Source organism: Narcine bancroftii, chromosome 13, assembly GCF_036971445.1.
Source record: "Narcine bancroftii isolate sNarBan1 chromosome 13, sNarBan1.hap1, whole genome shotgun sequence".
Taxonomy (NCBI): Eukaryota; Metazoa; Chordata; class Chondrichthyes; order Torpediniformes; family Narcinidae; genus Narcine; species Narcine bancroftii.
Window position 1 is genome coordinate 72830992 of NC_091481.1, and position 143629 is coordinate 72974620.

Below are 143629 nucleotides of genomic sequence, written 5' to 3' on the forward strand. Positions count from 1 at the left end.
AGTGGTGGTGCTTGCCGATGGGAGGTGTCGGGGAGTGGTGGCGCCTGTAGGTGGGGAGGTATCAGGAAGTGGTAGTGCCCGGTGGGGGAGAGGTGTTGGGGAGTGGTGGCGCCCGTTGGTGGAGAGGTGTCTGGGAGTGGTGACACCGTTGGTGGGGAGGTGTCAGAGAATGGTGACACCCAGAGGGGGGGAGGTGTTGGGGAGTGGTGGCACCCGTTGGTGGGGTTTTGGGGAGTGGTCATGCCCAGTGGTGGGGAGGTGTCGGGGAGTGGTGGTGCCTGGCGGTGGGGAGGTGTTGGGGAGTGGTGGCACCCAGCTGTGGGGAGGTGCTTCGGGTCATCTTATATGTAGAATCTATGTCCTGTTTTTTTTTGGAGTTGAATTTAAGGTCTCAATTCTGATTTTGGTGTATAAAACAACCCCAGTTTCAGAGGGCTGAAATATATGTTCATTCACAACTATAGAGTGACTTCTGCTTCAAGCATCTTAACTCCTATTTGCAATCTCTTCTCATTACAGACATCAGCAGACCTTTTTGAGGGATGTCTATGAATCCCTGCCCTGTGAGGACATTAACAAATATCTGTGTCTCTTCTGCATGCTCCAGGGTAACTAACAGGTCTTGGTGTGTGCACTGTTAAACTGTTTCATGCTGTGATTTAACAATCTTTGGCTTGGCTTCGCGGACGAAGATTTATGGAGGGGGTAAAAAGTCCACGTCAGCTGCAGGCTCGTTTGTGGCTGACAAGTCCGATGCGGGACAGGCAGACACGATTGCAGCGGTTGCAAGGGAAAATTGGTTGGTTGGGGTTGGGTGTTGGGTTTTTCCTCCTTTGCCTTTTGTCAGTGAGGTGGGCTCTGCGGTCTTCTTCAAAGGAGGTTGCTGCCCGCCAAACTGTGAGGCGCCAAGATGCACGGTTTGAGGCGTTATCAGCCCACTGGCGGTGGTCAATGTGGCAGGCACCAAGAGATTTCTTTAGGCAGTCCTTGTACCTTTTCTTTGGTGCACCTCTGTCACGGTGGCCAGTGGAGAGCTCGCCATATAACACGATCTTGGGAAGGCGATGGTCCTCCATTCTGGAGACGTGACCCATCCAGCGCAGCTGGATCTTCAGCAGCGTGGACTCGATGCTGTCGACCTCTGCCATCTTGAGTACTTCGACGTTAGGGGTGTAAGCGCTCCAATGGATGTTGAGGATGGAGCGGAGACAACGCTGGTGGAAGCGTTCTAGGAGCCGTAGGTGGTGCCGGTAGAGGACCCATGATTCGGAGCCGAACAGGAGTGTGGGTATGACAACGGCTCTGTATACGCTTATCTTTGTGAGGTTTTTCAGTTGGTTGTTTTTCCAGACTCTTTTGTGTAGTCTTCCAAAGGCGCTATTTGCCTTGGCGAGTCTGTTGTCTATCTCAATGTCGATCCTTGCATCTGATGAAATGGTGCAGCCGAGATAGGTAAACTGGTTGACTGTTTTGAGTTTTGTGTGCCCGATGGAGATGTGGGGGGGCTGGTAGTCATGGTGGGGAGCTGGCTGATGGAGGACCTCAGTTTTCTTCAGGCTGACTTCCAGGCCAAACATTTTGGCAGTTTCCGCAAAGCAGGACGTCAAGCGCTGAAGAGCTGGCTCTGAATGGGCAACTAAAGCGGCATCATCTGCAAAGAGTAGTTCACGGACAAGTTTCTCTTGTGTCTTGGTGTGAGCTTGCAGGCGCCTCAGATTGAAGAGACTGCCATCCGTGCGGTATCGGATGTAAACAGCGTCTTCATTGTTGGGGTCTTTCATGGCTTGGTTCAGCATCATGCTGAAGAAGATTGAAAAGAGGGTTGGTGCGAGAACACAGCCTTGCTTCACGCCATTGTTAATGGAGAAGGGTTCAGAGAGCTCATTGCTGTATCTGACCCGACCTTGTTGGTTTTCATGCAGTTGGATAATCATGTTGAGGAACTTTGGGGGACATCCGATGCGCTCTAGTATTTGCCAAAGCCCTTTCCTGCTCATGGTGTCGAAGGCTTTGGTGAGGTCAACAAAGGTGATGTAGAGTCCTTTGTTTTGTTCTCTGCACTTTTCTTGGAGCTGTCTGAGGGCAAAGACCATGTCAGTGGTTCCTCTGTTTGCGCGAAAGCCGCACTGTGATTCTGGGAGAATATTCTCGGCGACACTAGGTATTATTCTATTTAGTAGAATCCTAGCGAAGATTTTGCCTGCAATGGAGAGCAACGTGATTCCCCTGTAGTTTGAGCAGTCTGATTTCTCGCCTTTGTTTTTGTACAGGGTGATGATGGTGGCATCACGAAGATCCTGAGGCAGTTTACCTTGGTCCCAACAAAGCTTGAAAAACTCATGCAGTTTGGCATGCAGAGTTTTGCCGCCAGCCTTCCAGACTTCTGGGGGGATTCCATCCATACCTGCTGCTTTGCCACTTTTCAGTTGTTCGATTGCTTTATATGTCTCATCCAGGGTGGGAACCTCATCCAGCTCTAGCCTTAGGGGCTGTTGAGGGAGCTAGAGCAGGGCGGAATCTTGGACTGAGCGGTTGGCACTGAAAAGAGATTGGAAGTGTTCTGACCATCGGTTGAGGATGGAGATCTTGTCGCTGAGGAGGACTTTGCCGTCTGAGCTGCGCAGCGGGCTTTGGACTTGGGGTGAGGGGCCGTACACAGCCTTTAGAGCCAGGATTTAACAATAGATCAGCTGGAAAAGGTTTATTTGGAAGCCATTGGTTTAAAATTGGTCCCTGTGCCCGCCACAAATGTTGCACGAGTTCTGGTCCCAGAATTTGCTCCTATTTCTTCCAGCAGCATGTTACTGACCTGACCCAACCTCAGTCCTGATGCCGGGTCTTGATGCTAAGTGTTGACGATTGCTTTAGTTTTTTAGGAGTTGGCTAAATTGAAAATAAAACCAAATTTGAGATTCTGGATACCTGGCATAAAGCAGCCAGCAGGTCAGACGACATTTGTGAAATCTCTTTCCACAGATGCTAACATACTGAGTACAGTTCACATTCTCTTTCCAAATATGTGATATCCAGTTAAAAATAGACCAATTTTGAGGTTGATTTTGGGTTATTTGGGAAATTTTCCTCTTCATTTTACATCATTTCCCAAATGAGTGGCAACTTAATAGAGGTGTACGAGATAATGACAGGCGTTGGTAGGGTGGACAATGGTCAATACCAGGGGACATTTGTTTCTGGTGAGTGGAGGAAAGATTTGGGGTTACATCAGAGGAAGGTTTTTTTACAGAGGGGAGGTGGGTGTCCAGAATGCTGGGGGTGGTTATTGGAACCTGGTACATTGGGGACATTTGAAAGACTCTCATGGAGGCAGCTGTGAGAAGAATGGAGGGTTCTGAGGATATGAGCAAGGGAAGTGTTGATTGATTGATTGTGACGTACCTTTATTTCGGTCGGCCCATTATCGTGGGCTGAAGGGTCCATGTGCTGCTGTGATACGTTCCTTAAATCAAGGAACTTCCTCATCTCCATGCAACATAACTCCACAAAAAAAAACAAGTTGGTTATTGGTAAATCTTTTAAGAGTGTCATTCTATCATCTGACAAAGAGAGAAAGATGAGAATTCATATCTAATGTTGGAAAGCTGATGTTTGAAAAGGGAAGGAATGAGATCTGGATGCATTTGTGTCGAAGGTGAAACCAAATCACCTACTTATATTGCAACTGACTCAATAAAAATGAAGTTGGTCAAAATCCAAGAAGAATATTGTCAATGTGTTGAACATTGTGATCAAAGTTGCTAAAACCACCTCTGACCCTGTAAACCTTAGATGTGAATACCAGTAACTCAAATAAAATGTGAATCTCCAATGCCACAAAGCTCTCAATGCCAAGGTACTGTTTTATTAACAATTCGCATAATCACAGATGAGTTCATAGTGAATCTGTGCGTTGACTTAATTTTTGATGTCTTTGGAAAGTCGTTCGTGTTTGGTTGCTCAACTACAACTTATCATCAGGCCATGGGGGGAGGAGAGAGGGGGGAGGGGGTGGGGGTGGGGAAGAGAGTGTTTACTGTTTATTGGTGACATTCAACTCCATTCCTCAGAAGATAATGAGGTGGATCACGCCCACGTCTGGCAGCAGCAGGAAACTTCACAACTTGAGCTGACGTCATCACATAAAGGCCAGTCCAATCATCAACAATAAAAATAAACAAGACCATGTCTCCTTGGAACATTCCACAGTTTCATCACAACTCCAGCCACACTCTGGGGCCACTAACTGGAGATCAAACAGACCAACAAATTCACAAGTAAACACACAGAAATACTGGAAGAACTCAGCTTGTCTCGAAGTGGACATAGATATACTATCAACATCTGAGGTGAGGGATTTGGTATGTCACCAAAGGCTGTCGAAATCCTCTACAGGTGTACTGTGGGGAGCATTCTGGCTGGTTGTCAGGTACAGAGGTGCCAACACTCAGGACAAGGAAAAACTCCAGAGGGTTTTAAACTCAGCCTGGGACAACATGGGCATCAGACTCCTCTCCATCAAAGACATCTAGAAGAGGTGGTGTCTCAAGAAAGCAGCCTCTCTCCTCAAGGAGCCCCACCACCCAGGCTGTGCCCTCTTCACTCTGCTACCATCGGGGAAAAGGTACGGGAGCTTGAAGATGAACACTCAGCGGCACAAGGATTGCTTCTTCCCCTCCCCCATCAGATTCCTGAATGATCAATGAACCACAGACACGGCCTCACTTTGACTTTTCGTGCACTATTTTTATCTATTGTTGTGAGGTGGTTAAATAAATGTTTGCACCGTGATGCTGCCACAAAACAGATTTCTGACTTGTTCATGACCATAAATCCTGATTCTGGTTCTTTACCTCCTGTGGACGATGTGAGACTGGCCGAGTTCCTCCATCGTTTCTATGTTTTGACTGCAATCACAGTGTCTGCAGGCTTTTGTGTTTCACTCCACCGTTAGCACACAGTGATTGCAACAGGTACTCATTTTAGAATGAACTGCAACGATTCACCTCCTTAACAACACTTTCCAACTCTGTGATCTTTAATACCAAAAAATGTCCTCACATTACCCACAACTGGAACTCGGTCTTACAGAACAAACATTTTCATTGCTACGTGCCAATTGCCACCAATTCTCCTGTTACGATGATGGGTAGAAACACACAGTAATGGGAATCATGTTAGACTTTAACATCATGGGCCAGTCTTGGAATTGCCTACCTACTACCTTCGTACTCAATATATTTAAATATAGACATACAGCCTGGTAACAAGCCCTTTTGGCCCACGAGTCCATGCTGCCCAAATACACCCCATTAACCTACAACTCCCAGTACCTTTCGAACGGTGAGAGGAAACCAGACCCATGCAGACACAGGGAGAACGTGCAAACGCCTAACAGAGAGTGCTGGATTCGAATCCCAATTCCAATTGCTGGCACTGTAACAGTGTCGTACTAACCGCTACTCTAACCAAACTGCCCAGTCATGAACTCTTGAAGCTACAATTTGGTGATTACTGATCATTTCCTCACTGATAACCTCAGGAACAAAATGCAGATCATCAGGAACCCAGTGAAAAGAATCACAAACCACATCCAGGTTCTCCCTCTAATCCAAGCCCACTGGTCAGTCATTAATGATCTGGAATTTAATTCCAGGTCAATCTGTTTATTGACCAGTGATAACCCCCTGACGGCAGTAATTACATCATGTGATTGTGATGACATGAGACAAGTATGATTCAACCAGGGCATGAGAAGAGACCACCTGCTGCTTGGTCCAGCACCACCCAAGCTCACTTTGAACAGTTGATGTTACATTCAAACCCATTGTTGAGAAGATTCTTAATGTTGTTTTGACTTGGGTTTCATCGGAGGTTCCATTCAGTTATTTTCTTCATTCACCTTCTATCGTCCTGGTAAGTTGATTTCCAATCTGATCATGAATCAATTGCCACCTACAAATACTTCCACGGCCCAGTCTCATTTCAAGAATGGAATCGAAGAGCAGGGATGTGATGTTAAAAGGCCCTGGTGAGACCTCACATGAGCAGTTTTGGGCTCCTCATTGAAGAAAGGATGGAGAGGAGGTTCACCAGGATGATTCCGGGAATGAAAGGGTTTGATAGCTCTTGTCCTGTGTTCATTGGAATTTAGGAGATTGAGGGGGGATCTTATTGAAACATGCCGAATGTTGAAAGGCGTGGACAGGGCAGATTTAGAAAGATTGGGAGTATCTAGGACAAGAGGGCACATCTTCAGGACTGAAGGGCATCCACTTAGAACAGAGATGTGGAGGAATTTCTTCAGCCAGAGGGTGGTGAATCTGTGGAACTTGTTGCCACAGGCGGTTGTGGAGGCCAGGTCATTGGGTGTATTTAAGGCAGAGATTGACAGGTTCTTGATGAGCCAGGGCATCAAAGGTTATGGGGAGAAGGCTGGGCAGTGGCCTGAGTGGGGAAATGGGTCAGCTTTTCTCTCTTTATTTCCAATGAAGCCCTCTTATTCTGGAACAACCTTTTGAGCAGTATCTAGTTTAACAGCAAATATCCATCAGTGATCGGAAAAGAAACATAACTTTCAAACAATGGTCAGTAAAAATCTACATTTTCTACCAAATAAACACCTGTGTATCCAATTCTACAGCTTGCACGGCCCCATGGAATGGCCTTCAGTAATTCTATGGCCACAGGGAATGGCCCTCAGTAATGTTATTCACAATTTGTTCATGTATTCACAAGAAGCAACAGGCCAGAAATTGGATTCCACACATCTTTGGTGGGCTAAAAGGGGAATTACAAATTAAAATTTACCCAAAGTTTCACTCCAAGAAATTGCTGTTGTAATTTTCTCCTACTTAAAGGGTTGGCAGCTGCCTGTAACTTTGGTTGACACTACAGTAGTTGCTGCCTGAGCTCACGGCTGCCATCTCATTTGTGTCTTATCTACTGGGAAGCAGGTTAGTGCTTTGAAGGGGCACACAGAAAGTTTACAGTGGGGGTGGGAGGGGGGAGAAATCGGGTGGATAGTTAAATGCCACAAGTTGGATTGAGGGCCCCCCAGCATTATCGGAGCAGCCCAACACCCCCCCCCCCAAACGACAAGAAAACTTTGTTGTTGCAATCATTAAGTGTAAAATTTAGGTTGGCATTTTCTTCATCCAAACTGTCCGGCTGGAAAAGGCTAATATAGTGAACATGGTGAAGAGTTACAACACCACAGATATTCAAATGTTGTTCCCAACTTACTGCCTTAGTTTAATGCAAATGGGGAAAAAAATGTTCATTAACTGATGATTTAATTTCTAAGACAAGGATGATGTAATCACATACAAAATGGAGAGAATAACTGTGCTTGGGAGAGACCCAACACCAAGTGCAAAATCAAATTTCCGTTGGGAGGGATGTTCAGTGGAAGTCTGCACATTTGAAATGTTTGACTGAAATATGACAATTTACACCCAATCAGCTAATCAATTTCCTCCCAGTGGTAAAAGCTCCTGGTTATTAGATTTTGGCTTCGGGTTTTGTTGTGGGATGCAATGCCCATGATTCACAATCGGCATGTGGAAGGAAGAACCCTTGTCAGGACACTCCGGCCATAAAGAGTCAAATGTCCCACAATTTCTGCTACTTCACAACTTTCAGCTGAAGTTCAGATCAGATCAGACACCATTTATTGTGGTGTAATAAAACTGAAATGTAATATTACATGAAATTGCCTTTAGTCTGCCACAAGGCAGACCAAGATTCACCATTGGCGTTCCCCGGCACCCCTTACAGTCAGAGAAAGAGAAGCAAAAGAGGGTCCCCCCAGAGTCACTGGGTGTCTGTGGATTCACCTCTAGCCCTCCCACAGCCCCTGCAGCTGCAAAGTCCATCGGCCACACGAACCCAGATCCAAACCTACATACGAGGAAGACTTCAGCATCCAAGGCCCTTTTGGGAGCCCCCCTTGCCCTCAGCACCCTCCCAAATCCCGATTACCGATACCTGGTTCTCGTGAGCCAGTCTCCAGTGGCCTGCAGATGGTGTGGGTTCCTCACCCACAAGTCACCAGCAGTCATTTTACTCCCTGCCCTGACGCTCGGTAAGGTCATTTTGGGATTTAAGTGATAGTTCTCAGCCTGTGTGGAAAACGTTACCCAGTTGAATGACACGAGGGCATCTCCACCTTTCAAGGGAAAAATAAAATTTGGCAACAACAGACAAAAGATCGGGACTCGACCCATGAAACCCTGGAAATGTCCCCCTAATTCCACCTACCATAAACTGTGTTCTGATGGAACCTGTCCAATGAATCCGTCTCTCCTGTACCCAGTGACTGACACAGAGCCCGAGGGTCTCAACCTCATTTGCCTGCTCCGCGCTCCTCGAAGTTTCACTATTCACCCCCGTTTGTCATCCCCTCACTGGCTGATTCCACAAACGCGGTCATCCCTGCCTTAAATGTCTTTGATTCTTCATCTTTCTTTCCTCCTTTGAGATACTCCTTGTCAACCCCTTCCAGCACCCCCACAACCTTCTCACCAATCCCTCCTCCCCAACCCCCTTTAAATGTGCTGTGGCCCCCCCACCCAGGTTGAGGGGGGGGGGGTTATGGCCCTATTGGGAATGGCTGTTCTTCCCTGTCCAATTACAAGTGTTTTAAATGTTCCAGTTGTACCCACCTGTACCGCGTCCTCTGGCAGCTCGTGGAGGGAAGGGTTGGAGTGGATGGGGTGAAGGGGGTTAAGGGGGGAAGGCGGGGAAAGGTGTGGGGGACATGGCAGGCAGGTTGGACGGGATGTAATGGGCAGGCAGTTGGGTAATGTAGAGTGGGGAGGCCAGGTTCAAGTTTATTATCTTCTGACCGTACATGTAGAACCTGACGAAACAGCGTCTCTCAGACCACGGTGCTCACACAAAAACACACGATGCACATTACCTAATGATCAGATACATAATCACAATCCATATGTAGAAATATTTGGAATGATTGTCACAGTTACAGGGTACTGTTAATGAATCTCACATCTGGTGGTGAGAGGCTATTCCCCAGTGAGGCCGTCCTGATTTTAATGCCTTCTTCATGGCAGGGTGTTGAAGATACTGTGCACCGAATGGAAAGGGTCTTCAATAATTTCTTGAGTCCTATTTAAGCAACGGTCCCAGTAAATGTCATCAGTAGATCAAAGGGAGACCCCGGGGATCCTCTCGGCCATCTTGATGACCCTTTATATTGACTCCCAGTCCAATGCTTTGCAGCTCCCATACCACACAGTGATGCAGCCGGACAGGACGCTCTCAGATGTGCTCTTGTAGAAGGTTCTCAAGAAGGGTGTGGTCGCCCTGCCCTCCTCAGCCTCCTGAGTAAATTTCGGCCCTGCTCCACCTCCTGCTCCCTGACTAATGAGGAAGTATCCAAGTCTGTAGCAGCATGTCGAGTGCCGTCACACTGAGCACTGGCGCACCTCAGGGCTGTGTGTTCAGCCACTCCTGTGCACGCTACTGACCCACGACTGCATCCCCAGATCCAGCTCCAACAGCGTCATCAAGTTTGCAGATGAAATAAAATTCATTGGCCTCATCGGCAACAAGGATGAATTGCACTGCGGAGAAGAGGTGGGAAATGATGTGATGTGGTGTGGTGCCAGAGTCAGGTTGCTTTTCACACACCATTTCACAAGCCTCCCAACCCCTCTGTAGCGCGACTCATCATTGATGAGGCCAAATACAGTGGTGAATGTGGTGTGTGTGTGTGTGTGTGTGTGAGTGTGTGTGTGTGTGTGTGTGAGTGTGTGTGTGTGTGTGTGCGTGCGTGTGTGAGAGTGTCTGTGTGTGTGTGAGTGTGTGTGTGTGTGTGTGTGTCTGTGTGTGTGAGTGTGTATGTGTGTGTGTGTGCGTGTGTGTGAGTGTGTGTGAGTGTGTGTGTGTGAGGGTGTGTGAGTGTGTGTGTGTGAGTGTGTGTGTGTCTGTGTGTGTGAGTGTGTGTGTGTGTGTGTGTGTGCGTGTGTGAGAGTGTCTGTGTGTGTGTGTGTCTGTCTGTGTGTGTGAGTGTGTGTGTGTGTGTGAGTGTGTGTGCGTGTGTGTGTGTGTGTGTGTGAGAGTGTCTGTGAGTGTGTGTGAGTGTGTGTGTGTGAGTGTGTGTGAGTGAGGGTGTGTGAGGGTGTGTGAGTGTGTGTGTGTGTGTGTGTGAGTGTGTGTGAGTGTGTGTGTGTGTGTGTGTGTGTGTGTGTGTGTGTGTGTGTGTGTGCGTGTGAGTGAGTCCCTCAATGAAAGAGGGGGGCTAAATCAATGGCCAAAGATGCGTATTGATGAGTCTTCATCAGACAACGAGGATTATTAACGATCTGGATGGAACAATACCTGGAAAGAAAGCAGGAAGGCAGTCCTTATCGCAAGTTAAGGACAATTAAGTATCTTTAACCACTGAAGCACATTCATTTTTTTCAGCACTCGAAACTCGCTGTTGAAAATGGAGATCTGGGAAATTTGGTTCCAATCTCTTCATATTTCACAGGCACTAACGACCAGTCGCTTTCTCTTTCATTAAAAGGGATGCAGTAGCATCTCTCGTGATGGCCTCTTTGCTGCAATGTGAGAAACAAGCTGGTGGCAGCATCAACAACAGAAGCGGAAGAGCGAGGTATGATGCAGGAAGGGCCTGGGACTGGGAAAGGGGGCTGCATTTGGTGGGTTTGGTGTCTCTTCTCTCCATCTGATATTGGGCTGGGTGAAGAATGGCAACGACACTTGGCTGGTCTCCAGCATCTTCCACCATCAATCCTCACCACTAAGGAAGGCAGACTTCCTAAGACCTTCCATGGAAAATTATCACAACACTGTTTGCCAAGTCTCCGTGGCCCCTTACCTGGCTGGTACTGGGTTGTCTATTCCCTCCTCACGTCTCCACCCACCCCCACATCCTGCTGCCATTTCCTCCACACCTCTCTCCTCCTCCAAATGTGTTGAACAGAGAGAGCCAGTGCATGGTGTAAGTGGGGCTGCACACTGTACCCACAGGACAAAAGAATCCAAGGAAGGCCTAATATTTCTCAAACCACAGTTCAGCTCGAGCTGATGCCAAACTGGACTTCTGAGTGGAGTCTTGTTCAAGTCATAGTTGATCTTTTCTTAATATAGAAAGAAGTTTGGTGCAACTGCACCATCGTTTATTGACTACCTAAAGGAGATTCTACGTCAATACCCTGATGGAGGCCAGATTCTTAAGGTAAATACTCTCTGTATTTTATTCTGTCCAGTAATATGCCATTACCATTCTGAGAAACTTACTCTTACCTCAGAATCATGTTTTTCTCTTCTTGTTGTTCCTGATTAATCGGAATCAATTCACCAGCTGGAAAGGGTTGGGGCTGTTTATCCATGAAGTTAATATTGTTCTCTAATTTATTTCTGAGGAATTGCTTCAAAATGCAGATGATGCTGAAGCCAATGAAGTGGTGTTTATATTTGATGAAAGAACTTATGGATCAACATCTTTGTTAATGAAGGATCTCAAAAAGTTTCAAGGTATGTGAATTCCAGAGGGGAAACTAATGAAAACCAAGAAATATTCTAGAGCAGGTTTTGATTTTTTTCCTCAAGGTAACTGATGAATTTCAATCAAATAACAATTAAGAGGTTTTAGTCCTTCCCACCAATGTCCAACATAGGACATAGCACAGTACAGGCCCTTCAGCCCTTGATGATGTGCAGACCCCTATAAATCCAGTTATCAGTCACTTCCCTGTTGCTTTCAAGAGGAAAAGCCCAGCCTCTTGAAATTCTTATGGAATTTCAGGTAAACAAGGAGTCTGCAAATGCTGCAGCAACTCAGCTTTGTGCATTGGTTCTTCCTTTACAATTTTTATATCTGTAGCAGGCATCATTTACAAAAAGAGATTGCAGCTTCTTTGAAAACATCTTTCAGCCTGAGGACAATGGCAGCAGGGACATTGGAATATCACCCCCTACAGGTTCCCTGCCGTCCCCTAGTTTTCCATCCTGGACTCTCCTCAAAAGCAGCTGGAGGCAGAAAATCCTCGTTCCCCAAAGCTACGTCCCTTCCCATGTTAGATTACTGCGGTAACGACACTGTCACACTGTCACGGCAACATGAAAACACATTTCTGCCCACAGGCCTAACAATAGAATAATCCCATTTATGAAACTCAGGTCATTCTGTAATTTGTTGAAGTATACTCGATAAGTAGAACGGTTTCCTATTTTGAAAGAGGACATGAGAAATGTGACAGTTCATTTTGTTTTAAAATGACATTTGATAGAGATGTGGGTCATGGGAGAAATGTTAGAATACTGTGGCTTTGTGGGTGTCAATGACGTAGCCGTCAGTTAATCCCTCGAGAAGAAGATGGTGACTTCCTGGATTGTTGCAGTCCTTGCACTGAAAACACATCCACGCCGCTAGAGGGTGGGAGGTCCATGACAGCAAAAGAATATGCCTGTGTCAGAGTAGTGGGGGGTGGGGCCTGTAGCAGAGTAGTGGGGGATGGGGCCTGTGTCATGTCAGACTAGTGGGGAATGGGGCCTGTGTCAGAGTAGTGAGGAATAGCAGGGAACCTGTAGGGGGTGACATTCCAATGTCCCTGCTGCCATTGTCCTCAGGTTGAAAGATGTTTTCAAAGAAGCTGAAATCTCTTTTTGTAAATGATGCCTGCTACAGATATAAAAATTGTAAAGGAAGAATCGAATAGTCAGGACCTTAGTTAGTTTTGTAAGAATGCGACGAGATTTTCCCTTGTTTCTCTTTCCTGTCACATGCCTAATCTGGCTGTTGACTCCTGGTCTTGGCCTGCTTCATCGAAGATATGGGGAACAAGGTGGTCTCTTTTGAGTTTGTTGTCTTTCTTCCAAGAGTTGAACTGAAAGGAAGATTGTTTCCTTCACTAAAAGGCAGGATGGTCAATAGCATTTTGTGTTCATGTCTGTATTTGAATGATGCTCTGAGAATTCATGAATTCCGGAATCCAAATTGTTGACTCAAGACTGACTGTACAACACTTTTCTGCCCACTCTGGGAATGTATACAAGGTATCAGAACTTTGGCTAAAGGGTATATTCCTGTGACTGTGGATGTCAGAGTTCGTTTGTCTGGTCTGAGGGCCAGTTGCCCGGTTGGACTCCCTACCCTTAGATAATGAAACCAGAAAATGCTGGAAAGAGAAATAGTAATTGGTTGGGGTCAAAGGAGAGAAAACAAGTTACATTTAAGGTCAGAGAGGGATGATGTAGAAAATGAGGCTGGGGAACGGGGGTGCCGTGGGCATTTCTCGCGATCATTCGGTACACGGACTAACGAACTGTAATTGCATTTTCTGTTTGTCTTCCTCATTTCCAGCATTTGCAGTGTTTTGATTTTTTACCAATCATTAAATGTGGGACAAGGAAGAATTTATTGAGTGTGCTGTACTCTTTCCATTTGTTTTCTGACTTGCTTCTGGGGGAGCTCTCACTATTTTTTACATTTAGGAACAGCTGCTTGATGTGGCTGTGGGGATGTGTATACACTGTTCTGTGATGTCCTGTGTATAAGTGGCTGGCCCGCCCACTGATGACTCGACCCCCTGTAACACCACCCCCTGTGACCTGGCCAGAAAGGACGACCTCCCTGCCCCCTTCCATTCATTTGAGCACATGGAGTTGGGCCGGCCGAAATCTAATGTGTATTAAAGCCTATCGTTCCTTGCTCAGCCTTTGAAGTCACTGATAATGCGGATCAGTGGCCAAACAGGTCACTTGGCTATTTTGGTTGAGAGTAAAAACACAGAGATGCTGGAGGAACTCAGCAGGTCTTGAGGTGTCCATAGAAGGTAAAGGTCTATTACCTTCAGAAAGCCTCAGGCCCACAACGCAAGGAATCATCTTTACCTCCTGTGGATGCTGCGACAAGTCCTCCAGCATCTCTGTGTTTTGACGACAGTCACAGTGTCTACAGATTTCTGTTTCACTCTATTTCAGTTGAAGGTCGGCTATTGTTTTAAGAGTACAGAGCCCCATAGGTCCCTCATACTTTCTTCCCTGAAAGAGATGTGAGATTTAGACTTTTTTTCTCTTGGAAACCCTGTAGAGCATGTTGAAAGAACCAAAGACTTGTTGATCCAAACCAAGGCTTTTATTAACTAAAAGACATGTAGGTCGACAAGTCCAGAATGACCTGGTCTGGCTAGGAGCAATCCTTTAAGACCTGCCAGTAGATGTGGCTACGCTCTCAGCCAATCACAGTCATCCTACACGACCATCTGTACATAGAAACATTGGTGATAGAATCTGGACTATCACAAACCCTTCGTTTCGTGGTAAATTTAATGTCCCGGTTATTTAATTAACTGTTTAAATTCTGCCTCCATTAGGTCCAGCTCTCATTGTGTACAACGATTCCGTGTTCTCGGAAGAGGATTGGCATAGCATTCAAACTACAGGAATCAGTAAAAAACTTAATGATCCCAACAAAGTTGGCCAGTTTGGCCTTGGATTCAACACCATTTATCACATCACAGGTGACAGATTTATTTTGAACCATTACGAATAGTGTAATATAACTAGCTAAATTCCATTTAGACTGTTAATTAGATGTAAGCAATAGCCTATCCTGAACACACAGCATCTCCTCACTTGTCAGGAAGGCACAACAGTAGCTAAACTTCCTGAGAAGACTGAGGCGGTGGGGTGGGGGGGGGGGGGGGGCGGCGACCAGCATCCTGTCAACTTTCTACAGAGGCTCTATGGAGAACGTCCTGGCTGGCTACATCACAGTGTGGGACGGCTGCTGTCGAGCATTGGATCGAAGGACTGGGCCATAAGAGAGGCAGAGAGGATCACCGGGGTCTCCTTCCCCACCCTTCCACCATTGATGAGATCTACTGGGATCGTTGTCTGAAGCATTGAAAACCCCTTTCAACTCCACACAGCATCTTTCAGCTGCTCCCATTGGGGAAGAGATACAAGAGGATCAGAGCCAGCGCCACCAGGCTGAGGAACAGCTTCTTCCCACGGGCAGTGAGAATGCTGAACAACTGATGAATGTCTCATACAAACTCTCTGAGACTCTACTATTTATTTAACAGTATTAATTTATTTTTATACACTACAAGTCGATACGTTCTGCATATTGAATGGTTTGTCTGTATGGGTGTTATGTCTGATTGTGTGTTTGCGTGTTTTAGCACGGAGGTTCAGAGAACGCTGTTTCGTCAGGTTGTACTTGTACAATCAGATGAGAATAAACTTGAACTTGACCTGCATCCTTCTCCTGTATGTGATCTGAACAGGACCTTGAGTATAACATCATTAAAATATATTTATATTTGCTGAAGAGAAAATACTGTTATTGGTCCTAGGTGAACCAATGTCCAAGATGAAACCATCTGTTTTAGTTTTATCTAAAATTTCTTTGATGTTTAATGTTGGGAACTGAAAATTAAATTGTCAACTGGGTTTAAGTAAGAAGTGTTGGGACCTCCTAAAAATAACATAATTCTTTTTTCTAGATGTTCCAAGCATATTCAGTGGGAAATACATCGGTCTACTTGACCCACAAGAAAGGCTGTTTGGAGAACAGGAAGCAGGATACATCTGGGCTCTCGATGACCCAGAGGATAGAAAGGTCCTTGAACGCTCCAGAGATCAGTTCAGACCATTCAAATACAGCATGGAAGCAATTGGGACAACAACATGGACTAATGCACTGAAGGAGAATTATTTCAAAGGAACATTGTTCAGGTTTCCTTTGAGAACTGAGCCTTCAGAAATATCAGCTACCTTGTATAATAGAGATAAAATCTTTGATCTCTTTGACTCCTTCAGAGCAGATGAAGATATGAATCTCCTGTTCCTTAGAAATGTCACGTCTGTCTCTATTAAGCATATTGACACCAGTGGAAATGTGAAGATCCTTTCAAAACTAGCAGCGTTGCCACCAGAGCACGCTCCCTGTTTTAATCAGAACCCTCATGTTCAGAGCCAAGAGCTGGCCTCCAAAGTTAAAACTTCCACCTATATCAGAGCTATTTCTCAATACTTTGTGAAAGAAAAGCATTGCAGTCACTGGTTAGTGACCAATTGTACAGGCGTTGCAGGTGAATGGGCTAAATTAGATGACCTTGCTAAGAGGTTGAGTTATACACCATGCATTGGATTAGCATTTCCATTGAATAAAGTAGAAATCACAGAAACGAGCACAAGGGCCGACTTTGAAGGGTGCCTTCATTTCTTCCTGCCACTTCCAAATAATGAAGCCAACAAGACAGGGCTACCAGTTCACATAAATGCCTTCTTTGGACTTTCAGACAACCGGAGGCACATCAAGTGGGTGGAGTCAGACCAGAGATACGATGAAGTGGCCCAGTGGAACGAACTCCTGATCGAGACGGTCCTTCCTTCTGCATATTGCCAACTTATCCTGGATGCCATTGCCCTGACTAAAACCTCGGTGCTGAAACCTTTATCAGTTTATCACCTATGGCCAGACCTTGCAAAAATTAATCATAAAGAGCGTTGGGTTAAGATAACTAAAGAAATCATTGAACGTTTGATGAAACTTAATACTCTGTGTTTGGCCGCCAATGAAAACAGCTGGATAACCCCTGGCAAAGCCATCTTTTTGCAATGTAATGATCGACTTGACATGAAGCAGGCAATTGAAAATATTTTGATAAAAGAAGCTCAACCTTTGGTTCGAGTCCCAGTTCATGTTTTTAAAGCCTTGGAATTTGTTTCAGAAAATCAAAGTGACTTGAATGTTATTACTCCTTCATCCCTACGAAACATTCTTCAACATTGTGATTTGTATTCCGTCCCATACGAACAAAAGTTACTGCTTCTAGAGTATGTTTTAAGTGATGAACAATACAGTTCCCTCAACAATCTTCCACTACTTCCACTCACCAACAAATCCTCTGTAAAATTCCACATTAGTTCATGTGATGAGCCTGTATTTACTGACTCAGCAATATTTCCAAGGTAAGCCTTGGGGTAGCACGGTCAGCATAGCTAAGAAGCTTGTACGTTCTCCCCGTGCCTGCGTGGGTTTCCTCCGGGGGCTCTGGTTTCCTCCCATCGTTCGAAAATTTACCGGGGGTTGTAGGTCATTTGGGTGTAATTGGGAAACATGGAGATGAGGGCCAAAAGGGCCTGTTACCGTGCTGTATGTTCAAAAATATATAGATTTTTTTTAAAAAAAACATTTTTAAAAATTTCACATTTTCTGATGACCTTTTCAATCAACTAAGTCTATGCTGATACATCAAGCGTTCCTATTCCTTCCTGGTCATTCCAGCCTCTCCCCACTCCCCACCAGATTCTACCCTAGGAGGAATTTTCAATGACAAATGAACCAACCAGCCCATGTCATCAGATGTAGGAAGGAAGCCAGAACACCAGGAAGACTCGCACGGTCATAGGAAGAACATGTAAACATCACATAGACAGCACCACAGTAACACAGCTAGTTTCAGAACAAATAACTCCATGCAGGATTCAACGTGAAATTCCTATTTTTAAAATATAATTCAAAGTCTGTGGACAAATTTTTAAAAATTGTAAAGTTCAAAGTAGTTTCTTCCTGAGTAATCTTGCCATGCAGATAAGGACCTTCCCTTATTTACAGAGCATAGAACACAATCTGGGTGGCATATGATCAAACCCTTCCCAACCTCACAGCCCCTAACCCGTTCACTTTTCTTACATCCATGTGCATGTCTAAGAATCTTTTAAATCTCCAGATTATATCCTCTAACACTAACAATGGGAAGATATGGTTGGCGTAGCGGTTAGTGCAACCCCTTTACAGCGGTTGTGATCGGGACCGCGCTGTCTGTAAGGAGTTTATACGTTCTCCCCGTGTCTGTGTGGGTTTTTCCTGGGGGCACCAGTTTCCTCCCACCCTTCAAAATGTACCTAAGGTATAGGTTAATGGGGTGTAAATTGGGTGGCACGGATTCGTGGGCCGAAATGACCTGTTACTGAGCTGTATGTCTACATTTTGTTTAAAAATAATTTTAAAAACTCCGCACCAGCAATCACTGTGGAAAAGAAACTTACCTCTGACGTCTACCTGAAAATCTCCTTAAATCAGTGTCTTCTAGTGATGGCCATCACCACCCTGGGGAGGAAAGGATTGGCTGTCCGCTTTATCTTTGACCCTCACCCTCCGAATGATGTCCCCCTCATCCTCCATCACTCCAAAAAGGAAAACCCCAAGCTCACTCAACCTGTCTTCATAAAACATTCACCATCCAGCACCATCCTGGTAAATCTCCTCTACACCCTCTCCAAAGATTCAGCATCCTTCCAGTAATGAGGCGCCCAGAACTAAACACAATACTCTAATTACACAATACTCTCCAGATTATATCCTCTATCACTAACAATGGGGGATATATGGTTGGCGTGGCGGTCAGTGCAACCCCTTTACAACGGTAGCGATCGGGACCGCACTGTCTGTAAGGAGTTTATACGTTCTCCCCATGTCTGTGTGGGTTTTTCCTGGGGGCGCTAGATCACTGTGCAATCTATTCAGAGTTTCTGTGGATCTGATGCTTCATGACCTTCTGGATGAGGCCTGTCATAGGGGAACCTTGTCAAATACTGACTCAAATCCACCTTCATCACCTCCTCTAAAAACTCAGTTAGGCTTGTGAGGCACGACCTGCCCCCACAAAGCCATGCTGACTATCCCTGACAAAATTATGTTTGCTGAATTACTAACTGGTGCTGCAGCCAAGGAATTAAATATCCTTTGGTTTACAAAATGTTCGGCGCTAACAAGGTAACGAGAAATAGATGTAATGCACAATTGTGGTTTATGAACTACACGTCATGCTGGACATGACTTGATATATATATAGATATATATATGGTTGTAAGGAAAACGACATTGCTTGTGAATCCCTGTAGGATGTAATAAGGTCACGATAGCTGCTTAATCAGCAATATCTGGAATGGAAGGGGAAAAAAGTGAATTCAAAAGAACATTCCTGCTGCATGTGAAGTTTCACCCACTGTTACATTGCTCAAGAACCATGGTTATTTTCCTCGTGATTCCGAAAATGAAAGGGTTATCTTATAGGAGTGCTTGACAGCTCTTGGCCTGAACTCACTGGAATTTAGGAGAATGACAGGGATCTCATTGAAACATTTTGAATGTTGAAAGGTGTGGACAGAGTAGATGGCGAAAGGTGGCTTCCCACAGTGGGAGAGTCTAGGACCAGAGGTCACAGCTTTAGGATTGAAGGGGTTCACTTAGAATAGAGATATGGAGGAATTTCTTCAGCCGGGGTGGGGGGAGGGGGTGAATCTGTGGAATTTGTTGACACAGGCAGTTGTGGAGGTCGGGTCATTGGGTGTATTTAAGGCAGAGATTGACAGGTTCTTGATTAGCCAGGTTATGGGGAGAAGGCCATGCAGTGGGGTTGAGTGGGGAAATGGAGCAGCTCATGATTAAATGGCAATTAGATTTGATGGGCTGAACAGCCAGTTTTTTATCTTATGGTCCTATAAATCTGAAGTTGTGATCACATTTATTCCAATACAAAGCTCATTCATTACCTTCTCGTGGTTATTGGCTTATTGACCCAGATAATAATATGAACTAATCTCTTTTTTATGTTCGTAGGATTTTACTTCCAGGTCTTGAGGAGAGGTTTCTGCCTGAAGATCTTAGTGACCCGTTGCTGGACCATCTAAAGAAAATTGCTTACAGTCGTAAGATATTTCCCTCTGCTGAAACTTTGATTAACTAACGTTTTAAACGAGTGATGTTTGGCAGCATGACCATCCCTTAGATTTTGGTATTTTGGGTTGAACACGAAAGGAAAATGAATCAGGACTGTTGTGCAGTTCACTGCAGGATCTTACTGGCAATACTTAATCGTCAGCTACTTCCTAACCAACAATTTGAAATGGTCTACTGAGCTGCTGTGTCATAAGAAGCAGAGTTTATGCTAACACAGAATCAAATTCAGCCTTTGCAGATCCTTTGAGATGCATTTTAATTTTTTTGGCTTGGCGTATGACTGTTTCTGTAAATCACTAAATTCTATTTTTTTCCCCACTTTGCATTCAAAAGATGAGTTAAAATCCACTCTTTAGAGCTTTACAAATCTAATTGAAATATTCATGTTTAAAACAATCTGGCGAATGTCAAAATGCATTGTCATCTGTTTTAAAGTTGGCTTTTAGAGCCGCTTTGTAATACTTGGCATGAACTGTGGCTCAGAATTCACAATGTGGGAAAACTGTTTCACCTCCAACTGTACAGGAAGGGCATGTAATATAATTAGACAACATTGAAATGAAAGCATCCTAGTGGAACGATAGGGTCGACTGCAATCGTTTCGATTATGGTTTCAAATACTTGAGAAAAGTACAGGGTTTTCGGGAAATTCCAGTTTGCTGGAAGGGTCATGACCTTCTGGATGAGGCCTGTCTTTGCACCTGTGGAATAATTCTGGTCTTCTATCTTCCCATCACTCTAAATATATACGCACGGATTTTGCTGCTTGAAGCTTTTCCCCAATTAGAAAGAACTCTAACAGTTCTTTGTGTCTTTCTCGTCCCCTTGTCTCTACTGTGGAGTCCCCAACTTCTTTATAGAGTTGACTTTTCTCTCTCTGCTCAATCACCTAATGTTTCTTTTGTGATTCAAGCCTCCATCCAGCCTTGCCTGGTGCAGGGCTGCGATCGGAATTGTAAGTTGTAATGAGGTTTACTCTCATGCTTCTAAAGGGCTTGACAACATAGATGGCCAGAGGATACTTATCCTGGACGAGAAGACTAGGACCAGTGCGTGGAGTTTCAACTGAAGGGGTGGCTTTTTTAGGGCTGAGATAGCGAGCATTTAGAATTCCCACTGCAGAGGCTGGGCCGTGTTCATTCAGAATAGAGATGGGAGTCATGCTGGGAAATGGTGTCGAGGGTAGAAAATTTGCCACAAACGGTGAGTGGCAGATCAGGCTTGAACTTCTAGGTGACCTTCTCTTGCTGTTATTTCTTATGTTGATTTGATTCATTGAATGTGTTAAATTTGGATTAATGACACTGGAAACGTTGTTCTGTTGTTCTTCCAGAAATATTTGCAAATGTCATCTGTTTGGATGTGAATGCTGTGAGCCAGTACATCAGAAAAGCTCTCCCAGAGAACTGGACTGGAACACTTGGCCAAGTAACATGGGACGTCATAAACAGCCAACAGCCTCCAGTGCACTGGCTTGCAGAATTTTGGAATTTCTTAAATAACAATTGTAAAACACTGGATAAATTTGAAGGATTACCACTCATACCACTCAAGTCGCTAGAAGATTGTGTGAACAGTATCCAGCTGGCACATTTGTCGAAGAACGTTACAACAATATTTCAAAGACGCAACAGTTACACTTTACCAGATATAATTGCCACTATAATTACAAGAGCTGGCGGCAATATAGTTCACAGCAGCGATGAATTTCTAAAACATCAGCAGTTACCTGAGTATGTCTTTTTACCCAGTCCAAATAACGTATTAAAAGTCTTTATGAATCTGGGTTGTGATCGAGTGGTAGAAGAGATTAGCTGCATGTCGACTGAGGACAGAAGATCTTTGAGAAGTTTTCTTGCTGAAGCATCCATTTTTGACTCGAATGAGATAAATATGTTATTCAAGTTACCAATCTTCCAACAGATGGCTTCCCTGAGGCCTACAAATAAAGGGCTTATCACAGCTGGAACGCATGGAGCCCTGAGTAACGATGTCTACCCTGAGATCCCAGATGACGTGCCTCTCCCAGAAACCGTGCTCAAATGTATTGATGGAAATGACAGGAAGCTGCTGCTCATAAAGGGGAACTTGCTGTCCGCGGCAGACGTTGCCTTGCTCATGGTAAAGGGGGTCGAGACACAAAGGTATGAGCCTGAACAAATTGAAAAGGTCATGCTCTGGATTCTGAAAAACAGCGAGATACTTTTTAAACAGAAACCAGAATTATTCCACAGGTGCAAAACACTGAGATTTTTAACGTCGAAGGATAAAGTGGTCCAAGCTTCCACTTTATTTGACCCAAATAACGAGACTTTTCAGCAACTCTTCCGGGCAGATTGCCAGCACTTCTTCCCCCCTCCGCTTTATTGCAAGGATGAGAAAATCTTACAGACGTTGCAAAAACTTGGATTAAAGTCAAGAGAAGACCACATTTCAGCAGGTGACCTTGTAAAGGTGGCGCGGTCGATAGACGAACAGCACCGCCATGCCAGTGACATTGACAGTCTTTGCAAAAATTCGGAAGCTCTAATTAAATTATGCAACACAACCTTGGTCTTGGGAACTTGTCCGCATCAAACTGTAAAACAACTATGTGCCTTGCAGTGGGTGCCCTGCAACACTCTCCCAAAAGCAATGGCCAAACACGAGAAGCTGAAGATTGATTTTCATAAACTTGAAAACATAAGAGATTCAAAATTCGCCAACATCGTCGGGCTAGCGATGCCACTTACTGACAAGTTTACTGAGAGAGCGGGCAAAATCTTGGGGCTACTCAACCTGCCACCCCCTGAGAAGGTGCTTGAACATTTCCTTCTCGTAATTGACCAAATGCCCAACTGTGGTAACGCTCTCCTCAATTTTGTGGCAGACTTGCAAAACATTTATGAATACATGCAAGACAACCTTAGTCAATTTAAGCCTCTCCTCCTGGATGTGGAGCTTCCATGGGTATGGAACGGGGCTGGATTCAATCATCCTCACAATATTGTTTTCTCTTATCCTGAAGATTTGGATCTCAGTTGTTACATCAAGAAAGTCCCACAGGAAATATCTCAGTTCCGAGAGTTACTGCTGGAATGTGGAGTGAGAACTGGCTACACCAATGATGAAATTATTCAAGTACTTGATCAGATAAGGGATAATGCCGGTAAAGTGAACGCCGGCTACGGCAGCCCTAACGAATTAAGGACTGTCATTTCGATACTCGATTGGATGCGCAGAAATAACTTCCCCCCAAATAGTGACCTTCCGGTCCCTGTGTGGAAAGGCACCCAAGGTGGATTCTGCTTGAAACCATGTTCCAAGGCGGTTTTATGTGATTTAGATAAGGGAGCACTGGAGGCATTGAATAAATGTGAAGAAAATGTTCATATTCTTCATAAAGAAATAAGCCTTGCTGTTATCGAGTGGCTTAACGTTCCACCTTTAAGCAGCAGAATGGTGCATCCTGAGCTCATTGGAATTGAGCCATATGGACAAGTGGAACCCATTGTGGTGAGAATTAAGAATATTTTGAAAGAATATGATCAAGAATATGATCTCTTCAAAGAGATGCTGCAAAACGCTGAAGATGCTGGTTCCAAAGTGTGTTGCTTCCTAGTGGACATGAGGCAACACAAAGATTTGGCTGAGAGTCTCATTGATCCTGGCATGGCTTCCTGCCATGGACCCGCACTCTGGTCATACAACAACGAGCGCTTCACGGATGAAGATTTTCACAATATCACTAGAATTGGGACAAGCTCCAAAGAAAATCAGGTTGATAAGATTGGTAAATTTGGACTTGGATTTAATTCGGTTTATCACATAACTGATGTGCCTTCGATCCTCAGTGGAAAATATTTACTCATTTTCGACCCAAATGTTACCCATCTTAAGAAGTATATTCATTCTGTATCTAACCCTGGAATAAAACTAAACCTTTACGAGCATAAGCAATTGATTCAAAAATTCCCTGGACAGTTTAATCCCTATAATGGAATATTTGGATGCAATTTTAAAATTCCCACTGGAGAAAATTTTTACTATGACGGCACCCTCATTAAGTTACCCTTCAGGACACCGGAGGAGGCGGCGATATCAGGAATATCCACCAAGTATTATAATCAGAAACACATTATGGCCTTGGTGGATAGTTTCAAAAAGGCGTCGAAAGATCTCATCATATTCTTAAAGAACGTGAGAAAAGTCTCACTGAAATTTATTAGTGAGCATTCAGTTCACGAAAACCAGATAATCCCTGTATTCAAAATGGAAAGGCAGACACTGAACATAATTGAGATGGCAGACAATTTCCCACTAAAGAAAATGCAAGAAAATGCTGTGAACATATTGGAAAGTACAAATAAATTCTCCAGAAAAGTCAGAAATCTGAGGATCTCAACTATCATTCAGTTTACAGAAGAAACAATAGATAATCCCAGTCATGCAAAATGTTGGTTGGTTCATTCATGTTTTGGTATGGCAAAGGCCTTGCAGTTTGCATGCAGCAAGGCAACAAATTCTTATTTTGCTCCTCCCCTTGGAAGTGTCGCCATTCCACTCAAAAAGATGAAAGAAACTGGACATTGGATTCCAGACACGGAAGCCCACGTGGGACAAGTGTTTTGTTTTCTGCCCCTCTCCCTTCAATGCGGGCTTCCTGTTCACATTAATGGATCATTTGCTGTCACCTCAAATCGGAAGAATCTTTGGAGCTCTGGCCCAAAAGGAGATTGGAATCGAGCCCTTTTGGAAGATGCGGTTTCTGCAGCTTACATCACATCCATCTCACTAATGCAGCAAATGTCTCAAAAAGGAGAACTGAAAAATTACGCATACTACACCTTTTGGCCTAATGTGAAAAATGTGGATAACCAGTTTAAAGTTATTGTGGAAAATTTCTACAGAGCAATTGCGCATGGAATCAACGGTGTTAAAATGAAAGCTTTCAGCAATGGAAAAGACTGGGCCCCAATACACCAGGCTCGGTTTTTGGATTCTTCAATTGTTGAAAACAAAAGTGTTGGAGAGTCTGCAGGTACCGAATTTTCCAAATTCTTATCAAAGCCCCTAATTTCGATTATTCTGCCAGATTGGGTCGAGCAAGGCTTCAGAGCCAGTGGATGTGGTCATTTGATTGATCAAAACATATATACTTGGGGATCATTTTACAAGGAGATTGTGTTCCAGAACTTAAGTGATATCAATCCCAATACTAGGAATGATTTTATTATTTACGCAATTGATATGAGGGATTCATTTATTGACGAAATGTTGGTGGCAAAGCCATGCATCCCATCAAGTGGGAAAAGAGGTCTCCAGTACATTAAAAACCTTGTACATCCAGAGGGCAAAGTTGCTTGCCTCTATGATGAAGAAGAAGAGCGATTCCCCGTGGGCACTTCTAAGGATTTTCTCCATCCCGAGAGACTGTTGCGATTGGAAATGCTTGGGATGGTGAGAGATCGAATTGCCTTCCTTGACTTAATTGAACGAGTGGAGACAGTTGAACAAATATGGCCCCTTGACAGAAACAAAGCATATCAAAGAGTTCGACACATTTTGGATTTGCTCAAAGATTTAGATCAAGTCAGCAGTGCTGATCAGGAAACTTTACAGAACGTCCCATTCCTCCCAGCCTTTGTCCCACATTGTCAGGACAAAAGTAGTACTTTAGATACCGTGGTTTTAATGAGAGCAAAAGATGTGTACAGTTGCAAATATCAGGCGCTGATAAATATGACAGAAATGGTTTTAGACAAAGAGCTGTTGAAAGGGATCAAACTGTCCACAGAAGCAGTTTCTTTTCTCGGCTTGAACAAGCAACCGTCCGTTGAGATCGTGTTGAGACAACTACAGCGGGCATGGATGTGCCATAATTTGGCAGCTAGTGATCTAAAAAGATTAACGAAAGAATGTTACCTCTTCTTGACTAAGCAGTTAAAGGGAGATCCAGAGTCAAAGCAGGCGATCTTCGATGCTGCCCAACGATTCCCTTTTGTGTTAGTTAATGGACAGTTTGTCTCTGTCGAGATTGTCGCTCGCAAGGTTTCATTCGATGCTGCTCCATATCTATACGAACTTCCCAAAGAATACATGGATTGTGAGGAACTGTGGAGATGCCTGGAGGTCAAGGAACATTTTAAACTACAGGATTACATCTCTGCCCTGAACCGAATGTCAGAGAAGTACCACGGAACAAGGCTGTCTGACGGCGATCTGGCGGCGTGTCTCCGAATTGTAACCACTGGATTCACTGAGGCCTCAGAACAAGAAGGAGGTTTGCAGAACATCCTCTTGCCTAATCAGCACTGTGTCCTTCACTCTGCTCACACGTTGCAGTACAATGACACGCCATGGCTGGTGGTGGGCGACGACGCCAATCTCTGCCACAGTCAGATAGCTCGAGAAACAGCCGTCCGCTTCCACGTTCAGACCACGAAGTGCAGGGCTTTGAAAAACCTGCAAGTCAAAAACTTGTCCTTGTGGGCCCAGGAATTTGGGCAACAGGAAAAACTAACAGTTCGTTTAAAAAACATCATCAAGGCGTATCCATCCAAGAAAGACATCCTGAAGGAGTTGATCCAGAATGCAGATGATGCAGAAGCGACAGAAATCCATTTTATTTGGGACCCCAGAACACATGGCAGCGTCAAGACCTTTGGTGAGGAATGGAATGCCCTTCAGGGCCCCGCACTGTGTGTTTACAACAACAAGAAGTTCACAGCCAAAGACATTGAAGGGATCCAGCAACTAGGAGAAGGAGGAAAGCGCCATCGTCCCGAGAAAACGGGGAAGTATGGGCTTGGATTCAATTCAGTCTATCACCTGACCGACTGCCCAGCCTTTTTATCAGGAGACAGCATGCTCTGCATCTTCGACCCTCATTTGGCAGTGCTTGCAACGGCAAAGCCACAATCCCCAGGCGGCATGTTTACCGTCAACCAGAAATTTAAAAGCACTTTTGAGGACGTTTACACCACCTTCCTCCCCAACTTATTCAATCTGGAATTGGGCACCATGTTCCGGCTGCCCCTGAGGACAGCAGAAATGGCCGAAAAATCAGATATCTCAAAGCAAGCGGTTACAAAGGAGGTGGTCCTGGAGTTGCTGGAGTTGCTAAAAGACAACTCGGACAGCCTCCTCTTGTTTTTAAACAATATCAAGAAGATGTGTTTCCACAAAGTGGACAAAAAGACCAACCAGCTGCATGAAATACTTGCTGCAGAAGTGGAGATGTCAGGAGAGAGCAGGACGAGGCAGGAGCATCTGAAACATTACATCCAGAGGGGTTCAAATTCCAAGAGAACAGTGTCCAAAATGGAATGTCACCAAGTTATATATGAACTTGAGATTCGATCTTCCATCAAAGCTCCCACCAGGTGGATTTTAGCCAATATAGTCGGCATTCACGAAGGGGAAATAACCGAGTCCGTGAAGAACCTTTGCTCCAACCTGGGGCAAACGTTCTTGCCGCGGAGTTCGGTGGCTGCCTGCACCAACTGCGGCAGTTTGCAAGGTAAAGCCTTCTGCTTCTTGCCTTTGCCCATAGAAACCGGCCTGCCAGTCCACATCAACGCCAACTTTGCCGTTGACTTAGCCAGGCGGGATCTGTGGAAACAGGACGGCCAAAGCAGGAAAATGAAATGGAACAACTTTCTAAAATTACATCTGCTTGCACCCTTGTATGCAGACTTGCTGGATTACATTCGGGTACATTTACCCGGGAATGGAGCGGGCCCCTTCAACAGCTGGGAGTTATGCAGGGACACCATCGAACCCACTTATCTGCGGTTCTTCCCTCACGTCTCTGAAGAAGTTCCTCAGGAATGGCAGATAATGGTAAACCAAGTGTACAAGTGCATACATCAAAGGAATCTTCGCCTGATTCCTATAGTCAAGCATGACAACAATCACGAGATCATTACCATCTCCTGGTCCAACTTGAACAGGGGGAAGAGGGACGAAGTTCCCCATTTTGTGCCTGCTCACGTAACGGGGAAACTGGTTGGAATTTTAGAAGAGATCAGTATGAATTTAGTGTTGCAGTCTAACGGTATGTCCAAAGTTTGGAAAAGTTTGGAGAGAGCTGGTTTGGATGTCTGTGTTTTAACCCCCAGAGCGGTCAGGAAGTTTCTTCAAATCCACGCCGAGTTTTCAGACGGGAGCGACCCGCTCCCCCTCGGCCAATCCTTCATTAAAGATGGTGCCAGATGCACGATTCTACTGGACTTCTGTCTCTCCGACGTCACCGAAGGAAACTATGAGGATCTAAATGATTTACCTCTTCTGGTCACACAAGATAATATGTTAGGAAAATTTAAGCAGACCTTTCCTAAATATATTACTAAATTCCATGATTTATTTCCAGAATCCCAGGCTTACTTTGCCAACCACGATGTGAACAGAAAGTATAAAGATCTTCTAACTCGAGGTCTGTTTTTCGAAGATTTCACCGTTTCGAGGGCAGAACCACTTATCCGGAATAAACTCGGATATAGGTTTCAGATTAATTCCACGGATCCACGCTTCTGGTTCAGCTTGGCTGAAAACGATCAGCTCGTAGAGTGGGTCAAGAAGCTGTGGAGGTATTTGGAAAGCCAGATGAAATATGACGATACTGAGAACTCGTTCGATCGCCTCAAGTTAATGTTCTCGGACGTTGCGATATTGCCTGTTGTCTGTCCAATGTATCATGGCCAGGGCCGACTTGCACCTTTGGGATCCCTGAACAGTGTTCTCTGTGAGATGGCTCCGACCAGCATGGCACAGATTCTGTTCAAACTCGGGTTTGCCAAGATTGCTGAAGATTACTTTTCCGTGAAGGTACTATTTAATTACATTCGACCTCATTCATTAAGGACTGATGACAAAGCCTCCATTTTACACCATCTGCGTCTGACTAAATTAAGCTGGAATCATTTAAGTGAGTGGGAAATTGAAACGATGTTGAGGTTCCTTCATTGCGGACTGGAAACGAGTGCTGATAGATACAAATACCAGGACCATCTAAAGTCTCTCCCACTTTACGAAACCATGGAAGAGCGTTTTGAAAGTATTGAAATGTACAACATGATTTACATTCTAAATACCCAACTAATCAGCACCTTTCCACATTTATACAAACTGGACAGCTCGTGCATATTTTTGAAAAAATCAAGGATAAATATTGAGGTGTCAGAAAAATTGGGGATTCGTCTCATTAATGATTTGCAATTTTTGATGAAGACCGTCCTCCCGAACATCGAAAAGGTGTTTAATGATCAAAAGCTGGAGGTCCTGCGCCTCTTGTATAACATCATCTGCTGGGATGACACGGAGTATGAAAAAGGAAAAGAGGAAATTGTGTCGGGTCTCCAAAACACCCGGCTGATCAAAGCCAAGAGTGGAATATTTCAAAAAGTTGGGTATTTTTATGAGAAGAGAGTCCCCTTATTTCGGATGATGATTCCCACTGAGAAGTTTGTCCCTGAGAACTTCTTTGCGGAGATGGGCTGCTACGAGGACGATGCCAATTTGAACAAGTTGCTGACGGACCTGGGAATGAAGCGGTCGGTCCGTCCAGGTGATCTCGTTGCTTTTGCTTTCCAACTTTCGGAAGCAGCCAAACTGCAGGCTCCTCTGAAAGAGCTGATGGAAAAGAGCGACGCGTTAATCACCCACTTCTGTAACGTGGAGGAGGAGAACGTGGAGAAGGGGTTTTACGAACAAATAGCGGAGATCCCATTTGTTTATCCACACAGGGTGCGAGAAGGTCTCCGCAGCCTCCACCCGCCTTGTACAGAAGAGAGGGGGCTTATCCCTTTGAAGGGCTCGTTGGTGAAACGACGGGAGGAGGATGAAGAGCTCGTTTGGGCTTCCATGCCGATATTGCCTTTAAAATGCACACTTGCGAGAAATGTGAGCGGACTGAAAGCTGCCGGTGCCCTTTACGCTCCCCCAGAATCGGTGGTCATTTCAAACCTGAAGAAGATTTGCTTAACTACCTGCAGAAACCACGGCGACTTAAAAACCAGATCCAAAGTGCTTCGGACTGCCTATGGCTTCCTTCAAAACCGTCCATTGGATGCGTGGTCTCTGGCCGATCTTCCGATTGTTCTTGTTGAAGAGGGTACTCGTCTGATGAAAGTAAGCCAAGTGGTCTTCTCCTTACCAAATCACCAGGACTTCCATCCGTACTTCTATCGGCTCCCTCCGGCACTTGCTCCGAACCAGGAGTTTTTCCAGAAGCTGGGGATGGCACTCGAGCCACTGGCTTCTCACCTCGTTCACATACTCAGGTCTCTTTGTGAAGACTCCAACAAACGGAATGGTTTAAATCCAAACCAAATGACAACTGCGAAACGAACCTTGTACCTTCTGTTCACACTTTTGGCATCCAACCCGGAGGAGCGGGCAGTAGAAAAACTAAGCCCGTTGTACCTGCCATCAAACGACGGAATGATGTGTCCATCTAATGTGCTCTGTTTTAACGATAGGATTAGCACAGGGTCCAAACGAGACGTGAGTGTCTTAGAGGGAAAGTTCAATTTCCTTCTCGATCTGGGTGACTGTCACTTAAGTTCTGATCCTTACAAGCAAATCAATCTTTTACAATTTCTTCCTGAAGAAATTCGCCCCAAGATGCTTTCGCAATTAACAGAGGAAATACTCAATGAATCAGTTCTGTGTTTGTGTCCACAGGGAGATCGGTGCCTATTCAGGAATGATTTCTACAACCTTCTGGTGTCCCCTGATTTCAGAGGTGGGTTGGTGAGCTTGTTAAAGGCCCAGTGTAGCAGAGAGCTGCCTGTGAGGGAGGTCGAGGATGATTGCAACAATGTCTTTTCCAAAATTCAAATCATTTGCTGTGAGAAATTGGAAACAATTCTTTGTCTGGGGTCAGAGCAGCTGAGAAACACCAGTATGGAGAAGCAAGTCTACGCCAAGTTGACCAGTGGGGGTAGTGCCCTGGTTTACCTTGAGCATAGAGATAACATCCCATTCAGTATGAGAACAGGCATCATACATTCCTTGGCAACAGAGCTCAATTTACTCTTGAAGAATGCCTTAAACAAGGATTCCTTGTTAATTCTGGTGCTGATGCTCAGCTGTGAAAATCCACAAGACATCCAGAGTGTGCTGGAAGACAAAGGCATCCACACTGTCAAGGAGAAAGCACAGATTCAGATGGACCTGCCTAGTCTGGGAGAACCTGTTCCAGAGGAACTGATTCACATGCTAGAAATGGATACTGCGTACAATTTCACAGCCGGCGAATATGTGGCGTATAAACGTCCCTCTGCAAATGATTATATATATGCTATTTTTATTGAGAGGTTGAATGCCGATATGTTTACCGAAGAAACAGGGATGCAAATGTATAAAGTAAAGATAGGAGTTGACAACTTCATTACAGTCAACCACCTGGATTTGTACAAATTCAGTCAACAGGTGCCTGAAGAAATATGCCTGAAAGCTGTGGTATTGGATTCATCAAAAGAGAAGCAACTGGCATCCAGTCAAAACTATGAATCCTTTGACCACATTAAGAAAGAAATTCAGGAATATCTAAAAGAAGTAAGAAACCTCCCTAAGAACGAGAGGCAGAAAGCCATTCGTCGTCTGTACTTGAAGTGGCATCCAGACAAGAACCCAAATAACATCGAGGTAACTACAAAGCTCTGCCACTTTATTCAAGAGAAAGTGAAGCAACTCAACATAATTCAAGGAGAGGATGGAAGCAGCTCATCAAGTTACCAAGCCTCCTTTTCCGGTCACGAGGAGGATTGTTCTTCCTTTTTTAATCAGTGGAACAGTGAGGCATTTAGGCATAAGCAGCGACAGTCACAGAGAAAAACCAGGTCTGCCAACAAATTCTGGTCGTTCCCAAAGAAAAGCCAGTCCAATCCAGAAGAGGCTCAAAGATGGTTTCGACAAGCAAAGTGTGACCTTCGCGCAGCTTATAACGACCTGGGATATTCCGGCCCGGTCTGCACTGCCACCGAATGGTCGTACTTCAAAATTCATCAAGCTGTGGAGAAAGCTTTAATTGCTGCAGAGTACAAGCAGAGTGGAAGATGGCTTCATGATCACGGCATCACCTTTCTTGCCAGTCAGGTGTCAAAGTACAGTGCAAAACTATCAGACCTGGGGAGCTTGGTGAATAACCTCACCGAGCATGGAGTAGACAGCAAGAAGACGCAATATCCCAACTATCACCCTCAGCCCCACGTCCCCAACGATCTTTACAAGTCAGGTCATGAACAAGAGGTTCTGACTTTAGCAGAAAAGGTTCTGGGCAGTATTGAAGATTTCATCATCAGTAACATATCAAGATAATCCTTTCCCATGAACAATAGTTTTATAGCATCATTAAAAAATCAATACCTCACTTGGTTGGAAATATTGTTCAAGCATAGTCATTACAGGATATTTTTAAAAATTAGTGCAAACCCAATCTAATCCTCTCTAGTCTGCACTGTGGTGGGCAGCTTTCAAACAATTTACTGAAAAGAAAATGTCAGAGTTGTAAATTGTTCTTATGTACATACCTGTTAAATAAATGGTTCTGAAACACAAAAGTCTGCAAACGCTGTGAATACAGTTCATACACAAATATACTGGAGGAACTCGGCTGGTCTCACAGCGTCCACAGGGGGTAAATATATACAACCAAAGTTTTGGGCCTGAGCCTTTCCTCAAGGCCCAAAATGTCAGTCATAAATCTTTCCCTCCTGTGGACGCTGCGAGAGTTCCTCCAGTATCTCTGGCTTTCTAATAATAAATAGTTCATTGAATGCAAACTATCACTCGAAACCCTATTTTACCTGCACTCATTATAATCAGTTTTGAAAACAGGTATAGAATTATTGTTTTTTGTCTGAACAGAACATTTTTACATGACTCAAATGGTATGAGTGTGCTGTGGACAACACGAGCCACAGTCCTATTCCTGCCACACTTTCTCATTAAACACCGGAAAGCAATCTGCTCTCAGCATTCTCATAAACATTTCACCCTAGACTCTGTCCTGCTTTATGTAGTAGAAAACAGCTTATAATTCCCGAAAGTTTAACCAAGTGTTGGAGGAAATACATTATCCACTTGACAGACTCTACGGTAATTTATTAGATAAAGGCATATTTATTTATTAGACGTACAGCAGGGTAACAGGCCCTTCCGGCCCAAGAGCCCGTGCCACCCAATTACACCTGATTAACCTGCAACACGTTTTGATGGGTGGGTGGAAACCGGAGCCCCCAGAGAAAACCCACGTGGACATGGGGAGAACGTCTAAACTCCTTACAGTGTGGGATTCAGAACAGGGTCGCTGGCGCTGTAATGGCACTGTGAAACCGTTACACTAATTGTGTCCCTCTTTCTTTCCACTTTACCTCAATTTTAATGTAAACCATGGAACTAAACATTATATTAAACTTTATTAACTCATTAAGGTGGAATTAAATCCCATCGAAAACCTTTCTAGTTACACTTCTATGCTGAGGTACCTGAGCTCAACCTGGGTGCACCGTTGAATCAGAATTTGAGGGCAAGGGACAACACATCTATACAAATCCACAACACCAGGTGTACGTGATGACAAGATTAGGTTTTATTCTGCAGTTAAACCAGATACGGCAAACCCCCCACCCCTAACCCTAATGTACAATGCCCTTGGTCCCGAGGGAACTCTCGCGAACCCTCTCTCACACACGTGGCTGCATGAGTTGATTGATGGGTCATCCCGAGAACCGGTAACACCCACTCCTGGTGACAGTGGAGGTCACTCGGTTTAGAGTGTCCTAGCAAAAACCAACAAATTTTGGCAATTTTTTGTAAAGGGACCTTGTTGTGGGAAATTGTGATAGGGCAGAGGGATCAACTGTGTATGGTGTTATTCCTTGGATGTTTAAAGGGGGACTGTCTGCCAGGGGCCGAGCCTCAGAGGGTGGGAACTTTGGTTAGATAAATTCTATTGAGAACTGGGATGGTGTTGAGAGGTGCCAACCCCAAGGTGGCAGCGCCTGTGTTTGGCAGCAGCCATGGAGAAGGAAGAAGAGACTCTGGGGAAGAAGAGGACTGGCACAGGGCACCAGATGTTCAAGAACAAACACTGCACACTGAGATGTGGGGCTTCACTCGTACAGAACTAAAATGGTTCCCCGTGATAAGAGTGACCATGTCATATGCACAAAGGCATTAAATACCGAACAGAAACTACTCCCCACCCCCATTTCAGGAGATGACCCATGAGACACTGACCTTGGCAGCGGACCTGTGAGGGGCTCTGAGGCTGAAGACCAAGCAGGCATGCAGTGGGCTGTTGGTGAGGCAAGGAACCTGCTCAGGCTGTGGTCTGCTGGTGACTGTGTCCAAAAGACTCTCACCAGGTGGCAGACTCCTGGAGACTGGCTCACGACTGGCTGAAAGGGTACTAGGTATGAGAACCAGGATGCACGGGGATGCCGAGGGCTCCGGAAGCTTCCTGACTGTGTTGGAGATTTGGATCTTGAGCTCGGGCTGCTGGTGGTTTGGACTGGACTCCGTGGGGTTGTGGGAGCCCTGGAGGTGAATCCATGGACACTCGGTGACTCTCTTTTGCTTCTCTTTCTCAGGCAATTTCTGCTGATGGTGAATCTTAGCCCCTTAAGGCAGATGAAAACAAATGTAATATTATGCTATCTTTATTACATGACAATAAATTGAATCTTGAATGTACAGTAGGTACCATACAGATTGTTTCATTTAGAGAGACGAAGCTGTGGATCTTCCTGCTGAAGAACCATCCTGATGATCACAGCCATTGGAACATACAGCAGACAAGTTAGATCCAGCTCTCATTCACTAATTTTTTGCCAATATTCACACATGCTGAGTGTTAGCAAGGGTTTAAAGGAGAAGTCAGCAGATCCTGGAGAACTGGAACCAGACACAGAAGTGGTGGAGGAACTCAGCAGGCCATGAAACATCCATGGAAAGCAGTAGGTGGGGCTGAACTAGGCAAGAGTGGTCAGTAGAATTCCACAGGAGAAGTGACAAGAGGAACAGCTAATGGAGGATTCGTATCTGCTATCCTTGACAGGGCCAGTCCCGGGGGCCTGGAAACTGAGCAAGAAGGTGCAAGTGGTCCATAGGAGAAGCAAAGTTAATTCCTCCATAGAACCCTAGAACATTACAGCACAGCCATTCGGCCCTTCTAGTCCATGCCAAACTATTATTCTGCCTGGTCCCACTGACAAGTCCACAGACCTCCATACCCCTCTCATCCACTTACCTGTCAAAATTCTTCTTGAAAATTAAAATTAAACTCCCATTCACCACCTCAGCAGACAGCTCGCTCCACACTCTTTTTGTAAACTTTCCCCTTTCACGTCCTCTGGTTTGTATCTCACCTGCCCAAAGTGGGAAAAGCTGATCTACATTTACTCTCTGTCCCCCTCATAATTTTAAATACCTCCATCAAATCTCCCCTCATTCTTCTACAGGGAATAAAAACTACAAAATACTTGGTTCATCCACCGAGTAATATTTAATTTAGTCTCAATGCCATTTTGTGGTCCAGTCTGAGGGTTTCCCCTATATGTGGCTGTTAAAAAGACAATCTTTCATAATATCATAAATGCTGAAATGGATCCACGTCATATAACCTATGCATTAAGATTGATGACTATTTATTTGTTCTACATATGATATTTAATATTACTCTCTCTCAAATTTAATAATATATTAAAAAGTGACATATTTCCACCATTTGGGACGGGGTGTTTATTAATGCTCTGTTCTTGGCCCTTATCACCGCTCTCTTTTTATCTGGTTTGTATCTCACCTGCCCAAAGTGGGAAAAGTTGATCTAACATTTACCAACATTGTTTCAACAATTGGTGATTATCTCCAGACCAATTTCTCATTGATCTGGATGCATATCCAGGTTTTAATCCCTGCCCTGCTCCTGGAATGATATTCCCACTCTCGTTGTTCCATCCTTGGGGTCTGTGGACAATTGCTCCGGTGTATGTGTCTGTCTGGTGTGTGTGTGTGTCTGTGTGGAACAACCCATCCGTTACTGGAGAAACGCCTTTATGCGCGAACAGACCCCACCAGCCGACACGCCGCTGACCTCAGCGTCGGCACGAAATTTCCCAATAATGAAACGCTCCCGTCGAAAGTTTTCCCGTGACTTCAAACCATTATTTTAATGCCCGATCAATCAGCCGAGGCCAGATGCACAGAGTCGCCGATCCGGTAAGAGGTCCCTTGGCTGACCATTGGGAGAGATGCCACCGTTCGCTGCCCGGTCCTGCACGGCCCCGGGACCCGTTCGCTGCCCGGTCCTGCACGGCCCCGGGACCCGTTCGCTGCCCGGTCCTGCACGGCCCCGGGACCCGTTCGCTGCCCGGTCCTGCACGGCCCCGGGACCCGTTCGCTGCCCGGTCCTGCACGGCCCCGGGACCCGTTCGCTGCCCGGTCCTGCACGGCCCCGGGACCCGTTCGCTGCCCGGTCCTGCACGGCCCCGGGACCCGTTCGCTGCCCGGTCCTGCACGGCCCCGGGACCCGTTCGCTGCCCGGTCCTGCACGGCCCCGGGACCCGTTCGCTGCCCGGTCCTGCACGGCCCCGGGACCCGTTCGCTGCCCGGTCCTGCACGGCCCCGGGACCCGTTCGCTGCCCGGTCCTGCACGGCCCCGGGACCCGTTCGCTGCCCGGTCCTGCACGGCCCCGGGACCCGTTCGCTGCCCGGTCCTGCACGGCCCCGGGACCCGTTCGCTGCCCGGTCCTGCACGGCCCCGGGACCCGTTCGCTGCCCGGTCCTGCACGGCCCCGGGACCCGTTCGCTGCCCGGTCCTGCACGGCCCCGGGAAAAGCCTGCAAGCTGCTGGCCAGCCTCCCACAAGGAGTTCCAGGGAATTATTTCCAATCAAACAATTGCCAGATATAATCTCGCCAGGAGGAGAACCCGATCTGATCAATCAAAGGATGCTGGAGGAAGTCAGCAGGTCAAGACGTGTCCTTTATCTTCTTTTCTTCTTTGGCTTGTCTTCGCGGACGAAGATTTATGGAGGGGGTAAAAAGTCCACGTCAGCTGCAGGCTCGTTTGTGGCTGACAAGTCCGATGCGGGACAGGCAGACACGGTTGCAGCGGTTGCAGGGGAAAATTGGTTGGTTGGAGTTGGGTGTTGGGTTTTTCCTCCTTTGCCTTTTGTCAGTGAGGTGGGCTCTGCGGTCTTCTTCAAAGGAGGTTGCTGCCCGCCAAACTGTGAGGCGCCAAGATGCACGGTTTGAGGCGAGATCAGCCCACTGGCGGTGGTCAATGTGGCAGGCACCAAGAGATTTCTTTAGGCAGTCCTTGTACCTTTTCTTTGGTGCACCTCTGTCACGGTGGCCAGTGGAGAGCTCACCATATAACATGATCTTGGGAAGGCGATGGTCCTCCATTCTGGAGACGTGACCCATCCAGCGCAGCTGGATCTTCAGCAGCGTGGACTCGATGCTGTCGACCTCTGCCATCTCGAGTACTTCAACGTTAGGGATGAAAGCGCTCCAATGGATGTTGAGGATAGAGCGGAGACAACGCTGGTGGAAGCGTTCTAGGCCCCCCCACTTCTCCATCGGGCACACAAAACTCAAAACGGTCAACCAGTTTACCTATCTCGGCTGCACCATTTCATCAGATGCAAGGATCGACAATGAGATAGGCAAACAGACTCGCCAAGGCAAATAGCGCCTTTGGAAGACTACACAAAAGAGTCTGGAAAAACAAACGTGTCCTTTATAGAGCAAAGATAAAGGGGCAGAACCAACGTTTCGGGCCGAGCCCTCCATCACCATGTGGGCAGGCGGTCAATTCTCCCAAACTACATTGTATTCACATCGGATCCAGCGATCTCCGGTACCAGCGGGTGCCACTTGCCATCACTGGGGGTGGGGTGGGGTACAGATGGCATCATCAGAGGGGATGTCTCCAAAATAAATCTCATGGTTTCGTCTGCACACGCCGGAGGGAGGGGGAAGTGGGACGGCGGAGTTCCACAGCAGGTCTGGCACCCGTGAACCCCACCCCTTTCTCCTTGGCGTCGTTCATGGAAAAGGTTGGCTACCCCTGCCATATTATTCTCCATAGATGCGCCACTGGGGCTGACAACGTGAGTGCCCGCACTGGGTGACCCCAACCCTAGCGTCGCCTCTGGCGGCTGCTCCTCTCTCTTCATTCCACATGTCCAGTAATATAGTTGCTGACATTCTATTCAGGAACTTCTTTCTTTTATTGAATATTTTATTTTTAATTTTCCAAGACTCGCACAAATACAGAACAACACAATCTTTCTCAACATTTGGAGCCATTCATCCCCCCCCCTCCCCCTTCACCCACCCCTCTCCCTTCCCTAATATCACAAGGAAAAGATTATTTAAATTAAATAGACATAAAGAACCAAAAATCTATAGTCACAGACCCTTAAAGGAACCAAATATAACCCAGAGTAACATGAAGCAAAATGAAAAAGATACGAAACAAGACCACGTCCTCTGCGCCCCGACCCACTTAATTTATCTCAACCGTTCCACTATTTCTTCTATTTGGAAGGGGCCCAACTATATCTGCTACCTACATGCTACAGAAAAGGCTGACCCCAAAGAATGCGTCATACTTCCTCCTTAAATTGTGTGCAACTTTCTCCAGGGGAATACAACTCTGCCTTTCCATATTCCATCGTGTAGTGTTTAGTTGGGAGTCCTGACAGCTATAAACTTCCTGGCTACCGACAAGGCGACCTTCACAAACTGAATTTGGTACTTGGACAGTTTAAAACACACGTCCATAGTGTTTCCCAGAGGTACAATTCTGAATCCTGTGGAAAATCCACCTTTGTAATTTTTTTCAGAATGTCCCCCAGGTCTTCCCAGAAGAATCTCACCTTTGTATGCAGTCAGGTTGAATGATAAAGATTCCAATCTCCACACCACACCTAAAGCACATTTCTGAGATTTCTGGTTTGCATTGATGTAATTTTTGTGGTGTGAGGTATAGATGATGCAGGAGGTTGTTTTGCATCAACCTGAACCGGACATCAACAGGTCTGACCAGCACCACTCGTGGCTTGTTGTGCCCAGAAACTTATTTTTAAAATATTTGCATTAATTTGATGGAGAGAATATTACATGTATATATTTTGTCTAGATATTAATTAATTATACAGCTTAAATATAATACAGAATAAGAGTCACATCAATTACACATTTATATAATTCTTGTAAAAAGTAAAAAAATCCTTATGAGAATTTCACCTTGTGTTCTAATACATTGTGATTATCTATACAGGAACAACACAGATATACACTGTGATTATCTATACAGGAACAACAGAGATATACATTGTGATTATCTATACAGGAACAACACAGATATACATTGTGATTATACAGGAACAACAGAGATATACTTTGTGATTATCTATACACAGGAACAACAGAGATATACACATTGTGATTATCTATACACAGGAACAACAGAGATATACATTGTGATTATCTATACAGGAACAACACTGAGATATACATTGTGATTATCAATACAGGAACAACACTGAGATATACATTGTGATTATCTATACAGGAACAACACTGAGAATATACATTGTGATTATCTATACACAGGAACAACACAGATATACATTGTGATTATCTATACAGGAACATCAGAGATATAAATTGTGATTATCTATACAGGAACAACAGAGATATACATTGTGATTATCTATACAGGAACAACAGAGATATACATTGTGATTATCTATACAGGAACAACAGAGATATACATTGTGATTATCTATACAGGAACATCAGAGATATAAATTGTGATTATCTATACAGGAACAACAGAGATATACATTGTGATTATCTATACAGGAACAACAGAGATATACATTGTGATTATCTATACAGGAACAACACTGAGATATACATTGTGATTATCTATACACAGGAACAACAGAGATATACATTGTGATTATCTATACACAGGAACAACAGAGATATACATTGTGATTATCTATACAGGAACAACAGAGATATACATTGTGATTATCTATACAGGAACAACACTGAGATATACATTGTGATTATCTATACACAGGAACAACAGAGATATACATTGTGATTATCTATACACAGGAACAACAGAGATATACATTGTGATTATCTATACACAGGAACAACAGAGATATACATTGTGATTATCTATACACAGGAACAACAGAGATGTACATTGTGATTATCTATACACAGGAACAACAGAGATGTACATTGTGATTATCTATACAGGAACAACACTGAGATATACATTGTGAATATCTATACACAGGAACAACAGAGATATACATTGTGATTATCTATACAGGAACAACACTGAGATATACATTGTGATTATCTATACAGGAACAACACTGAGATATACATTGTGATTATCTATACAGGAACAACACTGAGATATACATTGTGATTATCTATACAGGAACAACACTGAGATATACATTGTGATTATCTATACAGGAACAACACTGAGATATACATTGTGATTATCTATACAGGAACAACACAGATATACATTGTGATTATCTATACACAGGAACAACACAGATATACATTGTGATTATCTATACAGGAACAACACTGAGATATACATTGTGATTATCTATAAAGGAACATCAGAGATATACATTGTGATTATCTATACAGGAACAACACTGAGATATACATTGTGATTATCTATACAGGAACAACAGAGATATACATTGTGATTATCTATACAGGAACAACACTGAGATATACATTGTGATTATCTATACACAGGAACAACAGAGATATACATTGTGATTATCTATACACAGGAACAACAGAGATATACATTGTGATTATCTATACACAGGAACAACAGAGATATACATTGTGATTATCTATACACAGGAACAACATAGATATACATTGTGATTATCTATACAGGAACAACACTGAGATATACATTGTGATTATCTATACAGGAACAACACTGAGATATACATTGTGAATATCTATACAGGAACAACACTGAGATATACATTGTGAATATCTATACAGGAACAACACAGATATACATTGTGATTATCTATACAGGAACAACACAGATATACATTGTGATTATCTATACACAGGAACAACAGAGATATACACATTGTGATTATCTATACACAGGAACAACAGAGATATACATTGTGATTATCTATACAGGAACAACACTGAGATATACATTGTGATTATCTATACAGGAACTTCAACACACACTCCCGATTCCCTGTACCAATGGCGTACAGCTCAATTGTATTCCCACATAATACTTACAGTCCCCCTCCAAGTGTAGTGCACACCTTACCAACAACTCCTCCTGCAACGTCCAGAGTTTACAACCTGTGTTTGTAATCAAGACCAAGGAGCAGAGGGAGAGAGAGGCACATGGTAGGCTTTTAAAGTGCAGTCAGCTGGGGAGATCCGCCCAGGTAATCAATGAGTGATGAAAGGGGCCAATGGTCAGGTGTGCACGAATGGGTGGGCAAAGTCCCAGCATGATTGGCAGATGATGCAATTTCTGAATAGGTGCCGGAGAGGTCACATGACCCTCCATCAGTAGCTAGTGGTAAGATCAAAATTCTTCTTATTGTCGAGCAATAAAACATATGTAATATTACACGAAATTCCCACGGGCAGTGAGAATGCTGAACAACCAAAGGAACTGCTCACACTGACCCTCCGAGACTCTAATATTAACAAAGCAATATTTATTTATTTATATAAATGAAATACTTGTCCTGCATGTGTATTGTTTGTTTGTACAGGTGTTATGTTTGGTTGTGGGTCTGCGTGTTTTGCACCGAAAAACACTTTTGTTGGGTTGTACTGTACAATCAGAGGACAATAACTTGGCTTGAAGGTTCACCATTTGCAGAAATTGCCCAACACCCCTTACGTTCCGAGAATGAGAAGCAGAACCATGGTACATTACAGCAAAGAAAATAGGCCCCTCTCATCTGTGCCGAAATATTGTTCTGCCTCGTCCCACTGTCCTGCACCCATTCCATAGCCCTCCAGACCCCTCACATCCACCTACCTGTCCAAAATCCTCTTAAATGTTAAAATTCACCACCTCAGCAGGCAGCTTGTCCCACACTCCCACCACCTCTCTGTGTGATGAAGTTCCCCCTAAACCTTTCACCTTTCACATTTTACCCATGTCCTCTGGTTTGTATCTCACCTGGCCTCAGTGGACAAGAGAGTCCCCCAGAGTCCCTGAGCGTCCGGTCCGTGGATTTGCCTCCAGAGCTCGTGCAGCCTCTTCAGCTGTACAAAGCATTGGCAACCAGGGCCCCCTGATCCAAACCTCTGACACAGTCAGAAAGCCTTCAGCACCCTCTGCATCCTGGTGGAATTAATATCCCCCCCTCCTTCTCCACTGGTGACAGGGAGTAGAACCAGAGGTAATTGGTCAGATTAGGTTTGTCATGTTTTTGAGGTCCGGGTTCTTAATTACTCCATTGGAAGAGGCATGGCTAATTCAGGACACCACCATCTGAATGAGATTGGGCCTATCAAATTTGTTTGGTGTCCTTGGTTAAATCAGAGCGAGTAAAGTCCTACAGGATTCACATGCAACCATTGAACTTAGAATAAAAAAAAGCTCAGGAGAATTTGTTTAGGAAGGTCTAATGCTTTAATCTTTGAGGAATACTTTTGTTAAAAAATTTTTCACTTTTATGCACTATTTTTATTCCCAACACTTTGTCAAGTTCTGAAAAGGGCACACCCGAGATCAGGTCCTACTTGTTTTACAAACTTCTTGAGGATATTGGAGCCGTTCCGACCGCATACACAGGAGAAATGCAGCAACATCTCTACAATGGTGACTTCACACTCTTTAAAACTGCCCCTGTCTTTGAAAGCAATTTTATTCAGGTCAGTGGAAAACCTCTTAATCAAGCCACAGCACTTGTCAGACTGGTCAACCTGCAGTAGGTCCGGAGCAGGGGATGCTGAAGGTTCTTCTACAATGTATAATGCCACGTAGATAAATGTGAAGTGAGCCATTTTGGGTCAACAAATAAAACAAAAAAGGGAAAGTATGATTTAAATGGTGACAGGTTGGGAAGGATTGATGTACAAAGGAATCTGAGCATTGTTGTCTGCAGACAGCTGAGACAAGAAGTGGTGCATTGTTCACCACTGCAAGAGGATTTGCGTGTTTTGCAAGAGGACTAGACTCGGCTGCTGCAATCATTCCAGGTCTTGGAGAGACCACATCTGGAGCCCTTGGTGCAGTTTCGGTCTCTGTAGAGAAGGAAGGATATTCTTGCTATGGAGAGAGTGCAGCAAAAAGTCAGCAAGTTGGAGTACAGGGGTCTAGAGAATGGGGCGGGGGGTGGTGGAGGGGAGGATGGAACAGGTGGGGGGGGGTGGATGGAGAGATTGGGGCAGGGGTGGTGGTGGAGGAGGGGGAGCTTGGAACAGGAGGTGGGGGGAGCTTGGAACAGGAGGTGGGGGGAGGATGGAGAGCTTGGGGCGGGGGGTGGTGGAGGGTGGAGAATGGAACAGGAGGTGGTGGAGGAGAGAAAGCGGAGAGATTGGGGGAGGGGTGGTGGTGGAGGGGTGGTGGTGGTGGTGGAGGGGTGGTGGTGGTGGAGGGGGAGGATGGAACAGGAGGTGGGGGGAGGATGGAGAGATTGGGGCAGGGATGGTGGTGGGGGGAGGATGGAACAGGAGGTGGTGGTGGGGGGGAGGATGGAGAGATTTGGGCAGGGGGTGGTGGAGGGGAGGATGGAACAGGAGGTGGTGGAGGAGGGGGAGGATGGAGAGATTGAGGTGAGGGGTGGAGAATGGAACAGGAGGTGGTGGAGGAGGGAGAGTGGAGAGATTGGGGCAGGGGTGGTGGAGGGTGGAGAATGGAACAGGAGGTGGTGGAGGAGGGAGAGTGGAGAGATTGGGGGAGGGGTGGTGGTGGAGGGGGAGGATGGAGAGAATGGGATGAGGGTAGTGGTGGAGGGGGAGGATGGAGAGAATGGGATGAGGGTGGTGGAGATCAGAGATTGGGACGAGGGTGGTGGAGGGGGAGGATGGAGAGAATGGAACAGGAGGTGGTGGTGGGGGGGAGGATGGAGAGATTGGGGCGGGGTGTGGTGGAGGGTTGAGAATGGAACAGGAGGTGGTGGTGGGGGGGAGGATGGAGAGATTGGGGCGGGGTGTGGTGGAGGGTGGAGAATGGAACAGGAGGTGGTGGAGGAGGGAGAGCAGAAAGATTGGGGGAGGGGTGGTGGTGGAGGGGGAGGATGGAGAGAATGGGATGAGGGTGGTGGTGGAGGGGGAGGATGGAGAGAATGGGATGAGGGTGGTGGAGATCAGAGATTGGGACGAGGGTGGTGGATGGGGAGGATGGAGAGAATGAAACAGGAGGTGGTGGTGGGGGGGGGAGGATGGAGAGCTTGGGGCGGGGTGTGGTGGAGGGTGGAGAATGGAACAGGAGGTGGTGGAGGAGGGAGAGAGGAGAGATTGGGGAGGGGTGGTGGTGGAGGGGGAAGATGGAGAGAATGGGATGAGGGTGGTGGAGGGGAGAGTGGAGGGGAGAGTGGAGGGATTGTAGCAGGGGTAGTGGTGGGGAGGAGGATGGAGAGAATGGGATGAGGGTGGTGGAGATCAGAGATTGGGATGAGGGTGGTGGAGATCAGAGATTGGGATGAGGGTGGTGGAGGGGAGGATGGAGAGAATGGAACAGGAGGTGGTGGTGGGGGGGGAGGATGGAGAGAATGGGAGGAGGGTGGTGGAGATCAGAGAGTTTAGGAGGAGAGTGGTGGAGGGGGAGGATGGAGAGAATGGGACAAGGGTGGTGGAGATCAGAGAGTTTAGGAGGAGGATGGTGGAGGGTGAGGATGGAGAGAATGGAACAGGAGGTGGTGGAGGAGGGAGAGCAGAGGGATTGATGGGGTGGTGGAAGGGGAGGGTGGAGAGAATGGTACGAGGGTGGTGGAGATCAGAGAGTTTTGGAGGAGGGTGGTGGAGGAGGGTGGTGGAGGGGGAGGATGGAGAGAATGGAATAGGAGGTGGTGGATGAGGGAGAGCAGAAGGATTGTGATGGGGTGGTGGAAGGGGGAGGGTGAAGAGATTGTGGGTGGGGATGGGCTGGTGGTGGGGGGGGAGGGGTGGGATTTGGCACTTACTGGCAAGAAAACTGAATGAGGATCACATTGAGCTGCACAAAATTCTGCCAGGTTAGAACATAAGAAATAGGAGCAGGAGTAGGCCATCCGGCCCATTGAGTCTTCTCCACCATTCGATGTACATTGGATATGGGAAGGATGTCTCCATGGGGGGGGGGGGTGGAGAGATGACTGGTCTAGAATAAGGGGTAACAGTCAGAAAATGAGGGGGAAGAGATGAGGGAACTGCCTTCCCTCACAGAAGAGTGAACGTGTAGAATTCTCCATCTCAGAGGGCAGTGGAAGCCAAGTTGCTGAAAAAGTATTAGAGGATGGAAAGATTCCTGAACACAAAAGGAGCATGGGTAATAAGATCAGCAAATAGCCTGTTCCTGGTCTAGTTTCTATGGCCTAGATCAGTGGTTTTCAAACTTTTTCTTTCCACTCACATTCCACTTGTGGCATAGGGATTATTTAAGGTGATAGTTTGAAAACCACTGTTCTAGAATCCACCATTTGCCACAAGTCTCTCTCTGTCAATAACTATCTCCCTCTATTGTAAGTTTTCGCTGAAGTTCAGACTCTATGTCTGAGAACAGACATTTCTAAGGTGTGGTAACCAGACCTGCAGGGTCCACTGAAGTGGTAACCACAGTCAACAGGGGCCAGAATCCACTGTCTCACTGAGAACATCACCTGTTACCTTGCTACACTGGACCTTGGACACAAATCCCAGGGTCACCCTCCATGCCCCACTGTAGGTGTCAGAAAGGTCACCCCATGAAGAAGATATTAAACCAAGGGCTTTCAAGCAGGTAGACAATGCCATTATCTGAAGGTCAACCAAATTTCATCAATCTACAGACCAATGATCTCACTAGTGGTGGGAGCTTGGTCATCTACATTATCACTGAAAAACTACATAATTACAGTGACATAATTGCAATAGGAAAGCAGACTGTGGGGACAGGTTAGATTCTACGTCTCATCCATCCATTATCACCCTAGATTTACATTCACATCTCATTATTTGCCTGCCAGCCCACAACAACTCACACAATCTGTATAAATATTTGCTGAGACTTAATTTGATTGACAAAATCTCAACTCAGATCCACCGGCTACGTCCATATAACCATATAACCATTTACAGCACGGAAACAGGCCATGTTGGCCCTTCAAGTCTGTACCGGTTCACTTGAACAACTCCACTAGCTCCTCTGCAAACTCCTGAGGAAGTAGAGGCTTTCTTCATGATGCCATTGGTGTGTTGGTTCCAGGAAAGATCTTCCGTCCATCCTCAAGGACCCCACCACCCAGGCCGTGCCCTCTTCACTTTGCTATCATCGGGAAGGAGGTACAGGAGCCTAAGACAAGTACCCAGTGGCACAAGGACAGCTTCTCCCCCTCTGCCATCAGATTCCGGAGTGATCCACTGACACTGCCTCACTGTGACTTTCTGGGCACTATTTTTCATAAGATGGTTTATATGGATGCCCTGTGATTCTGCCGCAAAATGAATTTCGTGACTTGTTCATGACAATAAATTCTGAATCTGACACTGCCTTCCGGTTAGTAATTACCAAGGATCTTTTTCTCAAATAACTGGAGATTCAAATCCTACCAATAAATTGGGAATTTTACTCTGGCCACCAAACAACTCACGATAACTCTCAAAGCTGCATAAAAATGTTTTGAACGATTTCTGGAGTAGAGGAAGCTTTATAAATCCCAATCTTGTTATAATTGTAGGTTACTAAGAAGGGGCATGTGAGTGATGTCCATCATCGAGTTACCATGGTGACAATAGGAGTCTCCTCCACTGACCCTGTGCTCTACACTCCAGATGTTATGCTAATAGCCCGACCCAGTGGGGAACACAAACCGCTGCAGCTGCAGATATTCAACAGAAACCTGGAGGAAGCTTTGAATCCAGAGTCTCAGCTCCTTGCAGGCACTTCTACCCACTTGCAACTACTGAGGTAAGACATTCATTGTCAAGCTTTCTCCACCCGTGACATTCCCTACATTGCTTTACTTGGACAGGTCCAAATGATCCTTTACACTGCACAACAAGCGTTCGCTTCCTGAAAAATAATTGGGGATTATGATCGACAATATCAAAGCTGAACACAAAGATAATTGCAGATTTGCTGCATCACATAGGAAGTTGGAGAAACATTCAATGAACTTTGATTGAATTTATCCTGTTTAATCTCATAATGCTAACACATTTCGTTAATTCAACTGACCTAAAAATGTTCTGCTGCTCATGTTCATTTGTACTCAGCATCTGATGCCTCTTGTGTCAGTGTCCAACAACAGTCGGCCGGCATTGATGGATTCCAGTTACCCTGATCCTGCTTTTCCAGGGTCACAATGTCCTGGTGAAACCTTTCACCATGTTAGTCAATGACGGCACCAAGATCAGCAGGGAAGACGTTCAAGTGCGAATGCAGTAATGAATTTTCAACGACATGTGGCACTTCATAGTTTTGTCTTCTTAAAATGTGACAGGAAATCACAAAAACAGGCTATAGCTAAAATAACAGTACATGATAGGAAATTTTTAAGGTGATTCTTGTGTCCAGGAGCCCAAAATCCATAAAATATACCCAAAAGTGTTCAGGAAGCAAAATCTTCGCTGTCCAGTTGTAAAAACACACAGAAATGCTGGAGGAACTCAGCCAGTCTTTCAGTGTCCATACATTGCCAAATTTTTGGGGCCTGAGCCTTCCTCAAGGAATAAGCAAAAAACATGGAAATCTGAGAATAGAAACAGTGCCGGCTGGGGGAAAAAGTCCAGACAAATAATAGGTGATCATTGAATGTGATGAGAGAAGAGGCAAAAGAGGTTAGTTTTGGCTCTGTGAAAGGAGATGGGGGGGGGAAAGGGGGACTGAGCTGGGGAAAGATGACAGGGGAATGCGGGGGGGGGGGGGGGGGCAGGGGGTTTAAAGAAAACCGGAGAAGTCAATATTGATTCCATCTAGTTGGAGGGTGCCCAGTCGGAAAAGGGGAATGAGTGAGGCATTGAAATGTCACCACAGAACAGCAAGGCTGAAGTGACCCTGGGGATGTGTGTGCTGTTAATTCCTTCAAGTATTTTCACCCTGGACTGCAGTCAACTTGAGACAATAGGTGCCACCACCCCAGGGTGCCATCCCTCTGGGGTGCTGTCACCTTGGAACAATGGGTGCTTCTTCTGAAGGGTGCTGCAACCTTACGAATAAGGTGAGATGGCAGTGAACGAGCTCTTGGACGCATACTGTTGAAAATGTGAGGGGTTGGTGGGGAAGGCAGAGCTGTGCCTGTCAGATCAGAGAGCCTGTTAGGTTGTTGGGTTAGGGTTAGGGGGTTAGCTGTCCACGTTCACATCCTTCCTCATGGCTCTGCGCCTTAGTAGTTGACCCGACATTGAAGCTCTCAGGATCCCACCGTAGCCTGGGAGCTTCCACCACCCACTGCAGAGGAAGGTCATAGGCTGAGAAGGTTCAATGTCCAGCCATCCGTGGGGATGTCCATCCTATTTGTATCATCTATTACAGCCCTTCTTGACCCATTCAGAGTAAATGACCATTTCACCCCTCAGACTCTCCTTAGGAGTTTATCCATCATCCATCCAATGAATGTGGCCAATCCACCCCACACATTGCTGGCTTTGGAATGAATAGTCGCTGATGATATGAATGTGGTCTCTCGGTTGGTGACCTTGATCTAGGATCCTGGAATGGTGGAGAAGAGAGGCTTATTAGAAACTGTTCAGCTGATGCTCCGGCCTTGCATGTACGGCCCAGTACTCAGCACTGTGGAGGACTCCTCGATGGGTGCTTATGTCACACCAGGTTGTCATTGGTCTTCACACTGTGACCTAACAGCCATGGTCTCGGCATCGTGGCACACTGCTGGTGTTTGTGGGAACCTTCCTGTGACACAGTGTCAGTGCAAATGAATGCTGGTGTGGCAATCCCAGGCCAGAGACATCGGTGGCCAACCGTTTGTAGAAGGGGGTCCATCCGTCAGCTGGTGAAGGTGTGTCTCAGTTTGGTGTTGATGCATCATCTGGGTAGAGGTATGTCTACAACCACCATTCTCTCACCTGTGGAGAACTCTGACAGGTAAGGTGACCAGCTTTCCATGGTTCTGGTGTTTGCAGAGGACAACAGCACCAAGTTGGAGATCCCACCTGCCCACACTGTGGATCACAGTGTTCCAACATTGCCCCATCACCACTGATCATGAGTGATTTTGGCCAGTTGAATAAAATCATGGATAAAGTGAATGATTCAGGAGGAGTCACGCGATGGAGTAGTGGCCGGACGGTGAACTCCAGCCCTCTTCAGAAAAGTCGGGAAAAACAAGAGAAAACACAAAGGCACAGAAATAAAAGTTACAGAAAAGTGAGTATAAAGGTGGAAAGAAGATGGCGACAAAAAAAGAAAAGTCGAAAGCAACGGTAAGAAGAGAGGAAGAGAAGACAAAGGAGGAAAAAGGTGAAGGCCTTACCTGTCCGAAGAGGCCCGCTGCGGAGAGAGAAACCCGCTCCCTCAGGTCGGTAAATAATGGACTACAAAAATGGCTCGCAGAGCCGAGCAAAAGTGCGCAACCGCGCATGCGCGAAGTTTCGCGCATGCGCGATGCGAATGAACAAAAACATACCGACGGGAGGGGGGACCAGCTGGGGAGTCGATCTCCACAGCCGGCAACGACAGCTGCAGAACACCTGCAGCAAGAAGAGACCACAGAAGACAATAGAAACAAGAAAGAAGAGGAGGAAAGGGCAACAAAGAAACAACAGATGGCCAACCCAGAGGAAGAAGAAGAGGAAGAGGAAGAGTACAGGGAAATAGAAGAAGAAAAGATAGGCAAGGTAAAGGATATACTTGCTCTTATTAAAGGATACATGGAGTCATTTAAAGAATGGCAAACACAGGAATTTAAGGATTTAAGAAAAAGAATAAACAACACAGAAGAGAAAATAATTAAAATGGAGATGACCTTAACAGAAATGGGAAAAAAAATGGACAAGATGGAAGAGCGGGCAGTAGCAGCAGAAATGGAGGTAGAAGACTTAAAAAAGAAATTGGAGAAATCTAATAAAAAAACTAAAGAGACACAAGAACTACTAGCTCAAAAAATAGATACAATGGAAAACCATAACAGAAGAAATAACATAAAGATAGTGGGCCTTAAGGAAGATGAAGAAGGCAAGAATATGAGGGAGTTTATAAAAGAGTGGATCCCTAAGACCCTAGGATGTCCAGAACTACAGCAAGAAATGGAAATAGAAAGGGCACATAGAGTATTGGCCTCTAAACCACAACCACAACAAAAACCAAGATCTATTGTAGTAAAATTCCTAAGATATACTACAAGAGAAAAGGTACTGGAGAAGACAATGGAAAAAGTAAGAGAGGGCAACAAACCACTGGAGTATAAAGGGCAAAAAATCTTCATTTATCCAGATATAAGTTTTGAACTCCTAAAGAAGAGAAAAGAGTTCAATACAGCAAAGGCGATTTTATGGAAGAAAGGGTATAAATTTATACTAAAGCATCCAGCGGTATTGAAAATATTTATTCCAGGACAACAAAACAGACTATTCTCGGATCCAGAAGAAGCACGAAAATTGGCAGAACAATTACAAAAATAGACTGAGGGAGGAAGACGGGTAATGAGAGTTAAAATGATCACGACTGATATGTATGTGGGTAAAGACAAAAATAGACTGAGGGATGAAGACGGGTAATGAGAGTAAAAATGATCACGATTGATATGTATGCAGGTAAAGAGGTATAAGAGTGAATAGAGACAATGAGCATACATGAATGTATCTGTACTTAGAGGAAAATATAGATAGTATAGACAAGAATTAATAAGGGAAGGTAATGGAATAGAGAGAATAAGGAGGGAATTAAAAGAGGGACCTTTGTGACATATGAAAAGTGAAATCTTTTCTGGGGGAGGCGGGGTGGGGGGAAATAGCGGTCACTGCAAAATCAGTTGACGCTTGCGAGTGGATTCGCAAATCCAAATGGAGAGGGGAGATGTGGTTGTCCGACAAGGGATAAAGGACAACTCAGGAGGTGAAGGGGAGATTGGGGATAAATAAGATAGAAATAGGAGAATAAGGAAAATGTTGGATGTTGTAGGAATGTTGTCTTATAAAGAGTTGAAAATAAGAAAACAGAAATGGAAAAGGAGGAAAGGTAATGATGGAAAAACGGAAAGAGAAGATAAACAAAATATAAAAGGGCTACGCTGAACTATATGTCTTTAAATATTAATGGAATACATAACCAAATTAAAAGGAAGAAACTACCAAATTTAAATGAATAAATGTATTCCATTAGAAAAAATAACATATAGGTTAAGAAATAATATTGAAATATTCGAACAAGTATAGGAGCCTTACATTAAATACAATAGCGAAAACCTACCGGGGACAAACATTACCTAAGTTGATGGAAGGAGAAGGAAAGAAAAGAATGGACTCAGTAGAATTTCTGGTGTAATTTTGTTGAATGACAACATTGTCTGACTGGATTAATGCAACCTAGATTGTATACCTAAAATGGATGAGAGGGGGGGTGGGGGGGTGGTTTGGGAGGAAAGGGGGGGGGAGAAAAAGTCACTGTATATGTGTGAAAAGAAATAGTGTATATCATGGCTAATGTGATTTATGGTGTGAAAAATAAAAAAATTTATATTAAAAAAAATAAATAAATAAAGTGAATGATTCCAGAACATGAGGGCATAGGTTTAAGGTGAGAGGGGAGATATTTAAGAGGGACCAGAGGGGCAACATTTCCACTCAGAGGGTGGTATGGAATGAGCTGCCAGAGGAAACTGTAGATGCAATTACCACAGACAAGAGGGGTTTGAAGGATGACAAATGGGACTAGCCCAGAATGGTACCTTGGTTGAGTTGGGTCAGAGAACATGTTCTGTGTTGTATGTCCCTTTACCTAGGATTCACTGTGTTGGTGAGAAAAGCAAAGGCAGGGGTCATGAGGAACCAAGATAAGCTTGACTCAGCCAGGGATGAATGTGCCAGATCTCACTCTAAACTTCTTGGTGTTTTTCTTTCCACCCCCTCTCCCCATTTATTCAGACTTTTTCCTCTGAAGTTGGTGAAAATTTCCATCTTTGACGAGAAGAACCACCGATTGCGGCTGAAACTGGCCACTCACCAGTCCTTCTATCTGCAACTGGTCGGAAGCGATGCCACATTTGAGGAGGAGATGTTCCAACGCTGGGTGAAGTTGGTGCACCTCACCTACTCACAAGGGGGAGCAGCCAGCCCCTTGTGAATGACTTAGAGTTGCCTTGACTCTGACACTGACCATGCCACACCTCTCCCACACCTGGTCGGTTGGTCTACCTCTCACTCTCCGTGAAAACAATTCTTTTCCTCCATTCTGTCCTCACACTCAACAGGCTGGGGAGAGAATGAAAGAGAACAACAAAATGTATAAATTATTTACAATTCCAGTGGGGATACGTGACCCTTTTTGGAGTTTTGGAGCTGGGGGGAGGGTGGAATCAGGAAGCACAACTTTACCACCTTTCTCCACATTGCAGAACAACCTAAGACAACATCTGGAGTACAAACCTCCTAATGAACTGAATCAATGCCCTTGGGAGGGAATTAGTGCGTCAGAGTGGTTTGTTTTGTCAGGGAACCCAACTAAAGGTGGTGTGGGATTGCAGACGAGATTGAGCCCGGTTCAGAATCTGCACAAGGCCTAAGTTATCCAAAGGCCTTGACTTAAACTGAAGCCTTAGGCACTAAACGAGGTTCAGGCCCAGATCACTGGTCAGAAAGGGGAGAGAAGGAAGCAGCAGAGTGGCACAGCCAGGAGATGCTTCCTCACAGAGCTAGAGACATGGGTTTGATCCTGTCTGTGTAGAGTTGGCACATTCCCCCATGGGTTTCCTGGACTTCATGTCTGGGTGAGTGGGAGAAGTGGGATGATGAGAATGTGGGGAGAGTAAAAATTGGGCTGATGATCAGGGCAGTCGCGATGGGTCCAAGGGTCTGTAGCCCTGTTGCCCAATGAGAATTGAGAGAAAGGTCAGAGATAGAAGAGGCAGTGGACAATTCCCAGTGGATCTGTATATGAGGAGAGGGGCAGAAAGAAAGTTCATGGTCCCCCAATGACAGCCCCCCACCAGTGACAGCCCCCCACCAGTAACAGCCCCACCCCCGATAATTTGTGGTGATCTGGCCTCCTGGAACACAAGAGCTCCGAGAACCATTTCCAGCCAACAGCTCAGCTCCATCCTCTGAAGTGCCCTCCACTGCTGGATCCCCATCTCTGCCCAGATCCTGGCCTCATTTCCACTTCCTAGATCCAAGGTCCCATAAGCTCGAGCCTTCTGCCCCACAAGGGTGGCGTTAAAATCCGGGTGAACCACGGAAGACTGCAGAAGGTGTGATTGTAGTAAAAACACTGATGGTGGAGGAAATCAACAGGTCTCACAGCATCCATAGGGGGTAAAGATAGACATTTCAGACCTGAGCCCATCGAGGTATGAGGGAAGAGGACCTCCAAGAGATTTCTCAATGGAATGAAAAACACAAAAGTCTGCAGACACTGTGATTTTTGTAGAAACATAGAGATGCTGGAGGAACTCAACCAGTCTCGCAGCATCCACAGGAGGTACCTAACCAATGTTTCGGGCCTGAGGCCTTCTTTGAAGAATGTATCGATGGGCACTGTGAGACCAGATGAGTTCCTCCTGCATTTAACTGTGTGTATTTATGAATTAAAATCTGCTCCCTTCCAATCATTCCCCACCCCCCACCCCCTCAACCGGGAGACTTCCACCCATCCTACACATTTGTCCAAATGGGATTATTGTTATAGACATCAGCTTGAAGCTTCAAGCCTTGATAATCCCATTGATGACGACGAAGGTAAGGAGCAGTCAGGGAAGAGTTATGGAGGTGCAGTGAGGGGAGGTATGTGGAGGTGCAGCCAGGAGAGGTATAGAGGTGCCCCGTGGAGGGAGATCTCTGCCAGATCCCCCCACCTCATTCACCAGCTGCATTGTTCAACCCATGGTCTCATGCCACCAGAGGTCGGTCTTGGGTCCGTGATCAGACCCACAGCAGCATGCCAGTCACCTACCTTGGAGACAACCTGGGGACAGCTAACACCAGTCACAGTGGGGGAGCAACTGGATGAACCTACCTGTAAATGGTAACATACCAATATCATCTCAGTGCTTTGGGAGGGGTGGAAGTGACACTGATCTTTGGTGGTATGAACCCACCCTCCCTCCTGATCCTTGCACCCCTCTCCCCATCATCGCCCACTCCTGCCCCTTTCCATCTCTGCTTCACTCTGCTCTCCAGGAGCTCTTCTCCATCCCATCTGCTGCTCTCCCCTCTCCCTCTGCTCCATTGGCATAGTGCCATCTACCTTCTGCTGCGCCAGGACCCTGCCCCAACCTCTCCCCACTTGCTCCCCTCTGGGTGAGAGCACTGGACCAGACAGCAGAGGGGATGATTGGCAGACCCTAGAAACCAACAAACACCCCCATCCTCCTTTTCCCTTCCCCTACCCTGCTCATTCCCCCTCCAATTCCATCCCCCACCTCTAACTCAGCATCTTGTCCCTTCCACTGCCACTCCTGACCAACCCCACACTCCAACACAAGGGCAGTCACTGGCCAGGATTCAGAGTTGCCTTGATGCTTCACTGCAGACCCACAAGGTCGGGGACAAGGTCCTCCACAGGGATGTAGCTAACACTGAGGATCACCCAAAGGTTTGTTGAAGTCACTGATGTGGGACCTGTTTGTTTTTCCGTTCTAGAGCCAGAATTAACAAAGAGGGTGAACTTAATGTACTATTGCGGAGGGCCATGCTTCTCCTGAGAATCAGGTTTAATCCTGTGCTGTTTGTGTGGAGTTGGCATGCTCTCCCTATGGCTGCATTGGTTTTCTCTGGGTGCCCATTTCCTCCCCTATCTTTGGGAGGTTGGGAGTTAGTCAGCTCCTGTGAACTGTCCCAGGGTAAGTGGTAGACAAGGCAAAGGGAGTTGTTGGGAATGGGAGAGAGGAAACGTTGCGGAGTGACAGAGGAACGAGAGGGAAGGAGATGGGTGAGATTGTCTGCTGGAGCTGATGGACTGAGTGATCTGTTGTAAGCTCTGGGGACAACCTCTTGCCTAAACTGTGGTGACTGGGGCTAGGAATGCCAAGGTCTGTGTGTTACAGCTCACTGTGAGTGAGGTGGTGGTGTTGCCCTGGAAGGAAACAGTGACCTGCAGTTTGGGGACAGCTGTTCATAGCCCAGAGGACAGCCTTTCTGAAGATGATACACCTGCCTTGTCCAAACTACTGTGTGAGTCTCAGTAGCAGGCAAGCCTGAGATAAGGACCCCTAACCTCACAGTCCTGACTGGTGGAGGGATACCCTACTGGCCCCAGAGAGCCTGCTACCCTCCAGCTACCCCACCCTTTCTCCCTTTACAACCAAGATCTGTCGAGGTCAGAGATCCAACCGCACCACCTCATGCAGAGGGTGAGTGAAACTGTGAGAATATCTGGTTCGGGGCATAAACGAGACGCAGAGAATCTGCAGGTCAAACATTTAACATGATTATCATTAAACTTCCCACAGTCTCTGCAGTATTGCTTAGAAACATTGACCCAGGATTAAGGTCAGATATCCCAGTGTGAGTGGATGGATGATTCCTTTATCGCACAGTTGATTCAACTTCAGTCACCTCCAGCTCTGCTGAAGGTCTGGACGAATGTGTTGGGTTCCAATCTCTACTCACAAGCCAACTTGCTGTCAAAACTGGAAAGAGAGACTGCAAAGGCCTGGAGGGGGCACATGGGGTAGTTGTAGTCCATGGTGAACACGTCATCAGCCACGCGGCCAAACTGCATAACAATGTAATCGGCTGCAATGAAGGAAGAGACAGAGTGAGTTGGCTCGTCAGAACTCACCCTGGGGAGCAGTCCCTATTCCAACGTACCCCCCATTCCAACCCAACCCATTCCAACATACCCCCCTGTTCCGACCCAACTCCCCCATTCCCAACCCAACCCATTCCAACATACCCCCCTGTTCCGACCCAACTCCCCCATTCCCAACCCAACCCATTCCCAACCCGTCCTCCTCAGCCTGCCAAATCTTTTCCATGGGTCGGAAGCCCACCCCCTCCCTCTCATTCCCCCCCCCCTCCCTCTCATTCCCCCTCCCACCCTCTTGGCCAATGTCCAGGGTAGGTGAAGTCCCCAGCCCAGTATTACCTGGACCCACACATCACCTGTTCCATATGGAAACCACCCCACCCAGGCCATCCCCTCGAGCCCAGTGGTGTGATACTCACGGTCATTGGCATGGATTATCTGGAAGTTCTTCACGGAGGCCTGGGTGACGCGGCCGTGGAAGTTCAGGACGTAGGACTGTGTGTCTTCGTTCCACACTGGAGCCTTGTTGTGGAGCTCGATAATGTTCTCCATGTTCTTATTCTGCCAGCGTGTCAACAGAGTCTCGTGTTCCTGGTGTGGACAAACACCCCTCAGGGTTACTAGCCCAAAGGCCTGGCTCGGACAATGGCTCCCCTCCCAGGTTCCAGCTTGTGACAGCAGATCTGACAAGTGAGCTGCCAGTCACCCTCCCAAACACCATCCCTGGCACCGCTGCCACTGGATGAGGGTCGGACCACTTTCCATTGGCCATAGCGATGGATGAATAGCCAATGGTAGTGAGGGAGGCAATACATACAGGAGAAGGCAACCACTCGGCAGGTACGGGCGGCAGCTGTTTCTGATCCAACAGCCCTCATTTGTTATGACTTTTTTAGGTTCTGATGAAGGGCTGTGGACCTGAAATAGTTTCTCTCCACAGCTGCTGCCTGACCTGTTAAAGGTTTCCAACATTTTCTGTTTTTATTTCAGATGTTGAGCATCTGCAGGTTTATTTTTTGATCAACCTTGGTCTACACGGTTGGCATAGCAGTTAGCACAACTCTGTGACAGCACCAGCGACTGGGGTCAGAATCCAGTGCTGTCAGGAAAGAATTTGTATGTTCTCCTCATGCCTGCATGGTTTTCTTTGGAGGCCCTGATTTCTTAAATTGAATTTTAAATTTTTTAAACTTAAATTCAGACATGCAGCATGGTAACAGGCCTTTCCAACCTACGAGCCCATGTTGTCCAATTACACCCAATTGACCTACAACCCCTGTACATTTTGAAGGGTGGGAGGTATCCGGAGCCCCCAGAGGTTTCCTTGCACAATTCAAAACGTACTGGGGGGGGCAGGTTAATTGAGCGGCATGAGCTCATGGGCCGGAAAGGCCTGTTATCGTGATGTGTGTCTAAATTAAATAAATTAGGTTTGCAACTTGTGTCTCCTTCCCAGGGACTTCCCATGATCCCTTCTCTCTCCCCTGCCGGAGCTGGATAAGTGCCTTGCTTGGCCAGGTCAGCATTGGGGGTTGAAATGTCCCACTACCTTGACCCTTACAGCAGTCCTGGAAAACACCATGGATCGAGCCTAAAACTACCTCAACTTTCAGCCCTTCTTGATTCCAGAATCTCAGATGAGACAACCCAGGTTACAGAGTCACAACACATTCTGGCCCTTCGGCCCAACGATTTCCATGCTGACCAAGATAGTCCCATTTACCTGCATCCGGCCCATATCTCTCTAAACCTTTGCTGTCCATGTAGCCGCCTAAATGTAGTAAAGATTCCAGTTGTCTCTATCACTTCCTCTGGCAGTTTGTTCATTATACCAAACTCCTTCTGTATGATGAAGATGTCACCAGCTCCCTTTTTAATCTTTCCTACCTCTTGCCTTAAATCCATGTTCTCCAGTTTTAGATCCCCTATGTGGTTCCCCTCTGCCCCTTGTGGTTTTATAAACCTCCACAAGGTTGTCCCTCAGTCTCCTGCATTTCAGGGACAACAATCTTGCCAGCCCTGGTAACAGGTCAGTTTTGTCACTGACGGAAAACTGGGCACGATGCATGGATAATTGTGGGCCACAAACACGCGAGGGCCGTGGACCATGGAACAATGAGGGCCACTAGCCGATATGTGCTGTGACCAGACCTTGAATGACTTCCCCTACCGCTCTGTTTGTGAAGGGGTATGGTGCCCAAACCCCATCCTCCTTCGCCTCCTGCGGTAACCACAAGGGAAGGACTCACATTCTTGGGTCGAATGGAAACTCTCTCGTTCTTCGTATTCATTCCTGGAATAATCACAGTCATCTTCCGGGGGCCTTTAAACCCAAGAATGTTGGTTTCCTGCATTGTGAGGGGAGTAAAAGTAACACAGGGTTAACCAGGGTTTAAACCGGAAAGTCTGCTGAGATCGTAGAGCAATACACAGACGTGCTGGAGAAACTCAGCAGGTCACTCAGCATCCATAGGAAGTGAAGGGGAGCCAACGTTTTGGGCCTGGGCCCTTCATCAGGGTGTGAGCAAACAGCAGGCAGGCGCCTGAATGAAGAGGGAGAGGGGGAAGGGGCAGGGGGAGGTGCACAAGCTAACTGCAAAAGGTAATCAATGGATATGGGTGGGAGGGTAGAAGAGCTGAGGGGATGGGGAGGGGGTAGTTCTCTGAATGGAGAGGGAAGGGAAGGGTGTGGGGAGCTGGAGGATAGGAGGGAATCATGGGAGTGGTTTAATGGAAAAAGGAGAGGTCGTCATTAATGCAGTCTGGTTGGAGGGTGCCCAGACTGAATATTAGGTGTTCCTCCAATTTTAAGGTGGCTTCGGTTTGGCATTTCATGAGGCCATGGACAGACCTATCAGTGAGAATGTGATGATTGGTGCCCATCCCTGCAGCGGACAGAGCCAAGGTGCTCAACAAAACTTTCTCCCGATCCACATCCAATCTCCCCAATGTAGAGGAGACCCCAACGGGAGCCCCGGATGCAGTTGACCACCCCTACACATTCACAAGCCAAATATTACTTCATTTAGAAGGAGTGTTTGGGCCCCCGAATGGTGCTGAGGGAGGAGATGTGGGTTCAAGTGGAGCATCTGCTGCAGCCACAGGGGTTGGTGCCAAGGGGATGATTGGTGGAGAGGGATGAGTTGATAAGGGGAGGGGAAGATGTACCAAACGTGCCCAGATCCATGACCTCTTCCCTGTTAGCCTCCCTTCCCCCCCATCCTCCTCCTCCCCCCTCTTCCCCCACCTTTTCAGGGAGGCGCCTGTTTGCTCAGATCCTGTCGAAGGGCTCAAGCCCAAAACATTGGTTACCCTTCACTTTCTATGGACGGTGTGTGACCTGATGAGTTTCTCCTGTACGCCTGTGTATTTCAGAGTCAACTGGAGCTTCATACTGTTCACCAGACCTCTCCCCTGCATCCTACAAGCTCCCAGCAATTCCCTGCTTTCTCCTCCATCAGCTTGAATCAAACAGTTGTTCGCTGTCACTGCACCCCTCCGCTGCAGCCCTGCACCCCTCCCATCAACAGACTGATGGATTCACACACTCATTCTCTCTGTGCTGGGAGACAAGAGGAGAAAGCAATGTGCCAAACCCCAGCCATGAACCACAAAAGCCTTCTAGAATTACAGTTGTGCCCTTTAGCTATATGCCCAGGGAATAGCCATCATGTCTAGCAGGGCACAACCTGGATGTTCAAACCTACTATTTTTCATTTCTAGTTTCTCCTTCCCGCTCTCATCTTCCCCACTTTTTCTCTCCCTTCCTCTCTTCTTTGTCTCTCCCCCTCCCTTTTTATCTCCCACTTTCCTCTCCCCTATTCTCCTCTCGTTTCTTGCTCTCCCACCTCCCTCCTTTCTCACCTCTCTCTCTCTTCCTCCCTTACCTCCTCTCCCTCCCTTTACTCTACCCCCCTCATTCCCTTTACCCTCAGTGACAATAATTCCCAAAGTATCGTCCATGTGAGAGGATGTTTGAGGGATTGCCTCACTAATTTCCCCTTATTTTAAATCTGCCCCCGACAAACTTACGTAGCAGATGGCGACAATCTCCTCGCGGATAGCCATGCATTCCAACACCATGGGGGTCTTCTCTGGATTCACACCATTATCAAACACAGTGAACTTGGTCCCAAAGACATTGGATCTGTGTCAAAGAGAAGCACCCAGTTGATAGATTGGAACACTCCCAAGTCCTTGACAATGTACTAAACTCACCAACTACAGGATAAAAGGGCATCAATTTAAAACAGAGATGTGGAGAAATTTCTTTAGTCAGGGTCACGAGGCTGTGGAAGCGAGGTTGTTGGGATATTTAAGGCAGAGATTGATAGATATTTGATTAGTCAGGGCATCAGTGGTTATGGGGTTAAAGCTGTGGACTGAGGATGAGTGGGAGGATGGATCAGCTCACAACGGAATGGTGGAGCAGACTCGATGGACCATTTGGCATACTTCTGCTCCTATATCTTGTGATCTTACACTTATCAAGGCAAACAAACAGGACTTCATCCCACACCTAGGTGTACATCACAGATGGAGGGTCAGCTCCGAGGATCCAGGAAGTGAGTCATTCACTGCAGGGAGACTCAGCTTCGAACCAACCATTATCACAACTGGATTTACGTGGTTGCTCCAGTTGAGCTGGTGGTCGCTGGTGGCCTGTCCTGTCCAGGGTGTGGGTGTTTGGAGGGGGTCGGAGGGGCTGGGTATGTGCAGAACGAGTATCATTCAGGTCTGATCTTTCGATGTGACTCACCTCAACTTGCCAATGAAGCTCTCCCCGCCGCGAGACAGATTTGTTGGGTCTGTGGAGATGAGGTAGTTGGATGTTTTGCTCTTCTTGCGTTTCCGACCCGCCATCAGGAAAACCTGAGAAAGTGATCCCATGACAGGTGTTTCCCACGGAGAGGGTACAGGTTGCAGCCCAGCTCAGAACCTCCTCCACTCTGTTGCAGACCAGTCCGACATGGTGTCAGCCACACCCTGGGGATGTCCCTTTGTGTTTGGTGTTGGGTTTCTCTTTCACAAAGTGGGGTTGTCATTCCAGAACATTCACAGTAAAGGGCAGGGCACTGGTGGATAAGGGAGACCCAGGGGTGCAAGGGCAAGCTCCCTGAAGGTGGTAACTTGGGGTGGGGGGGGGGGGGGGTGAAACATGAAAGTCCACAGATGCTGTGATTGTAGTTAATACACAAATGCTGGAGGAACTCAGCAGGTCTCACAGCGTCCATAGGAGTTAAATAACCAATGTTTCAGGTCTGAGTCCTTCATCAAAGTGGAGCAAAAAGCAGGCAGGTGCCTGAATTTAAAAAAGGCTGGGGGAAGAAGGGGCAGGGGAGGAGCACAGACCAATAGGCAAGAGGTCATAGATGGACGGATAGGGGGGCAGGAAAGGAAAGGTGGGACTTGATCGGGGAAAGAGGAAGAGCGAGACAGAGCAGTGGGAAAGGGGACAGAGTGATAGGGAGAGAGAGAGACAGATTGGGTGCAGTTGGGACCTGAATAGCAGTTGGTGAGACCACACGTTGCGTGCTGTTTAGCCCAGCCAGCTTCAAGAAGGATGGGTGCCGGGACTGGAGGGCTGACATTATAGGGAGAGGTTGGACAAAGCTGAGGGGTGATCTTAGTTTGGAGGTTGATAAACTCATCAGGGAATGGATAAAGTGAATGTTCAGGGTACACAATTCTAGAACCATAGAGCAGAGGTTTAAGAGAGTGGGGAGAGATTTAAAGGGGGCTGAGGGGAAACATTACTCGGGGTGTCTGTACATGTAACAAGCTGTCAGAGGATATGATTACAATGTTCAAGATAATTGGAGCAGGTTCATGGATGGGCAGATTTTCCTCCCACGTTCCTGGGTGTCATTACATCCCATCGCAGAGCAAGGCGGACTCCCCCATGTCATTAAAACTGTCAATGAATCTCTCTCACACACCCACTCACACATACATACAGCACTGTAATATGCCCTTCTGGCTCACAAGACCATGCAGCCCAATTACAGTCGGATCAGTTAGCACATATAAAGATCGTCCATGATTTAGAATGCGTTTGCTCCTCACCAATTCATCCATTTGGATTCTTGACCATGATATTGGAGTGAAAAACCAAGAAGTACCTTTTTCCCATCCTCTCTCTCCAAGTGCAGGTAATATGCCGGGAATATTCCTTTATCCATTCCCTTTCTGTCCCGTGTGATCCGACACTTCACAATGGTTCCTTGGGGTGCAGGCTTGAAAGCAAATTCTTCCAGATTACCCACTTTAATCGGGACACTCGGAGTTCTGGATACTTCCTGGACATTAAGATATCATTAATGCAACGCCAGTGAACAGAATTAATGAACAAAAGATTTGGACACGATGAAGGAAGGCGGAGGAAATATTGTGGCATCTTTTAAAACCTCAGGATGTCCTACGGTGCACGAAAGCTAACAAATAATTTTTCTGCAATCATTCATTCCCTCCCTGCCTCCAATCTTTAACATCCTCTCCAATTCAGGAAAGCAAAGTCTCTTTCTCTTCAATGCCCACTCGTCACAGATTCTTCACCCCAGTTGACTTTCCCACCATTCTATCCTTCCAGTTCCACTCATGATCAGAAATCCATTGACCTCAACCTTCAATGCTTGGGATACTGAAAGCCCAAGAATTCCTCAGACTCACACCATCCAATTAGAGAAATATCGATCCCTTTTCAGTCTTAATGGATGGCTCTTACCCCAAGATAAAGCCCCCATTACTCCTAATTCTACAAACAGAGGAACTAGGTTCTCAGTATCTCCTCCATCACTGCTACTCAGCGCCTTGCTCATCTCATTGTGACCACCTCTCCTTTTTCAAAGTATCTGTATGTGTAGGTTCAATCCATTCAATCTCTTTATAGGATAAGCCCCCTACCCCAGGATTCAGTTACGTGGACAGGTATACCCTTCCTTAGGCAAGGTCAGTGAAAATTCTTACTCTCATCTATAAGCCCCACCTCCCCCATCTTTGTTTCTGACTTTGCTCCAGTCCCCCAATATCCATTCAGGCGGAGAGCACAGGCCTGTGTAAACGAGGAGTTCAAAGGGAAGAATGGTTGGTTAACTCAATGCTGTTACAGCACCAGCGACCAGGGCTGGGGCTCAAATCCCACGCTGTCTGTAAGGAGTTTGTACGTTCTCCCCGTGTCTGTGTGGGTTTTCCCCACTATTCAAAACATACTAGAGGTACCGGGTGTAATTGGGTGGCATGGTCTCGTGAACTGAATGGCCTGTTACCGTGTCTGATCCAAAAAAATAAAATGTAAAAATTAAAAATATTAAAAATTTAAATGGCTCACATCACTGAAGTCTTTGGCAGGCCCAGAGTCCAGCTCTTTGCTGCTGTTGGTCTGTGGAGGGAAAGCATCTCTTTCCCCCTCTTCTTTCTCTTCTTCCTGCTGGTCTTTCTCTTCCTTCTCCTCCCCCTCATTCTCCTTCTCGATGAGCTTCTTGTATGATGGAGCTGAATGCAAGAGCAAGGTTAGCAGTTCATCAAGACAGGCAGGGTTAGTGCTTTAAACTGAGATCATCCTAGGAATTGGAGTGTTTGGGGAATTATCAGTTGGGACATCAACACCGATTTCCAGACCTCGGTGCAAAAACATAGATACAACACACGTACAGACAAACAATACATATGCAGGACAGGTATTTTATCTATACAAATAAATCATTTTGTTTCATGAATATGAGAGTCTTGGATGGTCAGTGTGAGCAGTTCCTTTGGTTGTTCAGCATTCTCACTGCCCGTGGGAAGAAACCTGGTGGCTGATGAACAATTCACTACCCAAAACACAGTGGAGGTTAGGGTTGGCCAGGTGGATATAAATATGATTTTTAAGGTAATAATAACACCATGGGGATTGGTGCCATGTTGAATAGTTAATGAGCTCGACATTGTGATAATTGTCTCCAGAACCCCCACTGTGGGTGATCAGAGCCCAATGTGAAAGTCATTTCTTTCAATGACTAAACCAGACACTAGTTGGACTTGTAATGGGACAGAATTTTGAGGAGTCAAAATCGTGGGTCAGTCCGGTGGTTTACGCATCCGTTACAGAGTCAGTGGCCTGAGTTCAAATCCGGCACTGTCTGCCTATGTCAGCTTACGTTTTCCCTGGGGGGTCCAGTAGGACAATTTGGGTGTAATTAGGTGGTATGGGTTTAAAATGGTGGAATCAACTTCCTCCGTGCTGTAATTAAAAGTTAAAGGACATTTGGCCCAGCATACCACTACTAACCCCAGATTCCTCTGCATTCCAGGGAAGTGTCCTGACGGGGCAGATGAGCCCCACAGAATGGTGGTTTTGGGGGTGGAATTATAACCTTAGCAGTGACCTTATCAGATACCAAGTGAACAAATTTAAAGCAAGGTTATGTCCCATGTGTTTGTTCAGCTAATCAGGAGGGTAGAACAAAGAGGGTTCCTTTTTCCAGAACACCCCAATCAAACACAGCTCAGAGATTCCTTCTGTTTTCACAATGACCGTATATACGTGTGCAATAGTTAAACTTTGGGAACCAATTTTTAGGGTAAAATTTAGGGGTAGACTATTACAAGCATAATACTTGACTGCAGTAGATACCTGCGTTATTCGAGGCGTTTGGAGCTCAAACGGGTTGGCGGACGGGGTGAGGGTCCATGGTTGGATGCCAGGAGCTCGGATGGGCAGCCAGGGCCAAGAATGGGGGGCGGCGGGGGGGGAGGGGGAGGGTCCACTTTTACACGATGGTAGACAATTAACACCATTAAAATGTAACAATTGGCACAGATGGGGGTTTTGGAGAAGAGTAGTTATTGGAGACATTTTCTCCTTCTCATCTGCACCAATGTCCAACAACTGCAATCCAAGAGCATGAATAATTCTAATCCCGACCTAAGGAAAACCACGGTGATGGTATGGTTCAGAGCACAGTGTGCATCAGGCTTAGTTTTCAGGCCTGAATGTAAAGAGGTATAATGACTGTGGATGTGAAGCAGTCAGACCAAGGTTACATTCGGGGGTATCAACTTTGGGACCTCCAATCACTGGACCCCTGGCCTCTGCAAGATCCTGGGCTCTTAACCCCACTCCAGTCCTTCATCCTCCACTCCATTCAATTCATTCGCCATTTTTTAATTAAATTGTTGTTTTTTTTAATTAAAATTTTATTCACAACACGGTAGAAGCCAATTATGGCCATCGAAATCTGTGCCATCCAATTTCACCCAATTAACCTACAAATCTAGTACGTTTTGAAAGGTGGGAAGAAACTGGGGCAGACTTGGAGAGAACGCTCCTTAGAAAAGCGCCGGATTACACTAACCACTACACTAACCATGCTGTCCATCAATATTTGATTAGCTCAGCACTCGGCAGTCGTTTTCACTGGGTGGGCAGTATTAGGAAAATGCCATGTGGATCTTGCCCTCCTGACCAGTGGGGAGCATTCAGTGCAACCCTGGTGATTCCAACACTGATCCTGCAGTTCCCCACAGGGTCGGGTGTAGCTGCTATGGCTGGTACTGATACCTCTGTCAATGTGGTGCACAAGCAGCTGGTCAGAGCCTGAGGAGGAAATACCGTGATCTTTATGCAGGAACTGCTGCTGGGAGGAGATGAGTGACGCTGGTTTTGATGGAATCCCAGGGGAACAGGGTTGGGTGTTAATTTCCTGCAGCGGAATCATGACCATTCGTCAGGTGTTTTCTGGGAGGAGAGGAGGACCTTCAAAGTGGAGGTTGGGGAGCTGTGAGGATGGGATATGTACAGGGAGAAAGCGAGGAGATGATGAAATGGGTCTTTCTTGACCAAGTGGAAAGTTTTGGCCACGGGAAGGGCAATGGGGAGAAACAGGTGCAATGGCAGTGCAGATGCCGCAGTCGAGTGCAGTGCATGAAATGGCTAGAGAACCTCAGCAGGCCGTGCAGCATCCACTGGACGTAAAGGCACTCAACATTTTGGGACTGGATCCCCGTGTTTTTATTTGGGCATCTGCCTGACGTTCGGCACTCCCGACAAAAGGCTCAGGGCTGAATCGTCGACAGGTTTTACTTCCTGTGGATGCTGCCTGGCCTGCTGAGTTTCTCCAGCATAGTTTTGTGCAGCTCGTTACTGGACTAGTAACCCAGGGCCAGGACCAACAGTCCAGAGACCCAAGTTTAAATCCTACCATGGCCTTTGGAGAGTTTAATCTGGCATTAGTAATTGCATAAAAATACATCTCATTCACCGGCATCCTTTAGAGAAGGAAATTTAGACATACATACAAGTATGGTACACGAGTTCATGCCGCCCAATTACACCCAATTGACCTACACCCCTGGTATATTTTGAAGGGTGGGAGGAAACCAGAGCCCCTGGGGAAAACCTACAGACACGGAGAGATCGTACAAACTCCTCACAGACAGTATGGGATTTGAACCCTGGTCCCAATCACTGATGGTGTAATAAAGTTGCACTGACCATTATGCTAAACAACTCTGGACCATCCATATATAGTAGCTGTCGCTGAACTACACAGACATGACCTTGTACTGCAGCCAATGCTGGCATTGGGATAAGTAAGGTTGGGAAGGGTTCCCAAAACATTTTTGATTCTGGGTAACTTTTATACATAACTTCTGGCACTTTTATACAAACTTCTTTTATACAAAAAACTTTGGAGTAGACAGTGGATAAGCCTGGGTGATGGGAAGGGAGGAGTGAGGAGGCAGTGGGAAACCAACTAACTCCCAATCATTGGTGCCGCACCTCTCGTCTTCCGTTGCCTGTTCCTCTTTGTCAAGGCCGGCTTCATGGCAGGTTCCTCCCAATCCTCGCTCAAATCTTCCACCGTCAACATTTCAACATTCTTGTCAATCTCCTCCACCTCTTCCTGAAAGGTCATGATCTCATCACAGGCTAGAAACAGACAGGACAACATTCATTGGTTTTTTTTATTATTATTTTTTTTTTTATTATTTTTTTTATTTTTCACACCAGACAACATTCATTGTAACAACAAAATGAAACTGGCCAAAATCAAGAGACCCCTTTGCACATGATCGCTTTGCACCTGGCGGCTGCCTTGTTAAAGGTATTCAGCCCACATAGAGATAGACCTTTAAACATTAAGGATTATGAGAAAAAGAAATTGGCAGGTGGTGGAGCTGAGTCCATGGCTAGATCAGCCATGATCTTATTGAATGGTGGAGCAGGCTCGACGGGCCGGATGGTCTACTCCTGCTCTTATTTCCCATGCCCTGATGCCTCTCTGCTGGAGAACACAGAGGATCAAAGCACCTCTTGCAGCATTTGTCCACTAACACCAACAGGCCAGTTCACCAAATCCCCATTAGTTTAACTCCCTCTTCCCACAACTGAATACTTTCCCTCTCTCCCTCTTCCCTTGTGTTTTGTTTAAGACATATAGCACGGTAATGGGCCATTTGGGCCACAATCGCATGCCATCCAATTACACCCAATTTCCCCGGTTTCCTCCCACCCTTCAAAGCATATTGGGGAGTGTGTGTAGGACCATCCCCCAGTGAGGGTCGGGGTGTGGGGGACCCGTCCGCCAGTGAGGGTCGGGGTGTGGGGGACCCGTCTGCCAGTGAGGGTCGGGGTGTGGGGGACCCGTCCGCCAGTGAGGGTTGGGGTGTGGGACCCGTTCCCCCCAGTGAGGGTTGGGATGTGGGACTCGCTCCCCCCAGTGAGGGTCGGGGTGTGGGACCCATTCCCCCCAGTGAGGGTCGGGGTGTGAGACCCGTTCCCCCCAGTGAGGGTCGGGGTGTGGGATCGTTCCCTAGTGAGGGTCAGGGTGTAGGACTGTTCTCCAGTGAGGGTCTGGGTGTGGGACCGTATCCCAGTGAGGGTCAGGGTGTGTAGACCATACCATGTGAATGTCAGCACCTTCAATGGGTTAATTCTTGGGACTACTCAGTTCTCTGTGAATGAACAGTTCCTGGGGATTTGAGTGTGGGATCCCGTGTGCTAGCTAATGGATGAAAGGTCAAGGAGACAGTGGTTTAGTAACCACACTTGTATTGTCATGGGGAAATCGCTTCTGGTTTGCGATGCTCCAGTTCAATTGTTCCCCCAATCTCTAGCAGCAGCTGATAACTTTCCCCCCCCCTCCTCTTTGTTGACCAGGAATGTGCACCGGAAACAAGTCGTTTACCTGCAGTGGGGATTGCTGATCTGGTTTGTCTCACCTCCCATCTCAGCCCTTCTTTCTCATTTGCCTTCCTTCTACCCCCAACCCCGACAGAACTTTCCTGTAGAATTTCTGCACATGCTAGGAGGTGATGTTTAGATCAGGTCCATCTCTCTCACCCTTTCTCCACCGATGCCTTTTCTCTTTGATTGCACCTCTTCGCAACTTCACCTTCAGAGGGGTTTGGAGATTGGCCCCAAGGCCAATCACCTCCAGATCAGCATCTGATGCTTCTGTAGAGAGCGGAGAGGAGCATCAGTGAGAAGGGCAGAGGCAGGAAGGGGGAGAGATGGCAGAGGCAGTGAGCACAAAAATGGAGGGCATATGGGAGATTCAGCAAAATTGAGAATTGGACAGAGCAATCCACGGGAGGTTTGTGGCATTGCAGTGTATATTGTGTCATCCTAGCTCCTGTTCCAGACCCTGCAGGTGACACTGTCAGAATCGTCTGGCCAGAAACAGCTCCTTCGGCCCATCTGGTCTATGCTGACTATCGAGCCAACACCGGCACCTGGACCTGAGGCCTTGTCTTCATGATTCCTGTGCTTCTTCACTATTGAAGAGCCTCTGACTCCACCAGCCACGTGGCAAGTGTGTTCCGGATTCCAACTATCATCTGGGTGAAAAGGTACTTCTCACAACTTTTCTAAACCTCTTCCCTCTTGCCCCAGACCCGAGACCTCTGAACTGGGGAAAGGCTTCCAGTATTTACCCTGTTCAGGCCCCTCATAACTCTATGTCTCTGTCCATGCCCCCCAGCTCCTAGTCCATCCCATCTCTCCTCACAACCAAAATGCTGCAACATGCTGATAAATCTCCTCTGCGCCCTGTCTGGTGCTCCGAGGGGGTCTGTCCCTCGCTCCCTGTCCAGTGCACTGAAGGGTCTGCCCCTTGCGCCCTGTCCGGTGCACCGGGGTCTGCCTTTCGTGCCTCCTTAAGGGCAAGGAGCCTCATCCCTTTGCTGAGGAAGGGGAGGGCATGTGGGGAGGGGAGCCAAGATATTTAAGGGACAGAAAGTGAGAACATGCACAGTGGTAAATGCTTGCATGCACAAACCCTTACCCCCACACATCCCACCCCCACAAACACACCCCACTTCCACACGCACCACCCCCACCTACACACAAACACACACACACACCCCACCCCCACACACATGGTGACCTGCAGCCTCCTGATTTTAATCCCAAGCACCTTCCCAATTTTATCTTGGCTCTTGATCTGAAACTTTCTATCGGACCATCACCCCTACCTTCCTGAAGATTCCACGCCTGTTCCTTTTTGATGGCAGCCTTGTCAGGAATATCCTGGTCCAGTAGGAGGCAGTCTCCATTATCAAAAGAATCCAAATGGAGCTGAGTGTTGGGAATTTGGTCCACTTGGATATTGCAGGAGAATTCTTCGAGTGATGTGAAGAGGAGATGGTTAGAGACAAAAACCACACCCATCTCTCTGGCCAGTCAAACAACCTGGTAACTGTCCTCAATCCCACCCTGCCCTGACCCAACATCTCAGTCCGAATCCTCCCTCACCTCTGCTGAAAGAATCTATTTGCTCAAAACAAAAGGGGACACTTCCGGGGTTCCAACGCCCAGGCTGACTGCTGTCAGCTCCATACAGGCTTTGAACAGCTTGTTAAAGGAGCTGACGGTATTTTTATTTAAAATCCTGTGACTGCAGGATCTGCGCCCAAGGTGGTGGCACCTGTGATCAGCAGCCAGGGGGTTGCAGATTCTGGAGAATCGGAAGCCTGGTGCAGGGCACCAGAAAATGGAGCTACCCCATCCCCCCACCCCGACTGAGAAGGAGAAGCAGAGGAGGTGACCACAGTGGCCGACCAGTGAGGTGTTCTGTGGCTGAAGGAACCACACAGGTGACGGGCTGCTGGTGACGAGGCGAGGAACCCACACAGGTGTCGGGCTGCTGGTGACGAGGCGAGGAACCCACAACAGGCGGCGGGCTGTGGGAGACAAGACGAGGAATCTACACAGGCGGCGGGCTGCTGGTGACTGTAGTCGAAGGATTCACACCGGGCTGTGGACTGCCGGGACTGGCTCAAAACTGGCTCGAACTGAGATGCAAGAGGGTGCTGAGGGGTCCCGATTGTGTCGATGGTTCAGATCTGGACCTCAAGTTGCCGATGATTTGGACAGGACTCTGCGTGGCCACAGGAGCACTAGAGGTGAACCCACGGACACTCAGTGGCTCTGGGGTGGGGGATGGGGGAGAGGGATTCTCTTTTGCTTCTCTTTCCCTGACTGGAAGAGGTACTTCAGGCAATTTCTACTGATGGTGAATCTGTCTGCCTTACAGCAGGTAAAAGGCAATTTTGTGTAACATGACACTGTTTTATTACATGACAATAAATTGAATCTTGAATGTTGAGGTCTCCATTAGGAACAAGGTCACAGACAGGTCCAAGTAGAGGCATTCCATCCATTTGGCACCTAGATCATCCATATGTTGAATGGATTACCTGGTTCCCTGGACTCAGATAGATTTCCAGGTCAAACGTGTTTGGTTTTGTGCAACAGAAACGAGGATGTACTCTATAGATTTCTTTAATTTTTTAAATTTAAAATGTAGACATACAGCAGGGTAACAGGCCTTTCTGCTCGATGAGCCTGTGCCGCCCAATGACACCAATTAACCTTCAACCCCAGTACATTTTGAAGGGTGGAAGGAAACCGGAGAAACCCTGGCAAACATGGGGAGAATGTACAAACTCCTCGCAGCACGGGATTTGAACCCAAGTTGCTGGCACTGTAACAGCATTGTCTATCCACTATTGCTGACCGTGTCGCCCCACTGTAACCATTCCTCCTGATTCTCCCATTCTAATCTCATTCCCCTTGACCCAGGCCCACATATCCCTCAAGTCTTCACTTTTGCTCCTGTCTCTTGCAACAAAGCCCCTTGTACCAGCAATGAACCAATTCTATGGAGCCAACATGAATTCCAAACCCTTAACATCTGTGCCAGATCCTTCTACACCAGGTTTCTCCCAGCAGTGACCAGGTTAATCTCAAATCCAACAGACTCTGTGAGAATAGACACACCATGAGTTGTCCAGGGGTAGATGTAATACCTGCAAGCACGTTAATACTGTGTGTTTCCAGTGAAGACTTTCTCAGCTGCCTAGGCTTCATCTTGGCATCTGGATTAGCCTGAACCATTAGAATATCCTGCCGCTTCCGTCTCTGTTTCTGTTTCAACAGATTCAACTGAGAAAACAAGGACAATCAAGCATCAAATCTGTTCCAGCAACGTTTAATGGGTTTGGAGGGGGGTGGGTGGGAGGGAGGGAAGGGAGGGGGGAAAAAAAGGGAGAAAATGACACTGTATATTCAAGAGGGAAATGTTTGTGTGTATTTTGATTAATATGGTTCATAGTGTGAAAAATAAAATTAAAAAAAAAAAATCTGTTCCAGCACAGGGTGATTCAGAGTGAAACTCCCTTGAGTCCAACCGCCCAGTCCTAATACCAACGGCTCTGTACAGACTTTAAATGGCCTGTTAAAGACAAGAGTTTTTATTTAAAAATCCTGAAACCGCGGGGTCTGGGCCCAAGATGGCAGCGCCTATGCTCAGCAGCGGCCACAAGTGGTGGCAGACCATGTAAATGAAAAATGGAGAATATTCAAAGAAGAAATTTTGAGAGTACAGAGTAAATATGTCCCAGTTTGGATCAAAGGAAAGGCTGGAAGTCATAGGGAGCCTTGGTTTTCGAGGAATATTAGAAATTTGGTTAGGAGAAAGAGGGAGGTGTACAAGAGGTATAAAGAGCAGGGAGCTGAGAAATTGAAAGAGGACTACAAGGAGTGTAGGAAAAATCTTAAGAAAGAAATTAGAAAGGCCAAAAAGAGGCACGAAGAGGCTTTGCCAGGCAGAGTAAGAATAAATCCAAAAGGTTTCTATAGGTACATTAAAAGTAAAAGATTAGTGAGGGATAAAATTGGACCCCTTGTAGATAGGGAGGGTAGGCTATGTGAAAAGTCAGAGGAGATGGGGGAAATTTTAAATGATTTCTTTTCCTCGGTATTCACTAGGGAAAAAAATATTGTACCAGTTGAAGTAAAGAAAAATAGTGGGTAGGTCATGAATCATATAAGGATAACCGAGGAGGTAGTGATGGCAGTGTTAAAAAAGATAAAGGTGGACAAATCTCCGGGTCCAGACAAAGTATTCCCAAGGATACTCAGGGAGACTAGTGTACAGATAGTAGGGACATTAACAGATATATTTAGGATGTCACTGGTCACAGAGGTAGTGCCAGAGGATTGGAGGGTGGCTCATGTTGTTCTGCTGTTTAAGAAAGGGTCCAAATGTAAATAAGCCTGGAAATTATAGACCTGTGAGTCTGACGTCTGTGGTGGGTAAGTTGATGGAAAGTGTTCTGAGGGATGGCATTTACAAATATTTGGATGAACAGGGATTGATAGGTAGTAGTCAGCATGGTTTTGTCAGGGGTAGATCATGCTTAACAAACCTTATAGAGTTTTTCGAGGGGGGTTACGAAAAAGATTGATGAAGGGAAGGCTGTGGATGTTGTCTATTTAGACTTTAGTAAAGCTTTTGACAAAGTTCCCCACAGGAGGTTAGGTAAAAAGGTGGAAGCATTAGGTATAAATAAGGAAGTAGTGAAATGGATTCAGCAATGGTTGGATGGGAGGTGTCAGAGAGTAGTGGTAGAAAATTGTTTGTCAAATTGGAGGCTGGTGACTAGTGGAGTTCCTCAGGGATCAGTCCTGGGTCCACTATTGTTTCTTATATATATTAACGATCTGGAAGAAGGGATGGTGAATTGGATAAGTAAGTTTACAGATGATACAAAGATTGGTGGTATTGTGGACAGTGAGGAAGATTACCGTAGCTTAAAAAGAGATATAGGAAAGCTAGAGGAGTAGGCTGAGAAATGGCTGATGGAATTTAATACGGATAAGTGTGAAGTGTTGCATTTTAGAAAGGCAAATCTAAATAGATCATATACATTGAATGGTAGACAATTGAGGAGTGCAGAGCAACAAATGGATTTAGGAGTTATGGTAAATAGTACCCTCAAAGTTGATACTCAGGTAGATAGAGTGGTGAAGAAGGCATTTGGAATGTTGGCCTTCATAAATCGGAGTATTGAATTCAAGAGTTGGGAGGTTATGATGAAATTGAACAAAGCATTGGTGAGGCCAAATTTGGAATACTGTGTGCAGTTTTGGTCACCGAATTATAGGAAGGATATAAACAAAATAGAGAGAGTGCAGAGAAGGTCCACGAGAATGTTGACAGAATGTCAGGGTTTGAGTTACAGACAAAGGTTGAGCAGCCTGGGGCTTTTTACTCTGGAGCGTAGAAGATTGAGGGGGGATTTGATGGAGGTGTTCAAGATTTTAAAAGGGACAGAGAGAGTCAACGTGGATAGGCTTTTTCAATTAAGAGTGGGGGATATTCAAACCAGAGGCCATCGTTTGAGAGTGAAGGGAGAAAATTATAAGGGGAGCATGAGGGGAAATTTCTTCACGCAAAGGGTGGTTGGGATGTGGAATAAGCTTCCGGAGGTGGTTTTTTAAAAAAAAATTTTTATTTTTCACACTATAAACCATATTGATCAAGATACATACATTTTCCTTCTTAAATATATAGTGTCATTTTATCTCCCACTTCCCTCCTCCCCTCCCTCCCTCCCTCACCTCCCCTTCCATTTATTTAAAGTTCAGAATATAAGATACATTAAACCCGTCAAACAATGTTGTCACTCAATAAAAATAAACAAGAAATTCCACTGAGTCAGTTCTTTTCATTCTCTTCTCCTTCTGTCATTTTAGGTGGTAGATGTCCATGGTAGGTTTTCTCTATTGTTTCATGTGTGCCTCCCATATTTGTTCAAATATTGTAATATTTCTTAAATTATAGGTTATTTTTTCTAATGGAATACATTTATTAATTTCTATATACCATTGTTGTATTCTCAAGTTATCTTCTAATTTCCAGGCTGACATAATACATTTTTTTTGCTACAGCTAGGGCTATCCTAACAAATCTTTTTTGTGCTCCATCCAAATCGAGTCCAAATTCTTTGTTTTTTATGTTACTTAGGAGGAAGATCTCTGGGTTTTTTGGTATATTGCTTTTTGTGATTTTATTTAATATCTGGTTTAGATCTTCCCAAAATTTTTTCACTTTCTCACATGTCCAATTTGCATGAATTCTTGTTCCCATTTCCTTTTTACAGCGAAAACATCTGTCAGATACTGTTGGGTCCCATTTATTTAACTTTTGAGGTGCAATGTATAGCCTGTGTATCCAGTTATATTGTATCATACGTAACCTTGTGTTTATTGTATTTCTCATAGTTCCGGAGCATAACTTCTCCAATGTTTCATTCTTTATCTTTATGTTTAGATATTGTTCCCATTTTTGTTTAGTTTTACCATTTGTTTCCTCATTCTCCTTTTCTTGTAGTTTAATATACATGTTTGTTACAAATTTTTTGATTATCATTGTGTCTGTAATCACATATTCAAAATTACTTCCCTCTGGTAACCTCAGACTGCTTCCCAATTTGTCCTTCAAGTAGGATTTCAGTTGGTAGTATGCCAACACTGTATCGTGAGTTATATTATATTTATCCTTCATTTGTTCAAAGGATAATAATTTATTTCCCGAAAAACAATTTTCTATACTTTTGATCCCTTTTTTCTCCCATTCTCTAAAGGAAAGGTTATCTATTGTAAAAGGGATTAGCTGATTTTGCGTCAGTATTAGTTTTGGTAGTTGGTAATTTGTTTTATTCCTTTCTACATGAATCTTCTTCCAAATGTTGAGCAGATGATGCAATACTGGAGAATTCCTACGTTGTACCAATTTTTCATCCCATTTATATAATATATGTTCAGGTATCTTCTCCCCTATTTTATCTAGTTCTAATCTAGTCCAATCTGGCTTTTCCCTTGTTTGATAAAAATCTGATAGGTATCTTAATTGTGCGGCTCTATAATAATTTTTAAAGTTTGGTAATTGTAAGCCTCCTTGTTTATACCATTCTGTTAATTTATCTAGTGCTATCCTCGGTTTCCCCCCTTTCCATAAAAATTTCCTTATTATTTTCTTTAACTCCTTGAAGAATTTCTCTGTTAAGCGTATTGGTAATGTCTGAAATACGTATTGTATCCTTGGGAAAATGTTCATTTTAATACAGTTTATCCTTCCTATCAGTGTTAGTGGTAAGTCTTCTCAATGCTCTAAATCGTCTTGTAATTTTTTCATTAGTGGATAATAATTGAGTTTATATAGATGGCCGAGGTTTTTATTTATTTGTATACCTAGGTATCGCATTGCTTGCGTTTGCCATCTGAATGGTGATTCTTTCTTAAATTTTGAGAAATCCGCATTATTCATTGGCATTGCTTCACTTTTATTTGTGTTAATCTTGTACCCCGACACTTCTCCATATTCCTTCAATTTCCTATGTAATTATTTTATTGATATTTCTGGTTCTGCTAAGAATACTATAACATCATCTGCAAATAGACTGATTTTATATTCCTTGTCTTTTATTTTTATCCCTTTTATTTTATTTTCTGTTCTTATTATTTCTGCTAGTGGTTCTATAGCTAACGTGAATAGTGAGGGAGATAGTGGACATCCTTGCCTTGTTGATCTGCTTAAGTTAAATTGTTTTGATATATATCCATTTACTGTCACTTTCGCCAATGGCCCCTTATATAATGCTTTAATCCAATTAATACATTTCTCTGGTAAGCTGAATTTTTGTAGTACTTTGAATAATTAATTCCATTCTACTCTGTCAAAGGCCTTCTCTGCGTCTAAAGCAACCGCTACTGTTGGAGTTTTATTTCCTTCTACTGCATGAATTAAGTTAATAAATTTACAGATATTGTCTGTTGTTTGTCTTTTTTTAATAAATCCAGTTTGGTCTAGATTTACTATTTTTGGTACATAGTCGGATAATCTGTTTGCTAATAGTTTAGCTATTATCTTATAATCTGTGTTAAGTAAAGATATTGGTCTATATGACGCTGGTGCGAGTGGATCTTTCCCTGTCCAGAAGGGGAGGAATTAATAAATCTTTAAATGTTTTATAGAATTCTATTGGGAATCCATCCCCTCCTGCTGTTTTATTATTCGGTAGTTTTTTTTATTATCTCCTGTATTTCTTCTATTTCAAATGGTTTTGTTAATTTATTTTGTTCCTCTGTTTGTAATTTTGGTAGTTCAATTTTAGTTAAAAAATCATCTATTTTGTCTTCTTTCCCTTCGTTTTCAGTTTGATATAATTATTCGTAGAATTCTCTGAAGTTTTCATTAATCTCCATTGGATTATATGTGATTTGCTTGTCTTTTTTCCTTAATGCCAATACTATTCTCTTAGTTTGTTCTGTCTTAAGCTGCCACGCTAGAATTTTGTGCGTTTTTTCTCCTAGTTTATAATATTTCTGTTTTGTCTTCATTATGTTCTTTTCTACCTTTCATATTTTATTTTTTTATCTGCCAATTCTCTTCTTTTAGTTGTGTCTTCCTTCATTGCCAATTCTTTTTCTATATTTGCTATTTCCCTTTCCAACTGCTCTGTTTCCTGATTGTAGTCCTTCTTCATCTTAGTTACATAACTTATTATTTGCCCTCTGATGAACGCTTTCATTGCGTCCCATAGTATAAACTTATCTTTGACTGATTCTGTATTTATTTCAAAGTACATTTTAATTTGTCATTCAATTAATTCTCTAAAATCCTGCCTTTTAAGTAGCATGGAGTTTAATCTCCATCTATACATTCTTGGTGGGATGTCCTCTAACTCTATTGTCAATAACAGGGGTGAGTGGTCCGATAATAGTCTAACTTTATATTCCGTTTTCCTAACTCTCTCTTGCATGCGAGCTGATAACAGGAATAGGTCTATTCTTGAGTATGTTTTATGTCTACCCGAATAATATGAATATTCCTTTTCCTTTGGGTGTTGTTTCCTCCATATATCCAAAAGTTGCATTTCTTGCATCGATTTAATTATAAATTTGGTTACTTTATTCTTTCTGTTAATTTTTTTCCCAGTTTTATCCATGATTGAATCCAAATTAAGATTGAAATCCCCTCCTATTAGTATGTTCCCTTGCGTGTCTGCTATCTTCAAAAAGATATCTTGCATAAATTTCTGATCTTTTTCGTTAGGTGAATATACATTAAGTAAATTCCAAAACTCTGAATATATCTGCCATTTTATCATTACATATCTCCCTGCTGGATCTATTATTTCCTCTTCTACTTTGATTGGTACATTTTTACTGATTAATATAGCTACTCCTCTAGCTTTTGAATTATATGACGCTGCTGTTATATGTCCTATCCAATCTCTCTTTAATTTCTTGTGTTCCACTTCAGTTAAGTGTGTTTCTTGTATGAATGCTATATCAATTTTTTATTTTTTCAGTAAATTTAGCAGTTTCTTCCTTTTGATTTGGTTATGTATTCCATTAATATTTAAAGTTCAACATAGCCATTTCATACTTTGTTTATCTTTCCTTTCTGTTTCCTCATCATCACCTTTCCTTCTTATCCATTTCTGCTTTCTTTTTTTGAACACATTATAAGACAACATTTCTAAAACATAAAATATTTCCATTATTCTCCTATCTAAAATTCCTTTAACCCCACTATCCCCTCCCCTTCCTGAGTTGCCCTTTGTCCCTTGTCGGGCAACCACATCTCCCCTCTCCATTTGGATTTGGGAATTCACTCGCAAGCGTCAACTGATTTCGCAGTGACCGTAATTCTTCCCCACCCAGCCCCCCCCAGAAAAGATTTTAATCTTCATATATAACAAAGGTCACTCTCTTAATTCCCCCCATACTTCCTTTCTTCCTTTTCTTTCCCTTCTTAGTTCTTACCTATACTCTATTTTTTTAGTATATACATACACACATACACACACACACACATATATATATATATATATATACCTACATACACACATACATATAGTTTGCGGTCATTTTTGTTCTCATTACATATCTTTATCTCTCTGTCTGTTTTGTAGTTGTTCTGCAAATTTTCGTGCTTCCTCCGGATCCAAGAATAGTCTGTTTTGCTGCCCTGGAATAACTATTTTAAGCACCGCTGGATACTTTAGCATAAATTTATATCCTTTTTTCCATAGGATCATTTTTGCTGTATTAAACTCCTTCCTCTTCTTCAGGAGTTCAAAACTTATATCTGGATAGAAAAAAATTTTTTTACCTTTGTGTTCCAGTGGTTTTTGGTCTTCTCTTATTTTCCTCATTGCTTTCTCCAATATATTTTCTCTTGTTGTATATCTTAAGGATTTTACTAGAATGGATCTTGGTTTTTGTTGTGGTTGTGGTTTAGGGGCTAATGTTCTGTGTGCCCTTTCCATTTTTTCCTGTAATTCTGGTCTTCCTAGGATCCTGGGGATCCATTCTTTTATAAATTCTCTCATATTCTTGCCTTCTTCATCTTCCTTAAGGCCCACTATCTTTATATTGTTTCTTCTATTATAATTTTCCATTATATCTATCTTCTGAGCTAACAGCTCTTGTGTCTCTTTAACTTTTTTTAATCAGATTCTTCTAATTTCTTTTTTAAGTCCTCTACTTCCATTTCTACGGCAGTTTCTCGTTCTTCCACCTTGTCCACTCTTTTTCCTATATCTGACATGATCATCTCTAATCTATTCATTTTTTCTTCTGTACTTTTTACTCTTCTTTTTATTTCACTGAATTCTTGTGATTGCCATTCTTTTACTCATTCCATATATTCTTTAAAAAAAAATCCATTGTCTTGCCCTTCTCTTCATCTTCCATTTTTCTGTGTTCTTCCTCTTCTTCTTCTGAGTCCACTCCAGGATCTGTGTCCTTTACCTCTGTCTCTTCTGGTTTTCTTGTTGGTTTGTTTGTTTTATTTTGTTGGGTATTTTTGGTCTTCTTATTTTTACTAGAAGTGTCTTGCTGCTGGTCTTCTTCCTCTGGGTTGGTCATCTGTTGTTCTTTGATTTCTTTTTACTCTCTTCTTTCTTGTTCTCGTTATTTTCTATGTTTTCCTCTTGCTGCTTTGTTGTGGTTGTCAATTTCAGCTCTGGAGATCGACTCCTCAGCTGGTCCCCCCTCCCGTCAGTGTTATTTTTGTATTGCGCATCGCGCATGCGCGGTTGCGCACTTTTGTTTGGCTCCATGAGCCATTTTTGTAGTCCTGAGTTCGGGGCTTCAAAAGACCTTAGGGAGCGGGCTTCTCTCTCCACGGCGGGCCTCCTCGTACAGGTAAGGCCTTCACCTTCTTCTTCCGACGTCCTTTCTTCTTCTCTTCTTTCCGTTGCTTTTGGCTGTTCTTTCTTCGCTGCCATTTTCTCCACACCTTTACTTTCACTTTATTTTGTTTTTTGTGTTTGTGCCTTTGTTTTTTCACTGTCTTTTTTTTACTTTTACGGAGAGAGTTGGAGTTCCCCGACCGGCCACTACTCCATCACGTGACTCCTTCGGCGGAGGTGGTTGAAGCAGGGTCATTATTTACATTTAAGGAAAGATTGGATAATTACATGGAAGGGAGAGGATTGGAGGGGTATGGACCAGGTGCTGGTCAGTGGGACTAGGAGGGTGGGGATTTGTTCTGGTATGGACTAGTAGGGCGAAATTGGCCTGTTCTGTGCTGTATATGGTTATATGGTTATAACGCAAATAAAAGTGAAGTGATGCCAATGAGTAACGCGGATTATACAGAATTTAAAAAGATTCACCATTTAAATGGAAAACACAAGCAATCCGATACCTTAGTATCAGGTTAGATAACTTAAGCCAAATGTACAAACTAAATTATCAGCCACTAATAAAGAAATGGCAGGAAAACTTAGAACATTGGAAAGAATTACCACTAACGTTGATAGGGAGGGTAAATTGCATTAACATGAATGTCTTCCCAAGGATAAAATACTTATTTCAATCGTTGCCAATTCCCTTAACAGAGAAATTCTTTAATGAACTAAAGAGAATAATAAGGAAATTCTTGTGGAAAGGGGGGAAACCAAGGGTAGTGTTAGATAAATTAACAGAAAGGTATAACCAAGGTGGTTTGCAGTTACCAAACTTTAAAAACTATTATAGAGCTGCTCAATTAAGGTATTTATCAGATTTTTACCAGACTGGACTAAGATAGACCTAGATAAAATAGAGGAGAAGGTACCGGAACACATACTTTATAAGTGGAATGAAAAGCTGGTGCAATATAAAAACTCACCAGTACTGCATCATTTACTTAATACATGGAAGAAGATCCACTTAGAAAGGAAAAAAACGAATGATCAAATACCAAAATTGTTATTGACACAAAACCCACTAATCCTTTTTACAATAGATAACCTTTCCTTTAGAGAATGGGAGAGAAAAGGAATCAAAAGAATAGAAAATTGTTTTTTGGGAAATAATTTATTAACATTTGAACAATTGAAGTACAAATATTGAATAACTCATGGTACAATGTTTACATATCATCAAATGAAAGCTTATTTAAAGGATAAATTGGGAACAGACTGAGGTTACCAGAAGGAAGCAGCTTTAAATATGTGATTACAGACACAATGATAATTAAAAGATTTATAACGAACATGTAGATTAAGATGCAAGATAAGGAAAATGATGAAACAAGCTATAAACCTAAACAAAAGTGGGAAAAGGATTTAAACATAAAGATAAAAAATGAAACATGGGAAAAGTTATGTTCTGGAACTGTGAAGAATATAATAAACACAAGGTTATGCATGACACAGTATAATTGGTTACACAGGTTATATATCACGCCTCAAAAGTTAAAAGAATGGGATCCATCATTATCAGACAGATGTTTTCGCTGTAAGAAGGAAACGGGAACAACAGTACATGCAATTTGGGCATGTGAGAAAGTGAAAATGTTTTGGGAAGATCTAAATCAGATATTAAATAAAATCACAAAAAGTAACATACCAAAAATCCAGAGATCTTTCTTCAAAGTAATATAAGAAGTAAGGAATTAGGCTTCAAATTGGATAAAGTGCAAAAAAGATTTATTATGATAGCCTTAGCTGAAGCAAAAAAATGTATAATGTCAACTTGGAAAATGGAAGAGAGCCTGAGAATACAGCAATGGTAGATGGAAATGAATAAGTGTATTCCACTGGAAAAAATAACATACAATTTAAAAAATAAAGTCACATTATTTGAACAAATTTGGGAACCATACATGGAAGATAACAGAGAGAGCTTGCCTCGGACCTCCACCCCCTAAAATGATAAGAAGACAAAACGACTTGATCCAATGTGTAAAAGTAGATGACACATTTTTCTTGTTTATTTTTCATTGTGTGAAGACATTGTTTAATGGTTTTATTGTATATGTTGAATATTTATTGGTTTTGGAGTGGGGTGGGAAGGGGGAGGGAGGGTAGGGGGGGAAAAAAGGGAGAAAATGCCACTGTGTATATTTAATGAGAAATGTTTGTGTATATATATATATATATTTTAGTTGATATGATTCACAGTGTGAAAAATAAAAAAATATTTAAAAAAAGAGACTCTCTTTTGCAAGACCAAATCCTTTCCTTGTCGTTTGTTTTGTAATGAACTATTTGGCAGAGTTTGTGTGCAGTTCTGGCCTCCAAATTATAGGAAGGATATCAATGAGGTAGAGAGGGTGCAGAGGAGATTTACTAAAATGTTGCCTGGATTGCAGTATTTAGAATACGGAGAAAGATTGAGTAGACTGGGTCTTTATTCATTGAAGCGTAGAAGGTTGAGAGGGGATTTGATAGAGGTATTTAAAATTATGAAGGGAATAGATAGAGTAGATGTGAATAGGCCCTTTCCCTTGAAGGAAGGGGAGATTGGAACAAGGGGTCAAAAGTTAAGGGGCAGGGGGCAAAATTTTAGGAGTAATACAAGAAGAAGCTTCTTCACTCAGAGAGTGGGGGCTGATCTTCCGGAAGAGGTGGTTGGGGCAGGGTCAATTCTGTCATTTTAGAGGAGGTTGGTTGAGTACATGGATGTGAAGGGGTTGGAGGATTAAGGGCAAGGGAGTGGGTAGGTGGAGCTAGTGGAGTTAACGTAAATCGATGCAGACTAGAAGGGCTGATATGGCCTTTTTCCGTACTGTAAATTGTTATATGGTTATATGCTTCTCTTTCTCTTATTGGAAGGGGCGCCGGACAATCTTCACAGTGACTCTGTCTAATGGCAGACTAAAGGAAATTTTGTGTAATATTACACTTTCTGTTTTATTACATGACAATAAAAGAATTTTGAGTTAGGAGTAATGCTCCTCTGTATTGTCCCATCAAAGACCCCAAGGGCAGTGGTTCCATTAAATAATTCTTCAGCTGGGACACCGTAAGTTTGATACAGAGCTAGCACATTGCTCCATAATGCATTTCCAAAGCAGGAAGCAAGGCAGTTCAATACATTCGCCATTTGCCCTGTCCTACCCCACACGTAGAGAGAGATACAGGAGGATCAGAGCCTGCACCATCAGGAACAGCTTCTTCCCATGGGCAGTGAGAATACCAAACGACCAAAGGAACTGCTCACAATGACCCTCCGAGACTCTCATATTCATTAAACAATATTTATTTGTATATATGAATGCTTGTCCTGCATATGTATTGTTTGTCTGTGCATGTATTTTATTAATTGGAGCATAGAAGGTTGAGAGGGAATTTGATAGAGGTATATAAAATTATGAGGGGAATCATCACCTACGGTTCCTAGAACGCTTCCATCAGCGCTGTCTCCGCTCCATCCTCAACATTCATTGGAATGACTTCATCACCAACATCGAAGTACTCGAGCTGGCAGAATCCGCAAGCATCGAATCCATGCTGCTGAAGATCCAGCTGCGCTGGGTGGGTCATGTCTCCAGAATGGAGGACCATCGCCTTCCCAAGATCATGTTATATGGCGAGCTCTCCACTGGCCACCAAGACAGAGGTGCATCAAAGATGAGGTACAAGGACTGCTTAAAGAAATCTCTTGGTGCCTGCCACATTGACCACCGCCAGTGGGCTGATATCGCCTCCAACCGTGCATCTTGGTGCCTCACAGTTCGGCGGGCAGCAACCTCCTTTGAAGAAGACCGCAGAGCCCACCTCACTGTCAAAAGACAAAGGAGGAAAAACCCAACACCCAACCCCAACCAACCAACTTTCCCTTGCAACCGCTGCAACCGTGTCTGCCTGTCCCGCATCGGACTTGTCAGTCACCAACGAGCCTGCAGCAGACATGGACATACCCCTCCATAAATCTTCATCCGCAAAGCCAAGCCAAAGAAGAAGATAAAATTATGAGGGGAATAGATAAGAGTAGATGTGAATAGGCTCTTCCCCATGAGGGTAGGGGAATTTAGAACGAGGGGTCATAAGTTAAGGATCAGAGGGCAAAACTTTAGAAGTAGAATAAGAGGAAGCTTCTTCACTCAGAGAGTGGTGGCTGAGTGGAGTGACCTTCCAGGAGAGGGTCAATTCTATCGTTTAAGAGGAGATTTGATGAGTACATGGATGTGGGGGGTTTGGAGGGTTATGGGCAAGAAGCAGGTTGGTGGAATAGTGGAGTTTCACTTAAATCGATGCAAATTAGAAGAGTCGATATGGCCTGTTTCTGTACTGTAATTGTTATATGTGCTATGTCTGGTTGTGTGTCTGCATCTTTTGCACTGAGGTCTGGAGGACGCTGTTTCATTGGGTTGTGCTTGTACAATCGGATGACAAAGTTGACTTGCCATCCAGTGGATGCAGACTGGAAGGAAATTTCCATAGTGACAAGCCACCATTTTAGGGCCATCCAGCATCCTACCTGATTGTCAAGCCTCTTCTGACGCAGCCTCTGGCCATCCTCATCCAAAACACTGTGCGGAAGAGAGACAGGATGTCAATGTACACAGTGAAGTGCGGGCACTGGTGTGTAGCTAGGGGTGATGTTGAACAGGTGAGTAAGGTTGACAAACCATGGAGGTGGATTTGGAGTGGAGGGACAGTAGAGGGAGGATTGGATTGATGATGGGAGGAGGGAGGCAGTGGGTCTGGATTGGTGGCAAGGTTAAGGAGTGAGTGACAGGAGGAGATGGTTTTGGATTGGTTGGTGGGGGGTGAGAAGGAGGGAGTGGAGCAGGGACTGGGTTAGTTGGAGTGAGAATGGAGCATTAGGGGATGGGTCTAGGTTGGATGGACCAGGAGCACAGAATAGGAGAGATTGCTGCAGATGTGGACAGGAATGTGCGGAGTGCATCAGGTGGAATGGGCCCTTAGTGAGGGAATCCTCCCCCTTTACATCATGGGTGGAGAGTGTGGCACTGAGCCAGAGTCAGTTCACTGACACCCCAGCCGCCTGTCACTTCTGCGGCTGAGAGAAAACTGTGTCCCATGTGTACGTGGAATGTGAAAGGTTGCAGCCCCTCTTCACCTACCTGAAGGGGGGCTTATGTTCCATATGTTCTGGCTGCACTTCAGCCCATGCTCCTGATCTTTGGGTGCGCGGCATGAGGCGTGGGGGGGTCAGGCATTCGGTGGCTCTCCTTGAGGGGATGTTGTTGGACCTGGATAACCTGGCTATTCACGGGTTGAGATGGTGGGCAGTTGAGGGTATGGGGCGAGCAGAATGCCTGCCCCTTTCAGGGTTACGTCTGATCTGTGTGATGTTGAAGCGGGAACACGTGGTGTCTGAGAGGATGGTGGCCAAGTTCCGGGAATGGTGGGCTTCCCAGGGATCACGTGCATTGTAGAAGTAAATCACAAAAGCCTGCAAACACCATGGTTGAAGTAAAAACACAAATTGCTGGGGAAACTCAGCAGGTCAAACAGTGTCCTTAATGTAGTAAAGATAATGATACAGAACCAACCTTTCAGGCTTGAGCCCTTCATCAACAGAAGAATGGTATTAATCTACTGCTTCTCATGAATTTCCAACAATGTAAATAGAGTGTTTAAATGTGCTTGTTTTGTTGTTGTTTTTCATTTGAATAAACTTTGGTTAAAAAAAAGTTGTGAATTGTGTGCAGGAGGGGAAGTGTTTTTGGGAGTGATGTGCTGTAGTGGTGGGCAGAATGCAGAGCTGAGAACAGGACAGAGCTGGAGAAAGAAGGCAAAGCAACATCCCCCACACACAACTCTCTGGGCAAAGCAAGCCTTGGGATACCAGGAAGGGAAGGAAACATCTGAACTGAAAAAGGCAGAAAGTTAATTCACATTTACCTTCCTGGGAGAATTGTAGAATACATTGAAGAGTTTTCAGCCCTAAGATTACAGAGGGAGGGAGGAAGTGACAGACGGACAGACAATGCAGGATGAAAAGACAGAGTTACTGTTAATTACATTAATAATGTTTCATCATTATGACTACATTTCCTACACATTGGATTCTCCCAGTGTGACAACGGAAGGCTAAGGCTACAGCACTAACTTGCAACTGCACCGAGGATTTAACATCGTAGAATGCCTCCAGACAGAAAACTGACACTGCACCACACAAGCAGATATTGCAATGAGCAACCAAAAGGTTAGTTAAATGGGTAACTTTTAAACCTTTGGACTACGTGTCCCTATTTTCAGGGACTACCAACAAGGGCATATACTCCATGTCTCTGTTTTCTGAGACTGGTTTTGTACCCGACTATCAGCTGGTTTGAACTGGTGCTTGTACTGGAGTTTACCCATGGACCTCGTCCAGAGTGTATATTAAGCAAGGTTAAAAATGGCCAGAGTCCACAGGGTTAAGAAACCTCTTGCAAGGAGGATGGAGGGGGAGAAATTTTCAGGCAAAATCCAGAATTCAGGGTTAAAGCAGCTGAAGTTATAATTAGGAATAGACAAGAGGCCAGAAATGGAGGAGTAAGAGAAGGTGAAGGGTAATCAGGAAGGGGCAGTGTGGCTACAGAATCGGATGGGTTCAGTAATAGCACCATCATTCGATCAGGATTAAACAAGACTGGTCTGGGTAAGTTTCTGCACAAGGGTGGGAACTAAGTGACAAAGTTTACAGCGGGAATTGTAAATAGCAGAAGTAAAACAATAATCTGCAGACACCGAGGTTGAAGTAAAAACACAATGTGGCAGAAACTCAGCAGCTCAAACAGTAAACTTTATATAACACAGATAAAGGGACAGAACCAACGTTTCAGGCTTGAGCCCTTCATCGAGATACGAGCAAAATGTAGGCAGGCGCCGTGTACTTTAAATAACATAGATAAAGGGATATAACCAACGTGTTGTTCATACCTCGATAAAGGGATATAACCAACGTGTTGTTCATACCTCGATAAAGGGCTCAAGCCTGAAACATTGGTTATGTCCCTTTATCTTTGCTACAAAAAGTACACTGTGTGACCTGCTGAGTTTCTCCAGCATCGTGATTTTATTTTATTGGAAATAGCACTTAGGTCTTTTCAATATTTGGTTAGAAATATTTTTGGCCTCCCAGCAGAGGACAAGGCTGGATTAAAATGAAGAGACAGCAATGGAGGGGGTCTCAGGAATGGTGGTGAAGACAATGCTGGGTGTAAAACCTAGACAACACTCTGCAGGACAGAGCACTTGCCCCTGGAAGGGTTACATTAATAAATCATTGACGTGAACCATCACAACATGAGCACAGATTGTCCTTTCAGCACCCTTTAAATGCTGTTTTCCCAAGGGGCTGATTGATTAGAGCTGACAATTTAAAGCAGATCAGAACCTGCTCCAGCTGTCAAGAGATTTTAGTTCTGAGGAGAACCTGCTAAGATGGTATCAGTGCAATAAAATCCATGCACAGAATTTCAGATCCGTTATTTGCAATGCTACTTGCTTTCCTCATTTTAGATTCCTGCATGGACACCAGCTCTGGCCCTGCCTGACAACAGTCCACTCAGTGACAACGTGAAATCGGAGTGAGGCTCCCTCCTTCACATCTCAATCAATGTGCCTCATCTGAGGTCAGAGAAGATGCACGAGATTCCTTTAGTGAGAGCCATTCAATTCAAACCTGTGCAATAACGTCCCTGGGACTGGTTGGAAGTGAGAGCTTGTGGATTACTCATTATTAGAGTTTACTCATGAAGGTATGTAATTGGTGATGGGAGTGTTATCACTCTCATTAATATCACTGAGAGTTGCCAAGGGGAGAGAAAGAACTGAAGAAATAACATTTACAGCTTTTACTCAGCGTGATGCAGGAAGAAGTTATTCCGAACCTGAATCATCCCTCAATGCCTCTCTCATACATCTGACTCTTTCCTTATGCCATTGTAGGACATTGATTTAGATTTACAGAGAAGATTACAAGTGAATTCAGGATGTATTTTTACACCAACAAAGTAGAAGAGGGTTGGCACCTCACTTACTTAAGGGGTGAAGGGGACAAAGACATTCCTCACACTTTTCTACATTATATTCCACCTGGTACGCATTAGCCTAGTCACCACACTCACCCCTCATTCTCCCCACGCACATCCTCTAGCATTCCCTTTCCCCTCACTCGCCCCTCGTATTCCCCCTCCTTCCTTTCCCCAAACTCCATGCATTTCCTCTCCCTCATTCAAACCCATTCTACCTAAACTCATTCCTGGAATTAACTCTCTTTTCCAAAAACATGCTGGAAACGTTCCTGCTGGGAACCCCTATCACTTCAAGCCCTCTTGACCTTCTCCTCGCTTGTTGACCCCAAAGAGGTCATTGGTAAAGATGCGGTGTTAGCAGGGTAGGTCCCAGGGTTCCACACATGTACCAGAATACTCACAGATCGGTTTTGCCCTCCACTTGAAAACCATCCAGTTGGAACAGCATCTTGTTACAAGAATGAGTGTGAGGAGGGAGGGTTGTGTGTTCAGGGCAGCAGGTGACAGCTAATCCCCCAAATGCTGATGCTCAAATTAGCAGGTAATCGGATTGATAAAGGTTTAATGCAGACTAACAGCGGAGTTTGGTAACTGGTTAAAGTCGTCTAGAAATAAAGAGAAGGCACAGTGGTTCTGACGGTCAATCCTGACACCAGTCTCCAGGTCCCATCCTTCCTCCTGTGCCTGCATCTTTGCCCACTGCTCTCTGGTGTTCTTGACACGGGGGTTCACCACTCTGGGGCCAGCCAGGGGCATTTATCAGCACCCACTCCAGCCACAGATGTTATTCAGCAATCTTGCCAGCCCTCAGCTCTGCATGACTGGGCAGTGGGTGCCCGCCTGCTGGAGATGGGCATTGATGCCAGTCACATCCTGGTACCTTGCTCTGGTGCCCCCCCCCACATCCATGATGCAAACCTAGAGCCCCCCCTGGACTCCCCTTCCTCTGGCTGCCCAACTCCCCTCCCCATCCACCCTCTGGGCTGCCCTGCCCCTTCCTCCCTCCTCCCCTGACCTCTCTGGGCTGCCCTACCTCTCTTCCCCCCCCGCCCCCCCCCTGGCTCCCCCTTTCCAGTTTCTTAACCCCTTCCTGAGCTCTCCCCTTCCACTCTTCCCACCACCAAATCCCCCCCACTCTCCCACCACCGATTCCTCCCCACTCCCCCCGCCACCAATTCACCCCCCCAACAATCCGCCCCCTACCACCACCAATTTCTCCCCCCCTTCCTTCCTCACCCAGGACTCCCTTCCACTCGTCTCCGCACCCCCCCGGCCCCCTCCTCCCCCACCGGGTTCCGCACCCCCCGGCCCCCTCCCCCCCCACCGGGTACCGCACCCCCACCGGGTACCGCACCCCCACCGGGTACCGCACCCCCCCCGGCCCCCTCCCCCCGCCCCGGGTTCCGCACCCCCCGGTCCCCTCTTCCCGCCCCGGGTTCCGCACCCCCCGGCCCCCTCCACCCCGCCCCGGGTTCCCCGGCCCCCTCCCCCCCGGCCCCCTCCCCCCCGCCCCGGGTTCCCCGGCCCCCTCCCCCCCGCCCCGGGTTCCCCGGCCCCCTCCCCCCCCGCCCCGGGTTCCCCGGCCCCCTCCCCCCCCGCCCCGGGTTCCCCGGCCCCCTCCCCCCCGCCCCGGGTTCCCCGGCCCCCTCCCCCCCCGCCCCGGGTTCCCCGGCCCCCTCCCCCCCCGCCCCGGGTTCCCCGGCCCCCTCCCCCCCCGCCCCGGGTTCCCCGGCCCCCTCCCCCCCGCCCCGGGTTCCCCGGCCCCCTCCCCCCCCGCCCCGGGTTCCCCGGCCCCCTCCCCCCCCGCCCCGGGTTCCCCGGCCCCCTCCCCCCCCGCCCCGGGTTCCCCGGCCCCCTCCCCCCCCCGCCCCGGGTTCCCCGGCCCCCTCCCCACCGCCCCGGGTTCCCCGGCCCCCTCCCCCCCCCGCCCCGGGTTCCCCGGCCCCCTCCCCCCCCGCCCCGGGTTCCCCGGCCCCCTCCCCCCCGCCCCGGGTTCCCCGGCCCCCTCCCCCCCCGCCCCGGGTTCCCCGGCCCCCTCCCCCCCCGCCCCGGGTTCCCCGGCCCCCTCCCCCCCGCCCCGGGTTCCCCGGCCCCCTCCCCCCCCGCCCCGGGTTCCCCGGCCCCCTCCCCCCCGCCCCGGGTTCCCCGGCCCCCTCCCCCCCGGGTTCCCCGGCCCCCTCCCCCCCGCCCCGGGTTCCCCGGCCCCCTCCCCCCCCGCCCCGGGTTCCCCGGCCCCCTCCCCCCCGCCCCGGGTTCCCCGGCCCCCTCCCCCCCCGCCCCGGGTTCCCCACCCCCCCGGCCCCCTCCCCCCCCGCCCCGGGTTCCCCACCCCCCCGGCCCCCTCCCCCCCCGCCCCGGGTTCCTCACCCCCCCTGGCCCCCTCTCCCCCGGGTTCCCCTCCCCCCCGGGTTCCCCACCCCCCCCGGCCCCCTCCTCCCCCGGGTTCCCCCCGGCCCCCTTCCACCCCGGGTTCCCCCCGGCCTCCCCTCCTCCCCCGGGTTCCCCACCCCCCCGGGTTCCCCACCTCTCCCGGCCCCCTCCTCCCCCGGGTTCCCCACCCCCTCGGGTACCCCCCCCCCGGCCCCCTCCCCCCCCGGGTTCCCCTCCCCCCCCGGGTTCCCCTCCCCCCCCGGGTTCCTCACCCACCCCCGGCCCCCTCCACCCCCGGGTTCCCCCCCGGCCCCCTTCCCCCCCGGCCTCCCCTCCTCCCCTGGGTTCCCCTCCCCCCCCGGCCTCCCCTGGGTTCCCCTCCCCCCCCGGCCTCCCCTCCTCCCCCGGGTTCCCCACCCCCCCGGGTTCCCCCCCCCCGGCTCCCTCCTCCCCCGGGTTCCCCACCCCCCCGGGTTCCCCACCCCCCCGGGTTCCCCACCCCCCCGGGTTCCCCACCCCCCCGGGTTCCCCGGCCCCCCCTACTTCCCCGCACTCCCCTCCTTTCCCCGGACTCCCCCTACCTGACTATGGAACGCCCACCCGCAGCGGCTCCGCTACTTCCAGCTACGGCTCCTGCCAGGAACACGTGGACCCTGCCATTGGCCCGCGGTTGCCCTGGCACCACGTCACCGCAGGGTGAAACGCTCCCTTTATCACGCAACATGTCACCGCTGGCTGTAAACGGTGTGGTCAGTTCCTGGAGTGGCCAGTGGTCAATCCCTGGTGCCCCTGGAGTGGTCAATCCCTGAGACCCCTGGCTGGAGAATTTTAGCAGGTCACAAAGCATCCACAGGAATGCTTTATTTTATTTTTCAAATGTATTGTCAGAGATTATTTTTCCTGCTGGGCCAGGGAGAATTACCACTTATTGGCAGTACAAACTGGACACAATGTACACATGTCAACAAATAATGAAATGTCAACAAACTGACTGTGCAATACAGAGAGAATAAAATAATCAATAAAGTGCACAAGTAAGTCCTTAAATGAGTCCCTGATTGAGTTTGTCATTGAGGAGTCTGAAGGTGGAGGGGTAGCAGCTGTTCCTGAACCTGGTGGTGTGAGTATTGTAGCACCTAGACCTCTTTCCTGATGGTAGCAGCAGGAACAGAGAGTGTGCTGGGTGGTGTGGATCCTTGATGATTGCTGCTGCTCTCCCATGGCAGTGTTCCCTATAGATGCTTTCCATGGTGGGAAGGGGTTTGCCTGTGATGTCCTAGGCTGCGTCCATTACCTTTTGCAGAGCTTTATGCTCAGGGATATTGGTGTCCCTATGATGCAGTGGTCAGCACTCTTTCCACCACACCTCCGTAGAAATTTGCCTGAAGTACAGGCACTGAGATGTGCTTTCTGCATGATGTCATTATTGTGTTGGGTCCAGCAAAGAGCCTCTGAGATAGTGACTCCCAAGAACCTCTGATCCCCCAATGATCACTGGGTTGTACACCTCTGGCTTTCCCTTCCTGAAGTCAACAATCAGCTCTTAAACTAAGTGACATTGAGTGTGAGATTGTTGTTGGTGCACCATTCAGCCAAGTTTCCAATGCAAAGAAAGAAAACAATGTTTCAGTTCTGACCCAGGATATAACCAAAAAGCAGGCAGGGCGCCTAAATTAAAAGGTAGGAGGAGATGGGAAGAGCACAGGCAAGATGTCATAAGTGGCAATGGGTAGAGAGTAAAAGCTGAGAAGTGATAGGGGAGGGGGGGGGGTGGCTCTGTGAATGGAAAGGGAAGGGGGTGGTAGCTGGAGGAATGGAGACAGAGGGATGGGGAAGAGAGGGAGAGGTCTGGCAGAAACCAGACCAGTTGATGATGATGCCATCCGGTTGGAGAGTGCCCAGGCGGAAAATTAGGTGTTGTTCCTCCAACTTGTGGGCGGGTCGGTTTGGCCGTCCTTGAGACCAAGACACGTTGGAGTGTGAATGGGGAACAGAGCCGCAATGGGTGGCCACTGGGAGGTCCCTGCTCTTGTAGAGGATTTACTTAATGAAAATAAACCTGATTCTGAGATGTTGGGGTGAAAAAGACTCTGCTGGAAGGTGACTTGGCCCAGGGGACATTGCTGGATCCATTGCTGCCACCTTACCATGTTCAGTGGCCACCTCTCCATCTCTATGTCCCAGTATCCACCTCACTTCATCCAGTGGCCACCTTACCATGTTCAATGGCCACCTCTTCATCTGTATGTCCCAGTATCCACCTCACTTCATCCAGTGACCACCTTATCATGTTCAGTGTCCACCTCTCCATCTCTATATCCCAGTATCCACCTAATTTCATCCAGTGGCCACCTCTCCATCTCTATGTCCCAGTATCCACCTCACTTCATCCAGTGGCCACCTTACCATGTTCAGTGTCCACCTCTCCATCTCTATATCCCAGTATCCACCTCACTTCATCCAGTGGCCATCTCACCCTGTCCAGTGACCACCTCAATGTATCCAATAGTCACCACACCCCGACTAGTGCTCATCTCACCTTATCCAGTGGCCACCTCTCCATCCCCCTGTCCAGTGGCCACGTTGACGTGCGCGGTGCCGGCCACTATGCGTGCTGACGTCACCGAGGTATGTGCGCACTGAGGTCACGCGTCACTGGCAGTGGACAGTAAGTCGCTCTGTCAGAAGGGCCGGGAGTGGGCGGTGGGGGGAACACAGGAGCCCGCTGGAGCTGGGAGCGGGTGGTGGGGGGAGGTCGGGGGGGGGGGCGAGGGGAACACAGGAGCCCGCTGGAGCTGGAGCTGGGGCCGGGAGGGCTGAGGTGGATCGGAAGGAAGCCACATCCGGCCCCAATCGTTCCCCAAGGGCCGGGAGGCTGTGCGCAGGCGCAGTGGGTAGCAGCCACGGGCGCACAGCACGATCCCACCGATAGCGCGGGGCTGACGTCAGACCAGCGTCTAGGTCCAGCACTGTGGTGAGGTCCCCCATCCTAGGGGATCCCTCATTGGGGAAGAACCCTCGCATAGGGAGGTCCCTCACCCCAGGGGATCCTTCACAAGGGATGCCCCTCTTACATGGGAGATCCTTTGGAAAGGGATGTCTCTCACAGGTCCTTCAGGGATGGTATCTCTCACAGAGAAGTTCCCTCATGGGTGAATCCTCGTGGGGAGGGCCTTATGAAGATCTCTCATGGAGAGATCCCTCACCAGGGGATGTCTCTCATGGGGAGATCATTTACCCCAGGGGGAGATCCCTCCAAGCAATCTGTAACTGAGGGAGATGCCTTATGGGGGAGATCCTTCTCTGGGTGTATTCCACTCCCCCCCACCGTGTTGATTTTCCAGATCTGTAGCATGTTCAACTTGTTCTCCCAACCAGTTTGTGCATTCCCCCCCCCTCCCCCTGTGTTTGGGCACTACCCTCCATCTGTTCTGACTGTGTTTGGTTACTACCCTCCCCCCACCCCTGGCTGGAGTCTGCTACCAACCCCCCCCCCTCTCCTCTCCACCTTGTTTGGGCACTGGCCTCCTGTTCACCCTGAAATCTGATGGTGCAGAGTAAGCAGGAACCTCTATGACAGCAGAGATGCTGGGGTAAGTAACTCTAGTGTTCGTTGTTGTGGGTGGTGATGTAATGAGATCCACTCCTTTTTATCTCAGGTAACCGTTGGCTGGGTTGATGGAGCTCTGGTGGCTCCCTGTTGCTCTCTTTCTGTCAGTTTCTGCTGTGCCCATCGACAGGTCAAAGAAGACAGAAGAGAAGCAGATCAAACCAGAGTCACTGGTGGGTGTGGGATTGTATGTAACCGTGTGCTTTATGCAATGAATGGGAGTGCGATTCAGTGAACACTGTTTGAGTGTGGCAGGCTGTTTTTCTCATCAGTCCTCTTTCTTCATCACCTATCCCACAGCAGAGTTTTTACTGTATATACTTAATACCATGTAATAGTGAAACCCCCCCCCCCACCTTTTTTGGCTCAAAATAGACTTTTTGTATGACCTGTGCAAAAATCAGCCCACCCCATCTTTGGCCCTGACCACTTGCCTATCTGAGCTCCTGACCACTGGCCCATCCGAACTCCCGACGCTCTGACCGCTGACTTTCACCCGGTCCTGCCCATCGGAGCACCTGACACCTTGAACAACGCAGGAACTTCATGAGGTCAAGAGTTTGAACTGTGTAAATATCGATTTCCCCCCCCCACTTTTTGGTCTGAAAAGGTGGTCCAAAAATCGACGATTACTCGAGTATATACCATATATCGCCATTAGCTTTGATTCATTTTGCCATTAGGGCAGCACATTTGGCATAGCGCAACACTGTTTCAGCGCCATTGATTAGGACCGGGGTTCGAATCCCGCGCGATTTGTAAGGAATTTGTACATTCTCACCGTGTCTGCATGGGTTTTCCCTGGGGTCTCCAGTTTCCTCCGACTATTCGAAATGCACTGGGGTTTTTAGGTTAATTGGATATAATTGGGCAACACGGGGCCATGGGCTGAAATGGTCGGTTACCATGATGTATGTCTAAATAAATTAACATGCATCAAGAGGTCATTTGAAATAGCTAACATATCATTGGGATGAGGGAGGAGGTCAGATACTAATCCGATTGCAGAAACGTGCAAGCTCAATGCAGATGGGGCTTGAGGCTGGGATTGAATCCATGTCCTTGGAGCTGTCGGGCAGTATGCCTCTGTGGTGCCTCCAGGCCACTGACCAATGCTGAACCACAGCTGAATCTGGGCAGCATCTCTGCCTCCACAGATGCTGTCTGACCCGTTGAGTTCCTCCACAGTTGTTTTATGTTCAAAATAACCACAGCGCACAATTAGCATTGGGGTAGCAGGGCGCTATAACAGGGCCAGTGACTTTGGTTCAAATCCAGCGCTGTCTGTAAGGAGTTTGTACCTTCTCCCCGTGTCTGTGTGGGTTTTCCCTGGTTTCATTCCACCTTACAAAACCTCTGGGGTTGTTAATTTGGGTGTAATTGGGCTGTACGGTTTTAAATGGCCAGAATTGCTGTGGAGTAAATTTTTAAAAATCCTAAATATGTGTGTGTTTCAAGGGAAGGACCCATGATTATGATGTCACGTATCCATTCTGACAGTAAATCTGAATCTTGTTCCTAGTTTATGTTATTCTACAACTGGAAGACACAGGTTTAAGGCGAGAGGGATGAGCCTTAAGAGGGACCATGGAGGAACATTTTCACTCAGAGGGAAGTCTGTATCAGGAACAAGATGTTAGAGGAAACTTATGGAAGAGGATATACAATGATACATTGAAAAGATTTTTGGATAGGTTTATGGATAGGCAGAGCGTAGCAGGACTATGGACGAAATGAAGGCAAATGGCAAATTGCCCAGAATGCTAACTTGATTGGTATGGACAAGGTGAGCTGATGACTGAGTTGTAAAAGGCTGAACAATCACCTTATCTAAATTATTAGAGAAAAACAGTGAGAGATCAGATGAGCTGGGATTTTGCAGCAGTTTTCACTATAACCTCCCAAAAATTGCTGGAATCTGAGATTGGAAGGGAAAGGGGAACTTCAGAACATTACAATCATCAGGGATGTGATGGTGAGCAGTTGAAGCAGTCGGCTGACAGGTCTCTGGGTCCTGACCTCATCCAGGTGCCTTAATAAAAAGGTCTAGTTGACAGGATGGCTTTAATTCTTCAAAATTTCCAAGATTCATGAGAAGTTCCATTAGATTGGAAAATAACAATTGTGTGTCCTTAATTCTAAAGGTGGGGATGGATGGGAGGGGAGAGAAACAAGAAAAACAGTACACATTAGGCCAGTCAGTTTAGCATCTGTCATAGGGACTAATTTAAAAACAAATGTAGCAGAGGTCATGACAGGATACTTGAGGATCAAATCAACATGGTTTCTTTGAAGAAGCAGCAAGTACTCTGGATGAATGGGAACTAGTGGCTTTGCAAAGGGCATTTGTTGAGGTGCTATGTCAGCTTATTGCGATCTTGGTGTGGACCGAAATGGATAGAAGATTGGTTGGCTAACAAGAAACTATGCCTAAATGTGCCTTGTTCTGGTTGGCGCAAGTGGTGTGTTGCCAGGAACAGTGCTGAGGCCTCAAAATTTACAACTTATGTGAATAACTTGGAAGGAAGATACAAGTTACAATTGCAAAATTTTCTGATGAAGAAAGTTGTGAGGGGTCATTGGGAGGCTATAGAGCACACATGTCAAACTCTGGCCCGCGGGCCAATTATATTTGGCCCGCAAGATCATATCAAAAATGTATTAGAGGTGGCCCGCTGGCCGCCGCGCCAGTATAGCGCATGCACAGTAACCGCTGTGTCCCAGGGTGAGAGAGAGAGAGAGAAAAATCCTGGTCCTTGAAAAGTAGTGGTGGGTGGTTTTATAAACACGCTGTCGTGTCCCCCCGCCCACCCCCCACCGCAGCGCGGCCTGGCCGGTGTCAGGGGAAGCCAAGGCCACTTCCCAGCGCCCGGAACCCCAGTGGCACAGCGTTACTTGGAGCTGCAGATGGAGTCGGGACGCCGGAGGGAAGATTGGGGCTCCCCGCCGGGCGATGGGGGCGCTGGCCGCCCTGCGCCTTCCCACCTGACCAGCGGCGGGTGCCCGGAGTACAAGTGCCCAGAGTACAAGTGCCCGGAGTACAAGCGAGGCTGGTCGGGCAGGTAGGGTGGAACCCCCCCCCCGCCAATGTTGGGAGTGGCGTGGGCTGGATCGGGATTAGCCGCGCTCACCTGCTCCTCCACTGCTGACCAGGATCCCAGCGCGGTCCTGAGTGCGGAGACTGCCTTGGAAAGGTCCTGGGACACCGGCACGGAAAGAAGAGCAGGGTCCGTAGAACATTACAGATCAGAAACAGACCCTTTGGCCCTTTGACTCTACCTCGTGAAAACCCAACACTGGAGAAACTCAGCGGGTTAAACCGTATCCTTTATCCAGCAGAGAGGTACCTGACAATGTTTGGCCCTTGATCCCCCTCATCAATGTATGAGCGAAAGTCTGTAGTTCTCGTAAAAACACCAGAAGGGAGAAACTCAGCAGGTCAAAGGGGGTCCGGGAGAAACTCAGCAGGTCAAAGGGGGATCCGGGAGAAACTCAGCAGGTCAAAGGGGGGTCCGAGAGAAACTCAGCAGGTCAAGGGGGAGGGGTCCGGGAGAAACTCAGCAGGTCAAGGGGGGTCCGGCAGAAACTCAGCAGGTCAAGGGGGGTCCGGGAGAAACTCAGCAGGTCAAGGGGGGTCCGGCAGAAACTCAGGGGGGCCTGACCTCGCCAGGACCGTTGCCCACTCCCCCTCCCTGTCGCAGGCCGACCCGCGACTCACGGTGACGGGGCCGCTGATCCGCCGAGATGCTGCCCTGCAGCGAGAGCTGATGCCCCCGCACTGTCGTTGTCCAACCCGATCGCCCGCAAACCCCGCCCTCCCGCACACAGGCCTGAGTAAGTATTATGAACTTTAATCTCAGGATAAAATTATCTTCCAATAGTTTCATGTCACAGTGATAAATATATTCCTGGTTAAAAATGGTCCTGCACCTGGATACAAGCTCATTAGGCATAAAACTTGAAAAGTGTGTAAATCAAAGGATATCTGTACCAATGGAAAAAGGGCATGGCAAATAACCCTGCTAGAGTTCATGCCCACAATCAGTCACCCATTTGATTGTTTCAGGAATCACGTTATTCTCCCACATTCTCAATAGCCCTCAGATTTTACTATTGGACAGCACACTAGCAACATTTGACAAATCCTCTATAGAGAAATATTATTTATTGAATATTTTATTTCTCATTTGTTAATGCTTCTGGAAAGAGTTTATCCAAAATTATTATTAAACATTTATTTTAATAAGAAAAAGTTTAACATTACATATGTTGAAAGAAGAGAAAACATGCAGATGTTGTTGAAAATTTTCAATAAATATTTAGTTCGGCCCTCGACTTAATCCAAGTTTTTAATTTTGGCCCTCGGTGAATTTGAGTTTGACACCCCTGCTATAGAGGAATAGAAATAGGTGAAATGAGTGTGCAAATTCATTAATGGAGGTAAATGTGAAATTATCCACTTTGGCAGGAAAAGTAAAACGGGAAGCGATTCACTAATTGGCAAGAAGTTGTGGAGCTTGAGATACAGGAGGCATTGGGGTTGTGCTTGATTTGGAGAGCAGTAAATGCTTTTGTTTATTGGGAGGGAAATTGAATACTAAAACAGAGAGATTATATCTGTTATATAGGTCAAGGTGAGATCTCGCCTGGAAAATTGTTGTAGATTTCATATTTAAGGAAATGATGTTGAAGCATTGAAATAAGTCTAGGGAAAGTTTGTTCAACCTGCATCTGGAATGAATGGGTTTTATAAGGAAAAGTTAAACTCCTTAACTTCATGAAAAGACAGAACTGCCAGAGGAACTCAGCCCGTTTTGTAGCATCCAGAGGAGGTAAAGATATGTAACCAATGTTTTGGGCCTGAGCCTTCTTGCAGGGCGTACCTTAAGGAGGAGTTCAGGCCCGAAACATCAGTCATGTATATCTTTACCTCCTCTGGGTGCTGCGAGATTGGCTGAGTTCCTCCAGCATTTCTACATTTTGACTACAATCACATCTGTGGACTTTTGCTTTTCAACCCAACTTAGCCTTTTATCTGTTGGAATTCAGAGAGTAGTTGAAATGTAGAAGGGTCTTGACAGAGTGGAGTAAAGAGGATGTTTCTCCTTCTGGGAATCAAAAAAAAGGGGTCACTGTTTAAATACAGGGAGTTATCCACATATGTCCATTTTATTCTCTCAGGAGGCCATGAGTCTCCATCTCAAAGGTTCATTATTATCTGATTAATGTTAGGGTAGATTTTGATAGATCTTTGACAAGCAAGGGGTTGAAACGTTACTGGAATATAATTTTGGGTTACATTCAGATCAACCATGGATGCACGTACTCTGGTTCTCGAGGCTGCTGCTGGTCTTCCTGGGGATCAGAACACCCTAAAGTCCATTGAAGCCATGGCTGTACTTTGAGTAATGGTGTCTCCAGATATCATCCACAAACTGACAACATTTGCAAACTGCTGTAGGCCAGTCACTGTAGTTGAAGAACATGAACTGATTTCAGTAATAAAAGCTTTCATTAACCTCTGGCAGCCATATCATCTCAGGGGTAAGAATTGCACATTTCTGTTCCCTTTATGGAAGAATTGCTTTTGTGACCTAGCTTAGAGCTAAGTCATTGACATTTTGTTGAACCAGATTCCATCCGTTTCCCCTGTCGACAACTCTATAACCTTTGTCGACACATCAATAAGATCAGCCCTTTGATTTTCCTCATTTTTGGAAATTGCTTATTAAAACATTGCACCCTCAGTTCCAGAATCTTCCAGAAGCTCACCACTTTTCTCCTCATCTTGCATGCTGTCCTGTCATCATCTTGGATCAAATTGGGTGGTCTCACAGCAGCCCCAAGGACCTTAACCTGTTACAGTTTTGTCTATTGATTGACTTTTCTAATTCCTCCCATAATAGTCCTTCTCCCTTCACGTGATTTATTTTTATATATGTACTGCATATAATGAACATGATAAACAAAATGCTGCTCACAGAGTTTCCTACTTCTGATTATACCATTGCCTTTGACCTTGCTGCCTGATCTGATCTGGTGCAGGACACCGGATTGTATTATGATCGCTACCTCCGTGAAGTGATCGATGTCCTGGAGACCGACACCCACTTCCGTGAGAAGTTACAGACGGCCAATGTGGAAGATATTAAGGTCAGTGGGAGGGTCAAGTGGAGGGGAACTGGATGTGGGTGAAATTTTGGGTGCTCTGACCCTGGATCCAAGCTCTGATTTTAACACTGGCCCTGAGAGGGTAAGGATCAGGACCCAAGTCAAAGTGGGAAAGAGAATCTCAGGGAGAGTGGAGTTTGAGGTTCAGATATTGATAGATTCTTAATTAGTCAGAGCATCAAAGTTATGGGGAGAAAACCAGGCAGTGGGGCTGAATGGGAACATGAATCAGCTCATGATTAATGGCAGGACAAACTTGATGGGCTGAATTTCTGCTCCTATGTTGTGGTCTTGTGGGATAACAATTAAGGGTCTAGAGTAGTGTATGAAAAGGTTTGCTAAAGGAAAAAAAGGTGATTTGAGGGGGAGGGGGAAAGAACGAGAATCGCATCCAAAGGAATGTAGGTTCTGCAAAAGATGGTGAAATTGCAAACAGGGGCATTGTGCCTGGAGTTGTCAGTGAGTTGAGGTTGGATTGAGGCAGGTTGTTGGAATCTTGAATAGGAATTGGGGTAAATCTGTTCTAGGATATTGGGATAATACCCGAGGTCACGTCGTGGTGGTGCCCGAGGTCACGTCAGGGTGGTGCCTGAGGTCACGTCCTTGTGGGTAGGGCATTGGGTGAGTGGAGATTGGGAAGAGTGAAGAAATGGGGATTGGGGGAAATCAGTAGGCTGGGTGCTGGGTCTGATTGGGTGAGGAGGGTGTGGGCCGGCTCCCTGACTGGTGATTCCCTCGTCATTGAAGCCTTCCTTCTCCAGAGTGGAAAGCTGAGTACGGAGCTGGACTTTGTCAGCCACCACATCAGAACCAAGCTCGATGAGCTGAAGCGACAGGAGGTGTCCAGGCTGCGGATGCTGATCAAGGCAAAGATGGACGCTGAGCAGGGAGAGAGTAAGAACAAGTTGTTATCGCTCAACTGTTGTCAGGGTGGGGAGGGTCAAGGTGTGAATGCTGACTGTTTGAACCCACTGACTCCTTAAAGGGTGGAAATGTGATATGGTGCGAGATAACAACCTGAGTCTCAACGTGGACAAGTCAAGTTTATTGTCATCTGATTGTATAAGTACAACCCAACGAAACTGTGTTCTGCCCATGGTGCAACACACGCAGACACACAATCAGACATAACACACATACAGACAAACAATATATATTTTCAGGATAAATAAATAAATAAATATTGCTTTGTGAATATTCAAGTCTTGGAGGGTTAGTGTGAGCTTTTCCTTTGGTCGTTCAGCATTCTCACTGCCTGGGAAGAAGATGTTCCTCAGCCTGGCGGAGCTGGCGCTGATATTCTTGTATCTCCTTCCCAATAGGAACAGCTGAAAGATGCTGTGTGCAGGGTGGAAGGGCTCCTTGATGATTTTGCGTGTCCTCTTCAGATAATGATCCCAGTAGATCACGTCAGGGGGCGGGGGGGGAGGGTGGGGGTGGAGGGGTGGAGGGAGACTCCAGTGATGCTTTCTGCCACTCTTGTGGTCCTGTGGATTGACCTCCAATCCATTTCTCTGCAGCAGCCATACCACACTGTGATGCAACCGGTCAGGATGCTCTCGATAGAGCTCCTGTAGACTTGCCTGCTTCAGACAAAGGAGATGATCATGGATTTCGAGAGGACCAGGAATGACCACTACACATTAATAACTGTAGTGGAGAGAGTAGAGAGCACCAAGTTCCTTGGAGTTCACAACTAGTGACCTATCTCTTCAGTTGTCAGGAAAGCACAACAGCAACTTCACTTCCTGAGAAGACTGAAACGGGCAAGGCTACCAGCCACCATCAAGTCAGCTTTCTACATAAGCTCTATCAAGAGCGTCCTGGCTGGCTGCATCACAGTGTGGTAAGGTGGTTATGGAGAAATGGATCGGAGATCAATCCACAGGACTGTGAGATTGCCAGAGAGGATCACTGGAGTCTCCCGCCCCCCATCAACATGATCTACTGGGATTGTTGTCTGAAGAGGATGCACAAAATCATTGAGGTCCCCTTCCAACTTGCACACAGCATCTTTCAGCTGCTCCCATTGGGGAAGAGATACAGGAGGATCAGAGCCAACACCACCAGGCTGAGGAACGGCTACTTTTCATGGACAATGAGAATGCTGAATGACCAAAGGAACTGCTCACACTGACCCTCTCTCCTATTTACTGAACAATGTCTATTTAATTACTTTGATAGAGGTATATTTGTCCTGTGTATGTATTTGTATGTATGTGTGTGTTATATCTACTTGTGTGTCTGCCTGTCTTTCACTGAGATCCAGAGAACGCTGTTTCGTCAGGTTGTACTTGTGCAGTCGGATGATAATAAACTTGAACTTGGAAAACCATCAATTAGCAGTAAATCACAGAGCACAAATCTGTCGGCTTTGTGAAACTCTAACGAACTCCTCATTCTTTCTGCCTCATCCCACTGCTCCCCCGCCTCAGATGTGCAGATTGACCACCTGAACCTACTGAAGCAGATTGAACATCTGGATCCAAAGAATGCCCATTCCTTTGAGGCTCGAGACTTGGAGTTGTTGATCCAAGCGGTGGGTGAGCCCTCCGCCATGGGGAATCGGTGCAGCTGCGTCCTGTAGCCCTGTGTTTGGAGGGGAAGGTGACTACAGAGGAAGGGCAGAGGGTTTCTGGTGTTTGTGGGTTTATGGATGGGGCTAAGCAGTGACTGATGATGAACTGTGGTTTTTGCTTATCTGGGGAGGGTGGGGGCTTTGGCTGGGCAGGGACATGGGACACTATTCTTCCCTCTCTCCCCCCCACCCCCCCCCCCCCCCACCATGCAATAACACAAGGCACTGATCTGGTTCTGTAGGCCACCAGGGACCTGGAACACTATGACCAAGCCCACCATGAAGAGTTCAAACGGTATGAGATGTTGAAAGAGCACGAGAGGCGTGAGTACCTTAAATCTCTGGACGAGGAGAAGCGCAGAGACGCAGAGGTCCGATTCCAGCAGATGAAGCAGAAACACAAGGAACATCCAAAAGTGAATGTGCCGGTGAGGGCAGAGGGTACAGAATCATGTGGGATGGGATGGTATGGACTTTCATCTGAGTGGGAGAGGGGGAGGAGCATTCACACCGAACCTTGCTTTCTGATCGGGTGAGAAACACAAATGATTGCCAGCCTCTAATCTTGTATCCAAAGTACTGATTAATACACAGAATACCCACCACTCATGCAGACCAATCTTTTTACTCTGTTCAAATGCCCAGTCTCTCACTTGGGGTCCTTTCCATTCTTAGCTTATCTCTCCTGCCCTCCTGTCCTCGTCGACCTATGGTCCCCTGTCCGCAGCCACCCGTGGTCCCCTGTCCACGGCCACCCATGGTCCCCTGTCCAAGGACACCCGTGGTCCCTTGTCCGCGGCCACCTATCCATGTCTACCTCTATCCCTGTGCTCTTCCTTCCCACACCTTTTTATTCAGCCACCTGCCTGCTTTTTGTTCATACCTTGATGAGGGGTTTGAAATGAGGTGGTGGTGTTCACTGTCCTGACATTTGCTCTCACTTTAGGGAAGTCGGGACCAGCTGAAGGAGGTGTGGGAGGAAAGCGATGGGCTCGACCCCAATGAATTCAATCCAAGAACTTTCTTCAAGCTGCATGGTAAGTTTCATGGGCCTCCCTACCCTATCCCATCCTATCCCACTCCACCCTACCCCGCCCCAAAACATCCAACCACCCCCTGTGGCCAGGCCCTCTGACTTCCCTCTTTCTCTACCCCTGCTCCGTTATATAGTCTCCCATGATCATGGCATGACCCCTATTCCATTGTTATTGTTCTACTCCAACCTCATAGATCTAATTATGCCAGTGGTTCTTAACCTTTTAACCACTCACATACCTCCTTAAGTAATCCCTTACTAAGCACAGAGGATGCCATAGGTGCTCTGTGGTTAGTAAGGGATTACTTAAGATGGAATGTGAATGGAAAAAATGGTTGTGAACCACTGATCTATGCCCCCTCCCCCCACAAACCCCATCACCCTCTTTCACCAATTCAACACCCACCGTCCAGGATCTGTGTAGCTCTTCCCCGACCTCTCATATCACCTAAGATCCTTCTGTGACCCCTAACTCCATACTACCCAACGTAATGTTCACTAAGACCTTCCCCAGTGTCATTGTTCCTCCAACTACATCTGCCCCTCTCCCCCCATGACAGATCTCTGTTCATAAATCTCACTGAGCACTTCCTCAAACTGTTCCTTTTGCAGATACAAACAATGATGGTGTGTTGGATGAACAAGAGCTTGAAGCTCTGTTTACTAAAGAGGTGAGGGGCTGAACCTTTGATCTGTTGTCCAGGGATGGTGTGCATTGATTCTGGTGTCCTGAACAAGTTCACCAGTCGTGTGTGTTGGTGGCAGTGCATGTGATTGCTGAGAGCTGCACCCTGTCACAGTACATTGAGCTCACTGACTCCTGGGTGACACAGTCACTGTGTTGAGGCCTGTAAATAATGTTTAGTTGCTTTTGAGAGAGATTAAGACAGCCTCTCCTCACTATGCAAGCCTCCCCTCTCTTCCTCCCCCTGAGTCTTGTTTTCCTAATTACTATATATCCTGAAACTTATAAAATGTCATCTTAAAATCGAGTCATCCAATATGAAGGCTATAAAATTCTTCCCATTATGATGAAGTCACTGTCTTCCCGCTGGCTCCGGTGTCATCTCGCGTATGCCCCGTTAGTTATTTGCAAAGTCTCAGTGCTGCCATCCGCCCAGTCCGACTTGTATCGACTCTGTACAGGCTTTAAACAGCCTGTTACTGGAGCCAATGGTGGTTTATTTTAAAATATTCAAATAAAATGTAAACCTTTACAAGGTAATTTGATTTGGCTTTTAACACCATCAACTGGTCAGCGGTCAGTACCAGATTCAGGGTGAGGGGGAGTGGTGCGTGTTATACGAGCATTGCTCAAAACCAACATTTTATGTGGAAATTTTGGGGTTGTCCGATACAAAGTCGTCCTAGATAACGGCATTTTGGTGATTTTTATAGTCAGGTTGTCTCTGGCAAGGCCTGGGCTTCTTGACCTGCCCTAGTTGTCTGTGCACTGAGTGGCTCACTCAGCCATTTCAAAGGCATTAAAGAGTCACTGACATTGGGTGTGTGTGGAGTCACTGTAAAACCATCAAGCTTCTTCCTCAAGGACATTAACGAACCTAGTAGATTTTTGCAGCAGTCAAATAATTCTTAAGATCAAGGTTACAAATTTTTTTCCAAACTCCATAGAACACTGCTGCATAGAAAACAGGCAATTTGGCCCTTCTTGTCAGCACCGAAGACATACTGCTAGTCCCACTGACCTACACCCATTCCATAATCCTCCAGACCTCTCCCATCCATGTATCTATTTTTTAAACTTTGGAGTGACCCCGCATTTATTAAATGATTATTAACTAAATGTAAAATCCCCAGTTCCCATGAGGGTACTTGAACGCTCGATTGTTTGTCCTCTGGAGAACTGGCCTGGTTTTTTAACTGCTGTGGTACCATCATACCCCAGTGAATTGATGGCACCTTTCAGCTGGGTGATTTTCCAATTGGTAGACAAGCAACATCTCAGCACGGTTAGCAAGGCAACACGGGCAGCATGGTTAACACAATGTTATTACAGTGCCAGCGACCAGAGTTTGAATGCCGCGTTGTCTGTAAGGAGTTTGTACGTTTTTCTTGTGTCTGCGTGGGTTTTCCCTGGGTGCTCCAATTTCCTCCCACTGTTCAAAATGCACCAGAGTTGTAGGTCAATTGGATGTAATTGTGGGCAGCACGGGCCGAAAGGGTTGGTTACTGTGCTATATAACCATATAACCATTTACGGAGCGGAAACAGGCCATGTTGGCCTTTCGAGTCCGCTCCGGTTCACTGATTTTGTGCGCCCTCTTCATTGATTTCTTGTACTGCCTGGCATGAGGCCTGCAGTTCTTTGAGAGAGTTGGCTGCTTTCTCCAAAAAATTCATTCCTCAAGCTGGCACAATTTCTATTCTCTGGTATCTTTTTAATGTGTTAATTTTTTAAAAATAATTTAAATTTAAAAGATCTCCTGTCAGGCTGGTTGGGAATCGGTAAGGCACCAGTGATCTGGGGTTTCAGTTCATGGCCAGTCACAGAATATCCTCCTTGCTCGTTCTTGGAAGGTGTCAGGGGGGGGTATTAATTGTCATCTCAGTTGCTGTGAGAGTTGCATTAAGAGCCCTTTCGATTTTAATAAAACTATCTTTGCATCATCCACTCTCCACTCGGGCACATGAAGTTGGAGAAAGTTTATGATCCCAAAAACGAGGAGGATGACATGATGGAGATGGAAGAGGAGCGTCTGCGGATGAGGGAGCACGTGATGAATGAGGTGAGTAATTGCCTGGGTACAGAGAGAGCAGCCAAACTTGAAATGTGTATTTTCTGAGGGGTGTCTGTTTCATTTTTACTCAGAATAATGTTGCACTCAATTCCTTTGCTGAGGGTCATTGCTGCACAGCGCGAGTTGAATGAAATCAAAGTTGAACTGCAAACATCCTGCCTGTTACATCAGTTCTTCCTTAAGATTTATAAAAAGGAGAACACCATGGAGGCCCTTGAGTCTGTTCCACTATTCAGGAAGATTGAGGCATTCTGTGTGGCGCGGTTAACGCAACGTTATCAGGCGCCAGCGACCCGGTTCAAATCCTGCACTGTCTGTGAGGAGTTTGTACGTGTTCTCCATGTCTGAGTCCAGTTTCCTCCCACGTTTCAAAGTTGATGTAAAGAGTTGGTAGGTCACGGTCACATACATGGGTGTATTTGGGCAGCATTGACTCAAGGGCTGGAAGGGCCTGTTAGTGTGCTATATGTCTAAATTTTTTTAAAAAACTAAATGTCCCCGATTTCCAGTTTTGATTCCTATAATTCCCTCAGTCTGCACAAATTTATTCATCTCAGAGTTAAGTATAACAATTAGACATCCTCAGCTCTTGGATGTAAAATTTTCTCACCTCCTGAACACTGGGTAATAATTACTTCTCATCCCCTTCTTAAAAAGCTAGTGGTTCTAGCATCGTCAGCCAGCGGCAGTAGTCTGTTATCCTCCCCCCTCCCCCTCATTCCCTACACCTTTCCCCTCTCTTCTCACCCCTGTCCCCACACCCCTCTCTTCTCCCACAATTTCTCTCATTTCTTCCAACCCCCATGGGACATTTCTGTTTTAGAAGTAGTTCTTCCACCAGATGTCCCACAGGGTATTTGTGTTCTGACTGTGTTCTACCTTTAACTACCTGGAGTGGTGTCCCTAAAATGGACAGAGGAGCGAGCCATCATTCCTGACTGCATGATCTTTCTGCTGCTGACAATTTACTTGCTGGGCAGGTCGACACCAACAAGGATCGATTGGTGACTCTGGAGGAATTTCTGAAGTCAACAGAGAAGAAAGAGTTCCTGGAGCCAGAGGAATGGGAGGTCAGTGTCTGATTTGCGGGAGGGATGGCCGTGAGGTTGGCGATGTTGAGGTGGAAGGGCACCAGGTCGCTCGAGCAATGCAGAACGACGTGAGAGCATCTGCCTGGTAATCCTGTTTTGTGTAGAATTTGCCCAGTGCCCACCCATTTAATTCCCTGCCCCATTGCTGTGTTGACATGTCTATCCATGGTCTCATGCACTGCCAGGCTGAGGCAGCCCGCAAATTGGAGGAGCAACACCTCATCTTCCGTCTGGGCACTCTCTAACCGGATGGCTTTAACATAGACTTCTCCGGTTTCCATGGAACACTCCTACCACCCTTCTTCTTCCCCTGTCGCCTTTCCCCCCAAAGCGCTCTCTCTCTCTCCCCCATTTTCCCTCTGTCCTTTCACAAAGGCAAAATCAATTCTCTCCTTTTATCATATCCAATTAACACCTTTTGTCTGTTAGTCTGGACATCTTCCCCTCCCATTCTTCCCCCTTCCCCCTTTCTCTCTCGTCTTTAATTAAGACGTCTTCCTGTTTTTTGCTTATACCTTGAAAGAGGGCTTAGGCCTGAAACATCAGTGATGTCTTTACCTCCTTTGGTGCTGTGAGACCAGCTGAGTTCCTCCAGCATTTCTGTGTTTTTTCTGCTTTTTTTTAAACAATATTTGTTTTTATATACGTATATATGCATGGCATTTGTATCATGTGTCTGTATGTGTGCCTGCATGTTCTGCACTGAGGACCAGAGAGCGCTATTTTGTTGGGTTGTATGTGTACAATCAGATGATTATAAATGATGTAAATGAGCAGAGGAGGAGGAGGAGGGCAATGGCTGGTATAGGTTCAGGGCTGCACTGACTTGGCCCAGGCTGAGGATGATGGAGCTGGGATTGTGTGGGGAGAGAGGAGGATAATGCTGAACTGGACTGGGGGGATGTCGGGTGGGTGGGCTTTGAGAACACAAGCTCGTGTTCCCTGTCCACTGACCATCCTCCTGCATTCTCCCGGAGCAGACACTGGACGAGACCCAGATCTACACGGAGGAGGAGCTACGGCAGTATGAGCGCGAGCTGGCTGAGCAGGAGGCTGAGATTGCCCAAAGGGTGGAGCAGCTAAGGAGGGAACACGAGGACCTGCAGCGGAGGCAGAATGAACTGGACGCTCAGAAGAAAGAATATCAACAGGTTTGCTCAGTGGCCATCCGTTTCAGTTCCCTGCCCCATCCCCTTGATATTTCTGTCCACGATCTCGCGCACTGCCAGACTGAGACCACCCCCAAATTGGAGGAAGAAACCTCTTCCGTCTGGGCACCCTCCAACCGGATGGCATTAACATCGACTTTCCAGTTTTTAAATAATTCTCCCCCATCCCATAGCCTTCCCTCAGTTTTTTCTCTCTCCCCTTTTCCCACTGTCTCCTTTCTCAGAGCCAAAATCAATTTTCACCTTTCCTCTTATCACATCCAATTGACACCTTTTGGCTGTTGTTCTGAACACCACCCCCTGCCTGTCTTCAGTCTTCAATTTGCCTTCCTGTTCTTTGCTTATTCCTTGATGAAGGGTTCAGACCAAAACGCCGGTAATATATCTTTACCTCCTATGGATGCTATGAGACTGACAGAGTTCCTCCAACACCTCTGTGTGTGTTTAATGCTCAGTGGCTCACCAGCCCTGTGCTCATGTAGAATTTTGGAGTGAGAGGGGAAGGACGATGGCAGAAGGTAACAGCACTGTGTTCCAGCAACACTGCTTCAATCCTAACCCCCGTGCTGTCAGTGTGGAGTTTGATAGATTTCCCTCTAAGTGCTCTGATTTTTCTTTCCCATGTCCCAAAGGTGTGCAAGTTGGCAGGTTAATTGGTGGCTGTAAATTGCCTCTGGTGAGAAGGTAATTAGTAGAATAAGTGGGGGTTGTGGGAGGTAGGAGGAGAGGTTGATGAGAATGTGAGGGAATAATAATAGAAGCTTGATGGTCAGTGAAACAAGGGTCTAAGGGTCTATATCCCTAGAGGGACCATTGGAGAGTGTCTGTGATCCAAATACCCCCTTCCCTGGCCATGGGTCCTGAGACCAACACATATTTTCAAAAGGATTACTTCCTGAAAAACAATTCGGGATTCCAATAGACAACTTCAAGCTGAACATAAAGGTAATTTCAGATTTGCTGTATCATGTAGGAAGTTGGCAAAACGTTATATTAACTTTGATTGAATTTAGCCTATCTAATCGCATAATGATACTGAAACACTGCATTAGTTTGTCAGACCTAAAAATGTTTTGCCACTGATTTTCATTTGTACTCGGCATCTGATACCTCATGTGTCAGTGTCCAACAGTAGTCGGCCAGTATTGATGGATTCCAGTTACCCTGATACCACTTTTTCATGGTCGCAATGTCCTGGTGAAACCTTTCACCCGTGTTCCTCACTGGCGGCACCAAGATCAGCTGGGGAAAAGCCCAAGTGCAAATGCAGAAAATAAATTTTCAATGACATGTGGCACTTCTTGGTTTTGTAAGCTGGAAGTCGACTTAAAATATGACAGGAAATCACAAAAATAGGTAATATTGAACAATGCAGCAGAGAAACCGGTCCTTCGGCCCTGCTAGTCCATGTCGAACTATTATTTTCCCTAGTCCTACGTAAAAAAAAAATGTACGTGATATGAAATTTTAAAGGTTATTTTCATGATCAGCCCAAAATCCATAAAATACACCCAAAAGTCTCCAGGAAGCAAAATATTCAGTGCCTAGTGTTATTGCTACCATGGGAGCTGGCTCAGCCAATCAGGCCAGTTGAGAAAGGAACCATTTGTCCTTCTGTCGATCAATCACAGTGACCATCCAAAATCTCTGCAAATGAGGTGATGGTTGCTATATCACATACTCTGGATCTGATGCTTCCTCCCTGACTGCCTTCTCTTGTGACCCAGGCCCTACAGCAAATGGAGCAGAAGAAATCTCAGCAGAAGGGCCAAGCCCCTGCTCCTGGCCCTGGAGGAGAACTGAAATTCCATCCCCCTCAGGCAGCAACAGGTAAGGAGATCTGATGGAGAGGCAAGCCACCTCTAGGTGAGCAGGAAGCTGGGCTGGGTGATGGGTGCTGTTGGTATCCTTGTCGGTGACGTACAATGTGTTTACAATCTCCCAGGACTTTGCCTGTCCTGCAGTGTTGTGGCCTGGCCTGTTGATACTTTGGAGATGAAAACCTTGCTGCCAGAGGATTGACTTACAAGTTTGCAGATCCGTGGCCCTTGCCTGCTTTAGCCTACCATACAATCATTGATCGTTAAAAATGTCACCCCAAAACCAGGGTTGCCTTGTACACCAAGTGTAAAATCCAAACCTTAACAGTGAAGCTTCAGTACTTCCCACCCCGGGGTCCATCCATCCAGTCCGAATGCTGTCGACTCTGTTCAGGTTTTAAGTGGCCTGTTAAAGGAGCCGACAGTGGTTACTTTAAAATGTGATAATAAAATGTAAGCCTTTACTGGGTCATTTGCTTTTATGAAATTGTGAATTAGTATATTAAATGTGCCCAGCAGGATCACTCCACTGGTCATCGATAAGTGCCAGACTTGGGGTAGTCTTATATGGCAAGTATAACTCAAAACCTACATTTTAGGTGGAAATTCAGGGGGTCATCTTGTGCATGAGTTGTCTTTAGGCTGGTATATACAGTAATCATAACTAAAGTCTGGACCAATACAGTTGGCTGTTAACTGATATCTGAAGTGGCTTGGCCAACTATTTGGTTTATGGGTGGGGCAATAACCATCAATCCATTAACTGGAAAATGTTACATCCAAATGTTAAGTGTTGTAGGCAATGTTACACCTGTCAGCATCTGGTTATCTTAGAGGTGGATAGCACAGAGGATCATTTGGTCCAGAGTGTCTATGTCGGACCACCAGTTTCATTGCAAATACAGAGATTTGGTGCTCAATGCCATCAGCAGGAATGGGACTGAGCTCCAGTGACAAGGTTCTTCCCAATGTTGAGCCTTCCTGCTCTGCCAGTTGTGGTTTTATGTGAACTTGTTGTATCTCTGGGTCTTTCAGATGTCCGAGCTCCAGTCAATGAGCCAGCACAGGTGCAGCCAGAGGTGGAAAGGCTTGAGCATGCACCTGGCCACCAGGCTGACCAACCACGGCCACCTGGCCACCAGGCTGACCAACCAGCACCAGCTGCCCACGATCCAATGGAGAAGCAACCAGAGACAACAGCGTCACCATTGCAGTGATCTTGACTTTTGACTATCGTGTGAATCACTGTTCAAGACAGCAGGATCAGAGTCCGGTTAATCAGGGGTAATCATCCTATAAATCTGTGAGCCAGTTATGCAAAATATTTTACAGACAGTCCCTGAGTTGTACTCTTGTCTCCCCATCTCTTTAGTTTTGGATGTTGTTCTGCTTCCCTCTCCTGACTGGGAGTTTAACAAATGCTGCCTGCTGGTCACAGAAGGTTGAGAGATAACTCCTTGTTGTGTGCTGGGAAAAGGGGCGACAGTCAAGGATTTTCCTCATGGACCCAAGACCACATAGGAGGGCAAGCTAGTGTCAATGTTGTCCTTGACCACAAGGCTACAGTCTGATTCTGCTATGATGTCCAGTCCTTGCAGCAGCATACAGTGTAAGCAGTTGATTGGATCTAGTTTTGCTTCTTACCCATTGTCCTGGATGTGCTAAAATATTTCAGTGTGTTAGAATCTTCTGTGATACTGCAAAATAATTTAAAACCCGTGCACACAGCAATAACGAATGATGTAAATTAATGACGAAATTTCTGGCAAATGAACACTGTTCTGGTCACTTACAATCCTTGCCGAAAGGCAGTGAGGACAGAAAACGGCATCTGATTTTTTTTTAATGCAGTTTTTAAGCATTTGATTTAAGGTTGAGAATGGTTTTGATTAATGAGCATTTGTGAAATAAAGGGTGTGACTGGGTTGTGTGGCTATACCTTATTTTACCTTACTCAAAGGTAAATCACCTACATGGATGAAGAATTGGTTACAAGGCAGGCTAGCTAGTATTTGCACCTGAAAAAGGAAACTTGCTATTGTTGCTGTAGATTGCAAATGCTGGGGCTGATCCCTGTTGTAACCCACAGACTCCAGTCAGCCAACCTGAGAAAGTTCGATTTATTCCAATATTTGTTTTCTTTCCAATAACCAATTCTCTATGCACATCACCCCAAAGCTATGAGCTCCAACTTGTTCATCAAGTTTGGGGGAAGTCTGAAGAGACTGATAGATATCTAATTAGTCAAGGATATGGGGAAAAGGCCAGAATTTGGAACTAGATATGAGAACAGTTTTGCTCAGGATGGAGTTGTAGAACAAACTTGATGGACCAAATGGCCCACTTCTGTTTCTTCATCTTGTGATCAATCATCTGCACAGAAAACCATCTCAAAAACCAAATATAGTAAACCCCCCCCCCTTCCAGTATCTGGCACCCAAGGGGATAGGTAGATGCCAAATAAGTGAATTTTCTGGTTGCTTGAGATTAAATGTTGTGCAATTGGCAAACTAACCACTGGCGTCCTCAATTTTAAACTTTTGTATTTTTTTTTAACCTATTTTCTGCCATTTTTTTTGCTAGTTGCTTTAATTCTGGATTACAGGGATTTTACTGTACATAAATTCACTGAAAAACAGGAAAGTCTGTAGATACTGGGGTTGAGTGCAATACTGAACCCATGTTCAATAACAAGTTCAGCATGTCAGGCAGCATCTGTAGAAAGAACAGTCAATGTTTCAGGTCTGAGACACTTCATCAGGTTAGTCCAAGTAGCAGAAATGGGGAGGGGAGAGAATGGAATGTCTTTCACCTTTCTTTACAGTGGTGCTAATATGGTCATGAGACGTCGATCTGATCGACTAAGACAAGGCCAGTTAAGGAAAAAGAAAGGGATAACAGGCCACAATGGCCAGTCGTGAAGAAAGAGATCGACACTAGTTAACCTGTTATGAAGTTTATGGTCATATACTCAATGCAATGAGAAACTTTATTGCAGCATCCCAGGAACATAAACATACAACACGAGAAAAATATACCAGTAATAGGAAAAGATAAATCCTTTTTTCACAATATACTCAACTACCACCTTGCATCACAATGCTGATGTTTTTTAGACTGGAAAAAACATCTGGAGATACAAGATGGCATTAAATGAAATCATCATCTTGCTCTTATTGATGTCTTGTTCTTCCTATTTCTAAAATGTTCCATTTCTCTGGGAACTCTATATCAATGTTAGCCATTTTTCCCCATTAGAATTTTGGGCTTTTATTTGCAAATTAGATTCATTTTCAGAATTGGTCACGAACCGGTCATGAAATTTGTTGTTTTGCGGCTTTACAGGTACAAAATTGCTACAAATTACATTTTAAAAAATAAATTAGTGCAAGAGAAAGTGAGGTGGTAAAAGCATAATACTGGAGAAACTCACCAGGTCAAACAGTGTACTTTATATAGCAAAAATAAAGGTACATAACCAATGTTTCAGGCTTGAGCCCTTCAAAGTTCAAGCAAAATGTAGGCAGGCACTTCGACATCTCTGCAATATCTTAGTCGGGCCGATTACCTCTCAGCTGCTGACATTCCAGAGAAAACAAGTTAAACTTCTCATAGCTACTCTAATCTCTCCAAAACCACAGAACATTACAGCTTCAACCCTTCTATTTTGCCTAGTCCCACTGACCTGCATCCAGTCCATAGCCGCTATACCTCTCCCATCCATATTCATATCCAAATTCTTAAATGTTAATATTGAACCTGCATTTACCAGGTTCCTGGTGTATTAAACGTGCCCAGCAGGATCACTGCACTGGTCATCGACGTGCCAGACTTGGGGTAGTCTTCCTACTTCTGTGCAAAGAAATTCCCCTAAACTTTTCCCCTTAACCCAGGACCTCTGGTTTGTACATCTACTCTGTGGAAAAAGCCTATCTATCCTCCTCAAAATTTTAAATATCAAATCTTCCCTCATTCCTCTATACTCCAGGGAATGAAATCCTAATCCTAACCTGTTTAACCTTTCCCTGTAAATCAGTTCCCGAAGTCCAGGTAACACCCCAGTAAATCTTCTCTGCCCTCGATCTTGTATCTTTCCTGTAATTAGGTGACCAAAACTACACAACACTCCATAATTTGGCCTCACCAATGACTTATACAACCTCACCACAACATCCCAACTCCTGCACTCAATACTTTGACTTATGAAGGCCGATGTGTCAAAAGCGGTCTTTATAAACCCTATCCACCTGTGTCACCACTTTTAGGAAATTGTGTATCTGTATTCCCAGATCCTTGTTCTACCACACTCCTCAGTGCATGTCCTAACTTGGTTTGTCCTTCCAAAATGCATCACCTCTCACTTGTCTGCAAGCTCTCCCCATCCTTCCAGTAATTCAACTAGAACTACACACAATACTCTAAATTGTACTCCATATTTTACAGCTGCAATGCACCTTCCCAACTTTTACCTCAAGACCCGAGCCAATGAGGGCGGGCATATCGTACAAGCCTGTCTAATTTTGTTGCTGGTTTCAGTGGAGTTGTACCCCAAGATTCTTCTGTACATAATGCTCTCAAGAATCCTACCATTAACATTTGCCATCCCAAAATACAGCACCCTACTTACTCCAGGACCTGCTGAAACTTTTGGACAACCTTCCTCATTCTGCATAGCTCAACATTCATGTTATCTTAAATTTAAGAATCATGTACATGGGCTGATTAGCCTGAAAATGTACCAAAAACAGTAAAAACCCCAGAATCCAGCACCTATGGAGGATTGGTAAATGCCTGATAAGTAGTTTTCGGTTGCTTGAGATTGTGTTGCAAACTGACAGTGAGACGTCAATTTAAACTTACATATTTTTTTCCTCACTCGCTTGAATTCTAGATAACAGGGATTTTACTGTATTAGCGTGTAAATGGTCAGTGGCCTTGTGAATGTAGTACCTTACAATTTTGCTATCAACACTTTTCCAACTTGACTATTTCCAAATTCCTTCATCAAACAGGAGTAGTCAGGAATAATCCTTTATTGGACAGGCAACAACCAGCCAAAAAATTTCAACATTATAGAGTAGGAATGGATTAAATTTCAAGTCCACATAGAATAACTATACACCCAAATAATCCTTCATTGCAGTTTTAAGGTTATCATTAGAATGGGATAATGGTCTCCACTGATATAAACAGGTGGGGTCCAGAGTAAAAGCACAAATCATAATACAAAGGACCCATAGAAATAAACAAAACAAATGCTGAAATTTTAAAACCTCAGATCAGGGCAAATTTGTGGGAAAAATTAACATTTCAAATCAGGGCTTGTCAGCATTTAGCTTTTGCTCCTTTGAAGTACTGATTTCCAAACTCTGGCTCTTGGTCACCATGAAGCTTCATCCACACCACACACCTGTGTCCCTGTTCCAGACAGAAGCCAATTGCTGCCTCAGTGTTAGCAATGCGACGCTGAAACCGGCTCCGATCTCGTGCATATTGTTCCCAGGGACCCTTACGGGCAGCTCGATAGGCAAAGTCCCACACAATCATCTGGTGAACTTCAACCACAGGATTGAATCGAACCTGAAAGAAGATTATTGTTAAGCGAAGCTTTTTCCTCAGTTTTGGTTAATCCTGTGACTGCAGCCCCCCCTCCCCCCGCCCACACTCTTGCCACAGCTACTTCATCCAGATATGCTTAATGACAGGACTAATGTCTGACTTGTTAACCAGTTCCTGGAGTCAAATCCAGCTAATTAAAACAGAAACCAAGCAGGAAGTGAGATGATGGAAGAACTCATAGGTAGGTGAAAACAAAGCTGGAGAAACTAAAGTCGAGCAGTGTCCTTTATTTAGCAAAGGTAAAAAAAATACATAACCAACATTTTAGGCTTGAGCCCTTCATCTCTGAAATTTTTGAGGGATGCCTACCCTGAAGAAGTTCTCCTTTGCTTTCCAAAGAGAGTTCTGTGGGATCTTCCTGCCTTTGTGACCTCCCCTCTTCGACTCTTGTTTGGACACCTGCCAACATTTGTCCATACTTTAATGAAGGGCTCAAGCCTGAAACGCTGGTGATGTACCATTACTATATAAAGGACACTGTTTGACCAGCGGAGTTTCTCCAGCATTGTTTTTACTTCAACCACAGTCCCTACAGACTTTTTTGCTTTACTTCTGTGGGTAGAAATAGTCAATATTTCAGGTTGGGACCCTTCATTGAAACTACAGTAGGAAGAGGTGATAAAGAAGTTTTAAAATTTTATTTGCAATACAGTAGAAGCCAATTCTAGCCACTGAAACCTGTGTCACCCAGTTAACCTACAACCTCTGGTATGTTTTGGAGAGTGGGAAGAAAGTGGAGCATCCAGAAGAAACCAACGCAGACATGGAGAACAGACAGCACCAGAATCAAACTCTGGTTCACTGATGCTATAATAGTGTTACACTGACTTTAGACCCAGAAATGTTGACTGACCATCGCTAACCATGGTGTTACCCATCCCACAGCAATTTGTAATGCCAGCCGTCGGTCAGTTTTTCAACTGAACAGGAAGTGTTGACTAATATTGCAATCATTGGGCATCATGCCCAGACTGAGTCAGATTTCACCTATTCTTGACCACATTACATCACATTTCCACAAGGCAACTGAATCACAGCACCAACACCCTTGGTAACAATTTCCTCAATAGGGTGGGGAGGTACTTGTAGGATATGGAATGGGACTGATGGAAACAGAAATACAATCTTCATAGAATCTGCATGGGATGGGGGCACTCTTGAACAGTTCAGAGAAGTGAATCTGCTGGGGAAGTTGAATCCATGACAATCTGAATACCAACACCCCATCTCTTGCCTCGGGACTGTTAACACCTACCTTTTTGAGAGTCTTCCTCTGGTTCTCATGGGTTTCTTGCTTTGAGGTCGATGCAGACTGCTCCACACCACAGGTGTCAGCATTGAAGCACAAACCAGGGGTCTCTAGCAGTCCCTCTTCTGTCAGCTCAGTGTTACAGACCCCTTCCTTCTCTCCTTGGTTAGTGGTGGTCGTGAAAACAAGAACGTTTAAAAGGTTAAAAGGATCAGTGTTTTCAGAGAATGAGTCCCATAGTTTGTCATTTTCAGATTCAAACTGAACCAAAGAATCTTCTTCTTTGTCTGTATCAGTATTGCAGGCCAGGTGCCCAGTTGATGCTGAGAAATTCAAGGGGTTATAGGGATCAGATTGAAAGAAGGAGTCCCAGAGAAGACGAGAGTCACTTTCATCACACAATTCATCATCCTCAGAAGACCAATCACTGGACTCTCCATCATCCATTAGTGATCCCTTGGGGACATTAATCCAATCATATGGAACCTCTTCACCTGCCCAGGCCTGCGACTGGGCATTCTCTGTAGCATCCGGCCAGATCATTGATAGAATGAGTGGATTTGCACAGCTGAACTCCATGTCACTTTGCTTTCTCACTTGGCCACCCATCTGGCCACCACTGCCTGCCACCAGGACTTTCCCTTCAGCCATTGAGGGGTTATTTCCAGGTGGAAAAGAATGGGGCAGCAAGGAAGCACCAAGATCAGCAATGTACTGCAGCAGGCCCAGACTATTGGTGTGATGGTCACGTCGAGGGCCACAGTCCTCCGTGACAACCACGTTGCTACCCCCCTGGTCCTGTGGTTGGTGGTCCACAGCTCTCCTCTTCATTTCTGTCAGTCTGTAACAAGTGCTGCTTGTGGACAAGAATGCATTAAGCAGGAAGAGGTAGAGTTCCAACAATCTCCACCACACAACGGTGATCCACAGCAGCCAGCAGTGGGTTTTCTCCGGGCTCTGTCCATCAAAGGGCGTTGATGGATCCATGTCTGTCTGCATGCTGAGGTGTCTGGGATAGCAAGGAGAAAAGGTGTTAGAAGCAGGCTGTCCCCAGGAGGTACAGCTGTCTCAATCCAATCCACCCACCCCCCCCCCCCCCAACCACCGGCAGCGGCGGCCCCCCCACCTGATCCCACGCGCCCCGTCACCGTGAGCCCAGGCCTACCTGTGGGTGCGCTCAGCCCCCATCCAGTGGCCTGTGTCCATGCGGAGTAACAGTGAGTCGCCGAATGCTGTTCGCTCGCTCCGTCCTCACTCTCATGGTCTTCTTTCAAGGTCAGTCATATGATGACGGCGGATCCGCAGCTACCCTCTTATATACCCCGTCATGATGTCATCCGCGGGTGCGGCCACCAATCAGCGGCGGCGCACGCGGGTGGACGCGGTACGTGGTCCTTTCGTCATCGGGCTGGTCGTGACGTTAGAGATTGAAATCAGAAAGTGCTGGAACTCCCAAACAGCTCGAGGTCAGGTCCCCTTCACATCCCCCCCATCCCCTCATAACCCCTCCCACCCCCACACATTCCTTCCTAACCCCCTCACATCCCCCCACCCCCACACATCCCCTCATAACCCCACCCCCTCACATCCCCTCATAATCCCCTCACATCCCCCATAACCCCACCCCCACACATCCCTTCCTAACCCCCTCACATCCCCCCACCCCCACACATCCCCTCATAACCCCCTTACATCCCCCCACCCATCCCCTCATAACCCCACCCCCTCACATCCCCTCATAATCCCCTCACATCCCCCATAACCCCACCCCCTCACATCCCCCATAACCCCACCCCCACACATCCCTTCCTAACCCCCTCACATCCCCCCACCCCCACACATCCCCTCATAACCCCCTTACATCCCCCACCCATCTCCTCATAACCCCACCCCCACACATCCCTTCCTAACCCCCTCACATCCCCCCACCCCCACCCATCCCCTCATAACCCCACCCCCACACATCCCCTCATAACCCCCTTACATCCCCCCACCCATCCCCTCATAACCCCACCCCCTCACATCCCCTCATAATCCCCTCACATCCCCCATAACCCCACCCCCTCACATCCCCTCATAACCCCACCCCCTCACATCCCCTCATAATCCCCTCACATCCCCCATAACCCCACCCCCTCACATCCCCTCATAACCCCCTCAGATCCCCTCATAACCCCCTCACATCCCCTCATAACCCCCTCAGATCCCCTCCCACCCCCACACATCCCTTCATAACCCCCTCACATCCCCCCACCCCCACACATCCCCTCATAACCCCACCCCCTCACATCCCCTCATAATCCCCTCACATCCCCCATAACCCCACCCCCACACATCCCTTCCTAACCCCCTCACATCCCCCCACCCCCACACATCCCCTCATAACCCCCTTACATCCCCCCACCCATCCCCTCATAACCCCACCCCCTCACAACCCCTCACACCCCCACACATCCCTTCATAACCCCCTCACATCCCCCCACCCCCACACATCCCCTCATAACCCCCTTACATTCCCCCACCCATCCCCTCATAACCCCACCCCCTCACATCCCCTCATAATCCCCTCACATCCCCCATAACCCCACCCCCTCTCATCCCCCATAACCCCACCCCCACACATCCCTTCCTAACCCCCTCACATCCCCCCACCCCCACACATCCCCTCATAACCCCCTTACATCCCCCCACCCATCCCCTCATAACCCCACCCCCTCACATCCCCTCATAATCCCCTCACATCCCCCATAACCCCACCCCCTCACATCCCCTCATAATCCCCTCACATCCCCCATAACCCCACCCCCTCACATCCCCTCATAACCCCCTCAGATCCCCTCATAACCCCCTCACATCCCCTCATAACCCCCTCACATCCCCTCATAACCCCCTCACATCCCCTCATAACCCCCTCACATCCCCTCATAACCCCCTCACATCCCCTCATAACCCCCTCACATCCCCTCATAACCCCCTCACATCCCCTCATAACTCCACCCCCTCACATCCCCTCATAATCCCCTCACATCCCCCATAACCCCCTCATATCCCCTCATAACCCCCTCACATCCCCTCATAACCCCCTCACATCCCCTCATAACCCCACCCCCACACATCCCCTCATAACCCCCTCACATCCCCTCATAACCCCCTCATAACCCCCTCACATCCCCTCATAACCCCACCCCCACACATCCCCTCATAACCCCCTCTCATCCCCTCATAACCCCCTCACATCCCCTCATAACCCCCTCACATCCCCTCATAACCCCTCACATCCCCTCATAACCCCTCACATCCCCTCATAACCCCCTCATAACCCCCTCACATCCCCTCATAACCCCCTCACCTCCCCACATAACCCCACCCCCTCACATCCCCTCATAACCCCCTCACATCCCCCCACCCATCCCCTCATAACCCCACCCCCTCACAACCCGATCACATTCCCTCATAACCCCCTCACATCCCCCCACCCCCACACATCCCGTCATAACCCCCTCACATCCTCACTTAACCCCCTCACATCCCCCCACCCTCACACATCCCCCCCACCCCCACACATCCCCTCATAACCCCCTCATATCCCCTCATAACCCCCTCATATCCCCTCATAACCCCCTCACATCCCCTCATAACCCCCACACATCCCCTCATAACCCCCTCACATCCCCCCACCCCCACACATCCCCTCATAAACCCCTCACATCCCCTCATAACCCCCACACATCCCCTCATAACCCCCACACATCCCCTCATAACCCCCACACATCCCCTCATAACCCCCACACATCCCCTCATAACCCCCTCACATCCCCTCATAACCCCCTCACATCCCCTCATAACCCCCACACATCCCCCCACACCCCCTCACATCCCCCCACACTCCTCCTCACATCCCCCCACACTCCTCCTCACATCCCCCCACACTCCTCACATCCCCCCACACTCCTCCTCACATCCCCCCACACTCCTCCTCACATCCCCCCACACTCCTCCTCACATCCCCCCACACTCCTCACATCCCCCTACACTCCTCCTCACATCCCCCCACACTCCTCCTCACATCCCCCCACACTCCTCCTCACATCCCCCACACTGCTCACATCCCCCCCACATCCCCCCTGATCCCCTCTCATAACCCCCCCTCATGTCTCCCTCATACCCCCTTTATCCCCTCACATCCCCCTCACCCCCTCACATACCCCCATGCCCCCTCACATTCCCCAAACTCCCTCACATGCCCCCACCCCCTCACATCCCCTCACATCCCCCTTGATCCCCTCTCACAACCTTTCATCCCCTCATAGCCCCCCTCACATCCCCCCATACCCCCTTTATCCCCTCACAACCCCCACACCCCCCTCACATCCCCACACCCTCTCACATCCCCACACCCCCCTCACATCCCCCACACTCCCCTCACATCCCCCCACACTCCCCTCACATCCCCCCACACTCCCCTCACATCCCCCACACCCCCCTCATATCCCCCACACCCCTCTCATATCCCCTCTTACAACCTCTCATCCCCTCATAACCCCACTCACATCCCCATATCCCTTTTATCCCCTCATAACCCTCATAAAAGAGGGATGGAGGAGGAACAGAGGCATGCGGGAGTGGAGAGTCTGAGAGGGCAAGTTCCCCTAATCAGTACGGATCTCCCTCTGTATCCACATTTGGGTTAGGGATAGACATCAGACATCCATTTACTGTTGCAGCATCCTCTCTGGTGATCTCTTTTGGATGCAAACTCTCAGAGCTCCATTGCAAATCTTTCCATGGATCTGTACTGATAACCAGTTCAGAAGGCAGACCGCCAAGAAGTTGGATGCAATGTTTTGTAAACAAGGGGACAGCATATTACTGCAGACAAAACACAATGTTGGAGAAACTCACCAGGTCAAAAAGTGTACTTTATATGGGAAAGATAAAGGAACATAACCAACGTTTTGGGCTTGAGCCCTTCATCAAGGTAGGAGCAAAATGTAGACAGGCATCCGAACAAAATGGTGGCAAGGAGGGGTGGGTGGAGGAGTACAGTCCCAAAGGCAAGAGGTAATAGATGGATAAGTGAGGGAGGGCACAGCAGCAAAAAGGGGGAGGAGAGTTGGCTCTATGAATGAAGAGTGAAGGGGTGGAGAGCTGGAGTAAAGAAGACAAGGGGAAAGAGAAGGGAGGGAGAACGGAGAGTAGATTAGCAGTTGATGTCAATGCCATCAGACAGAAATTCAAGTGTTCCTCCAAATTACAGGTGGTTTTAGTGGGATAGTACATGAGGCCATTTACAGACATGTGAGCATGGGAGTGTTTGGCCACCGGGAGATTCCTATAATTGATGTGGACAGATTGAAGAAAGTGGGATGAGACAAAGGAGAAGATTGAGAACAAGTTCTGCCAGATAGTGGAGGGTGGCCATGGAGGGTGATTGGTTAGATCCAGCTGATTTTTTTTTACTCCAGATTTGAGTATCTGGCATCTCTCCAAATTAAAGTCTGGCTGAGGTGGGTTGGAATACTCGAACACTTTTCTCATTCACAGTTGAGGGAGTGAGGAAAGTCTGGGTGCAAAGGGCCAATTACATTTGGGTCAGAGGGTCAGGGTAAAGGCTTGACTCAATATCTCCTGTGTGTTAAAGGATGGTAGAGGGATTGTTACTCTCTTACCCTGGAAGTACATCGTATCATTTCCAGCATCAACAATCTGCAACGGAAGAGCATCAGATAATTGATTATTGTATTTTGCTTGAGGGTTGGATAAAGATGCCATTTGAGTCTATCAGTATTTGTAGACCAGTTTATAATCAGGGCCTCCAAAGCAAAAGGATCTTGACAGTCATCCAGTCCTGGAACAGGAAAACTACACAATCTAAAATTTATATTTTTCCTAATTTAGACCTACAGCACAGTAATAGGTCCTCAATAGTGTGATGTCTACTCTTGTTTGTGACCACATCATCTATCTACAGTTGATCAAATGGATACCATGCCCCTGCTTTTTTTCAAAGAAAATGTTAGGTGTGTTTTCTTTCCCATTCACCTGCAGACTTGACTTAACATAGAACAGAAACAATGTGGTCTTGTTTTGGAACTGCACTGGAACGTGAGCGTGTACCCTGCTGTTCCATAATCTACTCTGGGCCTTGATCCACAAAGTTCTGGTTCTGAGTGCCAAGTACTGTGAAGCATCTCACATCTGCAACAGGTCACAGTGTGTTGCTTCTGTTTACAGGCTGGGGATAGTTCACTGCTCTTCCCTGTTTTGTTTTCCACAAGCAGTCTTACAGGTTAACTAATACTGTTCACATGACTGACCCATGAATGCATCACCAGATCCAATTCCAACAGAGGCATCAAGTTTGCAGATGACACAACAGTAGTTGGCCTCATCAGCAATAATGATGCGTCACGCTGTAGCCATTATAAAGTGAAAGAACAAGAGCACAATATATGGTTACAATGAAAAAAAATTATCAATTAGTATCAGGCAAGGGCAGCATGAGGACACTGTTGTGGGGTTCATTCAGGAGTCTAATGGCTGCACATTCAGGAGCCAACTTATTCCTGAGATTTCTCACTTCTATCCAGAGAAAGGTCCACAAAGCTACTGGCCCAACTCTCTGAAGCTGACTTCCTGCAAATAGATTCAGTGAATTATATAAAAAACACACAAATGCTGGAGAAACTCAGCAGGTGTGGGGGAACATGAGAGATGTCTGAACAAAAGGGGGAAGAGTGAATTATATATATCACTTGTCAATGAAGAATTTGCTTCCTGAACACTTTTGAGTGTATTATGGATTTTGGGCTGCTGATCACAAAAATTATCTTAAAATGTTCCCATTATGTACCATTTTTTTTTAGAAATAACATGTTTTTGTGGTTTCCTGTCATATTTTACATCTACTTCAAGCGTATAATTGCAATGTTGTTGAAAATTCATTTCTTGCATTCGCACTTGGACTTCTTCCTTGCTGATCTTGGTGCCATCAGTGACAAGCATGGCGACCATGGAAAAGCGGTATCAGGGCAACTGGAATCCATCAATGCTAGCTGACTATTGTTGGACACTGACACAAGAGGCATCAGATGCTGAGTTCCAATGAAAATCAGCGGCAAAACATTTTTAGGTCATTTGAACTGACGCAATGTCATCATGCGATTAAACAGGCTAAATTCAATAAAAGTTCATGTTTATCTAACTTACTACATGATACAACAAATCTGAAATTATTGTTGTGTTCAGCTTGAAGTTGTCTATCATAAACCCCAATTATTTTTCAGGAAGCGAACCTTTTGAAAACAATTGTCTGGTTAGTGGATCCTGGCATGGGGTGGCCACATGAAGAAATCGCATGAAAAGAGGTCAGATCATGGGCATGTGCTAGAGACGGGGATTGCTGAAGACAATGGCAACTTTGGAAAAGACTCAGGGAAATAGACAAGCAGGTACAGACTTGTTCAGCGGAACCCAGAAAATATGTAGGATGAAATGTTCCTTCAACAGCAGAGAAAAAGGAAAAGAAAGTTGCAGGGTGAGATGCAGTTGAGTGAAATTTGAGAAAGAAGGAGTTATTAAGAGATATGTGTGACTGAATTGCTCTCTTGTCTGGTTGAAGCAGTTCTTAATCCTACGTGTCCAGGGTTAGTCACTGTTTAGACTAAGGAAATGAAGAATGAAATAGTGAGCATTGTTCATAAAGCAATAGCGCTATTCACCAGTAGACTGAAATCTCAAATCCTTAAACTGTCTGGTGTGTGTGTTTTTGTACATCTGATCAAAACTCCCATTACTGATCTGTAACGAGTCCTTTGACCCAGGATATTGTATCCTCCATATTGTGGACTACCTCACTTTTTCTCTTCTTTTGCATTAATTTATTTATTTAAAAATGCGCTTTATAACAACTTTTGCAGCAGTGATGCTGCCGCAAAACAACTAATCTCGTTACGGATGTTCATGACGATAAATTATGATTCTGAATACTTTGGAGTCAAAGACATTCTGATGAAGTAATAAACTCTCTTTCACTGCCTGAGCTTCTGAAAACTTCTAATATTTTCTGCTTTTTCCATCTGGATTTCTACTTTTACTTCAAAGTTTACAAAGGAGTTTGTATAGGATTGAAGGGAGTCTGCTTAGAACAGAGATATGGAGGAATTTCTTCAGCCAGAGGGTGGTGAATCTGTGGAACTTGTTGCCACAGGCTGTGGAGGGTGGGTCATTCAGTGTATTTAAGGCAGAGATTGATGGTTCTTGATGAGCCAGGGCATCAAAGGTTATAGGGAGTAGGCCGGGCAGTGAGGCTGAGCGAGAGAATGGATTAGGTCATGATTAAATGGTGGAACAGACGCGATGGGCTGAATAGCCTATTTCTGCTCCTGTGTCTTAAATAGTGCTTTCACCTGGACAAGTTCACAACAGAGAGGAATATTCAAATAAACTTGTCAATTGCAGATCACATGAAGATAAATGAGAATGTGAAATTCCTCGTTGTGGGATTGCTAAGAAAGATACATTTTTATTATTCAAGGGATGTAATTGCCTTGAGAGATTGTGAACCTGTCTCCTTGAACAGCTGCAATTCTAGAGGTTTGGGCACACTCACAAGGGAAACTGTTCCAGAATTTTGACCCAGTGGCAATGAAGGAGGGGTGATCAATTTCCTAATCGGGGTGGTGTGTGGCCTGGTGCCATTCCCAGGTGGTGGTATTCTCCTGCTTTTATGGTCATTCCAGGTGGTAGAGACAGTGCGTTTGGAAAGAGCAATCTATGAGCCTTGGTGAGTGACTGCAGTGGATCCTGTTGATAGTACAACCTGTTCCACCTGCGATGATGTGAGTGTATAGTTGTAGTAGGCTGTTATAAGTTATGTGGTTTTCATGCTCTGTGGGTGTGGTTGAAGCAGACCCCATCCAGCAATTGGAGAATGTCCTACCTCCACTTTAAATAGAAAGAGTTGCAGAGAAGATTTACTGGGATGTTATCTGGACCTCAGGAACTGAGATACAGGGAAAGTTTAAATAGGTTAGGACTTGATTCCCTGGTGTGTAAAAGAATGAGGGGAGATTTGATAGAGGTTTTTAAAATTATGAGGGGGGGATAAACAGAGGAAATGTAGATAGGCTTTTTCCATTGAGGGCAGGTGAGATATAAACCAGAGGACATGAGTTCTGGGTGAAAAGGGAAAAATTTAGGGGGAACTTCTTCACACAGAGAGTGGTGGAAGTGTGGAACGAGCTTCCAGCTGAAGTGGGGAATGTGGGCTCAATTTTAACATTTCGGAAGAATTTGGACAGGTACATGGGTGGGATGGTTATGGAGGTCTATGGACTGGGTGCAGGTCAGAGGGACTAGGCAGAACAATAGTTCGACACAGACTAGAAAGGTCGAAGGACCTGTAAAGTTCTATGGTTCTATCACACTCCTGACTTGACCCCCTTTGGGGCTTTGGGGAGTCAGGAGTGTCATTGAGTTTCCTGCTGTCAGATTCAAAGCTTAAGGAAAGATGAAGTTCAAGTTTATTATCATCTGACTGTATATGTACAACCAGACAAAACAGCGTTTCTCTGGACCACGGAGCACACACATGCATACACGCATGCACGCACACACGTGCACATACACGCACACAGAATGCAAGAAGAATGCAGAAGGATAGAGGCAGCAGAATGAGCAGTGGTAATCGGGGCAGGAGGTGGTTTAAGTGGAGTTTAAACCCAGACATTGGCGCCAGCAAGCTCACACCAAGACACAAGAGCAACTTGTCCGTGAACTACTCTTTGCAGACGATGCCGCTTTAGTTGCCCATTCAGAGCCAGCTCTTCAGCGCTTGACGTTCTGTTTTGCGGAAACTGCCAAAATGTTTGGCCTGGAAGTCAGCCTGAAGAAAACTGAGGTCCTCCATCAGCCAGCTCCCCACCATGACTACCAGCCCCCCCACATCTCCATCGGGCACACAAAACTCAAAACAGTCAACCAGTTTACTTATCTCGGCTGCACCATTTCATCAGATGCAAGGATCGACAATGAGATAGACAACAGACTCGCCAAGGCAAATAGCGCCTTTGGAAGACTACACAAAAGAGTCTGGAAAAACAACCAACTGAAAAACCTCACAAAGATAAGCGTATACAGAGCCATTGTCATTCCCACACGCCTGTTCAGCTCTGAATCATGGGTCCTCTACCGGCATCACCTACGGCTCCTAGAACGCTTCCACCAGCGTTGTCTCCGCTCCATCCTCAACATCCATTGGAGCGCTTTCATCCCTAACGTCGAAGTACTCGAGATGGCAGAGGTCGACAGCATCGAATCCATGCTGCTGAAGATCCAACTGCGCTGGGTAGGTCACGTCTCCAGAATGGAGGACCATCGCCTTCCCAAGATCATGTTATATGGCGAGCTCTCCTCTGGCCTCCGTGACAGAGGTGCACCAAAGAAGAGGTACAAGGAGTGCCTAAAGAAATCTCTTGGTGCCTGCCACATTGACCACCGCCAGTGGGCTGATATCGCCTCAAACCGTGCATCTTGGCGCCTCACAGTTCGGTGGGCAGCAACCTCCTTCGAAGAAGACCACAGAGCCCACCTCACTGACAAAAGACAAAGGAGGAAAAACCCAACACCCAACCCCAACCAACCAATTTTCCCTTGCAACCACTGCAACCATGTCTGCCTGTCCTGCATCGGACTTGTCAGCCACAAACGAGCCTACAGCTGACGTGGACATTACCCCTCCATAAATCTTCGTCCGCAAAGCCAAGCCAAAGAAAAAGAAACCCAGACATTGGCCCCAACAAACCGCCCCCATGCCCCGGTTTCCATGGAATGTTCCAAGCAGATTAAACAGCTTGGCTGGATCATCTGAAGCAGCAAGTGAATCGCGACAAATTGTAGTGGTGACATTCTCCTGGGAATTTGAAACAGTTCTGGAATTTCATGGCAATTGGACATGGATAGTTGGAATTACTGCCCTGACCCCAGAGAGTATCAAGGGTTTCCAGCTGGTCCACACCACCACTCAGCATGGGCAACGAATGCAAGCTGCAAAGCCAGGATTTGTCATTGTCACAGTTCTTCAATTAGGCACCAGATGGTGAACAGTGTCCCTAACGCAGTCCCACACAGGGTTAGACCGTAACCACAGTCCTTAACATTGTCCCATACAGGGTTAGACCATAAACACAGTCCCTAACACTGTCCCACTTGGGGTCAGAGTGTGCATGCTGTCACTAATGCAGTGCCACACAGGGTCAGTCTGTGAACACGGTCCAATAAAGTCAGGCTGTGAACGCTGTCTCTAACACAATCCCACACAGCGTCAGACCATGAACACTGTGTGACAGAGTATATAGAAATGTTTTTGGTCCTCTGGGCTCTTAACAACTGTCCCTCATAGCTGTACGCAAGATAAGACAAATTCTAATTCCCCTATTCTATATTCATATCCACTGCTATGGGAGACTGCAAGGTGGACAGGGATCTCAGGCACATACTGTATACCTATCTATGAAACTCTGCTCCCACAGGACACACTGATTCTTACCTGGATATCTCCGAAGAACAATACCTTTGTAGACAGGTTTTCTACGGGTGCCTGGGCACAGGTAAACATGCTGCAGGAGGACCACTGTGTTCTCTGACATTTACTGTTTCTCTGTGGAAGACAAGGTGACTCACACTTTATGACCTCTTCATGGCATCTCTTCTGCAAATCTCTGCCACTTTCCCCAATCTGCCCTTCACCCCAGCGTCAGGGGTCACAGAAACACTCAAAAGAACCAACTCAGTGAGGAGCCCATAACTTCTCAGGCAGTGATTTGTCAGCTTGGCTGCCTTTCCAGGAGGACATCCAATCATTGACTGGATTTGTACCTTCAGCACAACTTCCTCCTCAACTTCAGAGGTTCCCACTGCCTCAATTTGTAGCTGGTCATAGGTCACCATCGCAGAGACTGGGCACAGACTGGGACATCGATTCGTTGAGCACCTCGGTTCTGTCCGTCACAATAGTGTGGATCTCCCAATGCCCACCCATTTCAATTCCCCATCCCATTCCCTATCCGATGTGTCTGTCCATGATTTCATGCACTGCCAGACTGAGACCACCTGCAAACTGGAGGAACAACATGTCATCTTTTGTCTGGGCACTCTCCAACTAGATGGCATTAACCACTTCTTGGGTTTCCGTTAAACCACCCCCTTCTTCTTTCCCCTTTTGTCTTTCCCCCAGCTCTCTCCCCTTTTCTCTCTATCCCCTTTTACAGAACTAAAATCAATTATCACCTTTCCTCTTATCATATCCAATTAACACATTTTGGTTGTTGGTGTGGACTCCTCCCCCTGCATTATCCAGGCACCTTCCTGCTTTTTGCTTATACCTTGAGGAAGGCCTCAGGCCTGAAATGTCGGTAATATATCTTTACCTCCTATGGACACTGCAAGAACGGCTGAGTTCCTCAAGCGTCTGCAGACTTCTGTGTTTCCACAGACCATCAAAGTGCTATGCTTCCTGGCAGCATTCACGATCCATTCATCCTGAGAAGCAAAAAACCGTCGGACATTTCCAGTGGCTGCCAATGCCAAAAGGATGGATTCTGAGAGAGAAGGTTGCCCTGATCAGCCCTTCCCCTTCTTGTCAGAAAAGACTCACAGCTGCAGAGCATCAGCATAATGACAACAGTTGAAGGTTTGAGCTGTTCAGGATGTAACCACACCCTGTACAAAAACCCTCTGCAGAATTCACCAAACGAGTGATCCATAGACAACAGCTGGAGCCAGAGGAAGAAGAAGGAGCCCTGGTCCCAGCTTATCCAGTCCTAGTTCAAGTTCATTGTCATTTCACTACCTATTTAGTCGAAACAGGGAAGGTGGCTGATGAATTTCTACAGCCTTATATTCAATTGGGGCTGCACAGTTGCGGGGACAAAAAGGAACTCTAGTCACGTTATGGTAATCGGATTGTACAAGAACAACCTGCCAAAACATGTAGACGCACACCCAGACAGACCAACAATACATGCAGGGCAAGTATTTCATCCATACAAATAAGTAAATAAATTTTGTTTCACAAGTATGAGCGTCTCGGAGGGTTAGTGTGAGCAATTCCTTTGGTTGTTCAGCATTCTCACTCCCCATGGGAAGAAGCTGATCCTCAGCCTGGTGGTGTGGCTCTGATCCTTCTGTGTTTCTTCCCTGAACGGAGCAGCTAAAAGATGCTGTGTGCAGGGGGGGAAGAGGTCCTCAATGATTTTGCACACTCTCTTCAGACAGCGATCCCGGTAGATCATGCCGACGGGGGGAGGGAGATTCCAATGACCCTTTCTGCTACCCTTATAGTCCTGTGTATTGACCTCCAATCCATTTCTTTGCAGCAACTGTACCACATTGTGATGCAGCCAACCAGGAGCTTAATAGAGCTCCTATAGAAAGTTGACATTACGATGGCCACAGTGCTAATTTTTTCGGTGCTGGAGCTCACCAAAATGATGACAAGGAGGTCTCCTGAGGCCTGCCCTTGGTGGTCGCATTGTAGAATTGACAGCGAACTGTAGGACGACTGGTTGTGGAAGAAACAGGTATGTCCAGAATAGAGAATAGTGCTCAGCAGCGGTGAGGGGGGGTGGGGTTGGGAACAGCTCTGAAACGGCCTGATGAGATGCCGGAGCAATGCTCCAGTGAGCTCCGGCAGCACTGCACCCCTGACCTTGCCTGCTTCAGTATCTCAGGAAGTGCAGTTGCTGTTGAGCCTTTACTGACAATTGAGGACATGTTGAGTGTCTATGATAAGTCACTAGTTAAGTGAACTCCAAGGAACTTGGTCTCCTTTCTCTTCTACAGAGTGGTTGATGTGTAGTAGAGGGTGGTTATTCCTGGTCTTCCTGAAGTGAATGATCATCTCTTTCACCTTGTCCACTTTGAGACTTAGGTTGTTACTTTCATGCCATTTCATGTGATTTTTCACCTCTTCTCTGTAGTGTGATTCATCGTTGGGCTGATGAGACCAACTACTGTTGTGTCTTCTGCACTGTTGAAGCTGGACCTGGTGATGCAGTCGAGGGTCAGTAACGTGAACAGGAGCAGGCCTGTCTCCTTCATACCGAGACACCTCTCCTGAACAACAATGTGCTCTTTGCACAATTGAATCACAAACACCAGTATAACAGACCCAAGAGAGTCCATGTGATTCATGATTATTTGAAAAGTAAGGTCACATCAACATGTTTCAAATCCTTATAGCTTTCTATTTGATGGTAAATATGTGTTGCCAATCACTATCTTAGCTATGAGTGAGTCAACATAATGATTAAACTAAAAGGCTCAAGCCTGAAATGTTGGTAATGTACCTTTATCTTTGCTGAGTTTCCCCAGCTTTATGATTTTATTATTATGATTATATTTTCTTTCATTGAGTAAAGGAGAGGCACATTGGCACTGTTAGGTAATGATGAGAAATCCCTCATGAAACTCCTTGGGTTTCCTTAACACATTGCAACAATTGACCATTTCCAGTGGTACTTGTGTTCTATGTGATCCAGAGAAGTTCAATCTTACCTGCAACTTTTAACAAAGTGATCAGATCAACTAAACGTGTTTGCAAAAAGCAATAGTTTGTGTTTATACTTCCTCATCCAACCCTATCCCACTTATTCCAGCTTGGGAGGGATGGAGCTGAGAGAAAAGACACATTTTCCATCTCACCTCCCTCATTTTTCTCTGCCTTTCCAGGATTCTTCGTCTCAGCCATGACCACGAATGACTCTTGCAAGAACAAAACTGACAGAGAATGAATCACAAGGTAGGAATCAATGTTGCTTCTGCATCTTGGACAACCAAGGCTTCAGAGAGCATTAACTGACTTCTCCAGTTTCTGCTAACCTACTTCCTGTTCTCCCTCCCTTCCCTTTCCCTTCAGCTCTCCAGGTTGAAAGTGGATTTCGGGACAGAGTGTTTAGATGGACAGGATAAAGGTGTTTATCAGGGCAGAGTCTTTAGATGGGCGGGATGGTGGATATCAGGGCAGGGTGTTTAGATGGGCAGGGTGTTTAGATGGGCAGGGTGTTTAGATGGGCAGGGTGTTTAGATGGTCAGGGTGTTTAGCTGGGCAGGATGGTGGATATCAGGGCAGGGTGTTTAGATGGGCAGAGTGTTTAGATGGGCAGGGTGTTTAGATGGGCAGGGTGTTTAGATGGGCAGGGTGTTTAGATGGTCAGGGTGTTTAGATGGGCAGGATGAAGGTGGATATCAGGACAGTCTTTAGATGGGTGGGATGAAGGTGGATATCAGGGCAGGATGTTTAGATGTTCAGGGTGTTTAGATGGGCAGGATGAAGGTGGATATCAGGACAGTCTTTAGACGGGCGGGATGAAGGTGTACACTGACACAGACCACATATGGATGGGATTAGTGCAGGTGGATACACGAGGGGCAGTATGGATGCTGTAGGACTGTGGATCCAGAGTGGTTGGAACTGGAGCACACAGCCTGCCTTGGTGGAGCAAACAGCTAATCTCATCTCATTGAAGAAGTATCCAGACAAGTTTTGTATGGCCAAAATATAATAGGCTATGGACCAAGTGCTGCAAGTGGGATTAGTATGGATGGTTCAGCACTGACCTGCTGGCTGAAGGGTCTTTCTCTGTGCTGCATAGTTCATGATGATTATGAATGCAAAATATTAATGTGGCTCTTCTTCCTGAGAAATGTCTCTCAAAGCCAGTTTATTTTCCCCCGTATACCCTGATGAATTGTGAAATGATTTGAAATTTTTTGAGTGAATTGATTTTGATAGGAGATAGATCTCCCAATAAGAGCTCCAGACTCCAAACTAAAAACAACCAAATAACAGGCACACGTGTCCAACAGACTGTCACAAAGAACAGGGAATGTGCTTTGAATCATCTATCAAGTATTAGATTCTCTTTTTTATTCTATGAGAAAGAGGTGAATATATGAGAGAAAAGTGCTGTGGGATATACAGTATGAAGTTCAGGGTTTGAATCAGTCAAAGGGTGGACTACTAACGGGGTTGCCTTAACAGTACCCCAGTGAGTGAGAGTCAGTACCATCAGGAACTGAACCCCAGGGAGCATATTCTGGAGTTACGGGAGAGTCTGTGCCTTCAGGAACTTGTGCCACTGCAAAACACACCTCAGTTAAACTCCATTTTATGTAATAGTTTTACAAATTCTACAAAATAACTATTTTGCAGTTTGCAGTGCTCTTTCATGATGTTTCTTACATCTGGATGAATTCTGAATAAACTATGGATCATCCTATCCAAATTGTGTTTCTTTACACACAGAGCATTCTCAATAACTGTGAACAGTATATTTTGTTTTACAATGTATATTCTTTAAGATAAACAGCGTGGTATGTAACAGTTGGCCAGATTCTTGAAAAGAGTGATTTGACACTTTGCAGTGTTTCTATTTCTTGATTCTCTGGGAGAGTCAGCACCAGCAAGAACGGTTACCCCAAAGGGAGTCAACCAGTGTCCAAAAACTATCCCCAAAGTATTTTCAGCATTCTGGATCTGTACCCCAGGGCAGCTTCAAGGATTGCACTGAGGGAGAATTCACACCTTAGATTTAACTGTTCTCCAGGGTGATTCTGCAGTCTGTGTTTACTCCTGCTGTTCCGCCACTGAGAATCTCAAATACAAAATATGAGTACTGTACGCCTAGCTGGGGAAAGAAATGAGTTGTACAGAAACATGCTTCACTGTTTAATACAACAATTGCAGTCTTTGATTCCAATTTCTAGCAAACAGGATTTTGTGCCTTTGTGCATTGTCATTTGACTTTACTGGGTGCAGTTACTCCCACCCTGAGCTGACCCGCAGCCTCAGTCAAATAGTGCATGCATGACCTTTGTATCTCAGGCAGTGCTGTACTGAATATTGAATCCAGGCTTCTGTTTCCTGACTCCCAGTTCCACAAACCCCACTCTAGCCAGACTTTAGACCTCACCACATTACCATTCGATCAGAGCAGCCGGGAATGTAATCATTGTGTCAAGGAGCACTATACCGGTATTTGGTCAGGGATCATGGCCAGAATGCAGGACCTTAGAACAGCTGGAAGAAAATCTGGGACAAGCTGTTTGCATTATATGGTGTCGAGACTCAAGGTATCATGGAGAGACGCTGTTTAGTTTGGTTGTATACGTACAGTCAGATAATAATGAACTTGAACAACAAGCTTGCCTTCCCCATCTCAATATCTTCCAAAATTCATCGTGCCACTACCTTAGCATAAACTTATTATAGGGAGGAAGGAAAGGAGAAAACAAGAAGTAAAATATCAGTCTGCACACACCATAGTTAAGTAAAAACACAATGTTGGAGAAACTCAGCAGGTCAAACATTGAACTTAATATAGCAAAGATAAAGGTGCATAACCAACGTTTAGGGCTTCAGCCCTGCATCAAGGTATGACAAAATGTCAACAGACGTTCAAACAAAATGGTGGGGGAGGGGCAGGGGGGAGGAGCATAGTCTCAAAGGCAGGAGGGCACACCAGCAAACAGGGGGCGGAAGGGGAAGAGGGCAAGAATATTGAATGCAGAGGAAGGAGGAGTGAGGTGGAGGGAATGAGAGGTTGAAGACTGGTATAGAGCAGGTATAACTCCATCCTGAAGTAGAGTTTCAGTTCAAGACGTCAACCATTCTTTCTATCCTACTGATGCTGCTCAACCTGCTGAATGTTGTTTGGCTTCTGTGGTGCACTGTTTGACAGAATCAGGCACACACAAGGTAAAGACTGTATAACAGGCTTTAATCCACAAAGACTTCCACAGAGCCAGGCTGGCTGTGGCTGCAGCAACTCAGTGTGAGGCCTTGGGAGGCCAAAGCAGGTTTATAATCCCGGAGGATGATTGACACCCGATCGGGTGGGGCTTGATCCATTCAGGCTGACTGATTGGCAGCCAGCCAGATGTTGTCCTGTCCCCTTACATTCTTGCAGGTACAGAGGTTTCTCCCTGCAGTAGGCTGGTGGTGCACCACCACAGCTTCAGATTCCATTATTTACAGTTTCTTGTGTATCTCCAGAAATAACAGGAATGATCCAACGTTGAGGGAGGGGATGGGGGTCTGATCCTCAAAGGAAGGTGTACAAACTGTAAGGAGTTTGTATGTTCTCCCTGAGCCTGTGTGGGTTGTCCCCATGGTTTCCTCCCCCGTTCAAAATGTACCAGGGTGCAGGTTAATTGGGTGGCATGGATTCATGGGCTGAAATAGCCTGTAACCGGGCTGTAGAGAATTTATTAAGCCAAATCAAATTCTACATTATTCATTAATGTTTGAGAGAGCTATCTCAACCATTGGTTAAATGGATGCAGAGTGAATTTAAATCAGAATCAATGTGAGGTTGAGGAGCCAGGACTTCAAAGAGAGGGGCTTTGAATGCCAAGAACCTCAGGTTGAGTCTGTGAGAGTGATTGTTCAGATTTCATATTGTTAGAGTACATACATGACATCACATACAAGCCTAAGATTCTTTTTCCTGCGGGCCAGGCAGAATTACCTCCAACGGTAGTGCAAACAAAAACTGTACTCAACATTCACATGTAAGCAAATAAAGAAATGTAAACAAACTGCAATACAGAGAGGAAAAAAAATCAATAAAGTGCAAAGTAAGAGTCCTTAAATGAGTCCCTAATTGAGTTTGTTGTTGATCAGTAAAGTTGTCATCCTTCAGTGCCTCTGCGTTCGTGTTCAAATTTGGAAATTATAAAAATTCTTGACATTTGACATTGCTCCAATAGAGCTTTTAAAGAAAATAAACAATGGCTTCCTTATCCTGCAAGGTCTTGTTCAAAAAATTGAGTTTGTCAAAGATATCTGCCAGATAAAATAAGTCCCCCTTTGCATCATTCTCATTCCAGAATCTGGGATAAGCCATGTTAAGAGTGTTATTCTCTTCGATTCCTCTGATTGTAAAGAGAATTTATTGGATTGTAATGAAATAATGAATTGATTTTCAATGTCCTCTGCCATCTCATCAGTTCTTATAGAAACAGTGGAATTATTGAAAGGAATTGCCTGAATAGTTTCTTTGGCATTTAAGTTCTGACTGTGAGAGCTCTGGGTGTGGGGCAAGTCCACAGCCTAGTGGCTGTCATCATAAAGGTCCCGGGAGTCACAGCATCCTTGGGTTCCAAGGGATTTAAGTGCACACGAGAGTTCTATTAAAGTCAGTTGATTCATCTCGCTTTTGACTCTGCATGGCTCTTTTGCTCGCTGCATGCTTAGTGTGACTACATTAGTGACCCCGACGGTTGGCATTCTGGACCTCGCAGCCGCAGGTCTGGTTTGAACAGGTTGAAGCCCAATTCCAAGTCAGGGAAATCATCTCAGACAACACAAAGTACTACTATGTGGTCGGCTCACTTGACCAGGAAATAACAGGCCGCATGATCGACTTCCTGCACCAGCCACCATTTGTGGTCAGCTATGAAACAATCAAGGTGCTCCTGATCTGTACTTTTGGCCTCTCCAGTCACGAGCATGCAGTGCAGGTGCTCCACATGGACAGCCTAGGTGACCGCGTACCATTGGCCTTAATGCCACCTGTCATACATCTCGGAGTATATGACCACCATCAAATACATCTCCGGGAAAAACAACATCATGGCCAATGCACTGTCTCACACCTCCATCCATTAGTGTATTCCCTGTCCCCAGGGTTCAACTATGTGGCACTCGATGAGGCACAACAGCTGGATGAAGAAATGCCAGCACACAGCATTCTTGGGCCTGCAACTTGAGGACATCCCCATTGGCCCAACAGGCAGCAAGCTCCTCTGTGACATGGACCTGGCCCATCATTCCAGTAGCTTGGAGGCATCACATTTTCAACGCACTACATGGTTTTGCCCACCTATCCATTTGGGCAACCATCCAACTGGTGGTGGATAGATTTGCTTGGCATGGCCTACGCAAGCAGGTCGGGTATGGGCCAGGGCATGCATATGTTGCCAGACCTTCAAAGACCAAAGGCATGTGAAGGTTCCCCTTCATCCCTTCCAGCCAACACAAAGGAGATTGAGCATGTCATTGTGGACATTGTCAGTCCACCGCCATTCTCCCAGGGAGCAAGGTACCTGTTCACTATTGTTGACAGATTCACCAGGTGGCCAGAAGTCATACTGCTTGCTGACATGTCCACAGACTCCTGCGCCAGAGCCCTCATTGCAAGTTTTGGCCTGCCTACCAACACCTCAGATGGGAGGAGGTCACAGTTCACATGTGGTTGGTGCTGGCACAGCTACTTGGGACCCAGCTGCAACACAACCCAGCCTACCATCCACAGTCCAATGACCTGGTAGAGCGTTTCCATCTGTACCTGGAGTTGGCCCTGATGGCACACTTCCAAGGCCTAAATTGGATGGATAAGCTCCTATGGGTGCTTCTTGGCATCTGCATGGCTCCCAAAGAAGACTTAGCCACATCTTCGGCAGAGTTGGTATACAGCGCCCTCATGACGATTCCAGGCGAGTTTGTGCCAGCGGCCTGTGGCAAAGAGGAGACATCCACACAGTGCTCACAAGACTCTGAGAGATGGTAGGAACACTAGCTCCTGTCCCAACCTCATGCCACGGTCTGACACCTTCCTTTGTCCTCAAGGACCTCCGGGACTACGGCTACGTCTTCAACTGCAGAGGAATCCACCAGACTCCACTCCAGTAGCCATACGTGGGCCTGTATAAGGTGGTGCGTCAGAACGGAATCATGTGCATCCTTGACATGAGCGGCCATGAGGAGACCTTCACCGTTGACCGCTCCTACACCTGGAAAACACCCTGTGACTGTGACACCCCTATGCCGACAAGGTTGGCCACTCAAATGGAATAAAGAGCTGTTGAACGTGGATTCCACACCTCCTAACGCTGGTTCTGGGGGATGGGGTCATGCGGCGGCTCGCCCACACAACAGAAAAACCACCTCACGGAGTTGCGGCAGTTCTGACTGTGAGAGCTCCATGTGCGGGGCAAGCCCACAGTCTGGTGGCTGACGTTATGAAGGTCCCAGGAGTCACAAGCGTCATCAGGTTCCGAGGGATTTAAGCACATGTGAGAGTTCTATTCAAGTCAGTTGGTTCAACTCACTTTCGACTCTGCGTGGTTCTTTCTCTCACTGCGTGCCTAGTTCGACTAAAACAATGCATTCTTCGATAAAAGCTAGCAGACAGAGACGTAGATTCACTACCCCTAATGAAAACTTGAATCAAATTGAGGCCGCTTGCAGATGTGAGAAATATGGAACAAAACTTTTTGGCCTGCATGCTTATTTCCTGGAATTGAAGCAGGATAGAACAAAAGAGGAAAACTACATAGAAGGCAATTCATGGCTAAAACTGGTTCCATGTTAGTCAAACACAATCATGTCGAATCAAGAAACACTCTAAAAACATTGTTAATTTTCTACATTTATCTAGGTAATTCTAGGCTGTCTCCAAATGCCTCCAATCTTGAAAAATTCTTATGTTGCTCAGAAAACATACAAGAAAGCCCAGCAGCAGTCCTTTCCTTCCCCAAATATGTTTAATCCATTCAGATTCCATGCCCCCTGTCAGTCAGTGGCTCCCCATGGGGACAGTTTGGCCCCTGTTGAGAATGGCTGGTCTGGGGATCCAGAGACTGCTGGGGAGTGAATATTTTTCGGTCCCATCACTCTCTTGGGCCTCTGCTCTCCATCCCAGTCAAGTGGAGTGGAACCGGGAATTTAATCTGGATGAGGAGATCCACAAGATTAGATCTTGACTGGATTTGGAACACATTCCTCTTTTCCACACAGAGATGAGAATGAACTGTACTACAGTATTGCCAAGGTGGTGTGTGAAGTTGGTGCAGAGTTTTGTGAGACCTGCTCAGCTTTGCCTAAGACTATCTGATTGGACATAGTGATGAAATGTGGTGACATTGCTTGCCTCACAGTAACAAGGACTCGGATCCAATCCTGACCACGGCTGCGGTCTGCGTGGAGTTAGCACATTCTCCGTTTAACCATGTGGGTTTCTTTCAGTTTCCTTCCTCCATTAAATTGAATTGCTATCCCAGGCCAGTCAACTCATATTTAAGTACAACATGTAGTACAACAGTAAAACACAAGTGCCAGGGTGTGGTGGATCCCAAAAGTGTGCAGGTTGGTAAAAGGTTTAAAAGTTCCTTTTATTGTACATAATACATTAAAAATATAACATACATGGTATACTTCAACAGTTGTCTCCTGTAAGGCAAACAAAAAGTCACTGTGAGCATTGCCTAGTGCCCCTAACAATGGGAGAAAGATAAGAAAAAGAGAGTCCCCCCCAGAGTCACTGAGGGTCCATGGATTTGCCTCCACCATTCCCTCACCTCTGAAGTTGTTCAAATTATTGGCAAACCGAGCTCCAGAACCAAACCTCCGATGTGATCAGGAAGTCTTCAGTGCTCAAGGTCCTTTAGCAGCCCTTCTTGGCCCTCAACATCTCCTCACTTGTCAGGAAGGTGCAACAGCAACTGCACTTCCTGAGAAGACTGAAGTGGGCAAGGCTTCTGGCCACCATCATCTCAACTTTCTACAGGAGCTCTATTGGGAGTGTCCTGGCTGGCTGCATCACTGTGTAGTTCTGTAGAGAACTGATTGGAGGTTAATCCACAGGACCATAAGAGTGACAGAATGGATCACTGGAATCTCTCTTCCAACCCTCCTCCCCCCGTCGACATGATCTACCAGGATCGTTGTCTGAAGAGGGCTTGCAGTCACTGAGGACCCCTTCCACTCTGCACACAGCATTTTTCATGGGGAAGAGGTACAGGGGTATCAGTTAGCACCATCAGGCTGAGGAACAGCTTCTTCCCATGGGCAGTGAGAATGCTGAAGGACCAAAGGAACTGCTCACACTGACCATCTGAAACGTTACTATTTATTTTAACAATATTTATTTATTTTTATATAATCTATAAATGTACTGCATGTGTATTGTCTGTACGCATGTTACACCTGGTTGTGTATCTGCGTGTTTTGCAGCGAGGACTGGAGAACGCTGTTTCATCAGGTTGTTCTTGTCAATTGGATGTTGATCACCTTGAATTTGCCCTCAGCACCCTTTCAAATCCCAGTTCTGATACCTGGTTCCCATGTCCGTCTCCAGCAGCCCACAGCCTTTGTGAGTCCTTTGACTGGGTATCACCAACAGCCCACAGACTGCGTGAATCATTGGACCACAAATCACCAAAAATCCTTGGCATTGTGGAAGGTTAAATGGCTGATATAGGAGCCCAAGTGTGCGGGTGAGTGGCAGAACATTTAGGGGAATATGTGGGGAAAAGTTACAGAATGTGATGAGTGTTGTCACTGGTTGATGATGCAGAACCAATGGCCAGAAGACTCTTCTCAGTGCTGTAGGGTTCCCTGCAGCACTCCCACTCCTCAGTTTATTTGTCACAAAATACCAGTGAGAAGGGTTCTGCAAACAGTCTTAACAGCTTCTTTTTATGAAAAGGAAGATCAGTTAGTTCCAAGCTAGGGCAGCATGAGAGCACTGTATGGGCATCAGGCCTGCGGAGAGGTTGTCTTTGAGCCTGTTGATGCACACTTTCACACTCTTAAGCCTTCTCCCTGATGGGAGGAGCGGGAAGAGAATGTGTCCAGCGTGTGATTAGTTTTTCAGTGTGTTGTCTGCCTTTCCTTTTTTTTAAATTTAATTTTTTTTTCACACTATGAACCATATTATCCAAAATACACACAAACATTTCCCTCTTGAATATACACAGTGTCATTTTCTCCCCTTTTTACCCCCCTCCCTTCCCACCCTCCTTCCCACCCCCCTCCCTACCCACTAAACATTCAACATATAAAATATAATAAACCCATTAAACAATGTCATCACACAATGAAAATAAACAAGAAAATTGTGTCATCTTCTTTTACACACTGGGTCAGTTCATTTCATCTTCTCATTCTATCATTTTAGGGTTTGGAGGTCTGCAATAGGCCCTCTCTGTTATGTTCCATGTATGGTTCCCAAATTTGTTCGAATACTGTGACTTTATTTTTTTAATTATATGTTATTTTTTTCCAATGGAATACATTTATTCATTTCTATGTACCATTGCTGTACTCTCAGGCTCTCTTCTGATTTCCAGGTTGATATTATACATTTTTTGCTACAGCTAAGGCTATCATAATAAATATTTTTTGTGCTTTATCCAAATCGACATCTAGTTCTTTACTTCTTATATTACTTAGAAGAAAGATTAGATTTTTTGGTATGTTGCTTTTTGTGATTTTATTTAATACCTGATTTAGATCTTCCCAAAACTTTTTCACTTTCTCACATGTCCAAATTGCATGTACTGTTGTTCCTGTTTCCTTCTTACAGCGAAAACATCTATCTGATACTGTTTTTCCCAGGCAGTGGGAGATGGAGTTAGTGCCAGGGATAAAAGTGTTTGTAATGTCCAGCGCTGCATTCAGCACAGCTTTCAGCTCCTTCAGACCTTCTGCACGGCAGCTCCCACACCTCTCCAGTGGCCCCACAATGGGGCCAAAAGGAATGAGATTCCCTTTCAGTTGTTGACAGCCATAGCAGCAGAACAGCAATCTGTGTCATGCCAATGGAATTCTGACACCCACCTCTGCCCACGCCTCACTGCTGTGATCAAACTCAGCAAGGATTCCATCTCTTTGCTGCAGAATCCCATTGTAGGTCTCTCCCCTCAATGTGCCCTCCTCAGGCTCTTGTCTCTCACTCTCCCTGTCTCACTCCTTCATCCACCCCCTCAGTCTTTTTCTTAGTCTCTCCCACCTTTCACACAGTTCCCCTCTCCCCAGCGCTCTCAGCCCTTCACTTCACAAACCCAATGAAGGCCTGACTCTCACCAGCAGCCATTGCGATGTGTGACTGGGAACGATGCTGGTCCCTGCAGCGGCCAGCTGTCAACGATCTCCAGAGGAGAAGCATATTCCAGACACTCGACAACACAAGAACTGCAATGCTGGAATCCTGTGTGAGCAAAGAGAAGTCAGAGGGAGTCAGTGGCAGTATCCATGGGGTGAAATGGTCAACCGGGGGAGGGGATATCCAAGAGCAGGAGGATTGATGGAGACTTACAGGAGTCATTAGTGGGGCAATTGTCAGGATTCCTTGACAGAGAAATAGGCATGGAGGAAGAGGCAATGGAAGAGGAGTCCAGCATTGTGGTGGAGAGGGAGTCCAGTCTCTGTAAAGGACCCACCATTGACCATTTCTCCCCTCAGAAGCTGCCTGACCTGCTGAGTCACTCCAGTCTCCCCTCATGTCCCAGAGATTGAGTCTGGGTAAGCAGGAGTTGGCAATTTTCCCTATTGAGCCTGATTCACCATTCAACAAGATAAGGCTGACCCATCGCTGTACACAGCTCAACTTATACACGTGTTCCCATAACCCTGAGTTCCACCATTGTTCTGCGTCTTAAATGCATTTATTGCTCTACTGCTTCCTTGGGCAGAGAATTCCACAGATTCACTCGCCTCCAGGAAAAGCAATTCTTCCTCACTTCAGCTTAAACCTGCTCCCCTGAACTTTGCAGTGATGTCACCTGATTCTAGTCTCACCAGCCAGTAACAACAACCTCCCTGCTTCTCTCATCCATTCCTTTTATAATTTTAGATTTTCCAAGACATTCCCCCCTCATTCTTCTAAACACCAAAGAGTACAGTCCCCAGCTGCTCAATCTCTCCTCATGTTAACCCCCTCCTTTCTGGAATCAAACTGGTGAACCTTTTCTGCACCACCTCCAAAGGCAGTATATCCCATTTTTTGCACCAAGGACCAGAGAACACGCTGTTTCGTCAAGTTATACTTGTGCAATTAGATGATAATAAACTTGACTTGGCTTGACGACTTGACTTCAAACAAGGAGACCAGAACTGCACACAGTATTCCAGGTGCCGTGATTAAAAAGAATCCAAGGATATTTTTCTTCTGTAGATATCCATTTGACCAGTCGAGGTGAGAGGATTTGATGAGACAGCATAGAAGGAGAAACACAATGCTGGGGAAACTCAGCAGGTCAAACAGTGGACTTTCTATAGCAAAGATAAAGGTGCATAACCAACATTTTGGGCTTGAGCCCTCCATCAAGTTATGAACAAAATGCAGGCAGGCGCCATGTACTTTCTATAGCAAAGATAAAGGTGCGTAACCAACGTTTCAGGCATGAGCCCTTCATCAAGGTACAAGCAAAATGTAGGCAGGTGTTGTGTACTTTGTATAGCAAAGATAAAGGAACATAACCAATGTTTGGGGCATGAGCCCTTCAAAGTATGATCAATGTAGAGCAGTGGTTCTCAACCCATTTCTTCCACTCACATACCAAGTCATAAAATTAAGATACCGATTTATTGTTGGAGTACATACATGACATCACATACAACCCTGAGATTTTCATGTGAGCAAGGCAGAATTACCAGTGCAAAAAAAAGACATAACATACACATGTTGTGAAATATATAGTGAGAAAAAAATCAATAAAGTGCAAAGTAAGAGTTCTTAAATGAGTCCCTGATTGAGTTTGTCATTGAGAAGTCTGATGGTGGAGGGGTAGCAGCTGTTCCTGAACCTGTTGGTGCAAATCTTGTGGCCCCTACACCTCTTTTCCTCATGGCAGCAGCAAAATCAGTGTGTGAGCTGGCTGGTGTGGATCCTTGATGACTGCTGCTGCTCTCCTACTGCAGTGTACCCTGTAGCTGTGCTCAACAGTGGGGAGCGTTTTGCTCGTGATGTCCTGGATTGTGTCCACTATCTTTTGC

General features: G+C 46.2%; 5 protein-coding genes across 28 annotated transcripts in view; 3 read left to right on the forward strand and 2 right to left on the reverse strand.

Annotated features, from left to right (window-relative positions):
• Nucleotides 1-5743: 5743 nt before the first annotated feature.
• Nucleotides 5744-32268, forward strand: sacs2 (sacsin molecular chaperone 2). 4 transcript variants are annotated; one of them, XM_069909363.1, is made up of 8 exons: nt 5744-5910; nt 10426-10618; nt 11116-11203; nt 11391-11502; nt 14343-14489; nt 15480-16950; nt 19604-19692; nt 21057-32268. In XM_069909363.1, the coding sequence occupies exons 2-8, from the start codon at nt 10551-10553 to the stop codon at nt 32024-32026; spliced, it is 12945 nt and encodes a 4314-aa protein (XP_069765464.1). In that variant the 5' UTR covers nt 5744-5910; nt 10426-10550; the 3' UTR covers nt 32027-32268. The 4 variants fall into 4 exon arrangements, with proteins under 4 accessions (XP_069765464.1, XP_069765465.1, XP_069765466.1 ...); XM_069909364.1 differs by having other exon boundaries at nt 10493-10618; XM_069909365.1 differs by having other exon boundaries at nt 10529-10618.
• Nucleotides 32269-55482: 23214 nt separating this feature from the next.
• Nucleotides 55483-92323, reverse strand: LOC138747840 (tubby protein-like). Of its 5 annotated transcripts, XM_069907411.1 has the most exons (15): nt 90327-90436; nt 87777-87980; nt 85256-85297; nt 83862-83913; nt 71120-71255; nt 69284-69430; nt 68151-68264; nt 66588-66737; nt 63153-63316; nt 61948-62124; nt 60585-60697; nt 59858-59972; nt 58075-58173; nt 56245-56416; nt 55483-55812 (listed from the first exon to the last, which is right to left on the reverse strand). In XM_069907411.1, exons 2-15 carry the CDS (start codon nt 87821-87823, stop codon nt 55679-55681), a joined length of 1662 nt encoding a protein of 553 aa, XP_069763512.1. In that variant the 5' UTR covers nt 87824-87980; nt 90327-90436; the 3' UTR covers nt 55483-55678. The 5 variants fall into 5 exon arrangements, with proteins under 5 accessions (XP_069763512.1, XP_069763513.1, XP_069763515.1 ...); XM_069907412.1 differs by lacking the exon at nt 85256-85297; XM_069907414.1 differs by lacking the exon at nt 61948-62124.
• Nucleotides 92324-92346: 23 nt separating this feature from the next.
• LOC138747842 (nucleobindin-2-like) lies at nt 92347-111904 on the forward strand. Its single transcript, XM_069907417.1, has 13 exons — nt 92347-92413; nt 93405-93528; nt 99401-99508; nt 100288-100420; nt 101962-102065; nt 102347-102532; nt 103051-103141; nt 103753-103811; nt 105795-105887; nt 106880-106969; nt 107971-108141; nt 109887-109989; nt 111015-111904. The coding sequence occupies exons 2-13, from the start codon at nt 93424-93426 to the stop codon at nt 111194-111196; spliced, it is 1425 nt and encodes a 474-aa protein (XP_069763518.1). The 5' UTR covers nt 92347-92413; nt 93405-93423; the 3' UTR covers nt 111197-111904.
• A 1015-nt stretch (nt 111905-112919) lies between these two features.
• LOC138747843 (protein phosphatase 1 regulatory subunit 15B-like) lies at nt 112920-118269 on the reverse strand. The gene is made up of 3 exons (XM_069907418.1): nt 118013-118269; nt 116854-117856; nt 112920-115559 (listed from the first exon to the last, which is right to left on the reverse strand). The coding sequence occupies exons 1-3, from the start codon at nt 118051-118053 to the stop codon at nt 115305-115307; spliced, it is 1299 nt and encodes a 432-aa protein (XP_069763519.1). The 5' UTR covers nt 118054-118269; the 3' UTR covers nt 112920-115304.
• Nucleotides 118270-118290: 21 nt separating this feature from the next.
• The window catches only part of LOC138747839 (pleckstrin homology domain-containing family A member 7-like), an 81904-nt gene continuing 56565 nt past the window's right edge, over nt 118291-143629 (forward strand). For 10 of the 17 annotated variants that reach the window (XM_069907395.1, XM_069907399.1, XM_069907396.1 and 7 more), the window contains exons 1-4: nt 118320-121825; nt 124134-124298; nt 130224-130427; nt 131578-131647. The gene's annotated coding sequence lies outside the window, so the exon portion shown is untranslated. The other 7 variants (XM_069907394.1, XM_069907397.1, XM_069907398.1 and 4 more) reach the window with 7 other exon arrangements.

What these genes read in the sequence shown, in the direction of transcription:
- sacs2 (XM_069909363.1), top strand. Translation starts at nt 10,551, where the DNA reads ATGGCCTCTTTGCTGCAATGTGAGAAACAAGCTGGTGGCAGCATCAAC. An exon ending in ATGGAGGCCAGATTCTTAAG is followed by an intron (nt 11,204 to 11,390) that starts GTAAATACTCTC and finishes TTTATTTCTGAG; the next exon opens with GAATTGCTTCAAAATGCAGA. An exon ending in AAAGAAAATTGCTTACAGTC is followed by an intron (nt 19,693 to 21,056) that starts GTAAGATATTTC and finishes TTGTTCTTCCAG; the next exon opens with AAATATTTGCAAATGTCATC.
- LOC138747840 (XM_069907411.1), bottom strand. Translation starts at nt 87,823, where the DNA reads ATGCTGTTCCAACTGGATGGTTTTCAAGTGGAGGGCAAAACCGATCT. An exon ending in AGAGAGAGGATGGGAAAAAG is followed by an intron (nt 60,698 to 61,947) that starts GTACTTCTTGGT and finishes TCACTTTCTCAG; the next exon opens with GTTTTCCTGATGGCGGGTCG. An exon ending in AGATTGTCGCCATCTGCTAC is followed by an intron (nt 58,174 to 59,857) that starts GTAAGTTTGTCG and finishes CTCACAATGCAG; the next exon opens with GAAACCAACATTCTTGGGTT.
- LOC138747842 (XM_069907417.1), top strand. Translation starts at nt 93,424, where the DNA reads ATGGAGCTCTGGTGGCTCCCTGTTGCTCTCTTTCTGTCAGTTTCTGCT. An exon ending in ATCCAAAAGTGAATGTGCCG is followed by an intron (nt 102,533 to 103,050) that starts GTGAGGGCAGAG and finishes CTCTCACTTTAG; the next exon opens with GGAAGTCGGGACCAGCTGAA. An exon ending in GGGAGCACGTGATGAATGAG is followed by an intron (nt 105,888 to 106,879) that starts GTGAGTAATTGC and finishes CTTGCTGGGCAG; the next exon opens with GTCGACACCAACAAGGATCG.
- LOC138747843 (XM_069907418.1), bottom strand. Translation starts at nt 118,053, where the DNA reads ATGGACACAGGCCACTGGATGGGGGCTGAGCGCACCCACAG. An exon ending in GGGGCTGAGCGCACCCACAG is followed by an intron (nt 117,857 to 118,012) that starts GTAGGCCTGGGC and finishes TTGCTATCCCAG; the next exon opens with ACACCTCAGCATGCAGACAG. An exon ending in AGAGGAAGACTCTCAAAAAG is followed by an intron (nt 115,560 to 116,853) that starts GTAGGTGTTAAC and finishes ATCTTCTTTCAG; the next exon opens with GTTCGATTCAATCCTGTGGT.